A 144,179-nucleotide genomic window follows, 5' to 3' on the forward strand; every position below is an offset into this window, starting at 1 on the left:
GGTAATGTTCTATTTCTTGATCTAGTGATGGTTTCTATGAGGGATCACTTGGTAATCACTTATGAAACTGCCATTTATATTTAATGTAGTTACATATAGTTCACATTAAAATTTGGTTTTAAAAAGGTTCACATCACCTTTAATAAAGGCATGATACAAACAGATCAGGATAGAATGAAAACAAATGTATGGTGAATTGCCTATTTATACAAGTTTTAAGAAAAAAGCAAATGGCTAACAAGTGTTAAATATTAAAAAAAAAAAAAGTTCAAACAGATACCAAAACTGAAGCAAACCAGAAGATAGCACTTCTCAATTATCAAAATGGCAAAAATAATACCATGTTAAGAATGGGATTAAGCAGATACTGTTAACATAAATGTTAATTGTTATACTTGGAAAGCTACATGTCCACAACTACTGAAAATGTTAAAAACTTGCATGACTTTTCAATCAGTACTTTCTTCTCTGGGTCATCATACCATGGGAAAAATCTCAAATACAGAAAAGAAAGTTCTGGGCATAAGGGTGCTTTTTCAGAGTAATCTCAAAGAATCCAATTATGATCAGTGAAAAACACATAAAAGTATGACCCATGCTTGTCTGTTTAATCATTACAATAGACAATATACAATATGTACAGGACTAAAAGTATATGGTAGAAATATGAGGATTATAACTAAGGAATTAAAACAAACCCTTTGCATTCATTAAAAAATATATCAAAATACTATCCACAGGTGTTTTTTTTTTGGGGGGGGGAGGTTGTTTTGTTTTTTGGTTTTTTTTTTTTGTTCTTGTTGTTTGGGATTTGTAAAAACTTTCTTGAATCAAAATGAACTCCTTTAAATTAATGGAAGAGGAGTCAAAAAGGCAAAATCCTTTTGTCAAATCCCCAAGAGATAAATGAATACCTGCCAACTATCATTGGATTTGGTGGGTGGGCGATTATTGGTAGCCTCTGTAGAGAGGGAGAATTTTAGGTTACTGATACATACGTTCTACAAGTTTGCTACCAAAATAAGAAATAAACTGGTAGTGAGGAGCACAGGAAAAGCAGCTTTCAGGTGGTTTCTTTGCTTTCCAGTCAGGACAGAAGGCTGAAGCAAGATGAGTACCAGCAGAGCACAGGTGACAGGAATAGCCTTGAATTGAAAGAAAAACACCTGCCAGAGTCACAGAGAGGGCCTTGCCTAGATCCCCCGGGTCTGATTAAAATGGGCTATTCAGACCACTTTAAAACTTTAACTGGAAAGTTAAAAGCAGCCAGCACATGAGTTACAAGTGATAGTAGGTCTCCATGCAAAGACTCCTCATTACGTGCGAACCCCGATTCTGTCTCCCATCCCTGTCCCAGGTGACCGCAGACTCAGTCAGCACATTCCCCTCTCCCACGAGGACAACGGCCACCCCTGAAAGACTGCAGCTTGGCCTTCCCCACCACCCAGGCCTGGAAGATCCTCGGGACTTAGTCCAGGGCCTCTTTCCTCGTCTTCAAACAGAATGTGGGCGCTGGAAGGACCCCCCACCCCCGGAGTCCTTCCTAATCTACAGCATATAGAACGCACATCTAAGAAGAGACACGTCTTTTCATACCGTGGGTCTTCGTGGGTGTCGGTGGCAAAGGGTAAATCCCCGTGTTGAAAGCCACAAATCAAAAGGAAAAGGTTCTACCCGTACCTGCTTTCTGATGAGAAGGGAGAGCTCAACCTTTAGCCCTTTAAAGCCTCTCTCACTCCTCCGAATTGAGCGCAGCAAACCAGCAAAGAGGGCTGGCTGCGTGGGCTGGCGCAGAGGGGTTGGCTCCCGGTGTCCCGCCCAGTGATTGGCTGGCCAGACAAGGGGGCTTAGGTCCCATGGTCTGTCTACGCCTCCCACTGGAGTTTCCCCACAAAGACACTTTGTTTCGATAGAGGGGGGTCCTCATCACTCTGCCCACCTGCGGGCACACAACTTCCTTTCCTGATGAAAAATAACCTTGTGGTTGGGGAAAAAACATCTGTGAGTTGGACCCAGCCTTAATGATCAGACTGGTTGACTCCCAGTAAATAATATCCCTTAATTTATTCACCCATCCAATAATTTGCGTGACTGTTGAGCCCCTACTTTGTGTCTGGCAGTTTTCTAGGTCCTCTATAGAAGTGAACAAAATAACCAAGTCTGTTCCCTTATCCTCCATCCATATGGAGCTTAAATTCTATTGGAGGAGCTCAGATTTTTTTTTTAAGTAGTATATATAGTGTGGTGATAGTTGCTGTGAAGAAAAATAATGGGGCCTAAGGGGCATGATGGTGGAGATGCGGTAGGGAATGGATGGGTCCTATTTGTCTTTAAGTGGAAAGGGAGAACACTGCTAAGGAGCCATTTATAGAAAGCTAGTCTAAGCCATGCAGATGTCTGGGAGATTAAAGCATTCCAGGAGGAGGAAATCTCAGCTGAAGAGGCCCTCGGGCAAGAGCCTCCTTAACATAACAGAGGAAAGTGTGAATCAAATCAACCACAATGTTCACCTTCACTATGTTGATTTACTGATAGCACAACTTCATCCAAATCCCACAGGACCAAAACTGCTCTTGTGTAAATTTATGACCTTGGCCACTGAAGACAGGATCTCAAAGTTGGCTTAGAACCTAATAGGTCCAGTAACTCCAGGAATAGATTTGTCTAATTCTGAGATAAGAGATCTCTGGATTAAATGAATAAACGGGCCTTCTCTTGGTATGGCTTCCATTTTCTCAGAATAAACCATTCAAAAGACCTCTTTGGATTTAGATAGCAAAATCTGGGAGATTCTGGAGTTGACCATCTCCTCATTTAAGGTAGCATTTCTCCAGGTGGAATCTTCACGGAGCGCTTTACACTTTATTAGCAAAGGAGCCAGTATTCATTGGCATTAAGCAGATATATATGCTAGGCAGCTGATGCTAAGGGGCTCAGGCGTGCTAGGTAACAAGACGGATCCAACCATCTCAATCACAGTTACAGATCATAAGCCTAGATTACAAAGATTCATGTAAAAACTAACTCAAAAGGATAACCAATGCTGTGTGAGATCAGGAAGAAGATAAATCTCCTTTATTTGATTCTAAGCTAGTACTTTAATTGGTTAAATACTGGCTTTCAAAGGTGTACATTATTATGTTCACAAGTACATCCACTTTAAGAAAAACTATGAATGTTGGAAGTTTAGGTTCGGAAACCATTTTAACATGCCCATAAAGTTATGACATAGAATGCATTTATTCCCTGGGGGGAAAAAACTGGGGAGACAGTTAAAGAAGCTAAAGAAAGTTTTAGAAGCTTGAGGGTCCTGAAACTGTACCTGAATAAAAATGAATTAGACATTTAAAATTTAATTTACATATGCTTGATCATATTTAATTTTACATAGAGCTTAAGTATTCTAATATTATAAATTTTAGTGCAATTGAGTAATCTTTTTTCTTTTTCCTTTGCTTCATTTTTTATTTTATTTTTATTTATTTATTTTTTCAGTACTAGGGATTGAACCCAGGGGCATTTTACCCTACATCTCCAGCCTTAAGCTACATCCCCAGACCTTTTTGATTGATTGATTGATTGATTTGACAGATTCTCCCTAAGTTGCTGAAGCTGGACTTGAATTTGTGATTCTCCTGCCTCAGCCTCTGGGTAGATGGGATTACAGGCATGTGCCACTGTGCCAGGCTTTCCTTTAACTTTAATTCCCACTGAAATTAGCCCCTGTGGCAAAGAATATTGTGTGCTCCTTAATGCAATGTTATTAAAGAAAATTCTGCTTTATCTCCTCTTTATTACTTTAGTAAAATTTAATTTTGTAGATCTTTTTTAAATCTTAGAATACTAAATAATAAAAGTGAAAATGTAAGTCTTCTGTGGCTCAGCAGTAGCGTGCTCCTCTAGCAAGTGTGAGACCCTGGGTTGGATCCTCAGCACTACATAAAAATAAATAAAATAAATGTATTGTGTCCAACTACAACTAAAAAATAAATATTTTTTTAAAAAGTAAGTCTTCTTAAATTCACAACTATAGCAAAAAGGCATCTCAGAAACATTTTAAAGATGTCTTCTCACACTGATGTTAGTGAGATAACATTCTTCATAAAAGTAATAAGGTGCCAAGAAAAGATTAACAAAATCTCCATCTTGTTTTGCCGTCTTAAAAGGCAATCTGCATAAATATTCATAGTGCTATCATCTTGTTCTATTTTCTGTTTATATAAATTTGTATTTTGAAGTGTTATTTGGACAGAGGATGTTTATGAGATACCTAGACTTTTGAGATTGTTGCAGTGACTTGTGAAAATGATCATTACTTATCTAAAAGTTAGGCCAATCTGAGTAATTGTAGTACTTATTATCTGTTGACCAGATAATACTTTAAATGACATCTCTGAATTATTAATGGCAAAAAAAAAGCTTACAGTAGTTAGCACTTGTCATGTTTTCTCATATCCCACAAGCATAAAAATAAACATTAAAGTGGTAGGGGCTGGGGCTTGGAGCTCAGTGGTAGAGTGCTTGCCTCACACATGTGAGGCGCTGGGTTTGATCCTCAGCACCACATAAAAATAAATAAATAAAATAAAGATATTGTGTCCATCTACAACTAAAAACATTTTAAAACATTAAAGTGGTAGAAATTCCTTTCTCACTAAGAGTTTGCAAGAGTGTCTTTTAGGCCCCTGATTTCTTCCTGTCTGTACTCACATCAATCTCTCCCAATAAACAATCACACTATATACACAAACTATCCAGTATATATCCATTCATATTTTCTCTGTGCTGTTTAATTAAACTCAAACACATTAAGTTATAAAATTTGAGTTATATTATTCCATTTTTATATCTTTATTTTCTCACCCAATAAATTATTTTTCTTATTTCCTGGCTGACTATTGTTATTTTTCTCCCAACGGGACTTCACCCACCAAAGGTATGCTTCATACTGAATAAAGATGTTTTAACTATTCCTTGCTTTATTCCCTGAACCTAGAACAGTGGATGAAATCAACAGGTATCAAGAATGTGAGAAGGGAGTGAAGTGAAAACAAGAAGGACAAGTAGAAAGAACAACCAGGAGGCCAGACAGGCTAACATGGGATGAGGGAGCAGAAAAATGGAATATGGAGTCAGAGAGGTGGGGGAAGAAAAACAGAAAGATAAGGAGAGATTATGTAAGACCATATAGGTCACTGTAAGTACTGAAGACTTTCACTCTGAGTAAGCTAGGAAGTCAACTGAGGGTTTGGAGAAAAGTGAATGATACAATTATATTTTAAGAGAATCATCCTGGATTGTGGTTAAATAGACAAAGTAGGACAATGGTAAAAGAAAGATAACAGGCAATGACAATTATCCCTGTGAGAGAAAATAATAACTAGGGTAGGGTTGACAATACTAGAGGTGGTAAAATCAGTCATATTCTGGATATAAGACAGAACTTCAAGAATTTACTGAGAGAACAGATATGGGATGTAAGAAAAAGAATCAAAGGAAAGTCCAAGATACTAGTTTGGGGAATGGGAAGGATGAGATAGAGAAGATTGTGATAAAAAAAAAAAAAAACTTAGAAGACACAGAGTGGGGCAGGCAGAAAAAGTGTTTTCAAAAGAGCCTGAAAACGAACTTCCAGAGAGGAAAACCTAGTGAGTACATTATCTAAAAATCCAAGTAAAGAAAGTATATCTAGAGATCAGCAGGGAGAGGGCAAGAATAGATATTCAATAGATTAGTAAAGGGGAATGAAGGAAGGGAAAGGGGATAGAAAAAGGAAAGACAGTGGAATGAATCTGAAATAATTTTTGTATATACTGATATGAAAACACCATAGTGAATCCCACCATCATGTACATCCCTAAAATGGGGCTCTAACAAGAGTAGGCTATATTCCGTGCTTGTATAATTACATCAAAATGAATTCTACTGTCATGTATAACTAAAAGAACCAATAAAAATATCAATTGCACCTAGTTCCCCAGATAAGACAAAATGAGACAGAAAACAAACCGTTGGGTTTAGCAACATGGATATCATCAATGATTGTGTGTGTGTGTGTGTGTGTGCGCGCGCGCTAAGGATTGAACCCAGGAGTGCTCTACCACACCCAGGCCCTTCTATTTTTTATTTTGAGACAGGGTTTCTAAGTTTCCCAGGCTGGCTACAAACATGCCTAAATACAATACATGATTGTATTTAGGAGATGGAAACTTTCAAAGGCAATTAGGTCAGGAGGGTTCTGCAACATATCACAATATATCATGAGATTTGTGCCCTTATAGAAGATGTACCAGAAAACTCCCTGGTCACTTCTGCCATATGAGGACTTAATGAGAAGTTAACTGCCTATAGATCATGCAGTGAACCCTCATAGGACATGGAATCTGTCAATGCCTTGATCTTGGAATTCTAGTCTCCAGAATTCTGAGGAATAAGTTTCTGTTATTTGCTAGGCACACAGTTTGTGGTATTGTGATTGGCTACCCAAAGAAAGACAGGGTCCTAAAGAAGTTTTTGTTTTTGTTTTTGTTTTTGCTTTTTTATTTTTTAAAAAGGATATATGCTTGATTGTTGATGTCCAATAAAGGAGGACATCAACAATTAGGAGATGGACTGGAGTTAGGTACATGGGAGCAAGAATGGTTGGAATATGATGACTAAGTGAATAGGTTTCTAAGCTTGGAGCACAGACTACTCATCCATGGTAAAAGACCAAATGGGCACTGATGCAGGTAGGCACATGGATATGTGTGGGGTGTGAGAAGGTGTGAAAGTTTTCTTTGATTGTTTTCTCAGGGCAATTAAAAACACACTAATCAGCTGGGCATAAGAATGATAAAGCTCACAGTTTTTGTCAATGTTCTATGAATATAAAAATACATTCTTTATTCAAGGCATATAAATTTTTCTATATGCTTCTTTATATAATTCAATTTATGTATTCCTTTTTTAATCTCTTAAAGTTAATTCTGACACAAATGTATTCATATTTATCACAAATTTGTATTTATCAAGTTCTTAAATTTATGTATCTTTGCTGTATATATTCAACAGGCTTGACACCATTGTACTTCTTCAAAAATTGTGCCTTTTATCAGCATATAAAACCTCTTTCTCTCTAAAATGTTTTTTAAGTTCAATGGACTTTTATTTATTTATTAATTTATGTATATGTGATGCTGAGAATAGAACCCAGTGCCTCACAAACTAGCTAGGCAAATTCTTTAACACTGAGCTACAACCCCAGCCCCCTCTCTTTAGGTCTTAACCTTCAACTAGTTGAAATTTCTCGTCTGTTTGCCTGGTATCTTTCTTGTAAAACATATCTCACAATGTTTCTTATAAACATCATAAATTTGGTTTTTATTGTTTGACTCAGTCTGATAGATTCTGCTTTTATACAGAAAAACTCAGTTGTTGGGCAGGCCCAAGATAGCTACAATTAGGTTCCTTGCCAAGACTTTCAGCAAGTTATGTTTTTAGTAGGTAGTAAAGATCATAAATACACGGATTCAGCATATGTACTCAAGGTCATAAACATCTACTTGTGAGCATGTACTCATTCATGTAACCTGTTGGCATTTTCCCTTTTGGTTGGCCTGCATATTAATAAAGGCATATGGAAAGACCCAGGAGGCTGGGTTTGCTGCTGCCTTCAAATAATATGTGTTTACTATCCCAACTAACTTTCCAGGATCCCAAATCTGTTTCCCAGGGCCTGAGCCCCTGCTAAGCATCAGTCCTATCATATTTAGCTGAATGGTTTATTACATTACTTATATATGTTACCTTATTTATTTTATATTATGACTTTCCTCTGTTACTCAAAATTTTTTGTGGGGGTATCTGTTTTTAGTTTGTTATTTGTTTATAGTCCTTTCATTAATTGCTTCCTTATATTTTAGGGAAACTTGAATGAAACGAATTCAAATTCCTACAAATCCTCAAGTAGTTCTTTCATCATGACAGGTGATGATAGTTTGGTTGATGGACTATTTAGTTTACTAGTCTGTATAGTGCTATTAAACAGTATTCTGGTTTCTTAAACTACAAATAAGAAGTCCAATATCATTTTTCTTTTTAGATAACTTACCCCTTTTTTGAAGTTTATTAGTTTTCTTTTTCACCTTAGAGTGTAGGAATTATACTTTGATACATCTAGCTTGCCTTTACTTATTAATCTAGACTGAAAATGTAATGAGTTCTGTAGATCTACAGATTCAGGCCTTTCAAAAAATGTCAAACTAATAAGAAAGTTTCCATTATTTTGTTATTCATTTGTTTTTTCACTTCTACCAATTCTCTTTTGTCTTTTTGGAAATTCGTGTATCTGTACATTAGATCTCATAGATCTATCCTTTAAGTCTTTTATCTTTTTTTCTTCTTGATTTCCATCCTTTTTTCTCTCTGCCCTTCAGCAATTATAGTTCCTCAGATACACATTCTATTTGTTTCTCTGACAACTGGGTCTTCCTAGGGTTGGTTGGTTTTGTTTCATTTTGTTAGCCAGTTCACTGAGGTTCAAGTCTGGTTAATGGAATATTTTAAGTAGAAGCAGTTCCACAGTCAGGGGAAGACAAAGAGATCTCTGCTTCTATCAGCCATTGAACAGGAGCATGAACCTGCCAGTTTTCTACAAAAGCACTTGGATAAATCCCTCTTGCTCTATAGTTTTCTTATAATCTCTCATACTCAGCACAGGAATAGTTAGCCTACATGTCCAGCTTCTTCTTGGTGTTGTGGGAGCCAAAGAATCCCAATAGATTTGTACAAATCTCCTAGAATTTCCACAGATCTGAGGTTCAGATGTTTTTCAAGAAACATTACATTTAATTTCTCACATCTTGGCTCTCATGTTGTTCACATTTATATCCTTCCCAGAGGGATGGAGACCCACACTAGGTTTCTAAATTCATGCTCTAATTCCAAGGTTTATCTCTATAAGACCCACTTCCCTGGTTTAGTTGAAGCTAATAACTATGATCAGGCAGTGGAGAAGCTCATTCAAGTAGGCATTCCTTAAGATCTCTGAAAACTTCCACATCTATCTTTAACAGAGATGTTATTGACCTTATGAAATGGGAGACCCATTCACTTTCATTTATATGAAAAAGTCCTGATTTTCTCCAAACTTGGCAAGAAGAACACATTATTAATGCACCTGGAGGCAAAAGGCCATGATTATTGTTCTTAATCCATTGGTTGTTTGAAATCCTAGATTTCACTTCTCTCTCAAAAAAAGTTTTAAAATGCTCAAAGTCCAGTTACAACTCTCATATCCTCTGATATAAAATAATTTAGTCTTAAAGCACATTATTTTTTAAAAAATGAAAATACAAGTCAAACAACATCAACAGCTAATATTTGGTGTTTGTATATGCCAGAAATGATGAAAAGTTAACTATATAGATTAGCCATATTATTTTTAACAGTAATGACTAATATACTATGGTCGAAGGTAGAATAGTAGAAGAGCCCAACTCCACTGTTTGTTCTTACTGGTCAATGTGCATTTAGGACTTTATCAATTATAACTGTTTTGCTACATTGAAATCTTCATCTTACATATGAGAAGACTGAAGGTGAGAGGTTAAATTACTTGCCATACAACCTAGTGAATTACAAAAAGAGGTTGTGAAGTCAGTTTGTTTATTTATTTATTTATCTAATTAGTTACACATCACAGCAGAATGGATTTTGATTCATAGTACACAAATGGAGCACATTTTTTTCATTTCTCTGGTTGTACACAACGTAAAGTCACACCATTCGTATCTTCATACATGTTTTGTTAGAAACAAAGCTCTAATTGCTAAACTTGAGGGAGGTCCATGCAAAATGATTTTCCAAATGTGGTCAATGAAGTCTTAAGAAATTCAAATGCTCATTGTGGTGGGACACAGGCAGGCAGACTCTGGGTCATTTACTCCTATTAAACATTAAACTATATAGTTAAAACTTAAAAGTGCTTGCTATGTACCAGGAACTGGTTTAATCATTTTTTGACTATGCTCTTTATTTTTCTTCTTTTTAAAATTTATATATGACAGTGGAATGCATTACAATTCTTATTACACACATATAGAGCACAATTTTTCATGTCTTTGGTTGCATACAAATTATATTCTGGTTTAAGCATTTTAAGTACACTAAATAATTTAATCCTAAGAGGCCTGTGTTGCAGCCAAGGTTCATCAATTATAACTGATTTACTCAGATTAGAATCCAGGGAGTTCTTTGCTTTTAATGAACTTTACCAAAGCTTCCTTGCCTAGTAAAATGTTTTAATACTACTAATCAGATCCAGGGCTGAAGAGAGAGAGAGAGAGAGAGCTTAAGGAAGCAAAAACATTTTCATAATATATCACACTCAATTACCTACTAAAAGAGCGTGTGCAGGCTGGGGCTGGGGCTCAGCAGTAGCGCACTTTCCTGGCATGTGTGAGACACTGGGTTCGATTCTCAGTACCACATATAAATATATAAAATAAAGGTCTATCAACAATTTTAAAAAATTTAAAAATAAAAAAGAGCATGCACTTCCAAGTCTTTCTGCAGTCCCAGGACACCGAGGAGGGGCTCCTTTCCACGGGTTCATCTCAGCCCCACTATGCCTCCAACCTCAAGATTAGGCAGGACAGGGCTCCAAGGGCACGACAGTGGGCGCAACCACCTTTCGCCAACCAGAGCGATCCTACAGCAAGTATTTCCTAGGGTTTAGGCTAAGGGGTTACGCATTTGTAGTCTGTGAGAATCCCAGGACTATTCGAAGCCAGTGACCCCATTTCCCGGACACCTCAGCCATGCCCCACTTCCCGGGACCTTCAGCATCTGGAGGCTCCATCCAAGGCTCAGAAGCGCCAGAGGATACCGTCCTTTCGCGCGGGAATAAGAACTGCTAGGGGTTGAGCTACGCTACTGCTCGATCTTTCTGGCCAATCAGGAGCCACGTCTTCCAGAGCGCTCCTCTCCCACCCCGCCCCTCTCGTATCCTTGGAAACGCGGCTGAGTCAACGCCTGGGAAGACACCGGACTTCCGTTTCGATCCAGCCGGGCTGCGCCATTGTTTGCGTGGACCTAGGGTTTTGGACCCTCCGGGTGTTCCTTCAGAGGCTCCGTAAGTGACGCGGACTCTCGAGAGGGCCAAGCCAGATGTGGACCAGGGCGGGAAGTGCTGTGGCTGAAGGAAGAGTGGCAGAAAAGTAGAGTTGGGCCGAAAAGCGACTCCGACTTAGAAACATTGGCGACACCCCGGTATAGGTGGGTTACTCCTAGCTCCTCTCGCCTATTAAGGATTAAGGAGGGAAGAGGGCAAAAGGCAGCTTGGCCCCGTGGTCGGGTGCTGGGTTGGGAGGTGTTGGGGTGGACTCGGGCCGGGGACCTGGATGCACATCAGAGGCCTGCGGGTCTTGCTGCAGGAGCCGAGGCTTCGCGGATCTGTAGCCCTGAGATCCCGCTCCTTGAGTAACATTGGTGCAAGTGAAGGGATGCTACCCAGCTCGGCCCGTGGCGCGTTGGTGGAACTCTGATATATCATCTTGGGACCTGCGTGAATAGTTTTTTTCTCTTGAGAGATAGGGGGTTCTTAACTAATTGCCTATCTTTTTTCCCAGAGACTTACCCGTGATCAGCAAGGAAGAACCTGAGTGGTAAAGGCTCATGCCCCCACTTTACAGGTGAGGAAACCAAGGCCTTGGAAAGTGTAGAACTTGGATCTTTTTATAAAGTTCTAGAAATGGTTGATAGCAGAGTTGAGATTACAATCATATTCTGGAAGGTCTAGATCTTGATCCTTCTCCAAAATTCCGGTTTCCTTTGTGATAGATAGAATCTAGTATTTTGTTGTAATAAGTAAGAGAAGGCAATGGAATTATTTTTTCCTTAAGTTAATTTAAGAAAATATGAGCAATACTCTAAAAATAGAAAGAAGACTTTTACATGTGGTGCTATTATTTACTTTATGATCTTATATTAATTTATATAAATAAACCATATAATAATACATGTAATTAATAACTAATTTAATAATGTTTAAACAGGTTAGTGAGTACGTATGCATATTAAGTATTAGTTAAAAGGCTATAAGTAAACACATCTAAATGTCAATAATGGCTGCTTATGGTTCATGTTGCACAAGAATAAATAACACATTTAATATGAATACTCCTCTATACTATGGCTTCATTTTGTACATTTATACTCCCCTGCAATAAGTCTGGTTACCTAATTTGTCTCCTCTAATTCTACCTGAGACTAAATGATGATTTTGCTGTAAATCTGAGCTGCTGTTGCTGTGTTTTAAGTGCCACTCATTCTAGTACAATTGAATGTGGATAACTCCATATATTATTAATTTCTCCCTGGAGAGACCAAACTGTGAAATCAAATTTTGTTTTTCATGTCTAGAGTTTTATCCCTTAGTGTCTCTAGACGCTTAGAAGCATCAAAGTGCCAATTTTTATAGCTCTGCTTTCTAATCCTTGAAGGGGAACAGGAATGTTTCTGGGCTTTTTTGGACCTCTTTGTAGGAGATTGGGGAGTCATATTTACTTACTGTGCGGGGAATTTAGTGCCATGCTCAGTTTTTCATTCCTTCTTTCCTCACCCACCTCCAGCTTAGTTGTCTCAACATTCCACCCATTCCCAGAAGAGAAGCACAAAGGAGAAACAGTTGTATGCTGTTTTCCTCACAATTTGATCTCAGGTAAATAGGATTGTCTTTTCTTACTTATAAAATGCCCTGATTCTTCATGGGTAATGGAGATAGTAGAAGTAGCAGTGAGGACGCATGGATCAGATTGCTTAGAACATGTTCCTCACGTGCAGAAAGGCTTCCACGCCTTCTATGCAGCATGCCCATGCCTCCTACCCAGGGATTTTTACCAACATTAACTCATTCCTTCATTCAGCCATTCAAGTTCAGGCTACATATCATTTGTATTGTTCTTAGTGTTCTGAGATAAATATATTAGAATGTCTTTGCACTGAGTAATTTAAACCAGGAAATTAATAATATATGGAGTTATCCACATTAAATTGTACCAGAATGAGTGGCACTTAAAACATAGCAACAGCAGCTCAGATTTACAGGAAAATCATCATTTAGTCTCAGGTAGAATTAGAGGAGACAAATTAGGTAACCAGACTTATTGCAGGGGAGTATAAATGTACAAAATGAAGCCATAGTATAGAGGAGTATTCATATTAAATGTGTTATTTATTCTTGTGCAACATGAACCATAAGCAGCCATTACTGACATTTAGATGTGTTTACTTATAGCCTTTTACCCAATACTTAATATGCATACATACTTGCTAAGCTATTTAAACATTATTATGTATGCATACATATATACATACACATATATATAAATACTAAACATAGGTTTATCTAAGGTACATGTATACAGAAGATGAATATTTATAAAAATTTTTATTAAAAATTTTTCAGGAAGGCAGGGAATATTCCCAGTGTATAGAACTGGACCTTGCATGTAGTAAGCATTCAATAAATATTTGCTAAATATGAGTGACTATTATTTGTATATTTTTTTCATTTAACATACAATGAGCATTTTTCTAAGCATTTCTTAGTGGTATGAGTTTTAATGATTATATAATATTTAATTCAAGGTATGTACCATTCTTGATTTAAATATTCTTTTATTAGGGAAAATTTAGGTATGTCTTATTTTGCTATTATAAACCACTTCTAATTAATATTCTTATACAAAATTTATTAGATACATGTCTTTTTTACTTTCTTAAGATATACTTTGAGAAATAGGAAAACAGTCAACAGATATAAATATGTTTTAGGCTTTTGAAAACCTAAAGTTCTTTTTAGAAGTATTGCATGAACTTAAAATTGCATGACAATTTGATCCTAACTTGCTCAACTTTTATCAGCATTAGATATTATTTTTAAAACTTTTCTTTCATTTGCATCCTCTTTAATCTTCAGTAAGGTTTACTATTTTTTTCACTTATATATTAATATATGTCAATAGACCCTTCATCAAAAAAAATTGCATTTTTTTTGATGAAGGGTCTATTGACATATATTACCTTTTTCCCTACTAACCTTTTTGTTTCCATTTGATAGTAGGTAGTCTTGTATATAAAAAAAAATAATAATTTGTTACATATTGTAAATATTTCTCTTACTTTACCATTTGCCCTTTACTTTCAAGGGCTTCTTTGTTTAAATGAGCTTTGAATTTGTATAAAGCAAAATATCATCTTTATATTTTTATGCATTGAAATATATTTTTATTTCCAAATTTAATATATACTTTATTTCCAAACTAATATATAATTACTTTTATTTCCTCAATTATTTTTTATACTTTTAAGTATTTTAAAAGTTTAACTCCTGAGTCTATCAGAAATATATTTGAATGTGAGAAATGACAGAACTTAAACATTTTTTTTTATTCCTACTTGGTTATTTAATTCTACTGGTAATATTTGCTTTCTCTATTGAATGTGGTTCTCCCTTTTCATATACAAAATTAGTAATTCTTTTAATATTTTAGTTGTAGATGGACACAATACCTTTATCTTGTTTATTTTTTTTTAATTTTTTTTTTTTTTTTTTAATATGATGCTGGGATTCAACCCAGTACCTCATGCATGCTAGGCAAGTGCTCTACCACTGAGCCACAACCCCAACCCCCCCGAATCAGTAATTCTTGACACACATACAAATCACTTTTGGGCTGTCCTGTTTTGTGGATCCATTTCCCAATATATTTACTGGTATCAGAGTGTTTTTATTGTTGTTCCATTATATGTAGTTAACTTAATGGGCAACTAAGATGAATAAGTTTTTTTATTTAATAAGGATAAAGAAAGGGGCTGGGGTTATGGCTCAGCAGTAGAGCGCTTGCCTCGTATGTGCAAGGCCTTGGGGTTGATCCTCAGCACCACATAAAAATAAATAAATAAAATAAAGTTTAAAAAAAAGGATAAAGAAAGGAAAGAAAGAAATCATATGTTAGAAATATTCCTCAGAATGACATTATGGTGATTTCCATTTTGGGAAAAAAATATTAAAGTTAGGTATAATTAGTTTTAAATACTGAATATATTAACCTTTCAGTATGTTTTATTAGTATAGAATATTGGTCAAAATATAGCTAGTGCTATCTTAGCTTGCTGTCTATTCTTGTTTCATGTCTACTGTTTCTTAGTTTTATGAACTAGATTTAATTACTTGACCAGTTTCTCCTCTTTAAAGTGGGGAAATAAAACTTACTGTGTAGGAGTATGATGGTATATAAGGGCACACACCCAAAAAAAATTAGCACAGTGTTTGACATATAGAAAGAACTCACTAAGAGTCAGTTGCTATTTTATTAGTTATTACTTAAAATATAATTCATATCTGATACAACTCTTTTTAGTCACCAAGCCATAAATATGGAGGAAGAGAATCTAGCTTCATTTTTCCTTCCAAGTGTCTATTTAGTTGTCCAAACATCATTAATTAAATAAGCCATTTTTTCCCCCACAAATTTGATGTCACATCTTCATGTTTAAAATTCACTGTTGAACCTGGGACCATTTGCAGGTTTCTATTTTTTTATATTGTTTTCTTTATTCCTGTGTCAAACCCATGCTATTATAGAGGCCTTATTATAGTTTAAATGTGCTATTAAATTAGTCTCCCCTTATTATTCCTCTTTCAGAATTTCCTTTTTTTTCCCCCCCCACAAAAGCACTTGAAAACCACTGTGTTAGATCTTTTTACCCCCTCATCAAAATCTTGTTAGTATCTTGATTGGATCCTATAAAATAGAGGTAAATTTAGTGAGAAAAAAATTATATATATATATTTTTTTTACGTAAGATTGAATGGGATCTTCATACTCTTTCAACCCTTTTTTAATCCTTCCAGATTCTAGAACTATCTTTATATAGGCTCTAAGTATTTTTGTCAAACTTATTTTGAGCAATTTATATTTATATTTGTATTGTTATTATAAATATTACATAGAATAATTTGTTATAATGTCTTTGCTATTTTTCTGTATTATTTGAATTTTATATATGATATATAAAATTTAACTTTATTGTAATGTATTACATATATGTAGAAGAGTATATGAAAACACATATGTACAATTTAAAATATAAGATAACATCTGCACTTATCATCTAAACCAACAAATACTTTTAAAAGCTTCCTGATAACCCCACATTTTCATTCCCACCAACTTGAGGGGGTATAACCACTTTATTAGAAGTTGTATTTAGTATTTTTAAGTCTTTACCCTATATTTTAAGCTGTGCATATTTGCATCTCTTAGAAATTATTTAGTTTTGCATATTTTTGTACATTGTACAATGTAATGACTAAATATATTCTCCTGTGAATGATTTCTTTAGCATAATATTTTATTTTTATACTGTATCTGTGTTGTTTTACATAGCTATAGTTCCTTTTCACTACTGTGTACTATTTCATAGTATGAACAACTTATTTATCTATCCTATTGTTGTTGAACCATTTGGATTGTTTCCAGCCTTTTGCTGTTATAGTAACTACTTTACTCTAATTGTTCTTGTACATATCTTCTGGTATACATAATGTAAGCTTCCATAGAGTACAACTGTATTAGTGGAATTTTGAGGACATTAATTTGTTTTATAACTTCCAGTTGTTTTCAACTGATTTTATGACAGTCTTCAGATATGCAGCCTACCCTCTACAGAAAATCTATGTGCTTTCACATCAGTGGTGTAAAGATCATGGATCTGCAATATCTTTTTCAGGTTTACAGTTTTAATGGGAATGCCTTTAATATTTTGTTTTTGGTTTTGAGATATGATTAGGAAGTATTCTTTCAGCATTCATTGAAATAATTATATGACTTTCTTATTTGACATTATTAAGAAGGTTTAAACTTAATAACTTTTCATTTTAACTCTTCCTTTACATTCTGGTATAAAGTATCAATTTATTATGCTATAATATGCCTTAGTGTTGTAGGAAATTAAATTTACCAAAGATGACCACAATTATACTTTATCTTGTCCTTAATGTTCTTCTTGAAATGTGACTGATATTCTTCCCCACCAAAAGGCAGGGCCTATGTCCCTTCCTCTCAGATCTGTCAGAAGCTTATGATTGGTTCAAACCATGGAGTTCAGTAGAAATGATGCAGTGTGAATTATGAGACTAAGTCATAAAAATAATGAACCTTTTCCTTGCTTTTCTCATGGGAAAATTGCTACCATGTTGAGAGATAGTCCAGGCCACATAAAAGGACAAGTGGAGAGAAACTGAGACCCCACATCAACAATCAGTAACAATTTGCCTGCCATGTGAGGGAACCATTGTGAAAGTGAATCCTCCCTCCCAGTCGAGATACTTGATGACTATTGATCTAGACAATAATTCACAACAATTTCATAAGAGATTTGAGCCAAAACTGCCTACCCACTCCTAAATTTCTGGCCTAGAGAAAATGTTAGAGATAATAAATAATTATTCTTTTAAGGCTTTAAGTGTTGGAATTGTTATACAGCAGTATGATAATTTATAATCTACAAGTGTTGCTGGATTTTATTTGCTTTATATATTATTTGATTTACCTATTGTAATGTTAATATTTTCCCCTAGAGAACTAGTTCTTGGATTCATTTAACAATGGCAAAAGTTTTCAAATTCCCATATTTTCTTGTGATTACTTTATTGCCTTTCCTTAACAGTTAAGTAGTGTTTTCATTACATATGGTATAATACTGGAATCCTGTTAATTTTTTCTGCATATAGTTAATCAGTTTTTGTATCACCATCTAGTGAAGAATCCATACTTTCCTCTTTGATTTATAATGCTACCTTCATTGTTAACATGTTTTCATAAAGAAGCATATTGGTTAGTGAGAGGCCTCTATTCCGTTATACTAATTGATTGTTCTCTTCTAATTTTGCTACTAGCCTTTGGTGGTATGTCATTATCTAGTAAGGCAAGTCTTCCCACTTGGTTTACTTCTCCTTATGGACTTATTTTCCTTCCCTATAAATTTCAAGGAAAAAAAAAAGTATATTGTGTTTCTCAAAAAAAAAAAAATCCAACTGCAAATATTCTTTAATTGTATTGCATTTAAATCATCTCATCCAAGAGCATGGAAGCATGCTTCTCCTTTTATTCAGATAATCTTCCTTCTTCTCTTTGGAACTTGAAAGGATAGAGTTTTTTATATTCTTGGTTCAACTGGTCTGTTTGTTGCTGTTGTATATGAAATTTTACTTTCTAGTAGTTGATTGCTGATACAGTATGCTATTGTCTTATTGTAACTAGTTAATTTTGCTGAATATTTAGTTTGTTTTATGTGCATATTCATGGGTTTTCAAGATACATGTCTCTAAGTATGAAAATAATGATACTACATTTGAATTACAATTGAAATATCTCCATTAAGCCTATAGTTCTTAATATACACCGTTAACATTTTAGAGAGTTTAAAAATTTTTTTAGTTTGCTAAAAGCTTTTCTTAATACCATGTATAGGTGTTCAATTTAACGGAATTTATATTACGTGATGTTCCTGAATTAGCTGAGATAATCATGATTGTCTTCTATAGTTATTAATACAGGAAATTATGTTGCTAAATTTTTCTTTTGTTGAACTCTCCTTGCATACCTGGAATAAACTGCACTTGATCATGATGTATTATTGATACATTACTTAATTCAATTAGCTAATATTTTATGTAGGAATTTTGTATATTTACAAATCTTCATTTCTAAAAACAGGAGATTAGACATTTAATTTTCTGAACTAGCTGAACACTCCTGGAAAATTCTGGTATTTGAATCACATATACAGCTAATAGAAGAATTATAAGATATTTGAGTAAATTCTTCAAAGTCCCAAACCAAGGAATCAACAAAAGAAGATCCTAAAATATTTTTATAGAGGAAACAAAATATTACCTACAGATTCATTAGAATTTTAAAAAAAATCAGTCTCAGAAGCAATGCTTGTAACAATGAAGCAATTCTGAGAAAAAAAAATTTAGTCTACATTTCTGCACTCAAGTCAGTTATGAGGGGTTAATGATGATTTCAAGTGTACTGTGATTCAAATGATCTGGGAATTTTTCCTAGTAATCCTGCTTGGAGATTCTCTTAAATGATGTATATTGAGGAATACCTTGTCTGCTTCTCACCTTTGCCTTTTTCACTGGCAGTGAGCTTAATATTCATAGGTTAGTTTGGATTCATTTTGATGTGTTCCTCCAAAATGACAGAGTAAAATAAAGAATTATGGAATATTGAAAATTGAGCTTTAAAGAGTAGCCAGTCCAGATTAGAGCAAGAAGATAACATTTCCAAAATAAAACGGTTGGGTAGGCTGAGACACTTGATAAAATAAATTATATAGAGCTTTTCAAAATAAGAATATGAGGATAGCAAATTTCTTAGAACAAAACAAATCATCCTTTCAAACAAACTTTATATCATAGTCAAAATTATATAAGCACTGCATTGATTTAACTGAAAATTAGTGAAAATAGTATGAAAATGATGAATAGAACTCTAGTATATAATTCATCATCTCATAGGAAGAAGTAAATAATATCTAAAATGATCACCCATGAAGCAATAATATAAGCAATATTGAGTAATATTATTGCACTTGGCAAATTATTCTTGTCTGAAGTGTACATGTGTGGGTCCCTTCTGGGCTGCCTTCTAGCTCTGTGATCATTGGCATTAATCTGTTTCAACCATTATTTACTATTTTTGTAGTACAGAGATAATAATAGTATCTACCTCACAGGATTGCTATGAGGACTAACTAAAATATAAGTTGAAGTCATTATTAGCTCATTGGTTGACAGACAAGTGCTATGTAAGTATTTCTTTGATAGTGATAATATTTGATATTTGGATACATTTTTAAGCCATTTGGCTACTTGTTATATCTCCCCTTACCTTTCTTGTTTTTCTTCCTTTTTTGAAGTTCTTTCTTTTTCTATGTGGTTTGCCACTTATATTACCTACTAAATATCTTTTTCTTTGTTCATCCTCTCACTTAGATTTCTTCTGCCCCAAAAGCCTCATCTTTAACCAGATGGCAGTAACATTTGAAGATGTAACAATTATTTTTACTTGGGAAGAGTGGAAATTCCTGGATTCTTCTCAAAAAAATCTCTATTGGGAGGTTATGTGGGAGAACTACACAAATGTCATGTCATTAGGTAAAGTTATCCCAGCTCACAAGGAATTTAGAGCTTTCTAGAACCAATTTTGTTGAGTATATTTCAGTTCTTTGTCTGAGTTCTTGTGTTGGTGTGATAGAAGAAATATTCACAAAATATGTTTTAAGCCAGATGACAAATACAGTTTGAGTATCCCTCATGCAAAATGCTTGGGACCAAAAATGTTTTTTAGATTTTGGAATTTTTTGGATTTTGGAATATTTGTATGATCTTTATTGTTTGAGCAATCCTAATCCAAAAATGTTCCAAAATCTGAAATTTTTTGAGCATTATGTCAGCACTGGATTTTGGAATATTTCAGATTTTGAATGTTTGGATTAGGGATGCTCAACCTGTAAAATATAAGGCAAAATATCTTCTAAGACATCTGGGTTATGCAATGACCTAGATATTTGTGATTATTATTTTTAATTATTTTCTATATTATTCTTAGAGCACAAATCTCCATACATAGTAAGTTTTGTTTGTTCCTAAAGTTGTTTTTCGTCATACCGTTTGTACAAATTGCCTTTTGTTATATAACAAACTACCCCAAACTTAGTGGCTTAAGATAAAATTTATTATTTTTTTCATGATTCCTCAATAGGAATCATGGATGATGTCTCATAGAGGAATTTTCTTGGGACTGGGTGATTTTAAGATAAGGCTGACTGGCCTAATTCATATGTCTGACAGTTGGCTCAAAATCACTAGGGATGTTGGAGATACATTGGCTATATGTCCCTTTTTTTCATGTGGTGGTGGTGGTCGCAGAATTTTCAAAAGCAGCAAGAGAGAAGGCAAGCACTCTTCAAATTTCTGCTTTTGACACTTTAGCTGTTATCCCAGTGAGCAGATTATATTACCAAGCCTAGACACAGTGTGGAAGGAGAGCACCCAAAGGCATAAGTAGAGTTAATGCAGCCATTTTTTTTCCACACAGTCTCCCACACTATTCTATAGCAGAAAAATAGAAACATATTTTACTTCTTATAATAATGTCCCAAGTAAAGTAATATAGTTTAGTCTTCAAAACTATTTCTATGAAGCAGTTGGCCTTATTTTTTATTATAAATAGTACCTGATAAATTGTAAATTGATGCTCAAGGTATGTTTGTAAAATGAATGAATGAGCAAATGAATAAATATATACATGAATGTACAAAAATAAATAAATCTCTGACCCAAAAGGAGCGGCCAAAGTCATACCCTTCATTCCTACTCCTCTCCACACATCTTCCTACCATTATGAAAGTCTTTGATTTAGATAATTGGAAAGCTTTAAGCACAACCTTCATATCATCACTAAAGTAACTGTTTATTCTTCTAGGAAACTTGAATGAGAGCTACAAGCCACAAGAAGAACGATTCAAATACTTACAATATGAAAATTTTTCCTTCTTGCAGAGCTGGAGAAATGCTAGCACTCAGATATACGAGAATCAAAATTATAATGAAACCATTCAAGGGGTAGATTCCAAAAATGTAAAGCAACAAGATCTTTCCCAATGTCAAGAGTGGTTAATTCTCTCCACACAAGTACCAGAGTATGGAAACTATGAACTGACCTTTGAAGGTGCAAGCCATAGGAACTTAAAATTCAGAAAGTTAATACCTTGGCAGTCCTTAGAAACCAAAACCACCCAAGACTTTAGTAGAGAAGATTACATGAATGATTCCCATGGTTTTCGAAGGGACGGAAACCATCTTGTCATATCTAGGAAAAATCTTTTTATGGAAAAAGACCAGAAATTCATAGCTCAGCATTCTTATATCTCAGTGGAAGAAGCCCTTCCGGTATATATTGGGGAGATATGCCAGTGTGACCTACTGAGAGACTCTATGGAGGAGAAATACTGTGTCTGTAATAAATGTAAAGAAATTCGTCATTGGAACTCACAATGTGTTCTCCACAAGAGAAATCAACTTGGAGAAAATCTCTATCCATACTCCATTGGCACAGCATGCTTCTCTCAGAGATCAGATTTTTACAGATATCCAAGAATCCACATAAGTAAGAAGCTGTATGGATGTGATGAAGTTGGCAGTAACTTTAGTCTTGGCTCAGGAGTTTACTTTCATCAGAGAGTCTTCACAGGGGGTATACCTTATATATGTAATATATGTGGTAAGAGCTTCAGTCAGATTTCTTGTCTTCATAGTCATCAAAGTGTCCATACAGAAGAGAACCACTATAAATCTGAGTGTAATAAGGACCTCAATACAAATTCACGATTTCACATTCATCAGAGTCTTCACACAGAAGAAAAACCCTTTAAGTGTGATCAATGTGGTAAGAGTTTTAGTCGGAGTTCAGTACTTCATGTTCATCAGAGAGTCCACACTGGAGAAAAACCATATAAGTGTGATGAATGTGGTAAGGGCTTCAGTCAGAGCTCAAATCTTCGAATTCATCGATTAGTACACACAGGAGAGAAGTCTTTTAAATGTGATGACTGTGGTAAGCGCTTTACTCAACGCTCAAATCTTCAAATTCATCAGAGAGTGCATACAGGAGAGAAGCCTTATAAATGTAGTGACTGTGGGAAAGACTTCAGCCATAGCTCAGATCTTCGCATTCACCAGAGGGTCCACACAGGAGAGAAACCTTATACCTGTCATGACTGTGGGAAGGGCTTTAGCAAGAGTTCAAAACTTCACACTCATCGAAGAATACACACTGGAGAGAAACCTTATAAATGTGAAGAGTGTGGTAAGGGATTCAGTCAGCGTTCACATCTTCTCATTCATCAGAGAGTTCATACAGGAGAAAAACCCTATAAATGTGCTGATTGCGGGAAGGGCTTTAGTCACAGCTCTAATCTTCACATCCACCAGAGGGTCCATACTGGAGAGAAGCCTTATCAATGTGCAAAGTGTGGTAAGGGTTTCAGTCATAGCTCAGCACTTCGAATTCATCAAAGAGTCCACGTGGGAGAGAAAACTTATAAATGCCATGAGTATTACAAAGGGTTTGATCAGAATTCACATCTTCACAATAATCACAAGAGAGAAACTGTATAAATCTTGTTTATTAATAGCTTCAAGTAAAACTTAATCATTAAACTCAATAAATGCTGCTGGAAAAGAAATCCTATAATTAATACAAAATTCTAAACAAAAATAGTTTCCCCTCCTACCTCAAGAGGCAATTCTTAGGAGAATTACTATTTATTTAAAATTAAATGTATTTTCTTTACTATAAACACAAAACATAATTATTACAAAATATATATTAAAGTTTAAGGAAGGATTTTTTTTTTGCATCCTGTTGTATTCTAGCCTTTTTTCCAGTGCATTTTAATGTTTATGAAATCAAACAATGTCCAACTTGTATTTTCACTGACTTCAAAATGCTTTTAATTTTTGTTTCAAAACATTTCATTTTGGTTTTAATTGAAACTGGCTAGTCATCTTTGAAAGAGCATCTCTTGACATCCTCGGAAAGTCTTTGGGAAGCCACAAAAAAGATGGAATTTGCAAAAGTTGAAATTCAAACTGGTATTGTTCAAATATGGACAAATAAACTATAGTAGAATTCAATTCTTATGCAACAAAACCAACCTGATAAAAGATGAGAAAACATTGTATGACCCTGTATCTAAGATAATAGATACATTGGAGATGTTATCACTGTCATCCAGAAAACTCAGGAACCATTCTTCTGTTGCTAGGGTACTGCACTTTGAGGTAACCACTTCTCCCCAGGTTTCCACATTCATTCATAGGCTCAGAGACCAAGTAGATTTAGATTCCCTAAGAAAGGTATGGATGAAAGTTAATAGTGAATTCTAGAAACTAAAGATCATCTATTGGTTCAGAAATAGAGATTCAAGCAATAGAATTTAACTTCAGTAGAACAGAATGGTAATATGGAAATATCTGCTAGGAACAGAATTGAACCCTCCAGCTAATTGTGAAACAAGAGAGTTGGCCATTATGTGTCATAGAGTTAGGAATACTCAAATCCTCTTTTGGTCAGCTTTTCACTGCTATGACCAAAAGACCTGACAAGAACAAATAGAGGAGGAAAAGTTTATTTGGGGGCTCACAGTTTTCAGCAGTCTTAATGCATTCCTCAGGGTGTGACCATGGTGGAAAGGTGCCAGAAGAAAACAGCTGGACATATAGTACCAGGTAGCAGAGAGAGAGTCCACTCTCCAGGGACAAAATATATACCCTTAAGGCACACCCCCCAGTGACCCATCTCCAGCCATACTCTACCTGCCTTCAGTTATCTTAGTTAATCCCTATTAGATTAATTCACTGATTGGGTTAAGGCTCTCAACCCAATCATTTCATCTCTAAACTTTCTTGCATTGTGTCACATACACTTTTGGGGGACATCTAATATTTAAACCACAAGTACTAACTATTGATGCATAGTTATGTTTAGATATTACTTCCTAAGAAAAAATGGACCTGTTTAGGAAAATAAGAAGGAATTGTAATATCAAAGAAAGGAATATCATCCTGAAGACTTAGAAGCCTAAAACCCTAAAAATTGGCTCTTTCAGGTTCCAGAAGAGAATTTCATAAAAATTGGTATCCTCAGTATCATAACGAAAATATCAATAAAGCTAGAGTAGAACTCAGTAAGTAAAGAAGAGAAATAGACAACAACAAGGTCTTCAGAGAAATTTAAAATTCTGTATGAAAGTAAAGGCTATGAGCAGAATGAACATTGTAGAACATCAAGTAATGTAATGAATAAATGAAAAGGATAATGTGATAGAAACAATGAGAAAAGACGGGAAGATCAGGGAATACAATGTAAGGATTAAAGTTTCTAAGGAAGGTAAAAGAACACTTGGGTGCATCTGTAATCTCAACTGTTCAGGAAGCAGGCAGGAGAATAGTGAGTTTGAGGCCAGGGAAACATTAAAAACAGAATCAGTCACCAAAGAAATTAATTTTTCCTGATTTAAAAATATATGTTCACTAGATTTTAGGCAAAAATGTTTTAAAAAACAATCTTAGAAACAGCTTAGAAAAAGAAAACAAAAGTATGTAGAATGAAAAATTCTGGTGATCTACAAAATCAAAAAGGGAACATGAACAAAGATCTTTGCAACAGTAACTCAAAAAAGCAAGGGACTAGCACTTTCAGAATTCTGAGATTAAAAACAAAATTTTATCAACAAATCATATTTATATGCATATATATATAAACTATAAGCAAGAAACAAAGTGTACCGTATACTTGCCTTTCTTAGAGTTCAAATGTGGAAATCATGGTATAAGAGGATTGGTGATGACTTCTGAAATCAGTTAAACTTGCAGTTATGGCTGAATAGTTAATTTGTTTACAAAACTTAAAATATTAAATAGTTGTGCAGGAAAGTATACAAATGCTAAGTATAAAAGCAGAATATATATAAAAGTCTGTAGGGAAGAGTAAGGTTGTCAGATAAGATGCAGGTGACTTAGTTAAGTTTGAATTTCAAATAAGTATATACATTTTAATTATTTTTAAGTATGTCCCAAGTACTTATACTAAAATTTTATTTTTGAAATTCAAATTCACCAGGTTCTTCTGTTTCTGTTTGCTAAATCTGACAACTTTGGGAAGAGATAGCAAAAGAAAGTATGCTACACTTATAATCTTAAATATCAGAAACTCAATAGCATTTTCTTCTTGATTTTAACAATTCAAGGGAACATATTTTGGCAAAAACTTAGAAAATGCATCTAATTGAACTAAAACATATACCTTTCATAACAATGGATAAGATAAAAACAAAATATTTAGCCCCTATGTCAAAAGACAATACAAAAGAACTCAAGAAATTGGCATTAAAAAATAAGAGACTGAAACAAGATAAAGGCTCAATTTCTTAAAATAGGTTAATGCCTTATTAAAAGTCCTTTAAAATATTTTATTTATTTATTGTTTTATGTAGTGCTGAGGAATGAACCAAGTGCCTCCCATGTGCTAGGTAAGCACTCTGGCTGCCACTGAGCTACAACCCTAGTCCCTAAAAAGTTTCAAAAATACTGATTGGATTAAAATTTTGATTCTATATTATTTCAAGTGGAAAAGCAAAATGATACTCATTAAATATAAAAGACTGATGGTATTAGGCAAACCAAAAGGGTTGTCTGTTTTTAAAATATTTAAAAATATAATTAACCCATCAAAGTAGGCTAAATATGCAAAATAACTACTTTTCTAAACTCTTGCAAAAAATCAAAAAAATATAATGAATGGGAAATGTCTTTGTAATGCCACTAAATTTTTTAAGGGATCAAATTAAAATGTGGAATAATATTAATAAGATTAATGAAAATTAACAAGGACATAAAAAAATGTCTTAAAATTTTTCTAGAGGGAATGTTCCCAAGTTAATTTATAGATTTGTTCCAGATCTCAAAAGAGAATTTTGGTGAGGTTTTAAATGTAAAATTCTAGCACTTAAAAAAAAAAAAAAAAGAGGCATTGGAGAAAAGAGAAAATAATTATAAGATAAATGAGATTGCCCTAACATAAAAAGTTGCATGTTGACATTGTAATGGAGAACATGATTCTATATTTGAAAAAATTTAGAATCTGAGTCAATAGTTTAGAAATATACTAGTATGTGGATTACATATTATATATAATATACTCAGTAAATATGCACATATACTTCACATATAATGAAGATCTATGAATAGAAGAAGGATTGTTCAGTAAATGGTGGTACTCAGATAATAACTCTTGGGTAAAAAACAAAATTAGGCCTTTATCTCGTGATCTAAATCATAAAATACATGTTGGTGAAAGCACAAGTTTTCAATTCCTGTTCCCTGTACAGGAATTTAACTACATAAGAATTTTAAAACTGGGGGGAAATTATGGAAACCAGACAAAAAAGAAGAAAAATATTTGCCATGATGATAAAAGTATTAATATGAATTAATCAAATGAGTACAAAGCTTAAAAATTTACAAAGAACATGAAACAAGGAAACATTATTATTATTATTATTATTATTAGTTGTTGATAGACCTTTATTTTATTTATTTATATGTGGTGCTGAGAATCAAACTGAGTGCCTCACACATGCCAGGCAAGTACACTACTGCTGAGACGCAGCCCCGAAACATTACTTTTAATAACAAAAACAATAGATATTTTCAGTAAAAGTATGGAGTGATATATGCTTATATACCACGGATGTTGAAGGTAAATTATTATAGACTTTTGGGGAAAGTTATTTGGCCAAGTATGTTACTACTTTTTGCTCCATAATTCCATAGCTAGGAATGATACCACTGTTGGGGAACTTCTAATTGTAAAGAATACAGGTCCACTCAAGTTATACAATGCAATAAATAGGGTTATATTACATCACATAATAGTAGAATCTCACAGAAAAATTCCAAGGACAAAAACTTCAGCATGGGAACCACGCTAGAAAGCCATTAGACAATGAAGCTACTCTTCCATTATCTTATTGTTTCTTTTCTCTTTTGGACCTCCTCTCTCTTCTGTCTACAGGTTGACTTATTTATTCATTTTATGCATGACTTCTAATTGCCATTCACTTTTGAATATCATTTTCCCCCATTTCCTTGCCCTCTACTAACCTGTCATCTCCCCACACGCACACACACACACCCTTGCAGTGTATATTCAAATTTCTGAAAGGTAGAAGATAATTAACTCAGCTTATAATGATTACTTTTGAGACAAGGCTAAGCTATAGGATACTGGTAAACCTTGGGCTTGGCTAGCATTCCATCAGATATCCACTTTGGTCTCTTCAGAAATGGCCAGGGATGATGGAAAGCATATAACATCATTGTTAAGGGATGATGTACAAATAGATTTCTTTAGAAAGTAGTGGATTTGAGCCAAACATTCTCAATTATATTAGAACACGTACAAAGATAGTTGTTCAATATACTTATTGTAGCATTTTTTAATATTCCCCACCCACCAATATCATTTTTTGTCTCAAGATCCTTGTTTTAATAACATTTGTGAAGTCCCTTTCTTTCAGATTTATACTGTATAATCAAAGTCTTTTTGTCACTTGTAGTTCGTAGTTTATAAAGTCTTGTTGGGGAGTCTAAAGTATCATTCCTACAACTTTATTTCACACAATACCTTAGACTTCTTTTCCTTATTCTAGATATATGATGTAACTGAAAGAATTCAGTGTTGGGAAAGTTGAGTATAATACTTGATGACATTGCTAAACTAAAATTATATCTTAGAGCAACTGATCTGACACCTTTAGACCTGTTTCCTCATTAATAAAATGAGATTAGCCTAGGTTATTTCCAGAAACCCATCTATCACTATCATTCTGTGGTCATTAAAAATATCCCATCTTAAGCTGGGTGATGTGGCACATGTCTGTAATTCCAGTGACTTGGGAGGCTGAGACAGGAGGATTACAAATTCAAAGCCAGCCTCATCAACTTAGCTAGGTCCAAAGCAACGTGGCAAGACCCTGTTCAAAAAAAAAAAGAATTAAAAGGACTGTGGATATGGCTCAGTAGTTAAGCACCCCTGGGTTTAATCTCCAGTCACCCCCACCAAAACCAATCTATCTTAAAAATGACTCTGGGGACTAAAACTAAAATCTAGGCTAATAATTTTATTGAACCATAAGAAATTTCTGATTTTCAACCCACCAAAATGGCAGTTTTTTATGGTTCATATTAAAATATCAGGTTTTGAAGTATGTAAATATTCAGTTTGTATAGTTATAGTAATTTGGCATCATATATGTAAATACATGTAATTTTTTAAAATTTTCTTTCTCTAATTTATTAGCCTTTCTGACATCCAATATCAGGACATGAATGCTGCTCATGGAGGGATGTTCTTACCATCAAGAACAATCAATACTACTTTCTTCTATCCCATTAAATGTTACAAAAAGTGCACATTTTACTGTGTTTCATATGCAGAACTTGACTTTCCATTATTTGTGTTTGGTGGGTTTTTACTCTCTTTTTCATCACTGTTTTTCCTGTATTTTCTAATATTCAATTTTTTTTTTTGTGGTGAGGAAAATCAACACTAGAATCTTCTAACTTTTGCTACATTCAATCACTTGACTACTCACTAGCTAATATTACTATTAAACCATCATTTTAAAGGTAGGACTGAGGTATGCTAACAAAACTATTTTCAAGGTCTACTGCAGAATCAGCGACCTCCCATTGTCATCCCTGACAGGGGACAGCTTGATCCAACATATGCAGGAGGAGTTGAGTCCTCTAGATGGCGCTGTTGCAGGCTGTAAAGGCATGTCTCCATTCTTGCTCTGACTTATGGCATTCCTGCTTCACTTCTTTCCCCATTACTGCCTCAGTCTCAATGCCTCCCATTGGATCCCCATTTTCTTTTACATCGGTGTTATCCCCCTCTTGCTTGCTACCCACCCCTGGCCTCAACAGTTTCTTTTGTTCTTGTTTGCTTTCTGGTTTTGTTGTTGTTGTTGTTTTTATCTCTCCTGGCGGCTGCCTCTCCCAAACAACAGTGGGGCACTGCTTCCCCACCCAGGAGTGGATGCAGGGGAGTATGAGGTATTGGAGTGAAAATTTTCCTGATCAGTTGGATGACACTTTTCTTCCAAGTCCACTTGCACCTTGAAGATTAGAGAAGTTGGAGAACCCTCTAGCCTGGTCTCTGAGTGGTCCCCTGGGGAGTTTAGAAGGAACTGCTCCTAGGGAGGCTTCCTTCAGTCATTCTGGCCAGTCTCTATGGGGCCCTGATGGTGAGTTTGGGGTTTGGGTCCTCTCTCTGTGCTGCAGGTTGCAGGCAGGGCTCTTTGGTCAGATCAGGACACCTGGCCAGAGCCTGAGAGTTGATCCTTTCGCCCATGCCTTGCCTTTTGGAGGCAGCCTTGGTAACTTTAAAGAAGACACCCTCTGGCTTTTGGACTGCTGTCTTCACAGGGAGGGCAGGGTTCCTCCCAGAGTGACTTAAAGTTGCCTGGCACTGAGACCTGAAAGCAATTTCAGGGTTTGGATGGAAGACAGCAAGGCAGAGTGTTCTCATGTTGGTGTTATTGACAGATGGCTGCCTTGAAAAAACATGGTCCAGGACAGATGTCTTCCTGATTACTTGAAGGCACATTGCCCTGATTGGGTGCTGGGGTCAGAGTCCAGCACAAAGTTCTCACTAGTACTGCATCAACTTCAAGTTAAAATTAGCCCATTAACACATGGAGCAAAAAAAAAAAAAAAAAAAAAAAAGCATAAATATAAAACAAATACAGTGAGTTTAAATATGAAGAAGCACTCAACCTCAGTGATGATTTTGAAAAAAAATGATTTACAGTGTCTACTTAATGCAATTCATGCCATGTTAGAAAATTAAATTGCAATTTATATGTTGTTAATTAATTTGTACAATTAATTTAGAGTGTCACTCTTACTGTGGTTATAACCTATGAAGGCCTCCTGTTGGCTGGTCTCTTCAGGTTTTCAAATGCTCTAAGTTGCTGGAGCACATGCTGCAAGGGACTCTGTTTTTTCTGTTGTGTGAGGGTCCTCAAATGTAATCAGAAAGGGAAGTTCAATCTCCATTCCCGGCAAATATGACTCATGGGACATGTTGCTGTCTTAGTCGTCTCACAGTTTTCCTTCCCTCCATTGGTGATTTGCTTCCTGAACATCCTTCTCATCGCTTATGAAGAATGGCTGTGCTGACATTGGACTGTAAATTCATAGCCATTGATTTTGTGTTTTGCTATCTTCTTCTTCTCTCAAATTTCAAACTGTATTCAGGAAAGATCAGGAAATAAGAGTTGAAGGAGCAGACCACCAGCAGTGTTCCTCAGGTGAGCAGGAACTTGCTCTTCTCCCAGGCTCTGAACTCTTCACTGTCCCTTCTCTGAGAACAGGCAACCTCTCTAAATACATGTAATTTTTAAGACAAGAACTTATTCTTGTCCAGCAAGAGTGAAAATTTTTTTACCACTGAATGAAGTTATGTCAAATTTCTACAATATGAATCGTAAATCATATGCATCAATCATTAAGTTTCTTAATCTTACATGCCAAAAAATATCCATATTTTATATAAATGTTCTTAGTTGGGACCACATTAGAGGAATCATAATGGTTTTCCTGGGATAGTCTCAGCTATTGTTTCTTAGGTCTTAGGATGTAACTCAATTGGGATGGTGCCTTCCTAGCACGTTTAAGGTCCTGGGTTCAATCCCCAGTATTGAAAAATAAGGAACAAACCAGTGACTTCATTATTGCTTCCTGTCCTAGTGCATTTATTAATGATAGCCACTTTTGCTTTCTAAATAATCCTGTTTGGAATGATAAATTCTCTCTTTACTCTTCACTGCTATTCAATAACTATAATAGAAGTACGAGGTGAATAATAGCTGGAAATAGGAAGGGAAAATTCTGAGCTACAATTTGTTTCTGATGTTAATGGCAAAGGGGAGATTTTGATCTCCCACCTTCTAGCCTGAAAAAGTCCTAGTTTATGTGAAAATATTCATGACATATGAACTATTGTGGCAAGATAGCATACTATATTCTCTATTTTTTCTTTATTGCAGATATCACTTTCTTCCAACAATTCATTTAATAGATATGAATTGAGCACCTACTATGTGATCTTGTTTCAGAATGTGGGGGGCATAATAGTAAACAAAATAGATGAAAATCCTTACCTTTATCAAAATTGCTTCCTAAAGTTGATGCAGACCATAAGATAAAATTTAAAATAAAATAAAAAATAATTGAAAACTTCAGGTAGGTAGTGAAAAAGTCTGTAGTTTTAGATAGGTTAATCAAGGATGGTCTCACTGAGATAATATTTCAAGAAAGATTAAAATACTTGAGAGAGCAAGTGAGCCACATAGATATCCAGGGAGAAGAATTCCATAGAGAAGCTTTAGCAAGTGCAAAGGTTCTGAGGTTAGCTAAGAGTTTATCTAGAATGTACCATGGCACAGTAAGGAAGGAAGAAAATAGGGAATGAGACTAAAGGTTATATATGCCTTATAAATCACTGCAAGGACTCTCCTTACTTCAAGTGACATGAGAAGTCATTGGAGGATTTTTAGTGACATGATCTGACTTAAATTTTATAGGTTCATTCTGAATGCTATGTTAAGAATTGACTAAAGATAGGGGCTAGGGATGAAGCAGGGATTCCAATTAGGAAGTATTGCAGTAATCCCCAACAAATAAGGTTTAACAGTGTCAACAGTGGAAGTGAGAAATAATAAAATTTTGAATAATTTTCATTTTGATGAATATGTCAGAAGGTATTTTTAAAACTGGATTCTAGATATTATTTTAATGGAAGAAGGCCAACATATTTTCCAGAAATGAAAAAAAAAATTGTTTGTGTAACCTTGAAGTTGAGCCTATAGTATTTTAAGGATAGTGAAATCAGTTAATGTTTTTATGTTGGGGTTTGAACTACTCTTAAAGGACTAGGGCTTTTTTTTTTTTAATCTGGATATTATAAATGAACCTCTAATTGTACCAGGGGAATAATTATGCCTTGATGAGTCAGGGTAGGTTTTCCAGAGAGTAAATTGCAATAATCTGAGGAGTGAGAGGAAACAGAAATATTAAAAAAACTGAACAAAATATGAAAAGTTTTAGGAATAAATGTAGCCTAATGATTAATAGCTAGACTTCCTGAGTTTAGGTCCATTTTTAAGAAGAAATAGTATATTTTTATACAATAGCTACAAACTTACAATCTTTAGGTTAGTGTGAATTTGGAATAATGCACACTGTCATCAGCAATTCTGGAAGGAAAAGAATGAGTCAGGCAGATTCTGCCAGAAATGCCTATCAAGTAAACTGATCAAATCCTAATACCTACAGAGTATTGTATGAGGCTATGCAGAAGCTGAAAAACCATGTGATCCCGCCCAAAAGGTGATAAATAACTATGGTGTATTTCTGTTCATTTTATCAGGTCCTAGAACTTAGACCACAATGACTACATGTGTACGGGTGCCTCTCATTGAACATGAAAATTGTCAGTTGAATTACAACTTTAACACCTTTTGGAATAGTTTCCCTGCTGATAGCATATCAGCTGAAAGATCTGAAAAACTCTCAGGGTCTCATTCAGGATGTCTCTCAGTGAGGGTATTCGGTTGGAATAATCATTTGACCTTTCTGAGCTCAAGTAGCATTTGACTGTAAAATAAAGAGGTTGAAATAAGATGAGTCTTGAGACAATCTGAACAGGTCTTTTCTCTCTAGAATAATATCTGCCACATAATAAAGTACTGTATTAATTTTCACAGCACATGGATTCATGGATTCTGTTTAGTCTTCTCAAAAATTTATGTCATTTTCATTTCACAGTTTCTTCAAGAAAAGTCCCATGGAGCGCACTTTGTAGCAAAATCATAGCCCAGAAATGGTTCGTGATTTACTGGGGGACACTAAAGGGGAGAAATATTCATGTCTTTCTGGGAATAGTCAGAGATCTTCCAGGAATTTGGGTACCTCTTATTTTCACTCATTTCATGTTCTGGTGTAATCTCGTTGCCTTGAAGTGGGTGGAGAGAGTAGGCATGTCTAGGCCAAGTTAACCCTATATTATAGTTTGGAGCAAAACATTTCTCAAATGATCAACACATCTACATACAAGTGCTGAGTGGAATCCGATTCAAAAGTTAAGGCAGCAATGGAGACAAAGATACCAAGAACACAAAGATACCAAGCCTTTTCACCCTATTCCAGTCACCCAAGTGACTGCAGGCTGAAGTAAAGAGTCAGTGTTTTCAGCAAAAGTGGCCTTCAAGTCCCTGAAGAGAAGCATAGGCGATGGTTATCATAACCCACACCTCAAGGGTGTGTTACCTAGAGCAAAGCTTGTGGGAGACTCTTAATGTATTGCTCAGCTGTGTGATCTCCAAAATTTAGTTTGTTTTGTTATTTTTTTTAAATTAAGAGCAGTGAAGCTAGAGGGTGTATATAGATTTTTCCTGGTTAACACATAGGGGCGGCTGAGACCCTTGAACAGTTCTGACTTCTGTTCTTCATGCAGGAAGACATGCTGCTTGGGTGACACTGGATACCAAGCAGACTCCAGCAAACACAGGTCATTGTGTTGCCTTCCTACTGAAGATGGTTTTATTAATTTCATGCAGAGTGTTTTAAGCAAAAAAGACTGCCAAGGGCTGGGGGGATGTGGTAGATGACGAGACCAGCAGCTCTAGAATCATGCTTGGAAAGTGGGCTCACAACTGGTGGCAGAGAATCGGTGAGCTTCTTGCTGCTGCCTGGGTGTGTGTGTGAGGGGGGTGGGGGATCATCCAGGAGGGGACCTAGAAGGACACCAGACAGGGAGATGGAATAAACCGGCAGGGAACGGTTGTGCCAAGCAGATGTCCAGGACAGCGTTTGACCCTGAGAAAGGAGTGGCTCCTGCCAGGGCTTCTGGGATGGAGTCCAGTCAGAAGGGTCTGACGTGCTGGGCTGTGTGTGTTGTGAGGAGAAGCGGGGAAGCATGCAGTTGTGAACCTGTGGGGTAGAGGGTGGGTGGTGTGCCAGTTCACTGCAGGGGCCGGTACTAGGCTCCAGCCCAAGGGTGTAGCTGCCTGAGCTGCGCAGTGAGGCAGACTCCACGCTGAGAAACCCCAGGGAAGGGAGGTCGTGGGAACCTTGGCAGGTGTCACTCATACTGGAGAAAAGCCACAAGCAAATGCCAATGACACACACACACATTTCGAACCAGGAAGAAACTATGGCAAAGGGGTGTCCAAAATTCTCCCAGTATTAATGTTTGTCCAGGCTGCTTGTCCCGGATTAAAGTTAGGGCACTGTTTTTGAAGCCACTTTCCTCACTGGGTGAGAGGCAGGGAAGCCTTCGAAAAGTTTAAAGACAGATAAAACCATAAGCGGATAGAATTGTGGTTGCAGGGGAAGTTGTCATTAATACTATGAATGGTAACAAATGCGAAGGTTCCCAAGGCCTCTAGGCACAGAATCCCAGCATCCATGGGTGCATGGAGCTGTAAGGTGTTCTGTCAGTACTGAAAACTGCTGCAGGTGCAAAAAGAGGTCAGTTAACTAGGTGGCCAGTTAATAAGTTCTTATCATTGTTGCTTGATTCACAGTTTTCCTAGTATTTTTAATTTTTGCAGGTATATCATATCATAATTGAGGCTTTATGTTGGGAATGTATACCTGGTAGGGTAAATATACCCTTATTCTTCTTTTTCAAAATCCTGTGTGTATATTTTGGGGATCTGGAATTGGTGAATTAGGTGTTGGATAAAATTTGTGGGTGGCCATTGACTTGGACTAGTTTCCAGAACCAAGCATGGAAAGACTAAACCAATCCAGGTAATTTGTAGGAGGCATTATAACCAATTAACCAGTTTATCTGTAACCAGTTGTCTGTATATTCACTTATATTTTTCTACAAAAGTTGTAAACATTCTACATTGTACTACAAACATTGACTGGCAGTTCTTGGTTCTGAAGACTGCCTGCTTCTTGATTCCGTAATTCTTTGTTTTGTTTTGAATTGCTTAAATAACTTAGTCTGGATTTTTCCTTTTTTTAACCTTTATTTATTTATTTATTTATTTATTTTTATGTAGTGCAGAGGATTGAACCCAGCAGCTTGCTTGTGCTAGACGAGCACTATACTGCTGAACCCAGCCCCTGGATTTTTCCTTTTAATGGAGATAATACCTATGCAAATAGCTGTTCATATATAAAGACAACACATTCTTTGAAAATGTATTGTTTTACATTTATGTGGCTGTAAATACAAAAGATACAAGTGGGTATAAAGTGAACAGTTTCCCTTTCACTCCTAATTCTCACCTAACCAGTACCCATTATAAAGATTCCTTTCAAAAAAAAAAAAAAATCAATCATACATACACAAGCAAAGAGATATGCATATTATTTTCAGTTTTAAAAATAAAAGTGGTAGTATTATATACACAGTTCTGTGTCTTATAATTTGATCAGATTTTTTCGCCATTGTTATGATTTTGACACAGAAAAGATCTCTCTTCACCATTTGTCTATTAGGGCCATCCCTGAGTGAGGCTGAGGTACAGCAGCAGGCTGATTTTGGCTCACAGCAACATACAGAGCCAACTCTTAGGTGAACCAGGTCTGTATTTTTATTTTCTCTCTTTGGTCACAGGAAACACCCTTTAGGGTCATACATAAGGTTCAGGAAGAGCCAAGACGAGTCTGGGCCACCTATTCATGAAATTTGAATCCTCAGATCTCAAATAAACCATTTTTGCTCAAGGATGGATTGCTGTTGTATAGCAATTCGATTTTATATCTTTGAAAATGGTGGTTACTTTGTTGCCAATTTGTCTAGATTGAGGGGTGCTTAGAAAATTGATAAAGCACACTTTTTAGGGTGTCTCTGAAGGTGTTTCCAGAGAAGATTGGTCATCTCTGAATGCAGACAGTACTGTCCAATAGGCCAAGGGCCCAGATGGAACCAAAAAGCAGAAGCTCATATGAACACTTGAGTCTTCTTGAGCAGGTGCTTTATTTTGGTTGCTGCTGTTGCCTATGGATGTCAGATTCTTACCGCTGTTTAACGGTGACGAGTCCTTGTTTCCCCGAATGCTGAAGTATAACACCAGAGAAGCACACCAAGTGTAGAGCGGAAAGTGGAAGCTTTATTAAAGGACAGCAGAAAAGACTTCTTCCCAGAGGAAGAAGGGGACCCAAAAGGCGGAATCCGTGGAAGGGGGAGGTCTTCCCTTTTTAAATAGCTAAAGTCTTTTAGTTTTCCCACATTCATGTCCTTTGTTTCTCTTTATCTTGCAGTGATAGAATGCAGGTGGGAAGGCCCAAAAGGTGGGAGATGGGTGGGCTGAAGGAGTAATCTGGTCAGGAAGGGCCTGGGGTGGTTTGATTAATACCTCCCTGCTTGCTGGGAGCTGTTTCATTAACAGTTCCTTAGGATGGGTTCTGGGTCTTGGGGACATTAACATTTAAATTTCCCCAAGTGCTGCTCTGCTTTCCTGGACTCCATTCTCAATAATGGTCTCCATTTTCTTTATCTTACTCGATATTAGACCCGATTTACCTAACTACACTACCTACCTATCTGTAAATCTAGCTTCAAGATTCTATAATTTTTTAATGCAGGCTTGCCCTAGTGAGGTACTTCCAAGCCTTCACCCCCAAAGTGGGGCTGCATCATTGCTCCCTCTTGTTCTGAGGCTTTCTTGCTTCTTGGACTGAGCAGTTACTATTTTTCCTAATTCTCCAACCTGCAGACAGGCACTGAGACAATTCAATCTCTGTAAGTCAATTTAAGAAATTCCCTATTATAATTACATATATTCTATTTGTTCCATTTCTCTGGAGAACCCTGAGACAGTGGATCTAACACTACCAAGCTCAAAGGTGGGTGTGACTGCATAGTAATTTGAAGTTGCAGACAGGAGTTCAGTCTCTACTAGGACCCGGTATTATGTCAGAAGCTGCTTTTCAAAGGGTGAACAATTACCTTCTACAAAAAGAATGTTCTTGCTCCAGAACTCATGTCTATTTCTTAACAGCCTCAATGACATACAATTTATATATAGTCCGTCCATCATTAGTATATAGTTGATTTTAGTAAGCTTATAGAGTTGTGCACTGTCCCAATCCAGTTTTCAGATAATCTGTCACTACAAGTAGTTCCCCTGTATCCACTTATAGTTATACTTCCACCCCTCATGTCTAGACAATCTCTATTTTCTCTACGTATATATTTTATATGTGTTGAGATTTCCTGGAAAGAAACATCAATAACAATGTTTACTTGGGGAGTCTAATTGGTGGGGAGATGGATGAATGCTTTTCTCCTCAAAGTTTTTTTTCTGCAGCCTGCATATATAGCCTTTACAATTAAAAGATTTATCTACTTTGTTCTTCACCCATTATTTGTATAGCTATTCCTATCATCTAAATAAACAATATCCACCTTTTATGGTCCATCACTGTGAAACCTTCTTACTCCTCCAATAGTAATTCTGTACTTTGTGAAATCTTTCAGGGACGTATTATGACTTTCCCTATTTTATTGTATGCAAGTATTATATTTTATCATATAACCCAATGAAAAAGAAATATACAAAACATCCTTGTATACTTGTTATGGTTGGGGAAGGTGTATAGTTTGAAGACTTTAAACCATTTTGACCCTCTGCTATATTATACATTTTTTTCTAATTATGTCATAAATCATTCTACTCTAGCCTCATTTTTTAGAGTGGTTAACTCTATCACCAGCTTTTGTCTGTCTTGCATGGTATAACACAAAATTAGATTTCCAAATAATGTCTCATCAAAAGTCAGAGCAACATCTTGTTCCTCCTCTCAACTTGTTCCAGTTTGCAAAACTCTTGATATTTTTAGAGGAATCAACAGTTAGCAGAAATATGTTTGATATTTTAGGGGACAATGACATTCAAGGATGTGGCAGTGGACTCTGCTCAGAGGATGTTGTTCACAGATACGATGCTGAAAAAAATATAGGGACTGGTCTCACTGGGTAAGTTTTATTAATAGCTCATAATCTTTCAGTTAGACTATTTGAGACATTAATTTTAAGAAGGAAAACAATAATTAGGTTTTAAAGTACTTCACTGATTTTGGTCTTTTGAGTTTAGGATCTAATTTTTTTCTACCCAGATAATAGAGGAGATAAGCAATTGCATTGTGCTGCTTCTGAAGCTTGATTCTACTACCCCTTAAACAATATGAAAAACACGGGTTCAGGCTTAATTCTGGGATAGTTTGTCAGCACAAATAACAGAGGTGTACTCTGGTAAGGAGCATAATAGCACACTAGAGATTTCCAAGTCCTAATCCCAAAACCTGGGAATCTGTTAGATTCCATGGCAAAAGGAAATTAAAGTTGTAGATGATATTACAATTATTTATTAGAGGATTTTAAAGAGATTGTCTTGGGTTTTCTGGGGGCCTTAGTTTATTCAGAAGGTCCTTAAAAGTGGGAGAGGAGAGGAGAGCTAGTCAGGGAAAGATGTTACTATGGAAGAAGAGGGCAACACTACTGGCTGTGCAAATGGAGGAAGAGTCACAGACCAAATAATCTGAGTACCTTTAGAAGTTTGGGACAGGCAAAAGAGATTCTCTTTTAGAATCTCCAAGAAAGAACACAGCCTATTGACATCTGAGTTTAGTCCAATTAAGACCCAGACTTATATCCTGAAGATCTATGATACATTTGTGTTAAGTTGCTAAATTTATGGTAATTTGTCATAGCAGTGGGGAGCTGAATAATGTTCCTCTTCCCCAAAGATACCCAGACCCCTAATCCCTAGACCCTGTGAATGATTTAAAAAAAAATAATCCTGGAAAACTTAAAAATACATATAAAAAATCTTTGTACATATGTGATTAAGGATTTTAAGATCAGGAAATTATCTGAATTAACTGGGTGGGCTTTGCATGTAATTACAAATAGTTTTGTAAGGGAATACTTATAAGAGGGTAATAAGAGGGAGATTTGACTTTCGTATTAGTTTAGAACTTTCGACAAAAAGCCAGCATCATTATTTATTGGGAATGTCTCCAGTAGTAATCATTTGGGTAGATTAAGACATGCTTCTTGGCTTAAGAAACAATTTGGGACCCTGAGCTACCCTATAGTAAATACATTTCTAGCACACATAGTAGTAAGACATTTTATTAACCTCAGAATGTCTGGAACTAATGACAGACCTAAGGCTACAATGTTTCTCCATCCTAGATCTCAGAAAGTACTTTTTTAAAAAAATGAAATATTAAGACTACATATAACTGAACAAAACCACACCCATTTCCCATTGCAATTGATAAGTTTCTCCCAATTCTAGTTGCCAAAGATATTGTCAAGGGTGAAGTAACAGTCTTTCACTGTACTCTTTCCCATTAATCCTTAGAACTATCTTCATATATCCTCAAAAGCTCCTTTTTATGTGTGTGTGACTTTCTTATAAGGACCAACAGTTTAATATTGAATATCATCAACAATATTGCTTGGCTTCTCCCTAATAGATACTTCATTAATAAATCAGATGAACATAAGTATGCTACAGATAACATTTTATGGACTAGAGAAAGATGAAGGTTACATCAAAATAATCAAAAACATATTACCATACTAGTCTTTGTATTAACTTCAAACTCTTATGGCTTCATTTTGGGAATCTGGAAAAGATCCCTCAAACAGATTTCTCTCCAATATTGTTACATCATTTAAAGAATAATCTGTGACAAATATTTTCTTATATGCGTGGGATTCCCTCTAGCAAAAATTCATGGATGCTGAATGAGTTCTCACTGACTGAAGGTTTTCTAGTATTTCTTCCTTTTCAGGATTGATCTCTAGCATGAAGTTTTTGGTGTTTAATAAGGTTTGAATGTCTGTTGAAGGTTTTCTTACAGTCCTTACATTTGAATGGTTTCTCTCCTGTATGAATCATCTGATGTCGAATAAGGGAAGAGCTTCGGTTGAAGGATTTTCCACAGTCAACACATTCATAGGAACTGTCTCCAGAATGGAGTCTTGGGTTTTTATTATTGTCTTCACTCTTACACAAGGCTTTTCCACTTTTATTGTCTTCATAAATCTTAGCCTTAGTATGAATTTTTTTATGTTTTATAAGGTTTGTATTTCGGTTGAACAATCTCCCACATTCACTGCATTTATAGGGTTTCTCTCCAGTGTGAATGATCTGATGTCGAATGAGGGATGAAGTCCGGCTGAAGGCTTTTCCACATTGATAACATTCATAGGAATTCACTGTTGTGTGACTTTTGGGGGGTTGAATAATATGTGTACTTAGATTCAAGGCATTTCCACATTCATTATATTCTAAATGTTTCTTACCCACTGATTCTGAATTGGATTTGAAATTAGTTTTAAACTTGTGTTCTTTTGTGAGACCCTTTCCCATAGGAATTCCCTGTTGTATATCCCATATAGAGCTAACTGAATTAAAGCTTTTCTTATTTTCATTACATTCAGAGTCTCCCTCTTCAGTGCAGACACTTTTATGAATAGAAGCCTGTTGCAGCAAACTTATGTTCTGATTTTTCTGGATTTCATGTAACCAATCCTCACTTTTCCAGCCTTCTAAGAAAGGATGTTCACTTTTGGTAAACCTTGTCATAATTACTCCATAGGATGATTCTTCTGTAGAAGCCCTCTGCTTTGGAACTGAATCTTGATCTTTTGAAACAGTTTCCATGTCTAAAAAGAAATATAAAATTAGATAAAAAGAAGTAAAACTGCTTAGTGAGGATAGAGAAGCTAATTCACATAATGGTATATGTATGTATTGTTGGTCTTAAATGCAGAATGTAAATAAGAGGTGAAGATACTTATAGAAGGTAGTTGAATAGAGGAGCCCAGTATTCATGTCCTCTTCCACAAAGAAAATCAAAGTTACCATGTATTTGTATTTTGAGGTGAATGACCATGGAAGAACACTGGAAATCAACAAGAGAGAGCTGGGATCTTGTAAGATTCAAAGACCTAGGTCAAGAACATAATAAGAGAAATTAAATACCTGGTCACATGCCATAGCTGGGGGAAAAAGTCTCCCTTTTGCAGGGTAAAGGTGCAAGAGTATCAGCAAACTTTTACCAGTGTAAATGCTTAGCAATTCCAGCTGCAATAGCAGCCTCACTTTGGATTGAATATCACCTAATCTCTCACCAAACCCTAGGTTGCTGTATCCAGGAGCCATCTTGAGAAAGGAGCTACTTTCTGAATTTGGAATGCTCTAGGGATCAGAAACCCCTACATGTTCCCTCTGGGACCCTACAGACATTCCACTTTTATCACAAATCAGCCCCAGTGATACTGCCAAATTTGACAAATATTTATCAACTCAGCCTAATTAATCTAATTTTATATCAGAAATTATCATTTGCACCACAGCCAAGCTAGAAGCTAGAGTATTAAATCAATCTATTGAATGGAGCCTAGGAATATACAATGGGATTTTAATCCATTTTTCCTGTCTCTGCCTCACCAATGTATGCTGAGTGTGTGGGGGCTGGCCACATGTCATTTTAATATACAGATCTTCAGAGAAAAGAGAGGAACCACTTTCAAACCTGTACCCAATTTAGATGATGAGATTCTGAACTTTAAGTCTGATAATAAGAAGAGGTTCTTGGGGTCTTGGTAAAGAGTACATATATTTTACAAGGGGGGAGAGTATGGATGACTTGTGGACAGCACAGACTATGATAGAACATAGCTACACATTCTTTGCCACTTTTCTCATACACAAGTAGAGACTTGATCCTGTGTCAGCTTAGCAAACAGAAGATTGTAGAAGTGATATTATGCCACCTGTTGACCTAATCTTTAAAAGACTGATAGCTTCTGATTCCTCTCAGGACATGTGTTCTCACAGAATCTGGCCACTGTGCCAAGAGAAGCCCAAACCTCAAGGAGAAGCCATGATAGGTACTGTGTCCATTGGACCAACTATGTTCCCAGGGACAGTCAGTATCAACTTCCAATCATGTCATGTGCTATTTTGGGCATTCTATCTCATTAGAACCCCAAGACATTGCATCCCCAGCCAACATCACATGGAACATAAAAATTCCTCAGTCAACTTAGAAAAAATTGGGAATAAAATGATTGTTTTGGGATTATTTGTTAGAAACCACAGATAACTAAAACAGTAATTGTTGTAGCAGTATTTAATAGTATCATTCATAATTGTATTTCCCTAAATAAATCTTTGTTGTTCTCATATTTGTACAACTAATTTTTCAGGTAACTTTTTCATTCCTATTTTTTTAATGTTTATTAGTTGCCAATGATCTTTATTTTTTATTATTTTTATTTATATGTGGTGCTTAAAATCGAACCCAGGGCCTCACATATGCTAGGCAAGCACTCTACCACTGAGCCACAACCCCAGCTGCTTTCAATCCTATTTTTTAAAATTAGTCTCACGTAATAACTTTATCCTATGAAATCATCGGATAATGCTTGAAAAATTGGTACAACCTAAATATCCAACAGTGGTGGTAGGGGATGATTAAAAATATTATAACGTGTAAAGGAACGTTAAGTGTGAATCAGAAAGCACATTTTCATAGTTTATTTGGTAAAATAGGTAACTGGTCATGATATAAAAGGTGAAAAGAACAGGATATAAAATGATATATTCCTGCTGAATTTTGGAAAAAATTTGAAAACTGTTCCATATTTTAGGAATAAAAGAAATTTTCAGAAACCACAGATCTGCATCACAAAGAAATGGCTTTAAAAAATTCAAACCAACATGTTAATATTGTGTAACTCTGGGGTCTGAACTATATTCCTTTTTAATATAATCTTACAATAGTTTTACACTATTACAAAGTGTTAATAAGAAAAGATTATGATGTTGTGGGAGTTAAAGTACAAATTAAGAAGTTTTACAAAGAAGGAAAAGTGGATGATTACTAAAAGTCACTCTAGCATAAAGTTTTATTTTCTTCAAAAGGAAGGATAACATTCAATGTTAGTTGATTAATGGTTGTTTATTTAGCACTTACCATGTACCAGGCAATGTTCTAAGTATGTTCCATGTATCAATTCATTTAATCCTCACAGTAATCTGGAGGGAGTTACTATTATTAACTTTTAAGTTACAGGTGAGAAAACCAGCACAAAGGTTGCCCCAAGCCACCCAGCTTGAAGTTGTGGTCCTACCCATGACAATATTTTGCCACACAGGAAAGAGAACCTGTGAATAAAAGGTAACGATGCTTTTTTAAGTAAAAATTTTGATTACACCCAGCTAATAATTCAAAGGCAAGTCACTATCTCTAGGTTTAATAAACCCTAGCTTCTTACAAATATATCATATCTGCCTGGTTCTTACCCCAAATGGTCCTTCTTGGGACTTCTCCCTCCATTATCCATCTTTCTTTCTTACTCTCCAATTTGGGGATCTCAACTGGTTTGGAAAGTGGATGAACTGTGCATAGGAAAAATAAAAATGACAACAACAAAAAACATATAGACACTTAACACATTTTTATAGGGAAGAAAAGACAGTAGGTTAAGCTGCTGAAGGAGAAGGCCAGAAGAGCACCATGTCTGTATATTTCTGGCTGTACATAGAAAAGGACTTTCAACCACATAGAGTAGGAAAATGTGCTACTGTGCCCAAAGGATATTAGGAAACCTGAACCCAGACCCAAAGGAACATAAGGACTCTACCAGTTCGATAGCTTTTCACAGTAGAAAGAGAGATATACTAATAGAGTAAATAAATACATAGAAACCACCTTTATGCAATGAATGCAGGTTCCTATAGTTCTCCAGCATCACATCCCTGTAAAGGTTCTTTACAGCAGGGTCCAGTTGCCCCCACTCTTCCTTGGTGAACTCCACAACCACATCTTTGAATGTCAATGGTTCCTAAAACATTTAAGTTCCTTTTTAACCAAAGGTTACCCCAAAAAATATTACCACAAAAGGAATGAATTTGGAGAGAACACGGAAGAAGTCAGACTATATAAGAAATAGGACGTTTAGGGTTCTAAGTGAAGAATATGAAGTTGTAGCAAGGGTCCATCAAATATATATATATATATATATATATATATATATATATATATATGGAAACAAAACATTACAGAGCACCAAGAATTTATATAAAAGTTTAGGATGGGAAGAGTTTCAGGTAGATTCAAGGGGAAATTGTAACAAAAATGTAGGCTCTGCTGAAAGAGATGGGATGTTTTCTCTAATTGAGAAATGTAATCTAATTCCTTATCATTCAGGTGTCACAGCTCAATGTCACCCTGAGAAGACTGTCTGATAACGGATTTGTTTCTACTCCATCCTGGTTTTTTTTTTTTTTTACCCTTTATTTTATTTGTTTATTTTTATGTGGTGCCAGGGATCGAACCCAGTGCCTCACACATGCTAGGTAAGCGCTCTACCACTGAGCCATAACCCTGGCCCCATTCTGTTTTTTATTCTTTGTAAAAATTATTACTATTTGAAATACTATACTAGCTTGTATTTACCTGCTACCTACTAGAATGTAATCTCCACAAAGTAGAGATTTTGTTTTATTTCCCAATCATATTCTCAAATATGTGTTAGCGAATAAATTTACTCGTCTCTCTAGTACCCTCAACCTTGTCATTATTGGCAACTTTAGTCACATGGAAATACATAAATCTCTTCCTTTCTCCTTCAGAGTCAGTCTGTCTACATTAATTCTGCCTAATTCTTCACCTTCTCTTCTTTCCATAACCCAACACAACCTGGCTTCTGTCCCTGTGCACATTAGTCTCTCTATGATAAGTAAACAGAAACTGCTTAGGTTGTATTTTTTTTATTTTTATTTATTTATTTATTTATATGTGGAGCTGAGAATCAAACCCAGTGCCTTACACATGCTAGACAACCGCTTTACCACTGAACCACAATCCCAGCCCCTAGGTTGTATTACTCTGACTTTTTAAAGCATTTTTTCCTTTAAATATTCTAGTACTTTGACCCTCAGTGATACCATAGTTTCCTAATTTTCTTCTGTATCTTTGCTTTCAGTATCCTTTGAGGTTTCTTCTATTCCTGTATAATAAATGACATTGCTCAGGATTCTACTCTTGGACTCCCTTCATTTTTAATTCTAAACTTTCTATTTTAGGCTCTTTTGCTTTAATAATCATTTATCTTCTTGAGGGAACAGATGCACAAAGAATATATGAGGCTAAAGAAAATATTTCCAGAGTGTATCATCAACTAAAATCAGTCCAATGTCCTGTGAAAGAATAAGAGACTAACACCCTTGGATAGAACCATGTTTGAAAAAAGTTTAAAGATAAAAAGTAAAAGCAGGTCACATTTAAAAAGAGCATATATTTCTAGCAAAGAGTGGAACCCTACTTCACCTGAGGCTTCCCTGTTAGTGAGTCAGCTTCCATGTTCTCCCTTGTGCTCCCATTCTGAAGGACACAGTTCTCGAAGGGTGTATCTGAGGAAGATGAAGGAAAATATTAGGGAGGAAGAGAAGTTTTGCCTGGGAGTAATGTTTAATGATTATAGTAGTAATTTTAACATGTTAATCATAGAAATCATCTGAAGACCTTTGCAAATATAATTGGGCCCTACTAGCAATTAGAATCCCCAAGAGTAGAGGATAAGAGTATTGATTGTAACTTCTGAAAAATTCCAAAAGTGATTCTGATATATCATCAAGGGTTATGATCTACTAGATCAGAGCAAAGAGGACCAAGATAGTATTTTGAGACCTTATCTGTTTATACCAGATTTAAAAAAAATAGCTTTGATCCTTTCATTACTAAAACTTAACTAAGGCCTAGCTACCACAGGCTGTTAATTCCACTTGGAGCTAAAAATATTTTATTTAATCACTCCTCAGCCATACTGAGGAAGATTCTATTTAAGAGTTGTTTTCTATTAAGCTGCATAGACGAGGCAGTCTGGTCACTTTGAAATACTGATTCTTTAAAGGAAACAATTTAATGAAACTAATTCTCTTCTCTAGCCCTTTGATAAGAAGTAGACTCATGGGCTACTAAAGTTTCTCCAGGATCCATGAATTATATGGCAATCCTCAACTGTCAGACTACAGAGTTTTACTGGTCTGAGATGAAGTTTTCATTGATTCAGGGTGAAATGAGAAAAAATAGAAACAATGTGGTAAGTTTGTTATAACTTTAAATTTATTCAATTTCAAGGGCTGTATTTTGATGTTAAAATTAAGTCTTAGGTAATGATAATGGATTTTAACATATTGTTGAAAAAAATAGTTGGCAATAGCAGCAATAATAATGTAATACAACCCACTACAAATTATGACCCCAACTCCTCTGAAACTGTTCAAACTAAAGCTTAAAATTCCTCCATAATTAACGATTTCACTAAATTTTCTTCAATACTTATTTTAATAGGAATTTTTTGTTGCACCACTGTTGAACATTTCAACAGAAAGAACATTTCTTTCTTGAAGACTTTTTTTTAGCTCAAAAAACTAATCTTTCTTGGTTCTTTGTTTCATTATTCTTTTCTAGCCTGTTTACCTGGTTTGTGCTCTTTTTCTCAGTTCAATCTATATCTTTTTTTCTAGATAATGACTGAATAGGACCATAATACCACAATGACCTTGGAAATAATTCCTTTTCAAATATCCAGTCAGTTGCCCATGTCTTATAAGGTCCAGATATTCACAATACTGGGCACACATCTTTTAAGTTTCTTTTAATCTCTAAATACTTCTGCCCTCTTAGAAAAGTGGATTTTCTTATAGTTTCTCACAGTTTGAATTTTACTAATGACCTTAACATGTTAGGTTTAACATGGCCTCTATCCTCTGTACTTACTATAATAGGTACTTACATCTGGACTAGCTCTTAAATATTGATGCTCCCTGAGGATTTGTATTTCTCCTACTTCTAGCTTAGCTCTATTTCCAAATCTTTCTGAATACTTTTTGTTGTAGCATTAACTATATACTGCTTTTAAATTGTGGATCGCCCACAGGAACCTCAAATTTAGCACATCACATAATTAAATGTATTATCCTCTCCATACACAAAATTCAACACACCACATCATTAATGCATTAACTTCTCCACACACACAAAATTCACTACTTATTTCATTCATACTAGCCAGAGCACATTAGTATGTATCAAACCTTATCCTACTCTTATATTTTACCTAGACATAATTCTTTAGGCTTAAACTCTTCTGTTTTGCTAATGTATCTGTATTCTCTAATACCTAATCTAGTACAACAATTTGTTTTCCTATTTTCAGAATCCTCAGGTTCTATAGGTCTATCCATTTCTTATGGAGAAGTTGGTATACATTTCCTATTCTAAAGGATAGAAATATTTTATGTTTTGCAGGCAATACTCTCTACTGTAATTACTCAACTCTACTATAATTACTTTTCATGCCATAGCATGAAAGCAACATAGACAAAATGTAGGAAAATGGACATGGTTATGTTCCGATAAAATTTCATTTCTAAAAATATTTGGCTCGTGGGCCACATTTTTGCCAATCCCTGCTCCACATTCTTTTATTTTGGTACCAGGGATTGAAATAAATCCACATCCCCAGCGCCCCCCTCTTTTTTTGGAGACAGGGTCTTGCTAAATTGTGTAGGGCCTTACTAAGTTGCTCAAGGCCAGCTTTGAACTTGTGATCCTCCTGCCTCAGTCTCTCAAGCCACTGGGATTACAGGTATGTATCACTGCACCTGGCTACATTTTTTAAAGGCAAACAAAACCGTGTTACTCCCCTACCCAATCTGTGTTCTAATGATCTATTTCTATTGCTTACAGATTAAAGTTCAGGCTTACTAGTGGAGTAACAGAAAATCCTAATAGAATGATACAGAATAGATAGTTTTTCTTAATACAGGAAGGCCAATTACTCTACCTAAAATTTTCTAAATTCTCACCTTTGTCTTTGAGTATTTCAATCACATCTTCTATGAGAGTCACCACATCTTTGCTGTTCTTGGGATGCTGTAAATTTATCCAAGCCCTGACTTCTTCAGGGAGGATTGTCCGGAATTGTTCCAGCACCAAAAGTTCTAGGATTTGCTCCTTTGAATGAATCTCTGGTCTCAGCCATTGAAGACAGAGGTCCCAGAGTTTGCTCAGGGCTTCATGGGGTCCAGATACTTCTGAATACTGGAAATGTCTGAATTTTTGACGAGACTCCTCAGAGTCATATGTTTCCATAGCAGTAAGGGTTTCCTGATGCCAAGACATATCTATTCTTAGGACCTCACTTTTTTCATGCAGAGTCAAGTTTTGGGGTTTTAAGATAGCCACCAACTTGTTAAGAGACTGAATCTTCCTAAATAGAATGGCTGCTGTAGTTCAAATCTGAGGATTCCAGTACTTTTTAGGTTTGGCTAAGCACCTGTTACTATAGGCAGTATGTTTGAATCAGGTTATATCACAGTAAGAAGAGTTCCAGGAGCTTCAGCTGTAGAAATCAGCTTCCCAAGAGACTGAAAAAAAGACAAATTTGATCCATAGATAGTAAACATTTATTAGCATGTTGTTGAAAGGTAAAATAGCATAAGTAAAAATTATTCTTAAAATTACCTAAAAAAATTATGGATTCTCTTTCATTTTTGTTTTCCTTTCTTAGAATAGGAAAATATGAGTATGTCTGTTCTCACAACTCCTATTTAATATAATACTTGAAATCTTAGCCTGAGCAATTTATCAATGGAAGAAAATAAAATGGATACAAACTCAAATTATCAGTGCAGAAGATATGGTCCTATATTTAGAAGATGCATAGAAGCTCCAGAAGACTTTTAGAGCTAGTAAAGTATCAATATATAAAAATCAACATACAAAAAAATTAATAGCTTCCTATACACTAATAATGAATTCAGTGAAAAAGAAATCTGGAAAACAATTTCATTCACAATAACCTAAAAAAATAAATACAATTCCTAAGAATAAATCTAACAAAGGAGGTGGAAGACCTCGACAATAAAAATCATAAAGTACTGAACAAAGAAACTGAAAGACCTCCCACGTTCATGGGTAGGCAAAATTAATAGTTAAAATGGCCATATCACCAAAAGTGATCTACAGATTCAATACACCCTCCATCAAAATATCAATGGCATTCTTTATAAAACTGCATGGTACTGGCATAAAAATAGACACATGTATCAATGGAACAAAAAAGGGACTCAGGAACAGATATACTCATCCGATCCTTGACAAAGGTGCCAAAAACATACATTGGAGAAAAGACAATCCTTTTAACAAATGGTGCTAGAAAAACTGGTTATCCATATGTAGAAGAATGAAACTATATCCCTATCTCTCACTTGCACAAGAGTCAACTTGAAGTGGATAAGGATGTAGGAATTAGACCAGAAACTTCACAGCTGGAAGAAAATGTAGGGTCAACATTCCAATATACTGGCTCAGTCAACAATTTTCTCAAAAGGACTGCTAAAGCTTAATTAGGAAATTGGATGGCACCAAATCCAAAAGCTTCTGTATAGCAAATGAAACAAGAGTATGAGGAGAATGGAAGAAAATCTTTGCAAGCTATTCTTCCAGCAGAAGTTTAACATCCATAATATATAAATAACTCAAAAAACTTAACAGCAACTCCCCCCATAACTCAACCAATAAATGCCCAGACTAAACAGACCTACTTCTCAAAAGAAGAAATACAAATGGCCAACAAATAAACATGTTCAAAATATTTAACAATCAGGGAAATGCAAATCAAAACTACATTATGATTTCATCTCCCTCCAGTTTAAGGGCAGCCTTTAAGAATATAAATAACAAATACAAGAGAGAATGTGAGGAAAAAGGAATACTTCCACATTATTGCTGGGATGGTAAATTAGTACAACAACTATGGAAATCAGCATGGAAGTTCCTTAAAAGGCACAGAACCACACATAACCCAGCTATACTATAGTGATACATGCATACCCAAGTTTATAATAGCACATTTCACAAGCCACATTATTGGACCAGTCTAGATGTCTGCCAATGAATAAATGGATAAAGAAAATGTGGTATATATGTATAGTTAAGTTTTATTCAGCCATAAAGAATGAAATTATATCATTTTTAGAAAAATGGGTGAAACGTTAAAGCATTAAATTAAGTGAAATAAGTAGAACTCAGAAAATCAAGCAAGGGTCCTATGCTTTCCTTTTTATGTGGAAGCTACAGAAGAACAAGGAAAAAAAAACAGGGGGGTGAGTGGGTGTTTCGTGAAAACGGAAGACAGACCAGTAGAAAGAATTAAGGAGACCAGGGAAAGGAGGGTAGAAAAGGAAAAGGGAGATACTAGGAAATGAAACTATTGTGTGTACATGTGAATATGTAACAACAAATTCCACTATTAAGAATAATTATAATGCACCAATAGAAAAAATATAGGTTAAAAAAAAGGCAAATACACTTTCTCTGCCCCTCAAACACATCCCCACAAGATAGAGAAACAAATATAGATAAATGACATCTCAAAACAAGTGATAAAAGAAATGGTACCTTGATCTTAAAAAAAACCTCATAATTTGATTGATTCTATAGCAGATAACAATTCATTAAAAAACTGAGCAAAACAAATTTTCAGGCAGGATATTAAGGTTAAGGCTTCAGACTAGATAGATGTCATCCTAATCTCTTATAAAAATACCAATGAGGGACTGGGGTTGTGGCTCAGAGGTAGAGCGCTTACCTCACACTAGGGAGGCCCTGGGTTCAATCCTAAGCATCACATAAAATAAATAAATAAAATAAAGGTATTGTGTCCTACAACTAAAAAATAAATATTAAAAAATACCAATGAAGTTATATGAGTGGAAAAACTGGCAAAATAGCACTAGAAATTAAGACACTGACACAATTATTAAAATATACTAGGAAAAAATCCATGAACCATTTCATTATTAGAGATAAATTAAAAAGTGAATTCCCAGACTGTAATTTACATTTGTTTAGACTTAACGTTAAGTGCCCACCAAGGGGTCTTAGGCTCAACTAAACATTTAGACTCACAAACATTATTACAGGTCACATTTAGTTCCAATTTACTCAAAATGTAAAAGCTTGGTAGCAGAGGAGTAAAAGAGTTTTTTTTTTTTTTTTTTTTTTTTTTTCCAGTGACAGTACTCAAGAGTATACCTCAAGTGCAAAGGAGATAGGACTCACATAGGTCACACAGGAAGCACCTTGGCTGAAAAGCCTTACTCACAGGAGTCAAAGTCTCCTATAACAACTCTCTGAGCCTCAAATAACCTGCCAAACAATAGAAGTGACTTCATTCAGGGAAGTCCAGATACAGCTTTTTATTTGATTTATAGTTCCCCTAATCCAGATGCAATCTATCATTCAAGGGGTCATTTTTATTATATCTTTTAGGCCAGTGGTTCTCAACCAGAGGAGATTTTGCCACCAAGGGATATTTGGCAATGTCTAGAAACAGTTTTGATTGCCACAGCTGTAGATTGTTACTGTCAGCTAATGGGCCGAAGCCAGGAATGCTATTAAATATCCTCCAATGCATCAGACAGTTCCATATAGCAAAGAATTATCTAGCCCAAAATATCCATAATTCTAAGATTAAGAAATTTTGCTATAGGAATAGACTACATACTTTGGAATCATATCAATATGAGTTTAAATTCCAGCTGTACTAGTTATGACATGTACAAACTTGAGCAAATTATTCTAACTCAGTTTTGAGTTTTCTCACCTGTACAATGGATAACAATATCAATCTGATTGAATTATTAGGATTAAAATAATTCTCATCTCTCTTCTTGGCACATGTAAGTGTTGCCCTGGCAATGCCCACCTCAACAGATCATTATTCAACATAAATAAAAGATTTAGAGAATAGGGTTGGGGAAGGACACTTGGGGGACTACAAAAGACAGCCAGAAGGGTGAGAGGACTCACTATACTTAAAAAAAAGGGCAAGAGAACATTTGAGAATATGACTTTCTGTTAAAAGTTTGGAAATGAGTGTAATCTATGAGGTCAAAGACAAAGAAAACATACAATGTTCCATTCTAGTTAATAAAAAGATTTCCTACAGGGGTGAAGGTTAACAATTCTGATAGTAGTATATGTGTATATTGGAAATAAATAGGAAGGAGATGGTAGAAGACCATTTTCATGTTTAAGTAGGAATTTGCAAATAATCAAGGGATAGAGCCTAGGGTGATTCATCGGGTAACTGATGAGAATTGGAGATATAATTATGAACTTGTGATTAGCATAACTTAGATGAAGATGGTTACATATAGAAATATTTACAGATATATGTATATATACAGCCTAGTATAAACACACATGTCCTTTTTCTTGGAGCTGAATAAGCCTAGAAACAAGGATACTCTTCCCAGATCTTGGTTTTTTTCTTTTCTTTTTTTTTAGAGAGAGAGAATTTTTTAATATTTATTTTTTTAGTTTTCGGTGGACACAACATCTTTATTTGTATTTGGGGCTGAGGATAGAACCCAGGCCGCACGCATGCCAGGTGAGCGCACTACGGCTTGAGCCACATCCCCAGCCCCCCAGACCTTGGTTTCTAATACAGTTCTCCAATAATAAGAACCAGGGCTTCTTGGAGAAATGGCTGATTTCAGACTGGATATATAAGATGCAAATGGAGCATCTCGAAGGGCCATAAAGAAGAGCTCAAAAGTAAAACAAACCCCAAACATTTATTGGAGTATGTCAAAGATACCAGGAGTTAAATGAAAGAGTTCCCAGAGGCCAAAGTAGAATTACATGAGCAAGAAATTAAAAACTGGATTACAACTCAAACTATAAAAACACCCATAAGCCATACTGCTATAAATAAAAACTATAAATATAAATTGAGGGAGAAAAGATACATCTTCTAAGTAGAAGAATTGCAAATAATTTTTGCAGATAGCCATCCAAGAGATAAAATGTAACTTTTCCAACTCTTATATGTGGGCTATGCACAGTGATTTCCTTCCAAAGAGTATAGTATGTAATAGGAGAAAAGTATATTTACAGTAGAGAAATCTGACAAATACTATACCTTAGTCAGTTGATTAACACCAACAGTAATAAATCATGCTGAGAGCAGGCACTCGTGACAATGTGATGAAAACGACATTTTGCCTCTGTGATCTTCCTACTCCAAACCCATAACCACATCTACTTATGAGAAAAAGGTCAGACAAATCCCAACAAATGGGCAGCTTATACAATATCTGACCAATACTCAAAACTATCAAAGTCATTAAAAAAAGATCTGGACAACTGTTATAGCCAAGAGGAGCCTGAGGAGACATTACAATCAAAAGTAATGTAGTATCCTGGATCAATAAAAAAAATTTTAAAAGACCTTAAGTAAAAACTTAAAAAATCTGAATAAAATGTCCCCTGCTTCCTCCTCTCTGTGAATGTAAATTCCCAAATGGATTCCCCACAATAAGCAGAAAACCATGGATGGAGGCAACTGTCTTCTGGTTTGAAAGAGCCTATCCAGGTGGCCAAAGCCTAAGAAGAAGAGGATAATTGTGTCCTTCCTGGGCCATTTTTTGGTCTTACCGAACAGGCAATCACTTCAGCCACCCCCAAATAAGTCCTTCCTGCAATGAAGCCCTCCAGAGTATTCCCAAGCACCTCCAATCTTTAACAAAAATCCATCTTGCACCTGCGGAAGCCAATAATTAAGAAAGACTGAAATCTGCCACACTTGTTGACATCCATCACCTTCCTGATCAGGCCTTCTTAAAACTGATTTTAGTTTGTGCAATTATATTGTCTCAGGTCACCAAGAACTTCTAGATGGTAAGTTGTCTACCTGTTCTAAAATGACATTACTTAGTCGCCCACCTCATGAGGATATAGGATACAAAAAGGGTGCAGTTAACTCAGCCAAGTGCTCTGTAGGTGAAAGGCTGCTTAGAGGACTTGTGGTCCCACCTGGTAGAGAAGATAAATTTGAAATACAACCCAGCTCAAAAATCAAAAACAAAACCCAACCTAACCAATCAACCAACAAAACCCCACAATGCTTGAGAAAAAAGAATAAAGAAGATCTCTCACATTTAATTTATGGCTGGCAGAAAAGTCCTGAAGAGGTATAATTAAGTACCAGGAAACAAATGAACTAGGAGTGTAAGTACTTTTTAAATTAACAGAGAGAAAGAGAGGGAGAGAGGAAGAGAGAACGCTCACATACTCTATATGTCATATGTACAAAGGAAAACAAAAACCAAGGTGCTAATATTAAGGATACCCATTCCTAACACTAAATGTACTGGGTTAAAATTCAAACTCAACCACATAAAAACTTGAAATATCCAAAATAAATTAATTCCAAAACTGAGGGTGGGGAAGGAATGATCTAGAAAATACCAGGCAAATACATAATAATAAAAAATTATGCAGCAATATAGTGAATTAAAATATATTAATGAATTGAGGGCTGGGATGTAGCTTAGGGATACAAAGCACTTGCCTAGCATGTGTAAGGTCCTGAGTTCCACCTGCAATAACACACACACACACACACACACACAAATGAATAGCACAAATGCATTAGACAAAAAGAAAAATGTATCAAACAACATACTTGAAGCATATTTATAGCAAAATCCTGAGAAAGCAAGAAATGAAATCACCAATGATAGAATAGAAACAGATTAGGCAATGTTCTAAATCCCTAATAGATAACATAAATTGCTAGTACAGTAGATCTAAGTAATATGCTTAGTTTAATAAGTATGTAAAACCAGATAGAATGAAGTTTCTATTGAAGCACCTATGGGAACATTTACAAAAGTTATTACTGGGCTACGAAAAGAAAATCTTCAATAAATAGAAAAGTAGACAATAGTAGAGACATTTATTTAATGCAAACTTAGAATTAACTTATTAATTGGAAAATTGGGGAAAAATTAAATTACTTTGAAATTTAAAGTTTTGCTTCTAAAAATAACAATCAAAAGTACAATGGTAAAAAAAATCTAAAATTTAAAGATAATGCTTTTGCACATCAAAATCTAATGGTAAAAAAAAGCCTTACAATTAATTAAGCAAGAATAAGATGAATTAAATATTCAACTCGCAAAGTGAAAAGAAGCAACAAAAAGGACTGAAGGGAATTTATCAGTTAAAAAGAAATTAATGAATTAGTGTAAAAAATTACAGAGACAGGATGTTGAGGATGATATGCTTGCATTTACGATTTCTGAGAACAGCTTAAACCGTCAGTAAGCAACAAACACTAGAATAAGCAAAACTAAAGACCGTTAAGTTTAAACTTAAATTATTGAATAAAGAACTCTGAGGATAACCTTGAAACTCACAATAAAGACAATGAACCAATACCACTGCAACGGAGGGGCTAGGACGCGAAGGAGACAGGAACCTGGAGGGTTGGATTAATATAACCAGGTGAAACAAGTTGGATGGATTTTATGGCTTCGTGGATCTTGACAGCCACTAATTACGGGGAAACGGTAGTACCTGTCTGTGAAGAGGCAGTACTGTCTGTCTCCTTTTTAATCGAACAAGTCATAAGGCAGGCAGCTTAAGGTGAGAAGAACCTGGAGATTAGCTCAGGTAAAGAACAGAGGGCGGTTCCAAAACGGAACGTCTAAAATACTTAAGGTACTGGGAAGATTTAGAAATCGGGGGTGGTTAGGATTGATTGGGATTGCAATACAAAATGGAATTAATCAAAAGAAAACTCGTTTCTTTTCCAGTTGATTGATCTGGCCACTATTTGCCCGAGGCATCAATACCAGCCATTCCATAACCGGCTGACTGGTGAACCACTTACCAGGTTACGTTTCTTAAGACTGACCTGGAAAAAGGGCCAGCAGTGAAGTTGAGTCCCTGGTTTAGCAGAACTGGATCTAAAACCCAGCCGTTCTTTTCCCTCTGTGAACCCCCTTTATCTCGCTCTCTAACGCGTGTCTTAAGCCCTTCCGTAGCCCTCGCTTACATCCCCTCTGTTAGCCCGCGCGCACCTCCAGGATCCAGGGCAGAGACCGTCTAGAGCGGGGTGGGAAGCCGGCAACTGCCAAGGAGCTCAGAACTGCGTGTTCCGCCTGGACCTCCTCAAACGGGATTCCCGGAAGATACTAGCCAGCACCGCATCTATCCAAGACTCCCTTTGGACAGGCTTTGTACCGATCCTAGTAGATTCGCAGACGTCGCCGTCCTGCCCGTGCGTGTCGCAGGCGGTGGTAATCACGCGGGAATTAAGAACCCCTAGCTTCCCTCCCTTCTCGTAACTCACAACCGCCTGTAAAGTGCTGGGACGCACGCACACCAGCTGTGGAACCGGCGCCCAGAAGCCCCCGCGGCTCCGGCCTGAAAGTGGAAAGGTATCTTTCCGGCCCCGCCCCTTCCACAGGCCCCGCCTACTCCGTAGACTTTGGACCTTAGAGCAGCCCACCGATTCATGCTACTCTGGGAGAAATGCATGGAAACTTCTGGCGACTCCCTACCCTTCCCTGAAAAGTGACCAAAACCTTCCTTCTGCCCCACAACCCAGGCTCCATTTACCTGGAACCAGAAAACAGTGACATAATTTCCACGAGGTATATCTTGTATATCGCATGGTCTTCGTTGATTTGTCGATTCACTCATTCATTCACTCATTTGTTTTGCATCCAGGTAAAAGCTCTTGCTGATCTGAGCTCAGTTTTGGCTTGTTGGGTGTGAGATTCTTTGTGATATCCAAGAAGGGCGGTCAGTTAGGCATTTGGATTTAAACTCTCGTCTGGAGCTTAGAGAAGTCCAGGGCAAGACTTGTAAAATCGGAGTCAATCCTTGTTTGGCAGAAATGAACACTATAAATGAGAATAAGATTGGAGAGAGAAGGGGAGATAGGAGAGGAGCAAAGATTGGCCCCTAGGAATACCAGTAACATTGGTTGGAACAGGAAGATATGCCTGCAAAAGGAAGAGGAGGATCAATCCCGGATGTAGGAGGAAATCTACTAGATGTAGAAATGCAAAAAGAAGGAAAGTGTGTGTCATAAAGGAGGGAATGCTCAGCAGTATCAATGACATGATAATATGATTAATACTTGAGTAGATGCATGTATTTGGTGTTGTAAGAGCGGAGAAAAAGAACTCAAAAGTCAGGGAAGACTTCCCACTTAGCTTTAAATCTATACAATGAGTTGACTAAGGTAAAACAAGATGGGAATTTGGATTTGTTTGCCAACCCACTTTGGACTTCTCACTACCATAAGTAAACACAGATGTCACTCATTTAGTCATCATGGCAACATCATAACACTGAAGATAGAGATTGTCATTCCCAAATTTACTGAAATTGAAAGATGGTAAAGCTTGAGTTCAAGTTCAGATCATTTCATATTTTCCCCACTGATACTCACTCTGTACTTCATGATTTAGATGGTCATTATTAATAAAATATACAGAATTGTGGAATAATGTTTTCTAAAATTAGAGTATGTGGTGTGACATGAATTGTTTGTGAAGGGGTTGATCTTTATGAAAGTCATAGCTTGACAAAAAAATTTTTGACTTGCCAATGTTGCCAGTAAACAGGCTAAAGCATCAGATACCATCAATTAAAAGGCAGGGAGAAGGAAAAGGCACACAGTAGGAGGGAGAATAACCAGCTTTCTTCGCATATCTCCTATAAGAGTGGTGTTTCTGACCAGATTATCTTCAAAAGTTCACTGAAGGTTTGACATCGCTCTCTAATTGAACAAGGGTTATTTTCAAGGCTGTCATGTGACAGCCCAGGTATTTTTTTTAATGGCACGATTTTAAAAGGTTTCTCTCAATATATGATTAATTATAAAGGTGAAAAACCCTGAAGACGTGGAATTATGATGTGGATTGAATTGTTTGCTACACCTACTATTCCATTCTATCATCATGAAATTCATCACTTCTAGATTAGAAACTGTATTTTAGATAAAAAATACAGAGAAAACCTGAACTGACCCAAGCCAATGGTTTTCTTAGACCACTAATTCATTCAGCATATTTTTATTGAGAATCTGATAATGTGGCAGATATTATACTGGCCATTGGAAATGTATTAGTAAACACAACCAGAAGAGGGCTGCCTTACTGAACCAAAAAATTGAGAAGATAGAGAATTCCATATACCCTGCAACCAGTTTTTCCTATTATTGTCATCTTTCATGATTATGAAAGATGCTACATTTGCTACAATTAATAATGTTGATAACCCTATTATTACCCAAAGTCCAAACATACTTCGTTCATACTTAGTTTTTTTTACCATTTGTCCTTCTTCTGCTCCAGGATTCCACCTAGGATAGCCATTACATTTAGTTGTTGTGTATTTTTCGGCTTCTCTGGCTTGTGATAATTTCTCAGACTTTCCTTTTTTTTAAAAAATAATCTTGACAGTTTTGAGTGTCTCTGGTCAGGTATTTTGCTGACATTTACCTGACATTTTACTCATGGGGATGAAGATCATAGGGATAGAGTGCCATTTTCATCACATCATATTAAAGGTACATTTTATCAACATCACTAATTGTCATTTGATCTTAATCACCTGGCTAATGTAGCATTTGGCAGCAATTCTTTTTCTTTCTTTCCTGAAGTTGTAGTGGATGCAGTAATATGCAGTTTTCAGGCTTAGGAGAATCAGATGCTCTAGCAACAGTCTCCTATTGGCAGTGTAAATTGTGCCATCTAGTGCTGAATGATAATTTCTACATCATATACAACCAGAAAAAGGAGAAGTTATACTCCATTTATATATGATGTGTCAAAATGCATTCTACTGTCAGATATAACAAATGAGAACAAATTTTTAAAAAAGAAGGAAAGAAGAAAAATCTCCAAGTAGAGGGGTTGGCATTGTGGCTCAGCAGTGGAGCGCTCGGCTAGCACATGTGAGGCCCTCGGTTCGAGCCTCAGCACCACATAAAAATAAAATAAAGATATTGTGTTCAACTATAACTAAAAAATAAATATTAAAAAATTTAAAAAGGCGCGGATTTGGAGCAATCCAGAATGGCTACTCTGATCTTTGTTGATAAGGAAAATGGAGAACCTTGTACTCCTGTGGCTCCTAAGGAGGTGCTGAAGTGGGCAGGGGTGGGGGTAGGGGTTGGGGGGGCGGTGTCTGGGCCTGTTAAAGCCTTAGATGGGAGGTCCCACCAGCTGTACCTAAAACCGTCAGAAAGGCTTTGGGAACTGTCAACAGAGCTACAGAAAAGACAGTAAAGACCAATGCACCCCTCAAACAAAAACAACCAACCTTCCCCGCCAAAAAGATGACCGAGAAGACTGTTAAAGCAAAAAGCTCTGGTGCTGCCTCTGATGAGACCTATCCAGAAATAGAAAACTTCTTTCCCTTCAATCCTTTAGATTTTGAGAGTTTTGACCTGCCTGAGGAGCATCAAATTGCTCACCTCCCCTTGAGTGTAGTGCCTCTCATGATCCTTGATGAGGAGAGAGGACTTAAAAAGCTGTTGCAGCTGGGCCCCCCTATGAAGATGCTGTCATCACCATGGGCATCTGATCCGCTGCAGTCCCCTTCAAGCATTCTGTCAGCCCTGGATGTGGACTTGTCACCTGTTTGTTATGACATGGATATTTACATTTCTTAGTGCTTTCAGTTAATAAAGCATTTGTTTAATAGGCAAAAAAAAAATTTAAAAAAATCTCCAAGCAGAAAACCACACTATTAACTGTTTGAAATACTACATGTTTAATTATAACATATTCTTGAAACACATGAAACAGTTTGCAGGTATTAAACTTAATTTGAGCCTTAAAAATACAACAAATTTTTCTTTGTTTTAAAATAAATCCTTAGTATATCAGACACATAAAGACATCTTTTTTTTTATAGTTAGATATGGCCCTTTTTCTTTTTTCCTTTATTTATTTAGTTTTATGTGGTGTGCTGAGGATTGAACCCAAGACCTCACGCATGTCGGGCAGCTAGTCATTAGACCAGAGATTATTGTTGAACCACTACACAAAGAAAAGACCACTGATTCTAATTTTAAATCAAATTAAAGCAAGCTTGTACACAAGAGCTGGCCAGTACTGTCTCTCCCAAACCTGGGCTAGAGATCAGCACCCTAACTCTTCTGGAAAAAGGTTTTATAGCACAAAAAGTTGCAAAGGGGGGTGTCTTGAGAACTTACAGTCAACAGGATTTTGACAAGTATAATACAAAGGCAGATAGTAGGTTAATGATCTACATGCCTTAACATTTCAAGGTAGGGAATAAATTTAGATCCCAACATCAGAATTTATGAGGCGATGCTGAGGTTTCAGAGAAGATTGTTATCTGGTCAGAGGGAGCCAGGCATGGGTGAGTTCAAGGCACAGGCAGGAATTCCAAACAAGTTTAGAAATCTCAGTAAATTATAGTAAAACAGAAATTAACTTTTCATGACTTTGTGATGAGATGGCCCCCAATCTTAAGATGGAATTAGGCTGGGTTCATCAATCATGTGCCTGCTAGAAGAAAAAGTAGGCCCAGATCTCAATCATGTTAGCTTAGGAATCTCTCAACAAGACTCCTAAAGCACAAGAAGTAAAATCAAGAATTAATAAATGGGAATTTATCAAACTCAAAATCTTCTTCACAGCAAAGGAAACTATCAAGAACATGAAGAGAAATCCTACAGAATGGGAGAAGACCTTTGCCACCTGCACTTTTGATAGAGCATTATTCTCCAGGATATATAAAGAACTCAAAAAACTTTTCACCAAATTAAATAAATAAATAAATAATCCAATCGATAAATGGGCAAAGGAACTGAACAGACATTTCACAGAAGAAATGCGAATGGTCAATAAATATATGAAAATATGTTCAACATCACTAGCAATTGGAGAAATGCAAACTAAAACTACTTTAAGATTTTATCACTCTAGTCAGAATAGCTATTATCAAAAGTACAAGTAACAATAAATGTCTGCGTGGATATGGGGAACAAGGTATACTCACACATTGCTGGTGGGACTGCAAATTGGTGCAACCACTTTGGAAAGCAGTATGGAGATTCCTCAGAAAACTTGGAATGTAACCACTTTTGACCCAGTTATCCCACTCCTCTGCATATACCCAAAGGACTTAAAATTAGTATACAATAGTGATGTGGCCACATCAATATTTATAGTAGCACAATTAACAATGGCTAAACTATGGAACCAAACTAAATGCCCTTCAATAGATGAATGCATAAAGAAGCTATGGTATATAGAGACAATGGAATATTACTCAGCCTTAAAGAAGAATGAAATTATGGCATTTGCAGACAAATGGGTGGAGCTGGAGAATATTATGTTAAGTGAAAAAAACCAATCCTCCAAAACCAAAGGCTGAATGTTCTCTCTGATATGTGGATAATGACTCACAAGAGACAGGGCTGGGGAGGGGAGGAGTGGATTCACTGGAGTGAATGGGGGGAATGGGGGAAACGGAGTGGGTATGAGAATGGGACAGACAATAGAATGAATTGGACATAACTTTCCTATGTTCATATATGAATACACAACAAGTGTAACTCCACATCATGTACAACCCCCATGGGAAATTATACTCCAGGTATGTAGCATATGTCAAAATATATTCTGCTGTCATATGCAACTAAAAAGAACAAATAAAAAATTAAAAAAAGAGTACACTGTGATGAGATAAGGATGCACGTTATGATCTCCAGAAAAATCACAAAAATATAAAATGAATTATAATTAATCAAATAAAAATAAGAGGGCATGAAAGGAGGACAAAAAGGAAGTGTGTATGGAGAAAACACAAAGTAAAGAAAAGGTAGACTTAAACCTTATTCTACTCATAATGACAAGTAAAGTAAATGGACTAAACATTCTAATGAAAAGGCAGAGATTGTCAGAGTGAACAAAAAGGGAAGCTCTAACAATATTTTATCTGTAAGAGATACACTTTAAATATAAAAACATAGTTGGGCTCAAGTAAAAGGATGAAAAATGATATACTGGATAAACACTAGTCATAAGAAAACTAGAAGGACTGTAGTAATGTGAGACAAAGTAAACTTTTATATATATAAGGAGTATTTGTAGAAATAAAGACATATAGTTCTGTGTAATAAAAATATCATTCATCACAAAGACAAAAATATACTTAAAATGAGGGCACTTAATATGCTGCTTCAAAAATATAGAAAGAAAAAAACTGATCAAGTTGAAAGGATAATTAGTAAATCCACAGATATAAATATTGCAACAATATTACTGTTGAACAAATAGAGAATCAGTGAGGATATAAAGAACGTGGGATCAACTTGACCTAATGAGTGCTTACCAAGTACTCTACCCAAAAAGTACAAAGAATGCATTCTTTTCAAATACAAAAATGAATATTCACCTGGTAGACTGTACCTGTCAGGTAATAAATTAGTCCCAATAACACAGGGTTGAAATCATGTAGGAGATATCACTTGACCTCAGCAGAATTAAATTATAAGTTAATAACAAAAATCTGGAATATCTACAAGTATTTGGAAGTTAACACACCTCTAATTAATCCATAAATCAAAGATGAAATCAAGTGAAATTATGAGGGAACTCTGTCAAACTCATTCTGCAAGGTCAGTATCAATTTGATACCAAAACCACACAGGCACATAAAGGAAAGAAAACTTCAGACCAATATACTTGATACATGTAGATGCAAAAATTCTTAAGAAAGAATTGACAAACTGCATACAAAAACACATTAAAAATATAGTGCACCATGTTCAAGTGGGTTTCATCCCAGGGATGCAAGATTGGAAATCACTAAACGTAATTCACTACATAAATAGACTAAATAATCACATGATTATATCAATAGACAAAGCAAAAGCATTTTACAAAGTATAGCACCCATTCATGTTTAAAACACTATAAAAACTAGAGATAGAAGGAACTTACCTCAACATTACACAGGCTATATATGACAAACCCAAAGCCAATATTATTCTTTTTTTCTTATATATATATATATATATATATATATATATATATATATATATATATATATCATATAAATTTGTTTTAATTAGTTATAAATGACAGTAGAATGTATTTTGACACATCATATATAAATGGAGTATAACTTCATTTGTCTGGTTTTACATGGTGTAGAGTTACAGAGGTCATATAATCACATACACACATAGGGTTATAATAATGTCCAATTCATTCTATTATCATTCCTACCCCCACACGCCCTCCCCCTCCTTCACTCCCCTCAGTCTAGTCCAAATTACCTCTATTCTTACTGCCCCCCATTGTGAATTAGCATCCGCATATCAGAGAAAACATCTGGCCTTTGGTTTTTGGGGGTTGCCAAGGCCAACATTATTCTAAATGGAGAAAAACTGAAAGCATTTTCTCTAAAATCAAGAACAAGACAAGGAATAGAATTTCATCCATCAAAGACTGCTTTGCTTGACTCAAGGGACAAACTCAAGTCTCCTAGGTCCCCTTTCTGACAGAATATTTTCATTTGTGCAAATATCTAAAGGTGAGGTCCATGGATTTATGTAAACAGGGCATTCCCTGGAGCTCTCAACTTTATTAACCTTTCCATCCTCTGAGACACCCAGACTATACTTGAAATCACAGATTAAAGTTGCCAAATCATACTCACCCCTTTTTCAAATCTTACACGAATGTTGTTCAAAATGGCATCAACAGATACATGCTCAGGGACTCACAAGTCATCAACTTCTTATTTGTTCATTTGGTAATTAAATTCAAATGAAATGAGCATACATTGGATCAACTGTGTGTTGACTTTCCTCATTGAATAATACTACTTATTTTCAGAATTTGTGCTTTTATTTTATGATTTTTTTGGGGGGGGCGGTGCTGTGTAACCTCCTGAAGTAGTAGGGTTCAGTTTGGTTAGCTCCATCCCAACATCAACATGAGTGTAACAAATAATAATCAGGGGAGACACAGAGACAAAGTGCAGAGGCAGGAAAGTGGCTGCTTGGGGGCCACGTTTATTTATACCAATAGGTTACATTAGGTCATTAGTACCATAACTACATTATTGTTTTGAGTATCTGTAAGGTTGCTTATTCTGCAGTTACATTTCACAGTTACAATATGCAATGGCAGGAGCTTTGTGCAGCTCTCAAGAAAGTCCATTGTCTAAAGTTACTGTTAAGCCGGCAGATCCAGAAGCATTGGAGCTTGGTGAAACATTGGCGTTAACTAGAAAGCAGGTACATTTATTCCCAGGAGTTATGTGCCTAAGATCAAGGTTGAAACTGATAAAACTCTTCACACAGAGCTTCCTTGTGAAGAACATTGCTACAGCGGCCAGGCATCCCATGTCTGTTACACAGAACTTTCCCAGCAGCCAAGCATTCTTTACCTTTGCACAGAAACTTCCAAGCATGCCACAATCACAAAGTTATCAGAGATCTCAATCCCAAACACAGAACCCCTATACATGAGAATGGGGGTTCTGAGTGTGTTGATGTATTAAAGTTGTTAACTTCAACTGAACATAAAGTCAAAGTCTTTTGTGGTAATAATTTACAGTGGAAGTGCAATTTTTTTCCCCCCAGAATGAGACTGTTTCTTAAATCATTAAATTGAAACCTTGGTTTGGTTTCATGAAAATGGAACTATTACTATTCTAACAAACTAATGAAAAAATTCAAACCAAAAGTGAGTTTTATATTTAAATAATTCATTCTTATCATCTGAAGGTAAAAAAAATTGTAAGAGAAAAATGGTGGAAGAATTAAGTTATCAGATGGTGGTAAAACTTTGTGAGATTTATCTGGACATAGTGGCACTCTTGTAATCCCAGTGGCTTGTTGAGATAGGAAGATCACATGTTCAAAGCCAGCCTCAGAAACTTAGAAGACCCTGTCTCATAAAAAAAAAAAGGGGGGGGGGGCTGGGGATGTGGCTCAGTAGTTAAGTGCTCCTGAATTCAATACCTACTACCAAAATAACAGAAAAACAAACAAAGCAAAAAAATATTTGTGTGATTCAAAAAAATTCTCTGAAGTTGTTAGTGGCAATTTAGCTTCAGCAAAACATCCATCACATTAGTGAATGCTATTAATTTGAATATTTTGTTTTGGCCCTTGATTTATATATTACTTGTAGTTTAATTTTGGTTTAATAATCTAATTTATTAAAATAGATGAATCATGTTCCATCTATTTGCTTCTTGGCAATATGTCTTGATATCTATTAGAAAATTCCTTCCTAACTCTTTTAATATTCTAATTGTGAATTACTATTTTTCCACATTTGGGGTAGGGGTACCAAGGATTGAACCCAGGGGCACTTAACCACTGAGCCATATCCACAGCCCTTTTTTTATATTTTATTTAGAGACAGGGTCTCTCTGAGTTGCCTAGGGCTTTGCTAAGTTGATGAAGCTGGCTTTGAACTCACCATCCTCCTTCCTTAGCTCCCCAGCCTCTAGGATTACAGGCATGCACCACCACTGTGCGTTCTCCACATAAATTTGTGAGTAAATCTATTGAGCTACCTAAGAAATCCACCTGGAATTGTTATTTGTATTGCACTCAATTTACATAGCAATTTGGGGAGAAATAATATATCTGCAATATTATGTCATCTGATTGAAGGTACGATATATCTCCCCATTTATTTAGACTATTGTCTATGTTTTTGCCAGAACCATTTGGCTCTCCATGGTGGTCTTGTACGTTCTTTGAATGGCTTCTATATACTTTGTAATTTTTGTTATTATTTTGAATTATACCCCATTTTTAAAACTATTTTCTAGTTGGTTATTATTGGTAGAATAATTAGCAATTTTTTTAGCTCCTTTCTAGGAAAGTTGCAAATCTTTCTTTCAACTTCTTACAGTTTGTTTATTGTGAGGTTTTTTTTCCTCCTAGGGTTTTTATTTTTTTTCCTTCTAGTTTAGTAATCAGCAAATGTGATCAGCAAATGACACAGTTTTATTGATTCTCTTCCAATTTTTCCACTTCTAATCTTTCTTTTTCTCAGGATTTTTAAAAATGATTCTCAGTACTATGCTAAATGGTAATAGTGATAGCTGCATACTTGTCTTATTCATGATACTAGAGAATGCATCTAAAATTTCTTTATTAGAGAAAATATTATTATTAGGGTTTGGTGTATAACTAATTTTTATTCTATCCATAGTCTAAAAACATTTAAAAATATGTATCTTTAACAGGTTTTTCCTATGTCACTGAGATAATTTTATTTTTAAAATTTTTATTGTTTTTTTAATTTTAATTACATATATATATATATATATATATATATATATATATATATATATATGACAGCTGAATGCATTTGATTCATTGTACACAATTTCAGCACAACTTTTCATTTCTCTGGTTGACACAATATAGCATCACACCATATGTGAAGTCATACCTGTACCTAGGGTAATGATGCCCATCTCATTCCACCATTTTTCCTGCCCCATGCCCTCTCCCTAGATAATTTGATTTTTATCTGTAAGTATAATTTGTGGATTCTTTGTGGGGTTCCTAATATTGTTTGTCTCTACATCCCAGAGACAAACAATATTTAATTATGCTGTATCATTTTAAGCATATTTTTAGATTCAGTCAGGCTTAATTTTGGCTAGTTTTACATTTATTTTCATCAGTGAAATAAATCTTTATTTTCCTTTTTTCACACATGATTATGTAGTTTTTTACTTGACACATTTTCACAAGACTCATAAAATAAGCCAGGAAGCACAACCTAATTTTTCCAACTTTTTTAAGAAAAAAAATGTGTAAAGAAAATAAGGTACTATTTCATGAAAGTCTAGTGGAACTCAACTATAAGACTACCTAGATCTGGAGTATGCTGTAGAGTGGCAGGAAGGTCTTACAGCTTTATTTTCAGTGATGTCTATCATTTCAACTTCTCCTGCAGTTGTACCAATTATTTTCTGCAATGATTTTGCATTTTATGTTTTTCTATAAATTTACTTACCTTCATTATTTTAAAATTTATTCATACTTAGTTGTTTATGATAATCTTTTATTTAATAAATCTTTTTATCTAATTATTTCTCTAATACTCCATATTTTATTTGCATTTTCTCTCCTTAAAAACATCATTTTAAAACCAAACTGGTGGCTTTTATTTTTATCCTGAAATAATGCATCATAAGAGAAAAACTATTACATATAATTTGCAAGAAAGGCAATGGGTTTCATTGGTATTATTTAAAGAACAAAAACACTCTTCAGAATATCTTTGTCCTGCAGTTTAGTAAATAAGTTTGGTCCCTGGCATTTGTATCGTTTTGTGTCTCTTTTCAATTTTAATTCATTGTTTTTAATTTGATAAAAATATAAAAACAGCATTTTAACCATTTTAAAGTGTACAATTCAGTGACATTTAGTGCATTCATGATATGGTTCAACCATCACTACTAACTAATTCAAGAACACATTTCCCACCACTAAGAAGCCACTCCCCATTCATCCCTCTCTCTACACTAATTTGCTTTCTGTGTCTGTGTCTTTGCTTGTTCTAAGTATTTCATATAAATGGAATCATGTGATATGTGACCTTTGTGTCTTGTTTCTTCTGACCAGTGTAATGTTTTCAGGGTTCTTCTTTGTTGTAGCATGTATCGGCATTTTGTTCTCCTTTATGGCTGAGGATTACTCTTTTGTATAGATATGCCTCATTTTTCTTGTTCATTCATAGTTGATAAATATTTGAGTCGTCTCTATTTTTAGCCTATTCTGAGTAGTGCTGCTGCTATGAACATTTGTGTACTAGCATTTAATTGGACACTTATTTTCAGTTTTTGTTAGTGTACACCTAGGAGTGGAATTGCTGAGGCATATGGTAATTGTATGCTTAACTTATTGAAGAACCATCACACTGTTTTCCACAGAATCTGCACCCTTTTACATTCATAGCAGCAATATATATGTATATGGGGAGGGGCTCCAGTTTCTTCACATCCTTACCACACTTGTTTCCTCCTTCCTTCTTTCCTTTTCTCTCCTTCCATCCCTTGCTCCTTCTTTCTTCCTTACTCTTTCATGTTTAAGGATACAGCCAAATGGAGTTTTTAAGTTGATTGTACCAATTTATGCTTCCATAAGCAGTAAAAATTGCTCTGTATTCTCATTCATTTTATCCATTTTGATGAGGGTAAATGAAAGTTCACTGTGTTTTTAATTTATATACCCTGTGGCTAATTATGTTGTATACTTTTTCATATGCCTATTATCTAACTATTGAAAGTTAATGTTCAAGTTTTTGGCTCAGTTAAAAACTGGAAATTTCCAGCTTTTCTTATTAACATGTAGGAGCTCTTTACATATTCTGAGCATCATGTCTATTGCTTACTATCAAGATATTAAAATACTATGTATATAAATAGAGACAAATGATAAAGAAAATGTGGTAAAATATTAATAATTGGAGAATCCAGTAAGGGAGGCACAAGAGTTCTTTGTGTTCTTCTTTTAACTTCTCTGAAAAATCCAAAATTATCTCAAAATATGACATTGCAAAATTAAAGTTTTCTAAGCATGATTTACATATGTATTTTGATGAACATCTTTTACTAATTTTAAAATAATTGGACAGAAAATTATAGAGATATAAAGAGTTTAACCTCATAATTAATTAACTTGGCCTGAAAGAATATCCTATTCCATCAGGTTTTGTGAATGCTCATTGATGTTCAGTTTGCTTTTATGGTCATTTAGGAGTTGTGACTGAAAGAAGGGTTCTGCCAAAAGTTTTCTTCTGATCTCTACTTCCCTCACCTACATCCAATCCAGCAACTAGTATTCTGCTTAGCTTTTTTTTTTAAGTTTTGTTGTGTTTGCTTTTTCAGCCTCTCACCCAGACATTTGAGGATTATACAAATTTATAATAAATTTCTTGAACAATGTCACATATGGTATATGCTAAAACTCAGACACTATCCATAATCTCAATCCCTTACCCTTAGTTATAATAATTAGAAGTAATATTTGTTGAGCTCTTTCTATGTGCAAACTTCATGTTAATCACACTCATCTAATTATGGTTATCTGGGGCACATCATCTCCACATTCTGCCAATAACAATCTTTCTCAAAATCATTCAGAGCACATGTGGTAAAGGTATACATATACTATACTATACTATACTATATACTAATATACTATATACTGTATACCTTCTGGCAAAGGTATACCGTATATAGTATATTTTGCAACAATGCGACCTTTCCCCAAAGACTTGTAAGAAGAACTGGTGATAGGATCTATATACAAGATGTGAGTGCTACCTACTTGTTAGTTTTTGTTCTCCTTGTAACCATCTGGGAGCATTTTGAGAGGAAACAGCTCAAGATGCACACTAATGATTCAGAATTCTCCTGAGTACTTTCACTGCTCTAGAGACTGCTTCTAGTGTCCCCCATCCCCACTTCACCTCATTTAAGTGGAACAGGATATATGTTGTACTGTATATCCTGAAGGCAATGATAAAACCTTTGAATGGAGTAGAAGAATGCAGAAGATATGGGATTCCCCCTACTGCCTTGCCCTTCCTTTTGACTTTGGAGATTTTACTGAATTTTATGCCTTCAGGACAAGATGCTCACTGTCGCTCCTTGGGTCACACTGAAACCAATGCACCTGCAGCACTTTCTCCGTCAACAGTTGAGTGTGTTCATTGGCTTTGGCATACTAATGATCCTTTTATCCCCTGAATATGAGAACAATCTTGGTAAGATTAGTAGAGCGAGGGGATTTATTCCTATGTTGAACTTGGTTTGGAAGATAGTAAGTGGATGTGGTAGATAAAGGATAGGTGACTTTAGCATAAAGGATCTTGGAATCAAGAGAATTTGAAGAGAAATTTGGTATTTTTCTCCTGGTTCCCTATGGGTTTATTTAGTTTCTTCTTCCTAAAATACATGTTGGATTTAAAAATGCATGTTTCTGTCACCCATTCATCCTGTTTCATATCAAGAGACACATTTTATCCTTAGAGAAATGAACTCACAATTTCCTGTTAAATTTAGTGAAAGAAAAAAATAAAATGACAGAAAGGCCAATGGTAAAAATGATTTTCTTACAGAAGCTTCTTGATTCTGAGGGCAGATTCACTATCACCTATGGATACAATTTCTCTTCCACTCTTGCATTTGGTTATGCAGACAATTTGACATTTAAAACTTTATTTCCTTTACAAATCTGGCTATAAGTTACTTTTGATTTTGTTGGGTAAGTTAAATCATCTATAGTAGGTAGAGTACTAAGTACAAAAAGTGGTCCAAAGTAAGAAGTAGAATACTGAATCTTAAAAGAAACTGATTTATGCACCAGAAATTTTGTGCTTTGTTTTAATATTAACTTGATGGCTGAGTGAAATGACAAAAAAAGAATAAAGAATGTATTTGAGTCATGCTCTATTTTCCATCATTTTGCATACCTCAGATTGCTAACTATGTTGCTTCCAAGAAGTTTGACTCAATTACTCTATATATTTGCTGTCGTACATGCCAACTTCAATCTTAAGACTTACAGACCCATCCAGATGCTAAGACTCTGTTACTAGATTGCATTGGGTGTAATTTTGCCTTTTTAATTTCTTAAAGACAATTCCTATACTCCAGTGGTTTCTTAAATGGAATTCAGGGTGTCCTTCAATTTGGATGTGAAATGCTATTTCTATATTTTTACTTTCTTCTAACTGAAAATTGGTAAATTTTCTTCTGGTTTAAATACAGGTAACCAAGCCATCCTAGTCTTAGAAATATCTATGACATTGTCAGCATCAGAAATCAGAAATATTTTCATATCACATTGCAGTTGTTGAAGATATCTCCAAATATTTAAGATCATAATTATTTTGAAATGAAGGTGATTATTAGACCCAGCACCACATTTAAGAAATTTAATGTGTTACTAAAGACACATACTTTCTCTATTATTGTGTGTTAATAAAACACACGTGTGGCTCTATACACATTTTTATTTTGGTAACTGTATTTTGATATTACTGGTTTCCTTGGCAATCATTTATACATTTGTTTTGATGCATTTTAAAACCTTATTTTGAGGTACTTTCTTTTAAATTAATGTTCTATTTTTATACCTTTATTTTATTTATTTATATGTGGTGCTGAGGATTGAACCCAGTGCCTCACACATGCTAGGCAAGCGCTCTACCACTGAGCTACAACCCCAGCCCCATTTTGAGGCACTTTTACAATGCAGAGAATTAGTAGCTCAACCCTTGCATAATACCCTAAACTTTACACTTTAAATTTGCCTTCTTTTTAGACCAGCTCCATGAAATTTTATAATTACTCTCAAAATCTTTCAAGTCTCTCCAGGGAAATTGGCAGGCCTTCTAAACAATTCTGCTTATTATGCAATCAAATTATTTTTATTTACTTCAATTATTTAATGATCATTTACTGAATGAAGTAGTATGTCATGTCTTCTAAAGGACCCAGACATAAAAATGGCATAGACAGCTTTCCAAGGAGTTTTACAATCAAAAATGCAAGGCAGTGAGAGGTGTTGGGCAAAGGTGGTGGAGTAGTCCTGTTCGAGTCAAGTAGGAAACCAGCCAAGTATGTCTTCTGTTCTAGAAGATCATTAATAGTTGAGATTTGTATTGCAGAGCTCAGAGGAAGTTGAGATTAAATTGCCAAGGGATATTCAGAGTTGTCCCCAGATCCTTCAAGGCAGGTTATTTTCCCTAAGATATACATGAATTCTATAAGGTATTTTGGCTCTTTTTGAATTCTTACACCTTCTTAACTGTCCTTTCAGGAAAGAGACAACCAGATCAGTTTCATGTCCAAAATATTTAAAACAAAACAAAACAAAATCATGTGATGGAGGAAATGTGACAAGAAGCATTAGACAAATGGGATTCACTTACTGAATGAAATGTTTTGTCATGTCTTCTAAAGAACCCAGAGATGAAAATGATATAGACATGGAAATTACATGGCTGAACTTAAAAGTGTGATATTTAGAACATGGAAGATGATTCTTTTGATCTACTCTACACTTGCCAATTGAAACCAAAAAATGAAAGCACTATCTTAGGAAGTATTATTCCGAAACACTGAAAGTGTTCAAACTTAAGCAGCATGATCGTCATCTAAAAGGTCTTGTAAAGGGGATTTTTGAAAAGGCTTATTGTGATTGGGGTCATTCCTGGATATGCACACCTGTGTTTACAAGATAGTGACTTCTTGTTGAAAAGGGAGACAGGCTATGAGGCAGATAAATCAGACACAAGTGACAGAATTTTTCCTTCTGGGACTCTCTGATGACCCCCTTACCCAGCAGCTGCTCTTCATCTTATTCCTGGGTGTTTATTTGGTCACTGTGCTTGGAAATCTGCTTCTTATATCCCTTGTTCAAGTTGACTCCCGGCTTCACACACCCATGTATTTTTTTCTCTGCAACCTGTCTCTGGCTGACCTCTGTTTCTCTACCAACATAGTTCCTCAGGCCCTAGTCCACCTGCTTTCCAGAAAGAAGGTCATTTCATTTACACGTTGTGCAGCTCAGCTTCTGCTCTTCCTCATTTTGGGGTGTACACAGTGTGCCCTTCTGGCGGTGATGTCTTATGATCGGTATGTAGCAATCTGTAACCCTTTGCATTACCCTAGCATCATGACCTGGAGGGTGTGTCTCCAACTGGCCACAGGATCATGGACCAGTGGCATTTTAGTGTCTGTGGTGGACACTACTTTCACACTAAGGCTACCTTACCAAGGTAGCAACAGTATTGCTCATTTCTTTTGTGAGGCCCCTGCACTGTTGATCCTGGCATCCACAGACACTCGCATTTCAGAAATGGCCATTTTCCTCATGGGGGTTGTGATTCTCCTCATACCTGTCTCCTTAGTTCTTGTATCCTATGGCCGCATCATTGTGACTGTGGTCAAGATGAAGTCGGCTGCAGGAAGACTCAAGGCATTTTCTACCTGTGGCTCCCACCTCATGGTGGTCACCCTTTTTTATGGGTCAGCAATTGTCACCTACATGACACCAAAGTCTTCCAAAGAGCAAGAGAAACTAGTGTCTGTTTTCTATGCCATGGTGACCCCCATGCTTAATCCCCTCATCTACAGCCTGAGAAACAAGGATGTGAAGGGAGCTCTGAGGAAAGTAGCCACAAGGAATTTCCGGTGCCAGCTTGAAATCACCCACTGACTCAGAGACACTTTTGACCTCTTACATAGTAAGACTTGCTAGGTAGTCCTCTTCCTTGTAAATCTAAATATGGCAAAATTCTCATTCTCGGGCCTTGACTATGGATTCACTATCATTTATGCAGCAGTTCATTTGTAGAAGGAGAAGAATAATAATTCATGATCAATAGGATGCAGGATCTGCTTCCTTGTGGTTCATCCTTTGACACATAACAGGATTTCCTCTAAGAAAAAGTAATATTTCATAGACCTTATAAAATCTTTTTTTTGTTGTTGTTATACAGGGGATTGAACTCAGAGGTACTTTACCACTGAGCCACATCCCCAGCCCTTTTTTAAAAATGTATTTTAGTTGTAGACAGACACAATACCTTTATTTTATTTATTTATTTTTATGTGGTGGCTGAGGATCTAACACAGTGCCTCACACATACTGGGCAAACGCTCTCCCAACTGAGCTACAATCCCAGCCCATCCCCAGGCCTTTTTATCTTTTATCTTGAGATGGGATCTCACTGAATTGCTGGGGGCCTTGCAAAATTGATGAGGCTGGCTTTGAATATTCCTGGCTCAACCTCCCAAACTGCTGGGATTACAGGTGTGTGCTACAATTGCTTGTGACCTTGTAAAATCTTTTAAAACATGATGTCTATTCCAGATCTATCATTGAGTATTTCTGAATTTTTTATATCATAAAATAATAAACATTTAACAAACATTGCCTTTTCACTTATCATGAGCTAGGTGCTATGTGTTGGCACATGTCGTATCTGTATGTGTGCTTGAGGAAATGGAAAACACGTGTACAAAGAAGCAGACTATATGAGCTCTGCTGTCCATCTTACACTTTTTTTTTTTGAAGAGACATGAAGATCAGATCTACAAGGATACACTTTCACATTGGTGAATTCAGAGTTTTGGAATCTTACAGTCAATAATGACATATTTTAGGGCTAGCAAGTGCTAGGAGGTATAATCAACCCTAAGCCTAAAGGACAAAGAGGAGGGTATTAAGACCCAGAAAGGATAGCTATATGCACAGTGGACCAGGCAGGAGCTGTGGACTATGTGGTATGGAGGGAGCAAGCCACTGAGAGAAACATTTTAAGTACATTCCCCATCTACCTTTTGATCCTCTGCTATTATATTATAATTAGAAGCCAGAGAACAAAGGAACAATCCATAAAAGATAGCAAATGATCTGAAACACATGGACATGTACCCCATTCCGGTGCAGTCCTACACCAGCCCTCAGGCCTAAGTAGTAGTCAGCGACTCCTTATGAGTCCCTGTTCCACAGGATCGACCATGGTGGATGCCAGTGAAAAGCAGCAGAACAATTTCACCATCAACTGCTTCGGCGACAGGGAGTCCAGTATGAGTGGGGGCAAGTCCTTGGGTGAAAGCACCACCATGAAGGACTCCAACAAAAGCAGGGCCTTCATTTGGTCTCAAGTTGTCTAGAATCTCTCAATTCAATGAGTCACCGCCCTAGGCCTTCACAACAGCCTCAGAGTAAATTATGCCTCATCGTGTACGAACACAATAGACGTAGGTTTTAGTGGTGGCAATAGTGAGTGAGGATTATTTGATATAAACTGATCTTCATTTAAAAATTTTTGAGCATCTGGCAAGGTACAGGTTTTGATGTTCAAGTTTTACTGGGATGAGACCCTTTGATTCCAAGGTCAGGTGGACGGAATGTCAGGACATACATCTGTTCCTAAAGTCTTTAGGGCAGTGCCTCTATAAGGACTTTCCTATTGGGAAGTATTACATACAATTGTATGAAGTAGGTATGAGAGGCAGTCATCATTGTTATCTATAATTGTTTTAAATTATAGGCTATATTTTTAAGATGTCTCCCCACCTTATTTTCTTCTCAGAATTCTTTTGTTTACTTGACTGGGAGAACTTGTAAATCAGACCCTAAATCCAGAGAAGGCAACCTGGATAGGAAGTCTGGTAATACCTTAAAGAGATTTACAAAAACATTTGCCATACCTGGTGCCTAAACCCTGGTTATAATAACCCTTTCTTTAGCCATACATCAAGCACTTTGATTGCCTTTGATCCCTAATTTGTCATCAGTCCAACCCTTTGTTCCTTGGAAGATTTACCTTTGTGTTAAAATTTTGACCCTCTTGCACTGAGAATTTTACATGTAATAAAATAACTTTTGGGCATGACTCCAAGCCAAGAGTTGCTCACTGAGAACCTTGCTCCCTAAACATTGGCCTGAACATTTGTGCAGTCCAGTACAAATCAGACCACTGAACCTATCAGTAATATTTTTTGACATTCTTGTCATTAAATTACTATGTAACATAAATAGTATATGTGTTTATATATGTATTGTTGTATAAATTTAATATAACACCTTATATGCTATAATAAATGATTTATTATCCTGCTGTTAAGTTTGTCCTTTGGGAGCCCTTGCTACAAGAGAGCTAAAGGACACCTTGTCCTTTATGGCACACAAAGTTAGGGTTATTTATAGAGTCGGTGGGGGGATAGGCTTGTGTGGCAAATACTATTTAGCCCTATGATTATCAATGATATATTAGGAATATATTTGCACACAGATAGATTGCCTGGAACCCAAGGCTGCTGTTTGCTGAGAGTCCAGAGTCATATTACTTCACTAGGAAAAACTACTTGGACCAAATAAGAAGCCAGCTTGAAAAGGACAATTGATTTCATTCAATCACATTAAGATTACAGAAAAAAAGTTGAGTACACGAAGAATCATTTCAGTTCCTTACAGCATGTTCCCATAATCTCTCTCTACTTATCTTTGGGGAGTTCTTTACCCTTTATGTCAAGCAGCTTTCATATCCCATGTGGCTAATGTGAGATTTAGGCTGTTGTCAGTGCGGAGTCTTTTACCACGCTACAAGGCATAGGCCACTGTAGCAGAGGCAGAACCCCTGAGGTGCTAGCCACCTAAACGTGTACATTCTAAACCCCTGGGGCTTCTAACCATCCTTTCATAAATCCCATGAGGCAAGAAATTTATTTATTTTCCTCACTAACGTGTCTTCAGGGCCAACACAGGACCTGATGTGCAAAATGTTGAATTAAATTTTGGGGGGGGATTTTTGGGCGCAAACTTAAAATTTGTCGAAAAAAAATGAGTGAGAGAATGAAAAAATTCAGTTATTTATTATCATTAGTAACTACTTTTATTACTTTGTAAATAAAAACACCCTGGAAATATGTAGATAGGGTTTTTGGGCAAATAGAAGAAAAGTCAAGTACAAGATCATAAAATGAAATGGATGAAGAAGCTCAATGTTAAAACATAAAAAATGGTGTATTGTAATAGAAATTCAACCTTCAGAGGATCCTCATTTATGAAGAGTCCGCTCTACCGTAGTCTCACAGCATACTGAGCCTGCTGTACTGATTTCATTGCTCATGTCCTTTCTTTCAAAAGAGGATCCTGGTCAAAAGTCCCAAATCCCAGTGGGCACACACACTGTGTCTCCTGGGAAGAGTAGAGACCAAAACCCTCTTGAGGAATTCAGTTCTCTTTCCTTTGTCTCTACATGCTACCTCTTCAGTTTCCATCTGTTAGTCACAGTTTCCATCTGTCAGTCACAGTTTCTGAGGGCCCAGGGTCCTGTGGACAACCCGCCTCAGTGCAGACTTCACTTCATTATTCCTTAAGCTGTAGATGATGGGGTTCAGCATGGGAGTCACCACTGTGTAGGAGAGTGACAGCAGCTTCTTGTTCTCAGGAGAGGTGTTAGATCGGGGTCGGAAGTACGTGAGGATTGCAGTGCTGTAGAAGAGGGAGACAACCAGGAGGTGGGAGGAGCAGGTGGAGAAGGCCTTGCGTTTTCCCTCAGCTGAGGGCATCCTAAAGATGGTGGAGAGGATGCGAACATAGGACCCCAGGATCAGCAAGAAAGGGAAGAGGATGAACAGGACAGTGGCTGTCAGGGCCTCCAGTTCAAACAGAGAGGTATCAGCACAGACCAGGGCAATGACAGGAGGGCTATCACAGAAGAAGTGGTTTACTCTGTTGGGACCACAAAAGGGAAAACTGAAAATCCATGTGGTTTGGACAGTGGCCACTGGAAACCCTGAGAACCAAGAGGCAGCTGCCAGCTGGGCACAGGACCTACGGCTCATGATGACTGGGTAGCGCAAGGGGTCACAGATGGCCACATAACGGTCATATGCCATTGTGGCCAGGAGACAGCACTCAGCAGCCCCAAAGAAGAAGAAGAAATACATCTGAGTAGCACAGCCAAGGAAGGAGATGGTTGTGTCTTGGATGATCAGGGTTCCCAGCATCTTGGGCACAATGACCAAGTTGAAACCTATCTCCAGGAAGGATAAGTTTCTGAGGAAGAAGTACATAGGACTTTGCAGGGCAGAGTCAGCTGTAGTGACCAGGATTATGAGGACATTGCCCATTAGAGTAATCAAGTAAATGGCCAAAAACAGGAGAAACAGTAGAGCCTGAAGCTCAGAGGAAAGGGTTGAGAAGCTCACAAGAACAAACTCACTGACCGTTGTCCAGTTTCCCCACATCATTCTCCTGCCCAAGATTTCACTGGGCATTTAAACTCTAGAGAGGAAGAATTTTCCATGTTATTTTTACCCTGGTATACTATAAAAAAGGGAAGCTCCTGTGTCCTCATTCTCTGCATTCCTTGTTATAGTTGTTGAAGATCAAATATCTGTCCTCTCTAATATGTAACAAAGAAAATTTGATCAGTGGAATTACACATTTTTGGTAGAATTTCATTTTTTTCCAGACTTAACGAGATGCTCTATGCATAGCTACACATGACTTTTTTTTTTTAAATGGAGAATGTCCAAAGTCCCAGCTTCACGCTATGTTCCTACTTCTATCTCTATTTGACAGTGGTGTTAAGAAAGCTTAGATAAGTGTTTCTGGAGAAAGGAGACTTGATGCATATGAAAGGTGGTGAGATCAGTCAGGACATCTTTTCTGCAAAGCAAAAGGGTGGGAAGGAGAAAATCAGTAAATATGAACAGACATTATCAAATGATATCTAAAGAGGAGAGCTGAATAGGTCCAACTGAGGAGGCCCATACTTGGGAATACTTCACTATGTTGTAGGAACTTCCATTATTAAGCTCAGAAAATTTCAGTCTAAACAGAAAGACATACAACATAGAAATGGGTTTATATTTATCTCAGGGCTTAATGCTCTCCATGTGGCTGTATGTGGTCCAAGGGAACACAGACAGGAGATAGTGCCAAAACCATGGACCAAACCTAGATGTGTTGAGTATGAAGCTTTTCATCTATTACTCTTGGTTCATTTGTGTCTTGATTCTCAAGAAAATCTGAGGTTCGTATTTTATATGTAAGTAAAGTCCAACTCAAATATGCTAGTGTGACTAATACGATAAAATCCTATGAAAAAGAAATGGAAGATTTTGTTATTGTATCAATAACTAAGTTTCAACATTGGGATCCTGAAAACTTGAATGGGGGAATAAATCTAAAAGCATTTAGAATGTTGTAAGGTGCATTAAAAATGTTCAATAAATGCTAACCATTATTATTGTTACTATCATGATGATGATAAGGCTGACTCTCCTTTCTTTCTTCTGCTTCTTTTCTGGTACTAGGAATTGAACCCAGAAGCACTTTATCATTGAGATATGTCCCTAGCCTTTTTTTTATTTTTAAGACAGCATCTCACTATTTTGCTTAGGGCTTGGCTAAATTGCTGGGATCATAGGCCTACACCTCCATGCCCAGCTGAATCTACTTTCTAAAACCTACTTCTTATCCAAACAATAGCTCAAACAGCCTGTAGGCTCTGCTGTTCAATACTTAAGATGAGATATTAATTATTCAATAAATATTGATTAGCTTGGTGTGGTGGCACATGCCTGTAATCCCAGTGGCTCAGGAGGCTAAGGCAGAAGGATTGCAAATTCAAAGCCAGCCTCAGCAATGACAAGGCTCTTAGCAACTCAATGAAACCCTGTTTCTAAATAAAATACAAAATAGGGCTTGGGATGTGGCTCAGTGGTTGAGTACCCCTGAGTTCAACCCCTAGTACTACTACTACTACTACTACTACTACTACTACTACTACTAATAATAATAATAATAAATATTGATTATCTTCTGTAAGCCAGGTCCTGCTCTAGATACTGAAGATGATAATAAACAAAAATCTCTGCTCTCATAGAACTCACTTTCTCATAGGAAAGATAGGTTATAAACAAATGATTTTAGGAGAACATAAAGTATGTTAGATGGTATTCAGAGCAGCAGAGAAGAAAAAAGTAGACAATATGGGCATTTGGGATGTGGAGAGTGTCAGGGAAGGTTTCACTGAATAAATAATATTTGTGTAAAGTCCTGAGCAGAAGCAAGAAATGGAGTATGGGTAAAGCATAAAGGAGGGGCGGGGAGAGAAAAAAAAGAGAAAATTGTTTAAAAAATATTTTGCTGATTCCTTTTTACTTGTAAAAGCTTAACCATGTTATCACTTCTTTTATAAAAACTTCTTTGATGTTTCATCTATTTTCACAGTAAGAATGAACATCTGTGACAATGAAAATAAATATCACATTCTATTCTAAGCATTTTGAAGATATTATTTAATTTTCATGACATCTTAAAAATGCTGGTACTATTTATTAGGCAAACTTTACAATAAAGCAATCTGAAGCACAGAAAAATAGAGTAATAAATTTCTAAGGGTAAGCAGCCAGGAAGTGTGGGCATTAGGAAGGTATCCCAGATGGTCTGACTCCATGTCATGAATTTAATCATCAGTTGACACTTTCACTCATTTTTTTCAGAATAGCAATGAGTCTGAGTCCATTGCCGAGGACAAACTAGAGCATTTGGCATAGGGTGGCAGTATAAGAGCAAAGGAAGACCAATTTGAAAGATGGGGGAGAATTCCAATATAGAAGAAACACTGGAGAAGTGGAATACCATTTCCATTGTCCTTATTTTAGAATAATCATTACTTTATGACTATTTTATACTCTAGATAGTATTTTTCTTGAGAATAGAAATTGTGTAATTCACATTTTTACCCCAGTGCCTAGAAAGGCAGATGCTCAGTGTATTGTTACTGAATGAATTAATGGAAAATGAAGAAAATATGGGAAATAATCAGGGAAACATCTATGTAGATATAAGGTAAGTACAGTACACACATTCTAAGGAATTTAGACATAAACACAAAAGAATATTATATAGTATCATAAAATTAGCAAAGATATAAAGAATGATAAGAGAGACAAATCCTATTCATTCTCTTTTCCCAGATTCCAGTCCCCTACAAAGCTGATGTCACACCAGAATACTTTTTGTTTCCTGCACACACACAAAAAGAAATTTTTACCCCATTTTTGCATTTGTGCACATGGCTGTCTTAGAATCTTCTTAATAAGTACACATAATTTTCTGCTCACCTCATGAATCTCATCACTTCCTCTGTGAGGTTTCCCTGATCACCCCCACCCCCCACCTCCACTCCTGGAAGAATCAAGGAATTATTTCTTTTACTTTCTCAATATTTTGTGAAAATCTCAATTAGAGAACTTTTATAATTATGTATGTATATATCTATTTATGTTTTCTTAATTGTCAACACCATGAGGACAAATGAGACCACTGGTATCTTTTGCATCTAGCAGAGGACTTAACTCCAACTGCTCAATATTTAATGTAGACTAAGATTCAATTATTTTAAAAGCAGTTTGATGCCACTGTTGTTTCTTTAGTTGAGCCACTCAGGTCAGATTGCAGAGTGTTTTTTTGTTTGTTTTCATAGGTGCTATTTTAGGTTTTGTCTTCCAAGGTAAATTTATTTTGTTTAAAATTTTTGTTATGTTCTGAGAAAATATTTTAAAAACTTTATTATGACAGCTTGGCATCACTTAGCATACCATGGATGTCCACTTCCCTCAAATATTGAATCAAAATATTTCACAGGACAGAGTCAAGATCTTGAGACCTATCAGCTAAGTCATATTCCAAAATGGGTTCACACCAATTTTTACCTCTTGGGCAAAACCATCTACCTTTTTATTTTTTTAAAGAGAGAGGAGAGAGGAGAGAGAGAGAGAGATAGAGAGAATTTTTAAATATATTTTTTTCAATTTTCGGTGGACATAACATCTTTATTTCATTTTTATGTGGTGCTGAGGATCGAACCCAGCACCCCGCACATGCCATGTGAGCGCATTACCACTTGAGCCACATCACCAGCCCCCCATCTACCTTTTTATACCAGCAAACTTAAATCATTTTAGACACAGGTTGGGTATAAAAAAAAATACAATTAGATGTGCTAACACCTGAAACATACCTCTATAATGTACAATGACAATCTCATGAAAAAGTTCACCAAATGACTGAAATGCAGATAAACCATAAGCACTGAGATCTAATATCAGTTTCCTCCAGAGGCCTTTTGGTCATCCCCTTCTCCCACATGGTTATAATTAATCACTCTGTACTCTGTTCATCGTAGCATTTTAAAACACCTTTATCACAATGGTTTAGTATCATAATTATATTTACGAATGTGTCTTACAATACTCCTTGGAAACCCAAATCATTATCGTATCCATGTTACATTGCCTAGAACCTGGTAACTAATAACAAATTCTTGTAGGATTACCAATTAACTTTTTTTATTTTTTGGTACTGGGGATTGAACCAAGGGGTGCTTAACCACTGAGCAACATCCCAACTCTTTTTATTTTTTCATTTTGAGATAGGGTCTCACTAAGTTGCGTGGGGCCTTGCTAAGTTGTTGGAGCTGCCTGGGATTTGCTATCCTCTGATCTCAGCCTCCTAAATTGCTGGGATTATAAACTTGTGCCACTATACCCAGCTTAACTTTTATTTTAATGATATTACTTACTTGGTCTATCTATTTTTGCTATTTGTAAAAATAATTATTATATAAACTATTGTTATAAAGGTATTTAAAAATGGTATGACGAACACAAGGACACAGTAGTTAATTGCTAAGAGCCAAGTATATGATGCATGGCATTTTTGGTCGAAAGGTGACGCCAGCTAGCCATTGAGATGATATGATTATGTTAAGATTTGCATTCATATGGATATTGGACTCCTGCTGTTCACCTAGGCGGGCTACGGGACTCCTGGAGAGTTCCCATTGGTTGGGGAAGTACAGTAGGAGGGAGTTCCGGGGGAGGAGCTCTCTCGGCGGTCTGGGAGGAGGCCGCGTGGGTGAAAAAAATCTTCCCAGGCGCGTACCGGACATTGGCGGCAGTTTCAAAAAATAAACTTTGTTCCTGCTTGAGTGGCTCGTGATTTTGTGCCCAGCCAGACTGCGGCAGTTAATTATACCCATGTGAGGGATGGGGATGACCAAAAAGACCCTTGGAGGAAACTGACGTTAGATCTCAGTGTTGATATGGTTTATCTGCATTTCACTAACACATTTGGTGAATTTTTTTCATGAGATTGTTGTTGCCATATTAAAATGTTTTAAAATGTTAAGGTTCTTTGTCATGAAATTTCTTAGTGAATTCATGATGGGCTAAAGTGATCACTATTTTTAAATGTTTATTAAAAACAACCCTTTAAACAATATTTTAAATTATTGTCTGATAAGAAAGATGGAAATAAATGTAGAATTGTACATTATGCGAACTTAAATTATTATTGTCATAATTATTATTTTGATGTTTCTATACTTCATAAAGATTCTAAATCAAACCTTCTGATAAAGTGGTATTGGATAAATATAAAACAAAGTAATAAAAGTATAGCATAGACCTATGACAGTTGAAAGTGAAAAAAAACTGCAAGCACAACAGAGTTTAAGAATATTTTAAGGATAGGCAACAAAATGAATCTAGTTAGACATTGGCCAACATATTACAAAAGGCTTGGAAGACAAAAAGATTCTCAGATCGAAAATCCAGAAAGTATCAGAGAATCACTGTCATTGTACAATCAGCTAATAAAATTGAGGGAACTTTCATATGACTAATAAAAGTTTTCTGATTTTCCAAGCAGGGGTGTGATATTTTACAGGGAATGGTAATTCTTAAATTCAGAGAGGATTTGAACTTAAGGAAGAGGCAGGGTCTCAGAACTCCACTCACCTGGTCTTTGCTTTTCTCCTTTGCCATGAAATGCCCCTCCTGTATCTTATGAAGGCCTATCGATTGTAAGAAACATAATGTGAAACCTGATTCAAGACTTTGCATTTGTCTCCTTTCCATTGAACGTTCTCAGTGCAGTACAATTCAGGTACTGTTCTTAGTTCTTGTGCAGCATAGAGCTTTTGATAATTGTGATTGTGACTGTAGCCATCAGAGAGGGAGAGAGAATGCTAGGGAAAGGGAAGATTATTGGGAAAAAGTTGAGGTTGTCCAGTCAGCTGCATCTCTGTCCAGAGTGTCCCCTTCTAGGCATAATATCTGGGGATTCTGTGTTTTGTTCCAATAAAGAAGAACTAGATAATCTATTTAAGAGAACTCTTTGAAACTACTGCATAAACAATCGTTTGAGACCACATAGCTATAATGGCAAGGACTCTGGTATCATGAATTCAGAGCTCAAGTTCTGGATGTTAGTTTTTTAAGCTGCGAGACACTTTACTTTTCTGAGTTATGGTTTTTCTCAATTGTAAAATGTTAGTTATAAAAAATACCCTCCCCAACTGACAGGATGATTTATGAGAGTGATTGAGGTAAAATATATGCAAACACTTTGAGCTTTCCAAAGCATAGTATAAATACATAATCATTGGTTCTATCCTTCCCCAGCTTCCCTGATTTGTTAAATCCTGTAAAACTCCATGTCCTTTGCATGAAATCTCTAATGCCATTCCACGTCTCTCAGAAATGTGTCAGAGAGAATATATTTCTGGTGGTGAGCCATTCTCTTTACAAGAAATTTCAAGTCTATACCCCTTTACTCACCTCCTGCAAGTGACGTCTATGTAAATTCCAGAGAAGCCCTGGTCTGTGTCAGTCACTCTAAAGCAGCCTTGGAAAATTTCTGAATGAGTGACTCCAGGGGAGTCCTAAATTATGGCTTTTCTGTACAAGCAAGGCATTCCAGAGAAGTCTTTGATTCTGTGTTTGTCAGTCATTCCAGAGACCCTCTGGGTTCTGCTCATCTCAGTCCACATTGCTGGTGGATTCTGAGTTGTGCCTTTGTCACATTCTCCAAAGAGCTTCGTCCCAGGGCTATGCCAGTCACCCCAAGTAAATCCTGGGCTGTTGCTGGTCTAGTCCCTATAAAGAAGCTCTGAGCTGTGCAGCATTCATCACTCCAGAGATGATCTGAGTTAGGCCTGCGTCAACTACTCTAGAGGATTCCAGCCTGGGTCTCAGGACTATTTCATTCCCTGCTGTTTATTATAGGGAAGTGATTCCCCCAATATTTCTTCTTCCTCAAGTGGAATCATAGATTTAATTTCTGACAGTGTGAGTTTTGGAGAATTCCCAGGAGTGCCAAAATTCATGAAAATTCTGCATTCCTATAATTGGAAGAAGGTCTTTATTTCAGCTTCAACTTTTCCGGTAGATGTGAAGCTTTTGAAGTAGTTGTTTGATTGTATGTTGCTTACTAAAAGCAAAGGGACAAAACTCAGTGGTCTTTTTACCCTCCAGGGTGTGGACTCCAGAGAGAGAGATTAAAAGAGCCTGTCAGTATTCTTTTATATATCTCCCATACTTTTAAAAAATTTATTTATTTTGCATTACAATTCTTAATACACCATTATACAATAATTTATCATATCTCTGATTATATATAAGGTATGTTGACACCAAATATCTCCCTTACTTTTGATCTTAATTGGCTGGTTCTCAGGAGTGTTTCTGACCTTAATGCTGGAGGAGAAGTTTTCAGGCATAAGAAAGACAATCAATTAATCATTGTTTAAACCAAGTGAAAATACTAACAAAGACAATAATCAGGTGGGGAGGTTATTAATTCTAGGTTAAGATGAGGAAAGAAAGTGTTATTGTAATCCCAACCCTCCTGGAATAGGAATTGAAATCAAGAGAGTAAGGTGTGGTCAGTGTTTGGGACACAATTTCCTCCAGAAGATAAGGGGTTCATTCGTAGCCTCAAGTGGATATCTGAACATTTCTCACAATGCTTTTGAAGTAGTTGTTTGATTGTATGTTGCTTACTGAAAGCAGTAACCACATTTGACTTGTTCATTTTTATTTGATTGTTATCGAGCATGGTGCCTAAATATATGTGCTTTAAAATGTCCACAAGTCATATTCAACATAATTTTTGTCTCACTCCCATCTAAAAAGTTTGAGATAGTTTGTTTTGATTAAGATGGCACTTTCAAATTATGCCTTGTTCTATAGGATTCTCCACATTCTCAACACAAGCAATAATAGAGAGGTGGCTCCATGGGTGAAAAAGAATAGCTATTTATTGTTTCCTCTGGTAGTCCTTTTCTTTGTCTAGTATATACTCCAAATCCTTGTTAGATCCCATGCTTAGTTGAGATTGCATCTAAAGACAACAAGTAGATACAGCTCCCTTATCTCTCCCTATCATTCTTCCTCTCATCCTTTTCTTCTCCCTCAGTCTCACTGTAGAATTTGCAAGAGAAGCAATTTTAACATGGGTTCCAATGGCAAAAAAAAAAAGCAAAGAGCCACTTTGAATGTTTTTCCTTTATTAAAAAAAAATTTCATTGGTTGTCTAACATGTACCAGGCACTAAGGATTTCATAGTAAATTCACCTTGCCTAATGGATATAAAGTTTAAAAATAAAAACAAACATCAAAGTATCATATTAAAATTACATCATATTCAAATTATAACTGCAATGAACATGTAACTTGAAGAAAAGCGTGTAGGTGCAAAAATATCAGCACTATGTTCTTTTACCCAGAACATATATATGGACATGAGGGACTTAGATAATGATGTTATTATGAATAGCAATCTCAAAGGTTCAGACATGTATTTGGATGGCCAAGATAGAAGGCTTAAGAGGTAAATCAATAATTATGAGTTACTTTCTGAGTCCTAGCAATCTCAAAGAGGGGTACTATTTAAGTGAGAGATAAGAACTATTGCTGCCCTATATTATGATGTGCCATTTTTTAGTCTGTTGGGAAAAATAAAGATGCCTTGAAAACGATGTATTCAATATATGTTAGACTGTATTGTTTCTGATGATTAATTCATATCCTTGAGGGAGAGTTTGAATATTTGTGTTTGGTTCAACTTACTCATGAAAGGATTCAGAAAAAAATCTGAGGATGGAGTCCTTGAAAGGAGTGTCATTTGCTTTGTGCAGCTTATGGCCCTTGAAAAGTGGTACTGACTCCCATGACAATCTATGGGCTGCCTCTCAGGTTCAAGACTGTCACATACATCCGCATCATCTTAGTACCAAACACTGTTATTCTAACTAAAGCACTGCTGGCATTTTTATTATTCTATTATTATTCATGTTAAATATCCACTGTGGCAACCTTCAGCCTCACTGAGCTCTCTGCCTGGATGGTCTCTGTTGTCTCCTAGGTACCAACTGTTGTTTCTGGTAATACTTTGGTTTCAAAGATGCATATATTTTGAGTCTGACCCTAATAGTTACTCTATTTCTTCCTAATATTTTTAGTGCAAAGATTTGCAAAACATAAGGTATTCAGGAGTGCTTATGTCATATTAAAATAGAAACACTTGTGTGGGTCTTATTTTTAAAGTTATAGATACTCTGGTGGACAATAAATGTAAAAATAAACACATAAAAGTGTACACAAAATTTAAATTTTGTATTGATAAACTTAGAATAGATGCATACAGGAGAGAGTAATTCATGCTGTATGCAGAGACTTAGTTTTTGGCTGATTCTGCAGTGTAGACAAAAGCCAAGCCTGGGAAACATTCCTTGTCAAAAGGTGAGGAAGTGAATAGCCTTGATACTCGGCTCTGCTGCTAATAGTTACCAGATGTTCCAGTCCAGTGGGTTTTCTGGGTACAGCAGGGTAGTTGCAGAATGTTCCTGACACTGTAACAGCAGGATAGTTACAGAAATGTTTCTAGCTCTGTAACTTTTTAGTGCACAAAGAAGGCTCTTGAAAACTCTCAAGCCTTGAACAATTTACAATGCCCCTATAGTTAAATTTTCTGATTATGAGATCCTATAAAATATACTTGTGGAGCTAGTTCTGGGTTACTGTTTCTCCATCAGAGGGCAACGTTCCACTTGGCCTGAGATTTTTAAGGTCTCTGTGTTCTTCTCCAGGACCCCACTGGAGATCCTTGGTACAGGGGAACTTTAAAAAGAGGAATCAAATGAGGAGATTCTCCTGGGAGACGTGCATATATAATTTTGAGATCCTGACAAAAGAAGAGGTCACTATGTAGAATAGCAAAACTTTGAGGCAACAAAAGAAGAGATTGCAGGTAAGGAGTGCTTATCAGTAGCGGGATATCTATCAGTGGCTGGTTGTAAAACATGGGAAATTCAGGTTCTCAAGAGAGGACCTTTTATGTGCAAGTGCTTAGAATAATGCTTAAAGCTCAAGGGTGTCCCATTAAAAGTCATCAGCTTGCTGAATTTTTAAATTTTGTCAGTGAAACTTGTCCCTGGTTCCCAGAGGAAGGCATTTTAAATTTAGATACCTGGGAGAAGGTAGGAAAGCAGCTGCGAACTCGCTATACTAGTGAGGGTCCAGATAAAATTCCCATACAAACTTTTACCTTATGGTCATTAATTAGGGACTGTTTAACTCCTACTCAAGAGGAATTAAGATTACCCTCTTCTACCCTGGCAACAGATCTAAGACAAACTTTGGGTGGGTGTCAGACTCTAAAGTCTTGTCTGCCCTCTGCATCACCTCCCCCTCCATTGGTTATGGCGGCAAACTCAGCTACAGGTGGTAAATCATTGCCCTTGCAATATGAACAAGAATTAAAATTTGAGGTGAATCAAGATAAGCATCAGCGGGCAAAGAGAGATGTTTCTGATAATAACAAGGACATAACTAAAAAGTTTGCTGCTTTGACTTTAACTGTACCTCCAGTGCCCTCTACCTTAGGTGCTAAATCAAGAAAATCAACTGTTTCCTGGCCGCTGGCTTTGTCCCCATTCCAACTGAGCTTACTAGAGGCTAGACAGGCTGGGGAAGATATTTCAGGCTTTCGAATTTTTCCTGTAATTGAAAGGGCTGATCCAAATAATTCTGGACAAATGTTACATATGTGTGAGCCTATTCCTTTTAAGACCTTAAAAGATCTAAAAACAGCTTCTAGGGCATATGGGCCAACTTCCCCATTTGTTATTAGCTTGCTTGATACTATCTCCAATAATGCCCTGACTCCAAATGATTGGCAGGTTCTGGCTAAGGCATGCTTGAGTCCTGGAGATTACCTAATGTGGAAGTCAGACTGGGTGGAAGCCAGTGGTGAACAAGCAGTTAGAAATCAGACACATGGTGTAAATATTACTACAGAGATGTTAACAGGGACTGGAGCCTTTCAGGGTTTACAAAATCAGCTAAATTATACACTACAAGCTTATCAGCAAATAAATATATGTGCAACAAAAGCATGGAGGAGTTTGCCAACAAAAGGAGAAAAAACAACAGATATCAGTAAAATTAGACAAGGACCAGATGAGCTTTATGCTGATTTTGTGGCTCGCTTGTATCAGGCTACACATAGAATTATTGCAGATCCTGATGCTGGAAATATTCTGGTAAAACAACTGGCATTTGAAAATGCAACTAAGATTTGCCAAGATGCATTACGCCCTTATCGAAAGAAGGGTACTGTGAGTGACTTTATTCATATATGTGCAGATATTGGGCCATCTTATATTCAAGGGGTGGCTTTTGCCACTGCATTAAAAGAAGTTTTTCATCCAAACAAGCAAAAAGATAAGCTCAAGGGACTTTGTTTCAATGGTGGTGAGTCTGGGCATTATGCCAAAAATTACAAACAGTGCTCTAATTCTGTAAAGGTTAGTGGGAATCAGGGTTATCCAGAGATAAGCCTTCGATGCCAGCTGGGTAATCACTGGGCAAAGGAATGTAAATCACACACAGACATAAATGGACATCCTTTAGTCCCTCAGCAGGGAAGCTGCCCACTGGGCCAACCCCGACCCCGACAAACAGTGGGGGGTCTGTCACTTACCCTACCTAGGCTGGGGAAACCTGCAAACCCTCAGTCAGGGACCTCTACCATGCCAACTCCTAGAAGCACAGGATTGGATCTCTGTCCCACCTCCATGTTTGTATTGATTCCAGAGATGGGCCCACAGGCTATTCCTACAGGAATTTATGGTCCCCTGCCACAGGGTGTTATGGGCCTTATTTTGGGAAGAAATAGTCTAATAATGAAAGGTATTCAAGTGTTACCAGGAGTCATAGATCCTGACTATGAAGGAGAAATTAAGGTCTTGACACAAGCAATTAATACTACTGTTCAAATTCTTCCTGAGACTAGAATAGCACAAATTGTTCTTTTGCCTTATAGGCTGACTGGTAAAATTCTTTCTCTGGAACCTAGAAAAGAAAGAGGTTTTGGCTCCTCTGATAGGGTATATTGGTCACCATTGATTAAACAGGGATATCCAGAACTTGAATTAAAATTAAATGGAAAATCTTTTCAAGGTGTGATAGAGACTGGGGCTGATGTCTCTGTCATTGCCCTAAAGAACTGGCCAAAGTCTTGGTCTCTAAATATGGCCTCTGCAGACTTACAAGGTATTGGTCAGGTTTCCCTGCCCCAACAAAGTGTTCAACAACTTAGATGGGAGGATCCTGAAGGTAATACCGGATTAGTTAAACCTTATGTCCTTGATAATCTTCCTTTTAATCTCTGGGGAAGAGATATATTAGCTGACAAGGGTGTCCTATTATTCAGTTCCAACTCAGTGGTTACCTCTCAAGTGTTAAATCCAGGTTTTAACCCTATTAAAGGATTAGGTAAAATGCAACAAGGTAGACCACTTCCAATTCCTGCCTCTCACCAACAAGGGCCAAAAGAGCTAGGCTATAATGTTTCCTCATCTTTTAATTAGGGGCCTTCCTCAACTCTCCAACCCAGAAAACAGTAGCCCAAATCATCTGGCTTTCTGATGAACCTGTTTGAGTTGATCAATGGCCCTTAACAGGAGAGAAGCTTCAAGCAGCTCAGTTATTAGTACAATAACAGCTTCAGGCTGACCATACTAAATTTACTTTTAGTTCTTGGAATACTCCTATTTTTGTGATTCAGAAAGTGTCTGGAAGACGGAGACTACTGCAGGACCTTAGGGCAGTCAACAAAACTGTGGAGGTGATGGGCCCTCTACAGCCTGGACTACAATCACCTACTGCTGTTCCTTTATCCTATCACTTATTTGCACCCCAAGGATCATAAACGCTTTGCTTTTGGTGTCCCTGTGGAAAATTTTAAAGAGACAGTTAAATGATATTGCTGGAAAGCGTTGCCACAGGGTATGGCTGACAGCCCTACTTTATGCCAACTTTCAAAAGTTTTCTCCCTTTCAATGTCTGTGTGAAGGTCACACAGTTCATCCCCAGCAATTCCAAATTAGGAGAGACACTTTATGTACTCTCAATGACTTCCCAAAACTCCTGGGTCACATTAATTGGTTATGTCCTTCTTTAAAATGAACTACGTAAGACTTGGGACCTTTGTTCAATATCCTCAAAGGAGATCCCTCTCTGTCTTCCCCTCAGCAACTTACTCCAGAACCTAAAGCTGCGCTGACTTGGGTAGAGTCTGTTTTTCAACTGGCTCAACTTATAAGGGTTGGCCTAAATAATCTATTCAAGTACTAATTTTTCCTACTACTCATAGTCCTATGGGAATCCTTTGGCAAAAAACAGGAATTATAGAATGTCTTCACCTGCCACATTCTCCTTCTAAATCTTTAATACCATTTCATTGCAAAAGCTCCATATTGCGTGCAGCAGCTCTTAGAGCTAGAACCTTCTTTTACTATAGTACCTTTTACTACTGTGCAACAAGATTTGCTTTGGCAGTACTTCACAAGTTGGCAGATTATACTTGCTAATTTTTCTGGCCAAATAGATAGTCACTACCCTGTTAATAAAATTTTATAGTTTGCTCCTATGACCAGTTTTGTTTTCCCTAAAATTGTTTCCACTAAACCAATTTCCCTGGCTCTAACACTTTTTACTGATGGATCCAACTCAGGTAAGGCTAGAGTTTATAACAAAAAGAGTCTAAGGTTTTTCAGACAAACCTTTCCTCCACACAGCATGCAGACATAATTTTTGCCCAGCATCAATTTAAAAAATTTTTAAAAATTTGTTCTAAGTAGTTATACATGACAGTAGAATGCATTTTGATACATCATACATATATGTAGTATAACTTCTCTTTCTTCTGATTGTATATTATGTAGAGTTACACCAGTTGTGCAATCGTATATGCACATAGGGTAATAATGTCTGATTCATGCTACTATCATTCCTACCACCATACCCATTCTCTTGCCTTCACCCGCCTCTGTCTAATCCAGAGTACCACTATTCCTCCCTAGGTCCCCACCCCATTGTGAATTAGTATTCTCATATCAGAGAAAACATTTGGCCTTTGGTTTTCTGGGAACTGGCTTATTTCACTTAGCATGATATTATCCAGTTCCATCCATTTACCGGCAAATGCCATAATTTTATTATTTTTTTAAGGCTGAGTAATAGCCCTGCAACTATTTTCATCAGAATCTGTAAATATTTACAGTGATAGTGCTTATGCAGTGGAGGCATCTCTGGTGATTGAAGCGACCACCATTATGAGGCCAGGGTACAAAAGGACAGTCAGCTAGGTAATGAATAATTGAGTTGGGTTGGGAAGATGGAAGTTGATTCAAAGGGATATGAATACCTTCCCTTTCTCCACCTGTTGCCAAGATTACCTGCCTCCAGGGAATTATTTCTCCCTGGAAGGAGTTAATGAGTAGCCCCTGTGTGGCTCTCTTTCTACCCCTACCCTTGGGTGGGTTTGTTCCCACCCTTGAATCACTCTACCTTTTGGGTCATGTAGGCAGGATGGGAGGAGAGAGCATGAGAACAAAGGAAATCTAAAATGTATAAAAGGGGCAGGACATCCCCACTTCCTTGGACACCCAGCTCTGGGGCCCCTTCTTTTTGGAGAAGTCTATCTCTGTTCTATCCTTTAAATAAAACTTGCTTTGTATGACTGTCTTGGCATTTCTGGGGTGTTCAATCTTCAACACCGGGTGAATGGGACTTGGCCCTGATTCTCATCACTGGTATCATCTCTGGAGGTTGCACTGAGACCGTCACCAAGGTAAGCTCCTTTACATGCACCCAACATATTTTGAGGTGTGCCTTTCTCTTCTGTGCCAATAATGGGCACCCTTAGCTAATTAAATGCAGTTAGTGCAAGCTGCCATTGTACAAGACTCAGGTGACAGGATTCATAGCCTAGATGGTTGTCAATCCTCTGTCTTGCAGGTCAGGCATTTTGGGTTCTGCCAAAGCCATTTCTCACTATCCTGTCCGGTCTTGGAGTACTTCCCACATGAATACACAATATCTCTAATCCCAGTCTGTCTTTGGGTGTGTGAAGATGGAAAAAGGGTTGAAACAACTGCAAGCTTCTGCTGGGGCCACTTCAGTGAACCTCAAAGGTTCCTTCTCCTGACTCCCCTCCTTACTGCCCAAGGTGTGATAGAGACTTGTGGCAAATGGACAATTAAGTCGCACTGGTAAAAGCCCCAATAACACATTCCTCTGGATGAGCCATACTGCACTCTCCTATGCTCACTCCTTCCAAGCAACCCACTCCCCTCATTGATCGAACGCTAGCCATGGAAAGAGGGACATTTTACATGGAGTGGTTCATAAAGAAATGCCCGAGTTCTCTTTGTTTGCATATTAAACCTTTATAAACCCATAAGGAATATTTCCATTGTTGTTGCAGGGATTATTCCCATTGTTGCTTCTGTGCTCCAATCTGCTCCACAAATTTCCTTGGATGCACAAGAGAGGCACTTGCAATTCACCCCTTCCATAAAATCCTCCAGGAAAAGGGCGTTAAGCATCTAATGACCACTAGATGTCTTCCTTACCCTCTGGAGATTCCTTTAGCCCACAAAGCAGAGAAATGTATCCCATCATTGGCTTTTTTCCCCCCTGTGGATTATCACATTTGGAAGTTCATAGTAGCAGGAGATGATCAGTGATGCCTCTAGGTGTGATTTCTCCTGGGTCTTTGGCATGGGGTGAACAAAGTTCCTAGCATTCTGTTAATTAAGACAGTAATAGAATTTGGCAGAGCCACATGGTAAGAGATGGATGTCCTGGCCCATCAGAAGCTCATGGGGAGAGATCCCTAATGAACTGGACAGTTTTCTCTGGCATGGGTGCCTGTCTTTTTTCTTACTCAGAGAGGAGCTTTGGTCCTAAAAGTTATGCCAGGTTCGCCACTAGCCTAAATACTGAAAAACTGGGATAAGTTTGACCCACAGATGCTCAAGAAAAAGTGTCTCATTTTCTTCTGTTTCCAGGCCTAGGAAATTACCTAATCACAGTTGGAAAAATGAACTATTTCATAATTTTCTGCATCCAACCTGACCTTATTATCAACTGGGGGAATAGAAACTAGTCCCCGAAGGAAACATAAATTATAGGACCACACCTTAAAAGACTGATTTTATAAAAGAAAAAAATGGTTAAAATGCCTTATACATGAGGCTTTGCCTCTCGAGCTCAAAACAGTACCTTCCCTTATTTAGCTTCTGCCAGATCTCTATCTCTCCAAGGCTTGCATTTGAAATGTAAGTTTCAGAGACTTACAGGGCTTGCAAGGCTTGCAGAGAACTGATTTGGGATTGAAGAAAAAACAATGTTACTTTTGAATTCAAGCTGCTTGTGCAGCCTGACTGGCTATCCTACCATCCTGCTTTCTTAAAAAGTTCCTCCCCTAAACACTACAGTACAGGAAGGATAATAGAATGATAGCATATATACTAGTCTTCTTTACCTTGAGAATCTTTACCTGAGGATTTCAGGACTCTTACATTCTTTAGATATCTAAACTGACTCTAATCTGAGCCCCAAAGTGCACTCTGATCTGATAAAAATGTTCTGCATGGTCCTTTACTAGAGTAATTACAGCCCTGTCTTTCTTCTTTTTTTTTTTTTTAACTCCTGATTTTTCTTTTTTAAATTCTATTTTGAGCTCATGGTTTTATGGTGAATCCACATTTGATCCAGTGTACCTTACTTAATGTATTTTTTCTGATCAGTCTTATTTTATCTAACTATAGAGGTTTTTACACTCTATCTTTATACAAAGGCCAATTTTTCAAGGGCTAGCTCTCAAATACAGTGGGAAAAATTTCCTTTTACAAAATCCTAAGAAGGACATAGACATGGTGACATTGGGAATAAATCTGATAGCCATCGAGGACAAGAGGCCATTTGAACTTTTGATTTCAGTGTCCATCATGTCTGTCAGACTACCTAGCATTTCCAACTGTACAGGCCTGCTTTGTATTTAAGTCATAATGTAAAAATCTGATAGGCCCTATTTTAATTTCTAACAGGTCAAGGCTAATAAAGGCTTATAATAAACATCTGCAGTATTGCCTCTTACTTGTGGAGATTCACCTACAAACAGATACAAGATCTGTGTTTCTGTCTGTTTTATGTATGTATGCCCACCTGTGTTTTATATTGTTGTGTCTACATATGTGCTTATGTCCATAACATGTACATGGTATCAAAATAGTCATATAGAAAAATGAGTTTCCATAAATCAAAATTTAAATGAGATATGGATCCAAATACCTTTTAGTTAATATGACTTTAAAAGCTTGATTTAAATTAGGTAAATGGATGAGAAGAAACATGTATTTAAAGTTATTAACTCACAACTTTTTCTAGATGGTCAGATAGTTAAGTGTATTGGTTTCTATAAAATGTCTAGAATGTAATATCCATTGCTTCTATGATTATTCTTCAACAAGAAAGAGATGGCTCATACTGTTAACTATACTTGTGTGATATCTTGGTTTTTATAGTTAAGAATGAGTAAATTAGATTTAACATCAATGGGATTAATCTTCATAAATGTGTCTGTTAGGGGAGATATCAGCTTAATTTACAAAGTTAAAATGCTAAAACATCAACTGCTAAATATAAACTTAAGTACTCTTAACTTTTTAAATTTCATAAGATAATATATTTAAACATTATGTGTGTTTTCATATATTGATAAATAAAAAAGGTTTGAGATTGCTTTATTTCTGTCTTCACTAAAGCAAGAATACTAAGAGTGAAGATTCTATCAGGTGTAATTTATATGCAAATAATAAAAGAGGTTTCAATTAAAGTACTATAAAAACATAAATCATTTCACCTTATTAAAATGGAGTAATTTTTTTCTAAGTCCAAATATTTTATAACGGTTGTTTCTGGATGTGAATATTAAAACAGGGTTCAACAGCTAGAAAAGAAATATAAGAAGGTTCTCGGTGTGAAAATATATTTTAGTATGGAAAGTAGAAGGAAAAATGTTTCTGGATGAAAAATTCTTTTGTATGGTAAAAAGCCGTAGAATGTCTAAGTTATAGAAGGTTTATGGAGGGAAAATTTCAAAAATGTGTAACTAAGTTGGTTATATGTAAGTAGCACGATCAGTTAAAGTTATTTAAGGCTTTTTCCTCAGGTCAAATATAAATGTACTGATATAAACCAAAGTTTAATCCTCTATGGGTTGAAGTAACAAAGATTTCTTAAAACATTAATCTGACCTTATCTATCAAGACAATTTCTTGTGTCTGTTAAGTTTTATTATTTAGAGGAACTTGTCTTAAAGTGATTAGGTTTTGCACAACTCTGGTTAAACAACAACTATTATTTTAGAGAATTACATTACATTACTGAGTCTAAAATTTTCTTTAAAAGCTAAACCTAGGGGCTGGGGATGTGGCTCAAGCGGTAGCGCGCTCTCTTGGCATGCATGTGGCCCGGGTTCGATCCTCAGCACCACATAAAAAAATAAAATAAAGACAACAACAGACACTAGTATGGCAATATGTAAATCAATGGATGTGTAACTGATGTGATTCTGCAATTTGTATACGGGGTAAAAATGGGAGTTCATAACCCACTTGAATCAAAGTGTGAAATATGATATATCAAGAACTACGTAATGTTTTGAACAACCAACAATAAAAAATTTTAAAAAAAAGAAGTTGTATCCACCGAAAACTGAAAAATAAATATTAAAAAATTAAAAGAAAAAGCTAAACCTATTAATATAAGAACATCAGTATAATTGTGATGCTATTACTGGCTTCTTGGTATAATAAATGTAGTCATATCTTCCAAATATACAAGTCTTTAAAGTATAAGGTTTAGAAGAACATCTTATCAAGCTGGTGTTCTTCAAACTAAAGTTTAAAGTAAAAGTTTGGATTATAAAAATTGTGTTTCTTGGTCCATAGCTATTATACGAAATAACTATGTTTTTACTCTTGTTAATTTCATTTTATATTTTTCTTATAAACTTTATAACTATTGTTTGTTAGTACTTTACAGAAGTATAACTTCTAATATAACAAACTGAGTTAATTTAAGATAATAGGCCAAAATCTATAAGACAAATAGGAGGTAAGGTTGACTTCCAGTACTAATAATGACCCCAATTAAACAGAAGGACCAAAATAACTATAAAGTTATAGACATTAAAGGTAAAACCCATTAAGCTTATTTAAGACTGGTGAAACTGGCTTGCTGGATGTCTAAGACCAAAGCTTAAAAACTAAAGTTAGGGAAGTAAAAGGGACAAGGAAAAATTGCCAATATTTGGCTCTTGCCCTCTGAGTCAGCTTAAACTCAGGGAACAAGGAGACTTCTCTAAGAGCTTTGCAACTCTGGGTCACATGACCTCCAGATCAGGGGGATCACTGAGATCCTAGAGAACAGAAAGCCAATCAGTGAACATGCTGCAAAGAGGAGGGTCATTGGAGAGGGAGATGTCCCTTATGCTTCCAAGGGAAGCCACCTGGTCAAGGAGACCCTGACCCATCCTGGCAGATGGCACTAAATGTGCTAAGAGGTTGCTCCCAAGTTCCTAAGAATGAGCCCCTGTGGGTAATCAGCTGACTCTTAAAAATAGATAGGAACAATGTCAGTTTGACCAGCTTTGTCTTAAACATCCAGCAAAACAGTTATTACCAAAACAGAGCCATGCCTTTAAAAGGAAAGACAATTGCTCTTTTAATGTAACTTAAGATGTACACTTGTATTAGCCCCACCAAGAGCAAGTAAGACTGGAGGCTAAAAAAGAGGAATTCTTAGATAGGAGTGCCTGATAACTATCAAAAGAGACTACCAGAGTCAGAAGTTTTCTTAATCAATAGTCATTTTAAGGCTTACAAATCTACCCAACCTCCTACACAGGTAGGTTTGATCTATGTTTGCTAGTATGATTATCTAGCTCTAAGTAACAGAAATAAAGGGATCTCTACTAAATACAGAGGTTATGCCAATAAAGAAATATTTTACAAAAATTAGATGACATTAGATATCTTAAATATATCTTACGAGGACATCTGTGACATTATTAAAACTAAGTGCTGTGCTTACAATCCTGATAACTCTGGCAATGTTAAAAATGTACATTCCCAAATAGAAGCCATGTCCTCACTGGCTTTGTTAGGGGAACAACATTTTAGCTCTTACACTTCCTGGTGAGAGATTACTGGTTTCTATTATCACGATAATCATTGACAAGTTCCAGCTGCTATGACATTTATTTTGCATTAATCTCATTCCTGTACTCATATCTTCTTGTTTCTCTCATAGAAGCACCCACCTCCATGATGACTTTACAACTTGTTGCTTCCAAACCAGACTTTTGTCATAAACCCCTTGACTGACCCAAAACCTTCTTAAATGGGAACCCAAACTGCTTGCCCCACATCTCCCCCTCTCAGCTTGAAGCAGCCAGAGCGGTCATCGTCCATTTTCCCTTATGGCAGTAAGGGTTTCCTTCTCAGAGGGAGGTTTAGGCTGGGGGGGGGGCAAATGACATTTTGGGTAAATAATAAATGATTATGCTGAGTTAGAAAGTTTGAAGCTGATTCAAAGGGAATGGAATGTGAATACCTTTCCTTCCTCCACCTGTTGCTAAGTTTACCTGCTTCCAGAGAATAATCTCTCCTTAGAAGGAGCTAATGAGTAGTCCCTGTGTGGCTCTCTTCCTGCCTGTACTCCTGGGTGGCTTTGTTCCCATCCTTGGATCATTCCACCTTTTGGGTCATTAAGACAGGATGGGAGGAGAGAGTATGAGAACAAAAAGAATTTAAAATGTATAAAAGGGGTAGGACATCCCCACTTCCTTGGACACCCATATCTGGGGCCCCTTCTTTTTGGAGAAGTCTATCTCTGTTCTATCCTTTAAATAAAACTTGCTTTGTATGTTTGCCTTGGCATTTCTGGAGTGTTCAATCTTCAACACCGAGGGAATGGGACTTGGTCCTTATTCTCATCATTGGTATCAACTGGATATACTAATGCTGAGATATCAGTTCAGCTTTTTAAATCTTTATAAAGCACTATCCAACAATGATATTATCCATGTTTTATTGGGCACATTCAATGCTCATTCAGGTGTTACAGGATCTTAGTATAAGGAAACAATGTTATATCAGTACAATGTGTATCACCTTATTCCCTAGCCCAAGTATCACAAGACCTACATCATTAACATGTTTCCAGTTTATGCAAAGAATTTTATCTTACTAGGGAACAGGCCCAGACCATAGTCAAATAATTCTCCCAATGTGTTATTCACTTCCCGATCTTATTAACAGCCATAAATCATTGAGGCGTTAAACCAAATCACATTTGCCAGATGGATGTTACACATTGACAGGAGTTTGAAAGATAACGGTGGGTACCTGTGTCTATTGACACATAGTCTCGTGTTTTTTTGTTTTGTTTTTGCTATAGTACAAACAAGAGAAAGTTCTAAACATGTAATTAATCATTGCCTGGCTGCTTTTGCAGTCGTGGGCAAATTCCAAGAACTCAAAACTGATAATGGTCTGTCTTATGCCAGCTCCTTTTTTCAACACTTTTGTGCTTCCTATTATATTATTCATAAGACAAAAAATCAAACAATGCTAAGGACAAACAATAGTAGAGTGTGCCAATAAAATATTAAAGATTCAACTTCAAAAACAAAAATGGGAAGAGAGGTATTATCCATTTCCACAGAATCAATTACATTATGCTCTTTTTACTTTAAATTTTTTGAACAAACAACCAATGGAAGGCACACTAAGTACAAATCCTCTGACTTGGGGTGATATCAAGAAACCAGTGAATGAATGTTGTTGAGAGTTAAGGAGCCTCTGTGACACAGGCTACCATGTTTATAGCAATGCTGGCCATTGTAAGTTTCCAGGTACATATGATGATAGGAGAAGATAGGAGAAATTTTCTGAACATATTTTCCCAACCCTCCTGTAGTTATTCTGCTTTCTGGGCAGGAGGATCTATTCCAGTGTTCACAAATCTCTCTGCCATGGTGGTGGGCCAATTTATCATATTATTCTCTCATTAATTTAATTATACTTATTCTGGGTGTAGTGCTGAGGCCCCTATTTGTCAAAAAACTGAGTACTTACAAGTGTCCCAGGAATATAAAACATCCTATGGTGGCATTCATGTTGCCACAATTTCTGGTTCTTGAGATTTTCAAAAATATATACAAACCATTATTAAAATAGGGTTTCTTAATTCTAGTGATAAGAACTCTGTCAAATACCCTTTGCTTCCTTATTGCCCTAGTTCCACTTCCTTAGAATCAGGGACTTTTCCCCCAATGGCTAGATTGTGCTAACTTAGTTCTTGTAAGACATAACATTTCCCAGTGTGAGTCATATGTCCTGGATTGGTCCCATAGATTCAGTGCATCCTCATAATGAATTCATTACTCCTGGGGGATTTGTTAGTAAAATCTTGACCACAGGTTCAGAAAATATTCAGAAGGATTTATGGCTTCTAGCTGCTGCTTTGGATTTTGTTAACTTTACTAGTCCATCACTAACAGATGTAACCAGTGGTTGTACCACTAGCCCGTGAGCATGTGTTCGGTCTCCTTATGTATTATTAATATAAAATACTAATATCATAAAAATGGACAGTGAATGATGTTTTGTACAGGTACTAATTGTACTCTCTAATTGCATGACTAGACATAACAAAGATCAAGATATTTGGTTTTATAATAGCCTTCCTTTTTTATGCTTCCCACTAGTATTACACATGACTTGTATCAAGATAAAGGGCTGCAAGTTCTTCAGGAACTTCATAATCAGTTGACTTGATCATGCTGTGCCAGAGGACTTGTAGTCTTTGGTATTGTTATCCTAAGTACTGTAATTACTTCTGCAATCACTGACTCCATTGCTCTTGTGAGAGGCATCCAAACAGCCTATTTCGTCAATACTCTGGCCTTTCAAATTCAGGAGGTTATTGATAATAAACCTAAAGCTAAGTTAAATGCTTTAAAGATACAGTAATGAGCCTAGGTGATCAGATATAAAGTCTTAAGTTCAGACAAAAATTATGATGCCATGTTGCTTATCAATTTATTTGTGTAACACCTGTTCCATATGATAGTTCCCAATGGAATTGGAAAAAGATTAAAATGCATCTATTAGAAATTTGGAATCATAACAATGTTAGTTTACATCTCTTGCAACTGCATCATTACATCCAGCCATGCAGGAAAGTCAGATTCCCATGTTATCTCCCGCCAGTTTTGCAGAAAACCTGTTAGATGACCTAACTGGTTTCAATCCTTGGAATATGCTAAAATATACTACATGGTATCTCATAGGGTTTGTTTTCTTTAATTTTGTATTGTTTTTTGCAGTCAGCTGCAAGCTCATCAGATCCCAGTTCAACACCTCCAAATAGACATGCATTAGTTGTAGTTAAAAAAATTAAAAAGGGGTAGATGTGTACAGTAAATGAGCCCTGGTTGTTGGCTGATCCTGTGGTATAGGCAAAAGCTAAGCCTGGGAAACATTCCTTGCCAAAAGGTAAGGACGTGAACAGCCTTGATACTTGGCTTTGCTGCTAATAGTTACCAGATGTTCCATTCCAGTGGGTTTTCTGGGTTCAGCAGGGTAATTGCAGGATGTTCCTGACACTTTAACAGCAGGATATTTACAGAAATGTTTCTAGCTCTGTAAATTTTTAGTATACAAAAAAAAGCCTCTTGAAAATTCTCAAGCCTTGAACAATTTACAAAGCCTCTATAGTTAAAATTTCTGATTATGAGATCTTATAAAATATACTTGTGGAGCTAGTTCTGGGTTTCTGTTTCTCCATCAGAGGGCAGTGTCCCAGTTGGCCTTTATTGTTGCTATGCAGGTTGAGGCAGTGCTGTCAGAGGAATCACAGTGGAACATTGAAAGATGGGATGAATTTGGCTAAAGTAAAGGTGAAACAAAATCTTTCAAGAAGCAAAAATAGAATGCCAAAATATCACCAATGGTAATTATCTTAACTATGAATTTAGAAATTTGAATGAAAGTCATAACTTTTCTCTGATTTACTTACCTATATTTTTCTTATTCTTCAAAATTTGTTTCATTCAAATTAAAATTTCGTTGAATTTTTTTATATGTTAAATAAGGAAAATTCCAGGTGTTTTATGACAAATGCTATTGATGAAAACAAAACTACCAGAAAACAAGCATACTTATAAATTGCTAATGGAAATTTAAAATTGTGCAATCACTTTGGGAGAAAACTTGCCAATATATAATATCATAAGTGTATTTACCTTTTGCTCAAGATTTCTAATTTTTAGATTTACATCTGTCACATGTAAAACAGAACTATAAAAATACATAAGGATAAAGCTATTCTTTGTAGCATGGTCTTTAACAGTAGATAATTGGTTAAATAAATTATGGCATGTCTACAAAATAGAGTACTAGGAGGTTGAAAAAGAGTGAGAACTATTTTTGTGGTTAAAGAATACTTATGCTGGAGTTAGGATCTATTTTAGCTTCAGTGAAAGCAGCACCATGACTAAAATTAGTGATATTACTTTAACAAAGTATAAGAACCTAAATATGGGATAGACAACTTATGGAGCTCAGTTCATTCTTCCTGGGAAAAGTGTAGTGAGGAAAGAAATGATTATCGAGGTTATACATGAGGGTTATGGATCCACTTTTTCTACCCATTTTGTATAGCAATAAGCTGAAAAGAACTAACTAAAACAACTTCAAGGGCATGAAAACTGAAGTAAAATAGTGAGAAAAATTTTGTACTGGGAGGGATCACAGGACTTTCCATCTGATAAATAGATGGTCAGATTTGGCTAAAGGAAAAAAATGGCAAGATGATTTGTGATAAGGTTTTTCTTCTTTTTCTATGTATGATCCATGTTTTAAAGTTACTAGCAGTTTCATACTATCCAAAATGTATGTTACACAGGAATATGAATATCTGAAAATACTTGGCCACACAAGTGTTGAAAGACCAACACTACCAATAAGAAAAAAAAAAAAAAAAACAGTTGATAATGGGTAGGCAGAGAAGCTTTTGTGGGTGGCAATAAGACATCTAAAATATTTCTGTATTCCTTCCTCTTTAGTGAGCTATCCAAAAGCCATTTCAGGAATGGAATTTCATTCCAATGGACATGTAAAAAGTGGCAGAGAGGAAACTCAAATGTGAGACTGATTGTGCTCCATTTAATGAACTTTACTCTTATATCATAATGTCTATAGGATGTGGCTTCTGAGAGCTAGGGCCTTGTGGAAGGTCCTGGTCAGGGCATTTTTCACCTCATTATTTCTCAGGCTGTAGATGATGGGGTTCAACATGGGAGTCACAACAGTGTAGGACAATGATAACAATTTCTTGCTCTCAGGAGAATTATTTGATTTGGGCCGGAAGTAGGTGAGGCTTGAAGATACATAGAAAAGGGAGACAACAAGGAGGTGGGAGGAGCAGGTAGAGAAGGCTTTGTGCTTCCCTTTAGCTGATGGAATCTTGAGGATGGCAGCAGCAATGCGAGTGTAGGAACATAAGATCAGCAAGCAGGGAATCATGACGACCAGAATGGTCCCCACAATGGCATAGATCTCAAAACGTGCTGTGTCTGCACAGACCAGCCTCAGCACAGGTGGGCTGTCACAGAAGAAGTGGTTCACCTTGTTGGTGGCACAGAATGGAAAGCTGAAGAGCCACGTGATCTGGATGGTAGCCACAGGAAAGCCTGGAAACCAGGAGGCAGCAGCCAGTTTGGCACGTGTCCTTTGGTTCATGAGGATTGGGTAGTGCAAGGGACTGCAGATGGCTACATAGCGATCATATGCCATGGTGGCCAGGAGGAAGCATTCAGCCACCCCAAAGAAGAAGAAGAAATACATCTGAGCGGCACAGCCAGTGAAGGAGATGGTTGTGTCCTGGGCAATGAGGGTCCCCAGCATTTTGGGCACAATGACTAGGTTGAAGCCAATCTCCAAGAAGGACAAGTTTCTGAGGAAAAAGTACATGGGACTGTGCAACATGGGGTCAGCCAAGGTCACCAGAATGATGAGGCTGTTTCCCATGAGAGTGACCAAGTAGATGGTTAGAAATGTCAGGAAGAGCAGTGACTGTATTTCGGTAGGTAGGGAAGAGAAGCTCAGGAGGATAAACTCACTTACTCTTGTCCAGTTTTCTGCCGTCATGGATGTAGGCATAAATTCCCAGTGTGGTCACGAAGAGAAATTGTTGATTGGGAGATTCTGCATTTGTTTTTCAAATTCCCCCTTAGTTTCAGGAAAAGGAAGATCAGGTTCTGTTGGAAGAGGAAGGGTAATTGCTAAGAATAAAGACACTAAGCTTAAGAAGGACCTATATCAGTATCTGAAAGAGTTGATATGTTCCTATTTGTACATTAACATATTTAGAAAGGTCAAGCAATGTCAGACTCATGAATCTCTGAAGGAGACACCAAGGAATACATTTTAGGAGACAACGGTGTTCCTTAAAACTTCTAAACTTTTGAGAAACCTATCCAATGTTCATGATCTCACTGAAGAACATATAAATGTGAAATTATAAAATCTCTAGAAATGTAATTACAATGGAAAGTAAGGCAAGTAATTATTTTTCTAGTCTTAATAAATCTTTCTTGCCCGGGTAGAATTTGAGAGGTAAGTGAAAGGCTAAAATGTATTGACATAAGATTACATGTATATCTTTTTCTTGTTATTACTCTATTCTTTACATGAAAACATTATCTCAGAGAAGTTAAGAAACAGCAATTGGATGGCAGATCTTGAATCCAACCCACATCCAAATTTTGAATTCCAAATATCTTTTGATTTCTACTAAACTCTGTTTTGCTTTGTTGGATTCTTATACCTTGATCTGAGGACTAAATGCTTGAGATCTAGGGAAATAAATGGAATTTTCTGAAAAATCATAGTGAAGACAGAGGGAAAGAAAATCAAGAGGACCAACATCATTAACATTAAGATTCAAATTTTAAGTTGAGTATCAAGAATCTCCTCTTATTATCTTGGTAATCTAAAATTTAAAAAGTCTAATAGAGAAATAGTGAGATAAAGTTGGCAAATGAAATTGGTTCAGAGTCTGGGATAAATGAAAAAGGAATTAGGGTGAGGGAACTATCATAAGAAACACTCAAAGTTTAATAAATAAAAACATTATTAGAAACAGTAGAAAACAGAAGTGACACAAAGTGAAAAACAAATAAGGATCTGGTTAGTGTTTTGGATATTTTCCATCAATATGCTTTTATTCCATGCTAAAGAATTTGGACTTTATTATCTAGAGAACAAAATTAGCCCAGATATTCAAAACAGTGGAATCATATTTTCAAATATACCATGAAGAAAGATCACTCTGGCATTGTTGTGAAATTATGTGGTAGAGTATGGAAGTAAGGAGGGATAAAAAGTTGTATGCCTGGGGTCAAGGACAGCAGGTGAAATGTGCATCATTGCTATTATTTTCAATAATAATTTATTTTCAAGCATCACATAATCTTAACAAAGAGAGGCTAAATATTCAATGACTAATTTGTATTTCAAGGTTATATTCAAAATTCTAAACCATTTGAATCTAATATTTCTTTGAAAGACATAATGTCTACAGTTTTGTTCCCATTGTCAGAAACACTAAATATTTTTTTAGAAATACTAAATATGATTTAAAAGATAATAAAAGGATCATTGATGCAGCAGAGACTCTCAACTAGAAACTCTCTTATAATGCTGAAAGACAAGCTAGTTCTGTCTTTCAGATTAAATAAACAGAAGTCATGTGGGATATGAAGGCACAACATTTCACATTAAAGAGATAAACCCAAGACATCATAGCAGTTGTTATCCTTCCCGAAAGAGTCTGGAATAAACTAGATAAGCATCAAATTGTCTCTATTACTTACTTTTAATAAATCTCATAAAATGTTAAATACTGAATGAGTAGCCCTGAAAATTAATCTTAAGCTCAAAAAAGAGCACCAAAGGAGAAAATCATGATTACAGAATTAAAAGGCTGTGGGTCACAGTGATAAAGACTTAAAAAAAACTGAATTAGCAGATTAAGGTGCAAGTTTGAGAAATTATAGCAAATTATGAAAAGATTAAAATTATGAGAAATTATGAAGTAAAATAAAGGAAATGAAAAATCTACCTAATAGGCAAACCTAAATAATCGAACAAAGAAAAGGGCAAGAAAACATTTGAAGAAGTAACAGGGGAAGAAATAACATCTCTGAGCTAAGGGAAGACTTGACTTGTTGAACTGAGAAAATCTCCCTAAGTAAAAAACAATAAATTATAAAATATTCCTAGAACACATGACTTTATGTTAGTGGAATTTTCTTTTAATTTTGGAAATAGTGAAAAATTCTGCTTAGTAACCAGACTGGAAAAATGATTTAAATATCCCAAAGAAGATAAAAAAAAAGTCCCTATAATTCACAACTGAGCCCCCACCCCCACCCCCCAAAAAAAAGAAAAAAAGAAAGAAAAGAAAAAGGTTCACCATCATTCCCCTTTAATGAAATGCATATATACACATCAATATCACAATGATATATCACTATACATATATTAGAATGGGTAAAACAAAATAGTAACAGCATTAAGTGCTGGGAAGATTTGAGCAACTGGATCATTCATACATTGCAGTTAGAAGTGTATATGGTTACAACCACTCTAGAAAACTTTTGCAGTTCTTTAAGGATCATATTCACATTAATAAATTATAAAAATACAAAGTGAATATTTTTGTGGTAAAATAAAAGATCCAACCTGGGGGGAAAAGAGCTGCACCCTGAGTCTGTCCTGAGCTGAGAGAGTTATATTCAATTTTCAATAAACAGATAGTCCTAGGGTTATTTAAACTTCTTCTAAATGAAGAGACCAATGTTTATTTTGTAATTATGATAATAACAAATACTTTAATTCAAAATTTGAAAAACACATGTAAAAATCTCCTTGGGTCAATCTTCCTAATTAATATAGATGTAAAATTTTGAAAAAAAATTCATTTACTTATCTCAATCCAATCTATATTTTAATAACACATTATGCTAAGGTAGAATTTGTTTCAAGGATAAAAATGTAGTTCAAAATTCAGTAATCCTCAAGTGGAATTTATCCCACCAAAATTTATCCCACCAAAAATTCAATTAAAAAAGTTATCCTCAGTAAAAAATATCAAAAAAAATATCAAATAAATTTACCGTCAACCAGTTAAGACAATTTCCTTAAGACCACCTGAATATCTATATAGAAATAATAGCCAACATTATATTTATAAGTAAAACATTAGAACAGAAGTTCTTATGTTTGGGCAGCTTATGTAATCTTTGAAGAAGCTGACAAAAACTATGGAAATTCTCTCCTTTGAAAGTTTTATGTATCTTTATATCTATCTACACATCCATACCTATATTGAATCCCTACATAAAAATACTTCACTTTGGGGTGGAAATTCAGATCTTTTGAAGCCCCTGGTTAAACCCACATTGGAGTTTAGAGTTACAAAACACTCTGGGAAATTGGGGAAACACAATAAGACAAGGAAACTAGATAAAGCAGAAATATTGGGAAGGAAAAATAATTTTATCATTTCAAGAAGATGAAAAGCTAGTAATATTGAGAAGTTCAATGCATTGTCCAGTTACAGAAGAGGCGTATTAAACAAGTAGTTTTCCTATATTCATGAAAAAAAAAAAAACTAGTTAGAAAAATAGTTTTGCTGTATTGGTATCACACAAAACAGAATAAGCATGTCCAAAACTGACATGTTCTTATGGAATGTAGTACGCATTCATGTTAGAAGAATGTCTTGGATTGAACACAATATGCAGTTGAGTTTCATTTTGTGTTTATTAAATATTACTAAAAATTGATAAGTATTTTAGTATTTTTCCAAAATCACTAAGGAAAGTATAGAAGAAGTATATGCATACAAAGATGTTAAGCCATTTTATAATATAACTTCATGGTATTTAATTATCTTCCTCATATTATCAAAAATTTTTATGTCTATGCTTTTTTCTTGTGCTTTAGGGAGACAATTTATATACAGTGAAGCCCAAAAGCAGGGTACATATAAAAGGAATTCAAGAAGCAGCTAAAGGGCAACATGAGAGGAAAATAAATATTCCAATATTATCTTAATATGCCAAAATGTATTCAATATGAATAATGATTTTAATATAAGTGAATGTATAGTTGAATTTGAAGAAAATTTATTTTATTTAAATATTTAAAATTACTTTCTAATGTTAGCTTCAGCATTGCAAAGTTCTTTCTCAGCTTTTACTCTAAAGCAGAATCCATAAAAAAAAGATTAATTGCTTTGATTATATAAAAGTTAAATAAATTTGAGAATTAAAAACCTAAAATAGAAATTAAAGTGTAAACTACAAATGGAGATAATACCTGCAAGTTAATATCAAAAGATTCTTATAAATTACCCAAGAGAAAATTAAGTAAAGTTATAATCATTCAGTTCATAAGTCGAAATCAAATGGCTAAAAAGTATTTTTAAAAATTTAAAATTGTCAGAAAGCAACCATAATTTTTAAAAAGGAGGTTATTTTTTCCTCTAAATTTAAAGACATGATTATACATATTTTGAGTTAAAGTGAAAGAACATAACTATTTAAACACTTAGTTCCAAATAATAGGTGGATTTCACAGTATATTGCCAGAGACTCTTTGAACTAGCAATCCTCTTATCTATAATTTTAGATTAAGATTATGTGCAAATTTTAGCTACCAGAATGCTCCTCTCCGTTTATTAGTAAGAAAGTAATTGAAGTGAATATATAATAAAGGACAACATAAACATGTAGCAGATTGGTTAAATAAATTGTGTTATATCAGTACTATGAAATAACATACAAATTTTTTTTTTTTTTCTTTTCAGTACCCGGGAATGAACCCAGAGGTGCTTAACCCATGAGTCACATCCCCAAACCTTTTTTTTTGTTTTTAATTTTGAGACAGTGTTTTTCTAAGTTGCTTAGAGCCTCCCTAAGTTCTCAGGCTGGCCTTGAACTTATGATCATCCTGACTCAGACTCCCAAATTGCTGAGATTACAGGCATGCACCACTACATCTAGCACTGTACATTAATGTAAAAGTATGCTGTGGAAGAATATTAAATGCTATGAGAAAAGATCTTGTATGTTTGGCTAAATTGATAAAATATGCTACAAAATAGTATGGCTAATGTAAATATTTGTTGTAAAATTTTTATATATCTATATACACATATATGTGTACATATATTTTATATATATGTATATGTATACATACATACATGTTTTATACACACACAGACACACAGCCTATAGTTTTATTCCTTTGTTAACATCTTAGTGGTGCAATTACAAGTGTTTTATTTTTTTTCTTTGTATTTTATATTATTTGCATTATGCACAGTGGAAATACATTGGTTTTTATTTAGGAGAAAAATACTTGTATATTTTTAAAAATAAAATACTGAAAACACAAAATAACCTACAAACAAAAGGGAAAAATAAATGACAAATTTCAGAAAACATTTGTAGTTGTGGAAACAAATAATAAAATGTGATTTTTCTAATTCATATATAAACCATTGATATCATTTTTAAATAGATATAATCTACCCAAAAGAAAAACAGCCAGAGGATATAACAATTTAATTCCCAAAGAAATCTAATAGCTAGTAAGCATGTGAAAATTATTTTGCTACTGATAACAATAAAATTAATTAAACATAGAGATTAAATATCTTTATCAAATTTGAAATATTTAAAAAGATAATATTCACTGCACATAAGGGATGGTGTAGTAGAAAATATCTTATTTAGATTAAGGCTGTGTAAATGAGTATAACTTCTTTGAAAATCAGTTTCTCACAACATATGAAGATAATTTAAAATCCCTACATTTTCTGAAAGAACCCCTTCGAATAAAGGAGGTACAGGCAATGATTTTTTGTGTAAGTTTCCATGCTGACTATTACAGTGATAAAGTGAAAATAATAATCAATACAGATCAATGCATGGTTCAATTATGAAGCAAGTATTCAACAAAATGCTCCCACATCATTAATATTTGATAAATATTTAATGTTGTTGCATAGTAACTGCCATATAATACTTAATGAAAAACAAAACATAACACTGCTCACTGTGATACATTTTCAATGTTTAAAATAGATGCTATATAGAAAGACTGAAAGGATATATGCAAAAATTAAAAGTGATTTAATTCAAATGGTAAAAAGAGGGGATTTATTTTCTTATTTTTTTTCTGGATTTCTCCATTGTCTAGAATAAGCTGTATTTGTTATATGTTAGCAATAAAAACATTCACATGAAAATGATGATCATATCAAATAAGGCTGGCAGGATTTACTATGTAATAGATTTATGCTTTGTGCTTTACATTTATTGCCTCATTTCCTTCTTGCAATTCTATGATTTAAGTGCCATTGTATATATATACATACATACATAATACCCTCCCTGTATTAAAAATGAATAAACTGAAATTTAGAGTCAATATGGAACTTCACAGTTAAGAAAATTTTCAATAGTTTTGAAAATTGGGTTTCAAATGATCATAAGTTATGTCTCAAGTGTCACTTTGAGTCCATATCATATCTCCTTTCTCTACCATAATGTTGAGTTTCTTACTCTTTATTGAACATACCAATTCAGTTCTGTTTCTATGCCTTTCCATGTGACATCACTTCTGCCTTCCCACACCCTACCTGACTCAAAACTTAGCTCTATCATGTGATGCTTCCAGATAAGATTAGTCTTCTTCTCTATTTTCCTATATCCTTTAAGATATTTTAATTATTCAGGTATTATAATATTTGCTTCCATCTGTAGACCGCATTAGAATATTAATTGTCTTTGTTATCTCTTTTATGTGAAGTAGCCCAGTGTCTGTCTAGACTAATCTATTTATATGTGTTTTGGGACAACTAATTAGATGAATAAACATATGAATTCGACAAAGTTCATTCTTAATGGAGTTTTCTTTCCTCACTAGAGTTCTTATTTTCTCAGTGTCTGCCCTTCCTTTGTCAGAACTCTACTTTCACTAGAAGAAGCCCCATTTCATGACAGATGTTGTGTATGGTGCTAGTGAAGAGGATTTGGGAAGGAGAGAGGAGCAGAGATAAAAGGGATGGCTAGGTTTCTCTTTGGACTCCTGGAAACTACTGGGGGAAAAGAGCTGCACCCTGTCTGTGTTGTGGGAGATATTACAGAAGCCACTATTCCACAGCTGGCCCACAGCCTCCTTGCCAGGCCGTCCAGAACTTCCCTGGGAGCATCCATTGCTAATCATTTCTCTGACTGTCCCAGGAATAGGAGCCCATTCTTCTAAGACTTCTATACCCATAGAATTTCCCTAAAGAAGTGGCATGTCCTAATATCCTCTTCCTCATGAATGTTCCACCAAGGCAAATCTTCCCCAAGTTAATCAGTGGAAAATGGAGATCTGGAGGAAGTGAATGTCCTATTGAGGCTGCAGGGCCTGGACACTTCCTGACCCAGAAAAAGATATGAGAGAACTGGAAAAAAAACCTGGGTAATATCAATTTTCTTGTGGCCTCAGGTCCTATCTTATGACGTAGAAAGGGGAAACTGAGGTCCAAGAAAGAAAGGAACTGATGAGATCTTTCCAGTGTGGACATAGGAATAGAATTAGGTGTCCCACCCAAACCTGCCCAAACCTTGCCCTGTTGAACAAATGAACCTCTAGATGGGTCACTGCTTGTTTTGGCCTTTTATAAAGAGACTTACCTGTATCCAATAGGGACATCTTCCTTCATGGGCTTTGCCTGACATTCATCTAAGAGCTCTATAACTGTTTCTTCTAGAAAATCCAGAGGAGGAAACAAGCAAATCTTACTTCTTGTCCTCACTGAGACATTAAAGGCTGTAGCCACAGCCAGTCCACTGCAGCCTTCTGTGTCAGATGTGAGTGAGCACACTGTGGGCTGGCCTTGCTCCCAGTCCTGACTTTAGGAAAACTATTCCCAGCTGTGCCTCTTTTGTCTTTGAGGCTAGTGGAATGGCTGGAATTTGTATTTTCCCTAGGTGTTATCAGGCTCACCAGAGCGCCTCTTCCTTCCCTTCCCCATGGGGACCTGACCTTTTTTTAATCTATTGTCCTTTGAGAACATGATGAATTTTAGAGCCAACTAGGAAAAATTCAAGAAAGGCAAACTAAACTCTAGGTAAAGGGAAGTAGTTTTGTGTAGAGAAAATGCAGCAGTTTGAAATCAGAGTAACCTAAATTTAATACCAACTCTGGAACACTCTGGCTTTGGTACTCAGCAAGGTGATTAAATCTTGGGGCTTCAAGTTTCCATATTGCCTAGTTAAAGATAAAAATACTTATTTTATAGGGTTGATATTATGATGAAATTAAATAACTTGTATTTATAAAACCTATCACACAGATACTAATTATTCATTCACTCAATAAACATTCATTGAGTGTCTTCTAGATATCAGTGTTCTTCTGTGAAAGGCGAGTGACTCACCCAAGATGGAGATTCAACCAAGAGATTTATTGGTGGGCTGCCTAAAGTGGAAGGAGAGGCAGAGAACAGAGAGAGGAGAGGAGGAGGGCAGAGAGAAAGAGAAAGAGAGGAGAGAAAGAAGAGGAAGACGGCAGAGGCAGAGAGCATCTGCTTACAAGCTTCTGCTTAAGAAGGGTTGAGTAGGGGACATGGCAGGTTCTGATTGGCAGGGTGACTCAGGAACAGTGAGAAGACACTGTATCCTATGGGGATTGGTTGAAAAAACCTTCGAATTTGGTGCCCTTCAGAGAGGAGGGGGAGGGGTAAGGAATTTTGTGATGTTCTCCCAAGAGGGAAACTTAACTTCAGCAGAGAGTCTCCACACACCCAATTCTAGGCATTAGATTGTGTAAGTAAAGGAAACAAACTAACAAAGAAGCAAATAGATATTGTCCCTGCCTTCATAAAGCTTATATTTTAACAGAGTAGTCAGGTCAAGAGCCTACGACCAAGGGGCTCTTATTAAATGTAGTTGTGATACAGCCGGTTATCTGAGACAAGTCCTGCTTTCTCACATGTTGAAGTCTGAATATTAGAGAAGCACTCAGAGGCAAGCATTATTAAAGCAGGGTTTATTTAAAAAGGGGTGAGTGGACTTCTCAGGGAGGTTTCTTGGATCCCAAGAAGTGAGATGTTCTGCCCTTTTTGTATGTCCTAGGTCCCCTTTGTTCTCCTGCCCTCTTCCTCTTATTTTCCTCCTTCCTGTGAACGTGACTAGGCCCAGGAATGCTCTGTGAGATGGCCAAAAGGTTGGAAACCGAGTGGGCTAAAGGGGAAGAGCAAGATAGAGAAGCCAAGGACACATTAACTAACAACATTATGGCTCCCTGTAGGGAGGAGCAATTCCTGGAACAGGTTAGGCAAGTTCTTTTTTTTTTTTTTTAAAGAGAGAGGGAGAGAGAATTTCAATATTTATTTTTCAGTTTTTGGCAGACACAACATCTTTGTTTGTATGTGGTGCTGAGGATCGAACCCGGGCCGCATGCCAGGCGAGTGCGCTACCACTTGAGCCACATCCCCAGCCCTAGGGAAGTTCTTGATAAAGGTGGAGGAAAGGCTCTGAAGGAATTAACATTTCAATTCTTCAGGGGACAGTCTCTAACTTCCTCAACTCACTCAAAGTTGGCCTCCTTGATCAACCTGACTCAATTTACCTAACTATACTGACTGTCTAATTCTGGCTTCAGTAGGGGAGAAAGATAACTGTAAATAAAAACATTCTCAAATACATAGACTTTACCATTGGAATTATTATTTTTAGTTATTTGTTCCTTTGCTGAGCATTGCCAAGGAAAATGTAAAAAAAAAAAAATTCTTGATTCTTAGTTGTTCAGGTGACTTGAGGTTATTGGACTTTTAAATAGCTATTGAACAGTACAAGATAGAAATAAAATAGTATTAAATTATTTAATTCAGGCTTTAAAAATTATAATTGGTTTTTAAATTGTAGCACCATTTAAATTGCCAAACATTGTAGAAAATACCTTAATTTCATCAATAGGGGACAATTAAAAATTGTGAAGTTTTCATGATATACAATGAAATGCTATATAACTATTAATGTATATTAATATTCATGCTAAAAATTAAGAACATCTAGGATCAAGACTTGTCTTTCTAATATTAATTTCCAAAATGGAATTAGTACTCTTTGGAAAATGACTAATTCTAGGACTGGAGTAGGAAATATATGAAATGAGCATGAAGCTTTTTATAGTGCAGAAAGCAAATGCTAAAAACAAAGAAAAACAATAACAACAACAACAAAACAGAAAAAAAGTTCATTATTAGATTATGTAAAAGAGAGACTGAAAGCAAATGGAAAAGCTCTCAGTAGCTAAACCTGAATTTTGCCAACAAATTAAGTAGGATTGGATTGTAATCCAAAATATAAAATGAATACCATTTGAATGCATATTGATGAACATATATGATTGAACAAAGACAAAAATGTAATCAACAAATCTCCTGAGGGAATTCCAAATAATTTATGTAGATTGCTCTACTCACAGGCAGTTGGAGGATAACTCCCCACCCTTTGAGTGTGGGCTCAGCATGGTAATTAATTTCTTTCCAAAGAGTAAAATATGGGAAGGAGCAGGGGAGAATAATTTCATGTTAGAGTGTTTTAGTCAACTTTTTTTTTTTGCTGCTGTGACTAAAAGGACCCTACCAGAACAAGGTGAGGATGAACATCATAGTGGAAGAGTGTGGCAGAGGGAAGCAGCTGACATGGTGACCAAGAAGCAGAGAGAGAGATTTCCACTTGCCAGATACAAATATATGTCCCCAAGCCACACCCTCAATGCCCTATCTCCTCCAGCCATATCCCATCTGCCTTCAGTTACCACTCAATTAATCCCATCAGGTGATTAATTTACTGATTGGGTTAAGGCTCTTGTAACCCCAAAGTTTCTTCTCTGAATCTTCTTGCATTGTCTCACATGTGAGCTTTTGGGGGACACTTCACATCCAAACCATAACACAGAGTAACTTGACAATCATGACTTCATCCAGGTGATCAAAGTTAGGTCATAGCCAGTGCTAAAACATGTTGATATAATGTGACCTTGATAAGATTCGATGAAAATGACATTTCACTCCTATAATCATTTTCCCCAAACCACAATCCCAGTCCAATCATAAGCAAAACCTTATATAAATCCCAAATATGAGATATTATTTAAAATATCTGGCCAGTATTCCTCAAAACTGTCAAGGTCATGAAAAACAAGAAAAGTCTGAGAAACTGGCATGACCAAGTGCAGCCCAGCAGAGACATGAAGTCTGCGCGTAGGGTGGTAGCCTGGATGTCATCCCAGAGCACAACATCTGGTAAAACTAAGGAAACCTGAATAAAGAATGGGTTTTAGTTAATAATCATATATCAATGTTTGTTCATTAATTGTGACAAATGTACCATATTCAATAAAGTGTTAATAATAGGGAGGACAGAATGTGGGGTATATGGGTATTATATGTACTATCATTGCAACTTTTCTATAAAAATAGTGCTCTAAATTTTTTAAAATTTATTTTTAAAAAATCAAGGTGAAGAATGTTAACAAAATGACATATATTTTATAAAAAGAAAATCATGAATATATAAATAAAATTTATTATTAGAAAATTTCTGGCAAGCTTTATAAGAAATTGATAATAGTTATTACCTCTGAGCAATAGTTATTACCTCTGAGAGGACAATCTACTTTTGATTGTGTATCCTTGTATCAGTATAAAAGTCTTGAACAGTATTAAAGTCTTGAACATTATTAAAGTCTTGAACAAAAATTTTTAATTTTGAAGTAATTTTAGGTTTGTAGGAGAATCATAAAATAACAGAGAATTTCTCTTTGGTGCATTAACTGGAGTGTAGGTAATTATTTGAATTGGAACAATTTTCCCACGAAGGGCTTTTCTTTTCCAAGATTGTATCCAGGAAAGTACAGTGCATTCAGTTATCACATATTCTTACCTTTCTCCAATCTGTAAAATTTACTTAGAATTCTGTTAATTTTTTGACCTGAGTGCTACCGGGTATTTCATAGAATGTCTCTCAAAACAGTCTGTAGGTTTTTAGTGATTAGATTGTAGTTTTTTTGTTGTTGTTGGTTTTTTTTTTTTTTTTTTTTTGCTGTTGTTTGGTGTTAAGGGATAAAGGGGTAGTAATTTTGTGAATGTGAGGTCCCATCTCATCATGTCATGCTAAGTTGTGTATTGCACCAACACCACATGTCACTAGTCATATTAACCTTAATCCTTGATTAAGGTGATATCTCTCAGATTTCTCTATTGTAAAGTTAATCCTTTTCCCCTTTTCATACTCTATACTTTAGAAATGAGTTTTTTTGGCCCAACCTACATGCAAGAAAGAAGAATTAACCTCTGCCTCCAGAAGGAAGGAGTCTTTGAATTTTTATCATATATAAGTATTCATCTTTTTATTAAAAAGACAGATATTATAAACAAAACTAAACTAGATTCTAGTTCTTCTCCACTGATTCCTAAACTTGTAGTCTGAGGGGAAATTATTCCTTGTCTCATTTCCTCAGCTGTCAAATGCCCAAAACCTACTGTGAGAAGGAAACAAAATATAGAAAATATGCTGAGCCCTGGTGAATGTTATATATAATCAGGTTTCATCATAATGCTATTTGAACTGGGACCTGAAGTTGCATCAAGGAGAGGAAGGGACATTCCAGTACACTATATCATGACCATCACCACTACTCTTATTGCACCAACACCTTTTCTGCAATACTGCCTTAGAATTTTTGTATGTATAAATTCTTTTTAATTGGTTAGTTTTAGCTATAAATGACAGTAGAATCCATTTACTTTGAGTATTTTTATTTTTTAACATGGTTACCTTCTATATAATCCTCTGATACTACTTTGAATTCCACTTCTTCAATGAGGTCTTCTCTGATTCTGAATGTATATTAGGACCCCCTCCTTTTGTTTCTCAGAACACTACATCTTTTCCTTCATAACAATTATAGGTATTTGTAATTGTATATATGTTTGTGCAATTCATTGTTGACATTTCTCTTCTCATTAGATTGTAACATCTTGAGGGCAGGGGCTTGGTTTTGTTCATCACTGTAAAAATAATACCTACCAGTATGTGTAAAGGATTGGGAAATGAGCAAAAAAGCATGAAAACCGTGAGAAGGCTCTTATAATAATACTGTAGAGGTAAGAGCCTACCTAGGATAATGGTAGTGGCAATGAAAATGTGGTATATACAATAGAATGTTACTCAGACATAAAAGAATGACTTTGCGATATTTGCCAGAAAATATATGGATCTGGAGACTATGAGGCAATCCCCAAAAACCAAAGGTCAAATGTTCTCTCTGATATGTGGGTGCTAACAAACTACAAGGGGGTGGATAGGAAGAATAGAAGTTCAGTATATTAAAAAAAGGGTAATGAAGGGAAGGGGAAGGAAAGGAATTAGGAAAGGCAGTGGGTTGAGTCTGACTTATCTTTCCTATGTACATATATAAATACACCACAGTGAATCTCTATATCATGTACAACCACAAGACTGGGATCCTAGTTAGAATAAGATGTGCTCCATGTTTGTATAAATACGTCAACTTATACTCTACTGTCATGTGTAACTAAAAAGAACAAATTTAAAAAAAAAAGAAAATGGGAATTGAATCAAGTTCGAGTTAAGAAGAGTTTTGCCAAGGAAGAATCAACAGGAGTAGAAGGCTGGTTGAATATTTCTACAGTGTACTTCCCAGTCAATTGTTATGATTTAGATATTAGGTGTTCCCCAAAAGCTCATGTATGAGACAATGCAAGAAAGTTTAGAGATGAAATTATTGGGTTATGAGAGCTTTATCTGATCAGTGCATTAATCACCTGATAGGGATTAACTGGATAGTAAGCATTGGCAGGTAGGGTATGGCTGGAGGAGCTGGGTCATTGGGGGTGTGTGTGTCTTTGGGGATAACATTTTGTCTGTGGTGAGAGAAGTGTCTCTCTCTTGCTTTTGCTATCTCTCCCTTCCTCTTTGCTTCTTGGTGGAGATCTGCTTTTCTCTGCCACTCTTATGCTATGATGTTCTCCCTAACCTCTGGCCCAGAGCAATGGATCCAGCCATCTATGGACTGAGACCTCTGAAACCATGAACCTCCTCTAATTGTTCTTTTTCAGGTCTTTGAGTCACAGCAGTGAAAAGGCTCACTAAAACACCATATAGATACCTAACACAGTAAAACACTTTGCACCCTGCTCTCTTGTTCTATAGCTGCTAATCTTCTTGTCTGACTTAATCAGGGATCTAGGAACTCCTAGAGGACAGCACCTTGTTATTGTTGTATTCTCAGGATTCTTAGTTTAAATATTCAGGATATGATAATGAAAAGTGGGTCAAAAAAGGGAATAAGTACCACAACAACAATATTTTTTTCAAGATTTGAAGATTATGATAAAAGTTTGTTTGAGAGCTTCCTGTTGCTTGACATATACCTTGATACCTAAGAAAAAAACATATTTGACAATTGGAAAGTTGGAACAACTCACATTTCAATGGGAGGTCAGAGCTAGAGAAACATTTTGGGAACTATGCACTCATTTAATCACTTATTATGTACTACTGTATGCCAGGCCCTGGACTCTGGTTCTCAGACATACAAATATGAATGATAAACTCTCCTTACTGTGTCTTTTACGCATATAAAATATAAATGCAATTCATTTAATTCTTAACAATCAAGGAGGGTCAACTCTGATTTGCTTCGAGGGATAATCCAGAGTTTCATGAAAGAAAAAATATTAGAGTTGAATCTTAAGTGATATGTAGGAATTAATTTCATGTGGGGTGTATGAGGTGAGGCAGAAATTACAGTCAGAGGAGTTGAACAAAGATGTAAATAGTGTCTCCCTTTGGTTGAAAACTTATTCTGTTCTAAGTAGTTTTTATGTAAAAGTAAAAGTAATTTTTTTTTAGCAGGGCTTGGTGACACATACCAATTACCCACAGAAAAGGAGGCTGAAGCAAGAGGATCACAAGTTCAAAGGCAGCCTCAGTAACTTAGTGAGACCCTAAGCTACTTAAGAAGACTCTGTCTCAAAATAAAAAAATAAAAATAAAAAGGGTTGGGGACATGGCTGAATGGTCAATCCATTGTTCTGGAAAAAAAGGAAGAATAAAAGTAACATTTCTAGTTCTTTCAATGATACCAAAGAAACAGTTAATCATATATGATAATAGGTCATTCCTTTTTATCTATTGGTGTCAATGTTTTTTTTTTTCCTCTTAGAACATTCCTGAAGTCTTTTGACCTTTCATGTTACATTTATTTTTGTTTTCTCCTAGTTTCTTTCTAGCTTCTATCATTACAATCTAGAGAAGTAATATGCTATATTGAAAAGATAATGATACTGAAACCAGAGAGACCTAAACTCAAACCTAATTTCTGACACTTATTAGTTGTTACTTTGCCTGTTCTCTATCCCTTACTAATAACTATGAAGAATACTTTACTAACAAATAGGTAGCTCATATTTGGCAGTAATTACATGTTAGTTCCTTTCTTCACACTGCTCCCTGGGAAAAGGAGGGGACTTAATAATTTACTTATATGACAAATAGTAGCAAATACCTATTGAGGATTCTGCAGAAAAGATCCACTCTAAATTGGAAAAAATGCTAAAGAATAGAATCATATAGTTCTACAAGTGGTACTAGTTGCTAACACTAACTAACTGATGTGATTCGTTCACATTGTACCTCTGTTGCCATAGGACAAACAGGATTTTTAATGCTCTTGGACCGTAGGTTTCTTTATCCTTATCTTATTCTTATGTTGACCTCATGAAGAGTTATTGCACCAAGGATGAGAATATAGAAGGATAGAAATTTAAAGTAATTTGTGTGAACTTGTATAGATGGTAAATAGCCAACACAGGATTTAAACTGAAGTTTTTCAATTCCAAATTTTGATGGGAATAAAGAATGCTAACTAAAAATGCATGGTATACAGGGAAAGAAAATAATACAATAATAATTGACTATTCATTTAACCATGTGGCTGGGATATGTAAGATATGAAGTTATAAAGAAAGCTTAGAGCTGAACTATAAGGGGGCTTGTATGACATACTAGGAACATTAGTTTTATTCTTAGGATGAAGGTGAGTCACAAGGGTTTTAAGCATAATAATAGATTGCCATGTGTTAATTTAGAAACAACTCTGAGGAGAATGGATTGGAATGAGGAGTATATGTGTAAATCTGCAGCATGAATAGAGGCAGGGAGGCCAATTAGGAAGCTCTGGCAGCAATCCTCAAGGGAGATACACATAAATGGCATCTTCATCTCTACAGTAGTGATTGTTTTTGAGAACCTGGGAGTGGATGGAATGTCTAAGGGATCCTACACAAGGAGGAGTTCCAAATATTTCATCTACATAAGCATACAAGAAAATCTGAAGAATGTTTGATTTTCCCCAAGACTCTCTGCCAAGAGCTGGGATGAGCTTGGGACCACTTGGCTCTGTTGTCACTTCCTCCCACCAGGGCCTGGTCCCTTGAGTTCTCTCTCTCCAGAATCATAGTATCTGGAAGGGATCCCAGAGGCCTAACAGTAAAAGCCTAAGAGTCTCTGCTAAGAAGAGCTCATTCTTCCTCCCTCCAGTATAACTACTCTTGGGCTTAGCTCTGTTGTCACTGACTTTGGTCCGGTCCTTAGTGTCTTCCTCCCCTGGGTTTGCAAACTAACCGATCCTTTAATGAAGAGTCACTGTCTGTGACCTCATTAAAAAGTTGATAATGACACACTCTGCTGTTGAGGGAGCACAGTTGACTGAGGCTCCCAGTGGCCTATGCTGGGTCCTGGAGGGGAAGGGTAGGTGACTAGACAGGCTCAGATCTGGGGAGGAGGGCTAATGTCCCAGGTGGCACAGCCACACCTCCTGATGACCTCATCTTGGCAAGGGGCCATCTATGAAGCTCAAGTCTCTGCTGGCCTGCAGGTTTCCAGGAGCAGTTGCTGTCTAGAACAGAAACAATTTTCCTCTGAGCTGTCAGCTCTGCTTAATGCCTACTCTACTTAGACAGAGGGCTACAATTTCTGAGATTTAAGAAGTGGCTTTCCTTATACTTATTTTTTTTCCTTTGTACAAGTCTTTTTACTTCTCTCTTACAGATTGGATCCTCTTGTCTTCTAATCTCTATCTGACTGCCACAGTAATGTTCTAAATACCGATCTAATTTTTTTTCTTGTCCTGAAAACCCTTATTATATAGTTAAAAAAAATAGCATTCAAATATCTCAGCATAGATGGCCTTTCAAGACATGGTTCCTACCCACCTCTCCATCCTAGTCTTCCTTCTGTTTTCTCTCCCATGTCACAATTTCTATCATCCCAAACATGTTCCACGCCACTGTCATCAGCATCATCATAATGGTTAATATTTCTACAGAAATTATGATGTCCCCTGCATAATTCTTTTGTGATTTACATGTATTAACTGAGTTAATCCTACATCAAGCTGTGAGGTAGATGCTATGATTGTTCTCATTTCATAAAAGGAGAAACTGAGGACAGGAGATCTTAAGTAACTTGCCCAATGTTATAGAGCTGTTAAGCAAACAGGATCAAGGTTAAAACCCAGGCATGTTAGTGTCAGAGCTCATGCATTGAGCAGGTGTTGGAAAACTATAGCCTATGAGCCAAATCTAACACTCCATAAGTCTTTATTTTGTTCATGAGTTAATTTATTTTTACATTTTTAGAAAGATTTATTTTTCTAATTTTAATATTTTTACATTTTTAGAAAATTTATTTTTATATTTTTAGAAAAATCAAAAGAAGATTACTATTTCTTGACATGTAAAAATTATTTGAAATTCAAATTTCAGTACTCAGAAATAAAATTGTATTGGAGTACAACCATACTCATTTATTTATATATTATGGCTGATTTTATGCTACAGTGGCCAAAGTTGAACAGCTGTGACAGAGTTTGTCCATTAGCAATACTTTCTTCTACTCCTTAGAACACTAACAACCACAATAATACAGTTGTAAATTGTCAGTGTTTTTAGTTTCAATGCACATCTTTGTAGTATAGCATCATAGATTCATTTTTATTTTCAGTGGACACACATCATACCAAAAATAAGAAAAAAAAAAGTAGATTTCAAATGCCACATTTGAAGAAGCAGTGGAATTTAGATCATTTTGCAATCCAATTAGATGGCAGAACATTGTGTTTATCATGCAATGATACCTGACTATGCTGAAAGCATACAATGGACATAGATACCATCAAAGCACTTGTGCAACATTTTCAACTCACAGAATACAACACAAAAAATTTGAAATTTTAAAATGGTATATCTTATAGCAGGATTTCATCATAAAAATGAAAAGTGAGTTCTTTAGATATTCTGTACACAAATGTACTGTATGAGTAGGTGAAAAAGATCTTCTCCCATTCTGTAGTCTCTCTCTTCATTCTGTAATCTTCTGTAGGCTTTTTAAGTTGATGCCAATCCACTTATTGATTTTTGGTTTTATTTCTTGTGCTTCTTGTGCCAATATATCGGAGTGTTGATCCTATATTTTCTTCTAGAAATTGCAGAGTTTCTGGTCTAATTCCTAGGTCTTCTGTCCACTTTGAGTTGACTTTTGTGCAGGATGTTTTCTTTTAAAACAAATAAACCAATCAATAAATGGACAAAAGAACTAAGCAGACACTTCTCCAAAGAAGATATACAAATGGCCAACAAATATATAAAAATATGTTCTACATTTTTAGTAATTAGGAGATGTAAATCAAAACTACATTGAGATTTCATCTCACTCCAGTCAGAATGGCAATTATAAAGACCACAAATAATAATAAGTGTTGATAACGATGTGAGGTAAAAAGGTACACTCATACATTGTTGGTGGGACTGCCAATTAGTGCAACTACTCTGAAAAAGCGGTATGGAGATTCCTCAAAAAAATTAAGAATGAAACCATGATATGACCTAGATATCCCACTTATCAGTGTATATCCCTAAGGTCTAAAATTAGCATATTATAAAGATACAGCCACATTAACATTTAAAGCAGCAGAATTCATAATAGCTAAGCCATTAACCAACCTATGTGCCTTTCAATAGATGACTGGATAAAGAATATGTGGTACATACCGGCAATGGGTTATTAGTTGTAAAGAAGAATGAAATTATGGCATTTTCTGGTAAATGGATGGAACTAGATACAATCATGCCAAGTGAAATAAGCCAGACACAGAAAGTCAAAGGTTGAATGTTTTCTCTGAAATGTGAAAACTAATCCAAAATAAGAGGAAAGAAAAAAAAAAAAAGCATGAAAGATTCCATCATAATAGAAAAAAGATCAGTGGAGTAGACTAAGGGGATTGTAGGGAGGGAGGAGGGATGAAATAAAGAAAGAACAGTGGAATAAATCTAACCTAATTCCTATGGACATATATGAATATACAACAGTGATTTTCACCATTATGTATATTTATGAGGTAATTTAAAAACTATAAATCAACAGCAGAAAAATCAGTAGAAAGAAGAGAACAGGGGGAGGAAGGAGAAAAGGGACGTTTTGGAGACTAAAATAGAGTAAATTATATTTTATGCTTATATAATTATGTCAAAATGAATTATAATGCTATATATAGCTAAAAAGAATTAATAAAGCCCCTCTCAAGTCGCTGATCAGGCGCACCGCGCAAGCGCAGTGACCCATTTGTCTGGGGAGTTATTTGACGCCACTGCCCCTGGCAGTCGGAAGTTGCCGGAACAGAGCCCCACCGGCGGGTCCCCAGGCGCCCTGGGAGAGTCAACGACTGGTGTACTGACTGACCGCCTGAGGACGGACTGCCCCGGATGGCGCCAGTCACGTGAGGCGGAAAGCTGAGTGCGGCCCCTGGTGCCCGCCCCAGCTATGCGGGCCCCGCCCGTCGCCTCAGGTAACCTGGCTGGCGGCCCCGCGGCGCCTAGACCCCCACCACCTTTCTCCTCATCCCTTTGGCTGTCGCTGGGCAGCTGAGGCTTGTTTCTGAGCTCTGGGTGCTCCAGGCGCCTTCAAATTTTGAGGGAACCCACCTGGGTAGGGTACCTTGGCCCTAGGGTCTGCGGCTTCTCTCTGGTCTCTGCAAACCCAAGCTGGCCCTTGGGAGCTGCCCTGGCCTGGCCTGGCGAAGCTCTCTCCTGGCAACCCGCGGGAGGGGGCGGGTCTGGAGCCTAGAAGACAACTCGGCGAAGAATTTGGTCCAGCGAAGGGTTGGCGGAGTTGCTGCGGCCCAGTGGGGATGATGCTGCCCATTGCGTGGTGACGCTGGGATGAGGAAGAGTTAGTGATGAGAGTAAACAGCTAACCCTGAAAAAAAGAAAAAGAAAAGTGAAAAAGAGGCTGAAACCAAATTAAATTATACAGCGGGTGCAGTGGTGTACACCTGTAATCCCAGGGGCGTGGGAGACTGAGGCAGGAAGATTTCAAGTTCAAATCCAACCTCAGCAACTTAGCTAGGCTCTGAGCAACTCAGCAAGACCAAGGAGTTGGGGATGTGACTCAGTGGTTATGCATTCCTGGGTTCAGTCCTGGTACCAAAGAAAGAAAGAAAGAAATATACCGTAAGATGGAGTATATAACAAACAAGGCCATTAATATAGTCTATATCGTGTTTTCTAGGCAACAGAGATGAAAAAGAAGTTTGCTAAGATAGGCATAAAAATTAGACTTCTTTATGTAATTATGGAAATATTGTAATGAAAACAAATTGCAATAGTAGAAACAAAAAAATTATTGAAAGCAGAAAAGAATAGACTTGATTTTTTTCTAAAGGAGAAAAATACATTAACAGACTTATGGTGCTCTCTCACAAGGTATAGAAAATGGGGAAAAAATAGTATAAAGCAAAGTAACAAATAATTAAGTGTTCCTGAGGAGGTCAAGGAAGCAAATGGAGTAAAAGTAATGTGTAGTAAAAAAAATGAAAATACTAGCAACCTAAGAAAAATCAATTAAATAATAACAATGACTCATTAAGCGGCCGGCAAAATCAAAGAAGAAAGGCTAACAACCAGTTGTGTTGTAGAAGACAATTTGATTTTCAAAATTTATTCAAAATTTTATAGCATTTGTAGAGGGAAAACTCATTTCTTTTTTAAATTAAAATATTTTAAATGTATTTTAATTAATACATAAAATATAAAGATTATATTTTAAGGTATCATGTGATGTTTTGATACTTGTATACATTGTGTAATGTTAAAATATCATTTTTTTTAGTAATACTATCATGCTGAACTTGGAATTCTCTGTAGCACTAAAACATAAATGAAACAAAATATGTTTTTGAGCCAAAAAATTATTTGGAGACTTTAGTCACTGTATTTTTACTATGATGCCCCACACACCCATAATTAAAAAACAAACAAACAAACAAAAAGAACAATAATATGATCAACACTGCATGATAACTAGAAACTACTCTCACCTTATAAGTAATCCAGCCCTCTGTATTACAGAATATGTTAACAGAGTAAAATCATAAGACATATGGAAACAGCAATTTAAATTAAAGGAACACAATAATAATAAGGTTGTGTAATAGACTTAGAGTTCATATGAATCATTGGGGGAAAAACACCTCTCTCTCCCAAAGATAGAGAGTTCAAAGACTCAATTCAATAAAATTACTAATAAGAATTAAGCATATAAAATTGTTCAATTATCCTAGTAGTAAAAAAAATACAAATTGAACAAATCAGGAAACAATACAGAAATTCAATTTTGCTTATCAAATTTAGAAAAGGAAGAATTATATTATCCAGAGTTAATAATTTTGGTTATAAATTAGTATAATTTTTCTGCAAAACAATTTAGAATATTTGTGTGAACCCATTGTTTTGAGAATCTCTTCAGAGTCTGTAATTTAAGGCAACAATCAGAGCTATAGACAAATTTCACATAGAAACATGTTCAATGATGAATCATTATTGTGTCAAAATAGGAAATAACCACTGATCTATGAATGAGTAAGTCATTTATGACCAGTGAGTTTAAGAAAATAGGTAATCATTTAAGTCATTTTTGAAGAACATTTCCTTCTACTGAATACCCACTTTATAATATTAAATGAAAACACAAAAATATGTATATAAAATATTGATTTTTGAATAATATTGCAATATTAGGAATGTGTGAATAGAAAATAGACTGAGGGAATACATAAAATTTTAATAATTGTCACCTTCAAGTGGTAAGAAGGAGGACAGGGCTATGTTGTTAATTTTGATTTCCAAACATTCTACAGTGAGCTACATTTGTTACATAGCAGCAAAAAAACAGTAATAATAAAAATGAAAATCATGACCATATGTTGATAATATCTATAGAATACAACACACAATTATGCTATGAATTTTTTTTTCAACTTTTTATATCACCTGTCTGATTTAGATATTATTATTATCCTCCCTTATTGCCAGTGGATGAATTGAAGTTTAAACTGGCTAAAGAATTTGGTAGGTAATGAATTTGGCAACTTGTTTACATTGGCAGTAAATGGCAGAATACTCAGAACCATGATCAGAAAAAATAAAGGAAATTTGGGGTTTCAGCAAGGCATACAATATGAATGTAATATATTCCTTGAGCTTCATTTTTGTCTCCTTGTTATTCATGTACCTTAATCTCCAGCAGTGCTAAGCACCTTACCACTTATTAAACAAATTACTTCCTTTCATGATTCTATACCAGGGGTTAGCAAACTTCTTCCGGTAAAGGCCAGATTTAAAATATTTTAGGTTTTGAGAATTTTGTGATTTCTGTCATAAGTAGTCAATACTTAAATACACATATATATGTGTAAAAATACATATATAGCTAATATATATATATATATATATAATATTCATGTATATAATGTTGGTATATAAAATCATCAGATATACAAACATATCCCATATTTGGGCAAATGAGTATGACTGAGTTCCCATAAAACTTTACAGACATTGAAATTTCATGTAATTTTAGGTGCCATAATTTTTAAAATCACTGAAAAATATAAAAGTTATTTTTATCTCATAGGTCATATAAAAGAGGGTGATGGTTAGATTTGGCCATCTGTCATAGTTTAGTATGTCATAGTCATTAGTAACTGCTTATTTTATCTATGGGATAAGCCCAATGTTAGTCCAGATTATGCCCCGTATATGTATTTTTGGATAATGAGCATTAAAAATGAATATGTGAATTTCTAAAGTGCATTATTCCTGAAGTTTCCATTGAATTCCATATCCACTCACTTCCTTCTACTAAAACCCTTTTACTAGAAGCCCCATTTAGTGGCAGATGGGTAGTATGTGGTACTGGTGAAAAGGATTAGGAAGGAGGAGGGAGCATAGATGAAAGGGCTGGCTGGGTTTCCTCTCAGAACTTCTGGAAACTGAGAGAGAGTAAAAGTACTTTGTCTCTGATGAACATTCCTATATGATGACCTTTAACTCTAAAGACCTTAAGTCTAAATCAGCTTTTCTTTCTCTCTCTCTCTCCTTATTGATTTTCTTGAACCTTGGGGACAACTAGAGGATAAGTCTCCACAATAAAGAAAGGCAGAAGGCTAGGTGCAGTGGCCCAGGCCTGTAATCCTGGAGACTTGGCATCTGAGAGAGGAGGAAAACAAGTTCAAGGACAGTCATGGTAAATTAGTGATTCTCTTTCTCAAACAAAAAAATGGAGATGTAGCTGAGTGGTTAGAGGCCTTGTTGACCATGTATGAGGCCCTTGGTTCAATCACCAGCACCACCAAAGGGAAAAAACCCACAACAAGTCATCACCACATATGCCACTGCTGGAAGACTCCAGACCTTGAGAAATTGTACATTTTACAAAAGTAGTTGTATAAAAAGATATCTTTTCATTTTTTGAGGAAGTTTCATTGTTTTTATACAAATAAAATACTAGCATTGTCATAATGTACTTTCCTTTGGTTAAATTAGCATAAAACAAAAGTAGAATTCTCCAAAAGTCTTTATACAATTTATGCTTTCATTATTGAAATTATGGGAAGGAATACATAGCATAGCAAATGGAAAAAAGTAATGCTGGCAAAATAAAATGATAGAAAAATAAAAAAAAGAAAGAAAAGTAAAACTGACATTTAAAACTGTCTTTTTTATTTTTATTTTTTCTTGGTACTTGGGATTGAACCTGGGGCTCATGAGCACTGAGCTACATTCATTGCTGGTTTTATATTTTAAGAGAGAGTCTCACTAAGTTGCTTGTGGCCTCATTAAATTACTGAGGCCAGTAATTACTGAGGAACTTGTGATCCTCTTGTCTCAGCTTCCTGAGTAGCTGGGACTATAGACATTTTAGGAATTAATTATGAGCAAATGCACAGAGGTAATACACAAAGATGGCTGACTTTCACAATGACTAATTCTATTTTAAAATCTTACATTGAGATGAATTGTGCCTTTTTTTCCCCCCAGTACTGAAGATTGAACTATGGGCACTTGGCCACTGAGTTACGTCTCCAGCTCTATTTTGTATTTTATTTAGAGACAGGGTCTCACTGAGTTGCTTAGTGCCTTACCATTGCTGAGGCTGGCTTTGAACTCACAATCCTCCTGTCTCAGCTTTTGGAGCTGCTGGGATTACAAGCATGTGTGAATGTGCCTGAACAATTTTGCTTTTTTTTTATTTTTTTTTTAATTTTAGGGCATGACTCTCCTCAGAGACTATGTTCACATTAATTTCCTACATGGTATTGTTTTCCTGAAATATAGTCAAGAGTCTCATGATCTTGAATTGAAATTGATTCATGAAGAAATCTCTGTGGGACATGTTTGAGACAAAGAAGCCACAGTGTGGTTTTTACTGTCACAATGATCCAAGGAGGGGTAGTTTTTATCATTGGGAATCTAAGAATGTACACAAATTTTTAGACTCCTTTACAAAGTTGCATTTTAACCACACAGATCGAATTCTGCTTTGGAGGGGTTCATAATTTAGCCCTTCTAGAGATAGAGCCCCAGCTGCTGCTAATGGAAATTAGTAGGATACCACTCAGGGCTCACCCACCCACTAGGCAAAGCACCTACGGCCTTATAATACACTAGGGGCCTAAAAATTATTTTAATTCTTTAAAACAGGAAGAAAAAAATTGACTTTCATGCCTAATATAACATCTGATATATAATATTAACATATTGTCTTTAACTATTGTGAAAAGAATATGATTTTTAATTTAATGTATTAGTTGGGTTTTCAGTGCAGGAATGAGTCCATGAAGCTACAAGTGTGCCTGGGGCCAAGAGTCATGGTGGGTCCCTTCAAGGGGCAGAGGGCCAAAGGTTCTGTTGCAATTTCCCAGCCTCAGGAAGATTTAGCCTTTGACAAGTAGCACAGGGAGAGGCCCTGGGCTTTGATGTGAGCTAGGAAATGCACCAGGAAGAGAAGGAGGTATCTCTCAACTTGACCTCCAGTTAACTATACTCTGACACCTTTACTTGTCTTAACTAATCTTTATATTTAAAAGTTTGTCTTTTAATAATCTTCAGTATCTTTTGCACCAATTTCATAATTTAATAAATTTATTTTTTTAATTATTATTGATATAATTTGCATCCATTTTGCAAACTGAAATCTCACTATATTTTTGTAATTTAAGTCATTACTTAAATTTCATTTCACTAGAATAATTTCCAGGAAGACAGAAAAAGGAATGAAAGTGGAAGATATGAGATTAATAGAGAATTGATTTTATCAAATATTTTTCTGATTAAAGGTCCTACAAATCCACAAAATTGTGTAGCATCATTATCTTTGTTTAGTGATTTAAAATCTATATGATTCCATGTCAACAGGGAGCCACGTTTTCATTACTATAAACATTTACATATATGTAAAAATACTTAATGCTTTCTACCTCTTGGAATTATAAGGCATTTAATATGTCCTAGAATCTCTATACAATCTATTCCCTTTAGGATTCTAAGGATTGTCTTGTTTCTAACCATGTGGATCATTTTTATATTGTACTATGAAAGAACAATATTTTTTTTGGTTTAAAAGCACTATTTTTATTACTTTTCTAAGATCATTTATACACATTTCATCTGCCTCTTCCAGATCCAGCATATTACCTTCTGATGGGACTGTGACAGTTTGCCTCACTCCACTGTACATCCACCCATGGGCAGTCAGATTACCACTTGGTGGCCATCATCAAATACAATAGTCAATTACAGAACTCAGAGAGAATTTGTCTAGGACAGATACCTAAGAACACAACTATAACATGGAAAAACACATAACCCAAGGGTTACTGAGCATTGCCAGATAGTTCTTTGGGATAGCTGCTACATTTATATTCCAACAAGAGTGCATGGTTATTCTATGCATAGCTTCCCCACATACTTGGAATGACACCATATTCTAATACATTTCTGTGGGCAGCTTAGTTCTGAAGAGGGCAATTCTGGCAGTAATTTCCATTCAGGGTATTCTGATTTCTCACACTTTCTCTCCTAGACAGAGATTTTACAGAGTGGTTCTGGGATGTATTCCCAAAGCTCAGAAAATCTGTGTCTTCAATATTCTGTCAAGATAGATCTATATTAGTAATAAATATCATTAAGCTTTTACTCTTGGTGTGTTCTCAACATCCAATCACTTATTCACACCCATGACCACAAAAGGAAATGAGACCAACACCACATTCAACTAATATATTATACCCTTTTTTCTATTTTATAATCTTTGGAAAGTGAATATAAATTGTTTGATAAAACATATAAGTAATTATATGGTTGCTTTACTTTCAGGATATTTTCAAAATATTTGTTTTATACAGGTCATTATTTCTACATGAAGACAAAGAAAAAAAATTCCTCTCATATTTCACCTTGGAAGTTTGTGGTTTTTCCTTTTTTTAAGTGCTCTTCCATCCAAAATGCTCACATAAATATCCTTTGTTCTCTTCTGTATGTGTTTACTTCATTAACATGGATGCAGGGAGACAAGCCAGGATTTTTGCCAATCTTTTCTGGAAACAAGAGTAGAGTTGGGCTCCTGAGTCTACTCTATGGGTAGGGCCTGAGAGTGGTGTTGCTTGATGGTTGGGGAAGGAACAGGAGTGTGGACCCTAAAGCAGAAGACCAAAGAGCTGTTACACAGCTAAATCCAGAAAGGAAGTTTTCCAAGTGAAAGGTCTCAAACTGAACCAGACCCTACTTCCACCCTAATCCCACTTCCACTGCTTCTCAGAATTTGAGGCTGACTTTATATTGCACTTGCATTTTAGACACTAGGCACATGAGCTAAGTTCTGGACTAGTTTCCCGAACCATCAGAGGGAGAAGAGACCTTCTGTAGGTAGGATGCAAAGGTCAAAATCAGCTATCTGTCCCGACCATGTGTCATTCTTCAGTCTAAAGTGGTAGAGGCTGCAGAACTGGTAGATGCCAGAAACGCCACTCAGGAGGTGCAGGCACCAAGTTCCAGTGTTTTCCCTGGCCAGGTTCACGGGGCTGCCATCTGCTGCATGTCTCCGAGGCTCAGCGTTAGTCAGTAAGTGCGACCCTTGATCCTGCTGGTCACCACCCCTGGCAGGTACATAATCCAGGACACTGGACAGACAGAGCTGTCCAGTTCACGGACTCCTTGTGTGCCTTCTCCCCAGTCCTCTGCAGAAGTCCTACCCTGCGCGGCTGCTCAGAGGGCCACCTGTCCTCCAAGAGTTCCTTTCGCTCCCAGCCTACACTCACTTACCTCTCCCCTCGAATGGCTGCTTGCCGGGGCTTCCGCCGGTCCAGAAAGGAGTTTTTCCGGTTCGATCTTCTGGAGGACCCTCACTGGCGCTCTCCAACCTACTCATCCATAGTGATATCCCTTTCGCGTCCACAAAGAAACTCTCAATCACGTGCATCTGTAAAACCAAACAAACAAACAAACAAACATCAGACATTTCGGATCATTATCTTGGGAACGTGGCAAAAAAAAAAAAAAAAAATCTCAAATCAATATTTAACGCAATGATTTGAATGATTTGTGTGAAATGATTTGCTGTGTGATGTTGTGAAACATAGAGTATCCCCCAAAACCTATAAAATCTCATTGAACAAAGGACCAAAACTCACTCCCTGGGACCGCTGCATCAGAAATGGCTGTGAGTCCAGGCTCGAGCTTACATTAAAGACTCTTGTGTGATTGCATCGGATTTGAAGTTGATTTTCTGGATTCTTTTCATGAGATGAATTAAACTATCTCGGGGCCCTTCTGGAAAGCTAACCGCGGAGAGGCGGAAGGCGCAGGCTCAGGCGCATACCACTTCTCGCGCCCCTCTGCCTACTCCCGCTCACAAGTGCCTGCATGCACCACCCTTGATGCAGGGGGACAGTGGCCCTAGAAGGAAGGATTTGATGGCGCCCGCGCTCTACTGGCAGGGTCGCATCAGTATCTACGTGGCCCTAGCGGCATTTTTACCTTCATCAGTCCTTTCCTCCGTAAGAGAAAGATCATATCTTATGGCTGCGTTGGTTTAAAAGCACTATTAAAATTTTATACTATAGGAAACATTTTCTTTGAACTTGGAGTTTTTGTTTTTTCCCCCCTTCATTTTTACCCCTACCCCCTTTGTGGCTTTTGAAAGAAATTATATTTATGTGCGTGTGGCTTCAAAACTAATGTGGGACCTTAACTAGACTCTGTCGGTGGATGAGTCGCCTATTCATTCCAGGCTGAAGCAAGGTGAGTTCTAAAGCCTCTGAAATGGGCTCTCCTCCGCGCAGTTTCGGCACAGTTTCCGCCATGAATGAGGCCAATGAGGCAAGGATTTCATAACTGCCTGGCAGTTAAGTTTGTACTCTCTTTTTTTTTTTTGCTTTAAACTCGGAGCTTTTGGCTCTTGATTTAAGCCCTTACTCTGAGTCCCTAGGACTCTCCAGTGCAGGCCTTCATCTTGAGCCTCTTTCAGCATAAGGAGAAACACATGTGGCAAGAGTTCACATTTGATGGACTCTTATTGGTCAAGCCACAGAAAAAGGCAGGAAGCAAAGTGAAGGAGAAACTTTTCCACATACCATCTGAACAAACACAGAAGTGTTACTGGGATATCCTATCTCCAGCTGAGGGTCTGGGGCAGGTGGGAGGCGGGGAATGGTGAGGATCCCAGAGGCCAAAGGTAGGTGACTGGGGCAGGCGGGCTTGTGGCCTGGTCCTCAATGTGCCTGCATATCTGTCTTGGTGGGGCTGGAGGGTGAACTAGTGCTTCTGGGAATTAGTGCTTCTCACATTCTGAGAAGCTATTAAGGAGCTGTATATTTTCAAAATATTCATGCATATAAAACAAGTGGAACTATGAGATACATACCATTGTTTCACCACCTTTCTATCACTTAATAAGTAGTAACCATATCGTGAGATTTTGTTCACCAATTTCATATGTTCTGATTTGTATTCATGATATTTTATTTCTAATGCCTTATTCCCAGCTATTTTCCAATTTAAATGTATGGATTGTGATCATTTCAGCTTGTAGGTGTGTGTGTGTGTGTGTGTGTGTGTGTGAGAGAGAGAGAGAGAGAGAGGGAATGCACCAGACAGACAGAAAGATGTACACTGACCAAAAAGTTAACATTTGGGTTTGAAGTATAGATGTATTCTAAATTTGGGTTGCTTCCTTACATTTCCCTTTAAAATACTGAAGCCGGATTTAAAGATAGGCAGTTAGTGTAGTTAGGTAAATCAGGTCTAATACTGAGTAGGAAAAAGAAAATGGAGTCCATTATCAAGAATGGAGTCCAGGAAATCAGAGCAGCACTTGGGGAAATTGAAATGTTAATGTCCCCAAGGCCCAGAACCCATCCTAAGGAACTGTTAATGAAACAGCTCCCAGCAAGCAGGGAGGTGCTAATCAAACCACACCAGGCCCTTCCTGCCCAGATTACTCCTCAGTCCACCTGTCTCCCACCTTCCCACCTGCATTCTATCACTGTAAGATAAAGGGAAACAAAGGCCAGGAATGTGGGAAGACTAAAAGAAGACCTTAGCTATTAAAAAAGGGAAGACCTCGCCTTTCCATGGATTCCACCTTTTGGGTCCCCTTCTTCCTCTGGGGAGAAGTCTTTTCTGATGTCCTTTAATAAAGCCTTCCACTTTCCACTGTACACTTGCCTCCATATGCTCCTCAGGTGTTATACTTCAGCATTCAGAGAATCAAGGACTCATCACTGGTAAACAGAGGTAACGATACTACACACTGCTGTCCTCCTTATGTTGTCAAAGTGTAGATTGCCCTACTAAGTGAGGATAAATCATTAAAACAAACTAGAATATATTCTAAAACTTATTTTGGTTTGATATTTTAAAATGGATTTCATGCATATGATTCTGTCTCTTTCAAACTGTAAAATTCTGTCCAAGGAAAGGCCTACTTAGTTATAGAGAAAGTAAAACAAGTATAATTTTTCCTCAATTTCGTAAATGTAGCCTCTGTCACGTGAGTTGTTCCTTGGTAAGGTTCCTTCCCTTCCCTTTGCCAAGCCTTCTAAATTCTAAAGAAAGGTTGCATCTTGAGAAACTGATGTGATTCCATTTTTGAAAACAGCTTCTACCTCAAAGCCTGTCCAAGGAAGGGGGCATGACTCTTGTCCTTGGAAAAACCCACAGAGCACTCCTAGGCACATACTCACCCTGCTGAGTTGTTTGTCTGAAAATAACAGGAGAGATCTGCAGAGCCAGGTGTCCCTGACTCAGTTAGGCTAGGAGAGGACCCATAGCAGCCCCCTAGCAACCACCAATCAGCATGAGACAGGGAAAATACCTGTTATGCCAGATGACACCCCAGTAGTTTATGGTGGTTGATAACATGTTGGGAAACCATGTAATTTAGCGCGTACACCCCTCGTGGTTTAAACCATCAGTTCAAAGGAATCCCCCTCTTGTAGTAACCAATCACCCCTACCCAACTTTTTCCTGCCAGTGAATGTGCTAATCAGTGTTAAGAGTTGTTGTTTGACTTTCCAACAGTGTGAAATGATTTGCTGTGTGATGTTGTGAAACATAGAGTATCCCCCAAAACCTATAAAATCTCATTGAACAAAGGACCAAAACTCACTCCCTGGGACCGCTGCATCAGAAATGGTTGTGAGTCCAGGCTTGAGCTTACATTAAAGACTCTTGTGTGATTGCATCGGATTCGGCTCCTGGAGGTCTATTGGGGTCCCATGAATCTGGCATTACACACCTAACTTACCACTGTGTTCACTGCTAAGTAGGCCTTTCTTTGATTGACAGAATTTGGATCATTTGGTGACCTTCAGATTACATCAGAATGTGGAATGCACCTCCTAAGTCTTCACTTCTGTGCATCAGTTAATACAAATCATGTAAATTGCTGTGAGATCTAACTTGCAGAAAAGTAATCATTCTGGCTAAAGAAATGCAGAAACTATTCCTAGGAGGTTCAGATTGGTTGGAAAGTTCCGAGGAGGAAAAACTATGAAGCAGACAGATTCCCTGGACGAAGATCATCCCCATCACACCTTTTTCCTGCCCATTGCTTGCTACACGTCATTTCCCTCCCTTTACAACCCCATTCATGCGCCTGAATTCCCTGAGGTGGCCTTTCTGGGAATGATGCCTGCACCCCAACTTCTCAGGGTGCCAACTCTTGAGTAGACCTGATTGTTTCTGAACTCTTGATTCCCAAGTATTTACTTACCAGGGGTGAGTACATGGACTTGGATCTGGTAACACATTCAGCTTTTAACACTGGGGACCTGTATATGCATCCTTCTCATGCCATACACTCACTTTTGAAGGACCCATCCAGTCCCTTGTCCTGAAATACCAAACCGGGGAGTAAATCTTTTCCTCACATGAATCTATTCCCCCAACTCAAGCTCTGATACTCCAAAAGTAGATTCCTTTTTCTGTACTGAACACTTACACTGGATGTACTCAGATAACTCAACACTAAGCCTACCCTCCTTGTGGATTCCCTGTTTTGAATAATGATACCCAGAAATGTTAACAGTAACTCAGAGATCTAGGATGAATGTTCCCTCCCTCCCTCTCTCATTCTTTTTTATTGGCATCCTTTTTCCTATTCTCCTTTTGAACTTCCCTACCTCCTTCACCATAATCCTAACTCTAACTCTATCCAGAGACTGAACCCTTCATGCCATATTACTTATCACTGGTTAAAAAAAACAAAAAACTGAGATATTCTAAAATTCAAGACAAGGGCTAGAGCATGGAGAGGGTGGGGGGGGGGGAGAGAGAGAGAGAGAGAGAGAGAGAGAGAGAGAGAGAGAGAGAGAGAGAGAGATTGATTTTCAATGAGTTTACTGCTTAGGGTCAGACTAATAGATTGGTCTCACATTCCTGAATATATGTTGAAATTTTCACTTATAACCCCATCTGGTAGCCTACCAGAGCCACCACATCTAGCTTATGTGTGAACTTTCTGGATTATGAACATTGACCAATCCAGAAGCAACAAGTGAACTTTCCCCACTAGTCCCCAAATTTCCCCATTTTGTATTGTAAAGCCTCTCTTATCTATAGCCAATATAAACTAAATGTAAAATGATTTATGCTTTCCTTCCTCACATTTTCATGATAAATACTTTTAGCTCTTAGGCCTGGTATACAAATTTCCAGCCACACTCTAGCCTTGCTGCTGGTAGTTGTGGAACTTATCTTTTCTGGCTAGCATCCGGCATGGCCCAATATGGACAGTGATTTCAGAGAACCCTCAGTTTAAAGGGGTTTTGTTTAATATCACCCTCTATGTACGCATTCTAGGGGGAATGATGTCTGCATTCACTGTCCTCAATACATATTTCTCAGGTAAGTTCACTAAGACTCACTCCGCAGTTTGGTAAAAGAAGAAATTCTCACTAGGTCCTTAGTGGTTCACATTAATGCCATAACATTCACAGACTCAGGATGCCTTGTGTAATCTGAACTCAACTAGGCCCAGGTTCATTCTGTCCCCACGCACTGCTGCTTTCCTTTCACAGGAGAGACACACAATTTTAACCCAGAGCTGGGTGAGCTCCTGGAATCAGTTACTGAATACAGACCCAGATTATTAGAAACAACTGTACCCAAAATAAAAGTAGCACCAGGAAGCGGACACTATAAGGAAGGATCAGGAAAAAATCATCCATAAGTGTATTGGGAGTGCTATTCAGGGAGCTCCTCTTCACCCTGCAGGGATTACAGAGAATCAGGGTACTTAAAATTCATCCATCTCTTCTAGAGAGCATCTCAAAGCAATCTCCTTTGAACTGCAACAAGAATGCAAAACCTAACACTAAATGGCTGGGGGGTGGGGTGGGGAGGGTGGGGGGTTGAATTTTCAATCCAGGAGACCAATGGAAAATGCTCTCTTTTTGGCTGGTGAATAAGGTGGCACAGTGGAGTTCTCTGTTGAGATAAGAGGCAACAGGAAGGATTGTGCACTTTCTATCTTAGTGTTACTGACCGTGGGGAATGTTCTCTTTTACTTGCTGCTCATTGGTTGCCATGGTCTTTGTTTTCACCTGAACTACCAGGCCCAGGGGTGATCACTGTTACCTCAGTATTGAGCCTCAAATTGACATTTGAAAGAAGGAGGTGGAGATCCTTGCTATGGTTTGAATGTATCCCGGAAAGCTTTTTCATAGGAATCTGAATCCCCCATGCAACAGTATCAGAAGGTGGGGCCTTAAAAACGTGATTAAGCCAGCAGGGCTCTGCCTCCATGAGTGGCTTCAGTGCCCTTTACAAAAGGGCTTTCAGTCACTGGCCCTCGCACACATGTTCCTATGCCTCTCCATCATAGGACAAGGTAGCATAAAGGCCCTTGTCAGTTGCCTGCACCATGTTCTTTGACCTCCCTGACTTCAGAACCCATAGAAAATGTGTTTATTTTCTTAATAAATTGCCTGGTTTCTGAGATTCTGTTATAGTGACAGGAACCAAATTAAAACAATTGTTACAATTAGGAGTTTTCCTAATGAAGGGGATTATGAAAGAAGGTCAGGATATGCCACCCTCAATATATGCCACTTTGGCATAAGGATTATTTTGAACTAAAGGCATTTGAGTTTCTGAAATCTCTCTTTATACCTAAAAGTAGGGCTTTCCCAAATAACTTGATCATCATTAGTACTCACCCCAGGAACAATTACATCTCCCTCTGATAAGGGAATTTGCCACCACACTCAAACAGACATTCTCTACAAACTATCTTAATTCCCTATTAAGGTGATTTTAAGTTCTCCAATTTCCCCACTCCTTTGGAGTAGTTAGTTCTTTCCGTGACTCCTCCATACACACAAAACTTAAAATTTACAAATCTGTTATGCCTTTGGTCCTGTTCAGCTGTTTCCAAGTTATTTAACAGTCCCAACCACAGCCATTGAATCTACCAAGGCAGAGGAAAAGCTTTTCTTTGTTTTCCTGGAAAGCACGGACATGTATTATTACTATTTCTCTAAGACATTACTTCATAGATTCTGAGCTATGTCCACACTTCCCACAAGTTTCACCTTTGCACATTGCTGTGGTTCCAAACTTCCTTTCTGCATTTTTGCTTCAAATGTTAGAGAATATCTGTTGTGTGTCACCTTCTTTCAGTCAATAGTATCCTAACAAGTCTTGTTATTGTGCTGCGTATCTTGGTTGGGTGAAGCTTTCCTTAATAACATTTTACAGACATATCTCTGTTTATACTTTGTTTCTTCTTTCCAATTACAATGAGGACAGACACTGTGAAAGGCTCCACATCACGTTTTTCTGTGTCCCACAATTGGCCCTGGGGGATTGAAACCATGGCCTGGCACCTATACACCTGACATTGCCAGCCTGCCCAGAATGTAGCCAATTTCAGACTGCAAAAGACTTAGGGTCTCCTCGTGGGGAATATGCCCTTCCCATGACCAGTCTCTGGCCATTCTCACAGGCACACACCACACTGGAATTAGACTGAATTTGAAGGCTCTGATGCACACTCTTTAGGGGAGTAACTCCTTCCAAACTCCTCTTTAGATTCCTAAACTGGAGTTGGTCACCCTTACCACTAGGGGTGCTAATTTCAACATTTCTGCTAAGATGCAAGGCTAGGGTGGAGGGGAAGGGTTGGGGGTTTAGCTCAGTGGTATTGCACTTGCCCAGCATGCCTCAAGTACCTGGGTTCAATCTGTAGTACTGCAAAGTGTGAATGAATGAATGAAGTAGGGAAGGGGTGGGTGAGTGGGAGATAGAACTGATGGGCCCCCAGTTTTGCTTTAAACAGCTCTCTGCCCTGGCCTCTTGGTTCTGATAAGGTGGCTGTAACTTTTCCTTTGGGGACAAGGCACTTCTTCCTTCATTCTCCAGACCCACAGCAAAGGAGGCAATTGGAGATGCTTCATGTACCAGAGAGGGTTTTGGCTAGGGGAGGAAATGGTAGGATAGTCGGGGGAAGACTGTAAGTAGCCAGCTTGAAAGTAGGTGAGATAAGCATCCAAAAGGGGTCTCCTTACCTCTCTGGGTCACCTGTCCCCTCCTGCAAATAGCCGAAGTTTATCTAGGGAAAGGATGGAATTGATTTAATGGGACCAGCCAGAGGAGTGTGGGAGATCTTAAGGGCTGCTGGAGATGCACATGGTGGAGTCTGCAGTCTGCATGGGGCATCCCTTCCAGTAGTGCAGTTCTTTGGGGGGAAGCATAAAAAGTCGTGGGACAGAGCAATTTCCTTCTGTGCAGTGGCACCTCCATACTTTGTAGAAAAAAGTAATTCAAAGGCATCAGTCTTACTTAAAAAGTGAGTGGAAAGGGGGGATTCAAGTGCTTGAAACTTTGCCACCATTGCAACATCTCAAGACAGAGAAGCCTTCAATGACTCATTTAAAACGTTAATTTGAGAGAACATCAACTAAGTAATTAGGGAGCGCTAGTTTGAAGGTTTGGGCGCAGAGTTTCCTGTCGCAAAGGGATGCATTTCTCTGACTCGCCTTAAAGCGCTGAGGTGTCTAGAAAAGGAGAGGGGCCCCAGACCAAGGCGGAGGGGTGGCATGCAAGGAGGGCCCAGCAGTGCTTCTTGCTATAGGAGCTGTTGGTGTCCCGGAGGCCTTACTTTCCCTTAGACCAGCCTGATCGGTGCCCGCCTTGGGCACTACTCAGCCCTCTGGGTCAGTTGCTGGGGACCCGGACTTCGCCAAGAAAAAGGAAGGTTTTGTTATGTCGGAAACGCGGGTTTGGGGACATCCACTAGGAGTGGAAATCTCACTAGCCACATTGACTCACTGATATTGCCGTTACCTTCTCAAAGCTAGCATAGATTTACCTGCTGCACTGCGGATGCAGCCAGAGGCGATGCCTTTGGCCTCGGCAAAGGCATAAACTGGGTTTGGCTTTTGCAGGGACAAGTGACGCCAGCAACTGGAATCGCAGTTCACTAGCGCCTCACCCAAAAGGAAAGGAGCCTGCTTTTCTCCTTAGCACTGCCCTTAGTTGCGCGGAGAGAACATTTATCTGTACTCTGGGAGGTCCCTTTCTCTGTCCTAGGCCGGTCGGTGCAGCCTTTCCTGGTAGCTGTTCCCATTTGCTCTCTGACCAGCAGGGGGCCCCCGACAGTTTTCCTGTCACAGCACTTATTTGCACCAAGGCTCCTTTCTTTGCGTGGCCACATTCTAGGTAACAGCACCGTGGTTGGCGCCAAAGTGGAAGTTTGTCTCTGGCAGAAAGGATAGTTGAGGTCCTTTGCGGAATCCCAGCGCACCATTGTCTCCCGTCCACTTTCTCTTGGTCTCGGCTCAGCTAGTTGTTCTGTGCACCGCCGATACACAGCTCTGATGGGTTCTAACGTGCAGTTTCTGCAGTTGCCTGAAACAGAGTTCCTTAGCGGCAGCCCGGCTGGCAGGGTCGCGGCGCCTCTGCCCCTGAGCCCTTCGGCTATAGCGACACCTGCGCTTTTTCTTTCCTAGCGCTGTCTTCCCGGCGCCCTCCTCTCCTTTGCCGCCAAAGAACCGAGTTTTGTTTTGGTGGCGGCCGTGCCTCTGTCTCAGGATCCCTGGCCTCCCTGCGTCCTGCGTTTTTTGGCTTAGCAAGCTTCGATTTAGAGGCGCCTGTGATTTCCATTCCTTGTCCGCCCAAGTACCAAAAGTGTCCTGATTGTAGGCGAAGCTAGAAACCGAATGGCGTCCTGGAGTCCCGCCTTGGGTTTCCTGGTCCTTGGAGTCCCGGTTGTCCATGACCAGTTAGGACTTAACACCTGAGGGCGATCGCTTCGTCCAAGCAAGTCTGGATTGGCCATTTCTTAGCGTTTATTCCAGCCTCCGGTGTTTAGTCATAAGAACTCGGGTTTAGCAGCAGCGCCTGCCATTTAAGTGGAAGCAAGATCCGGATTCGTAAGAACAAACTCCATTTCAGCTTTGTGGGTGATGATTACCTAGGGTACAAACGTGGGTACTGGAGAATGCCGTTTTTCTGAAAGGCCGGTTCAACAATTGCCACTTTAGCACTATTCGCCGTTTCTTTTTTCTAACAAGTTTGGTTTTGCAACGGAGAGCTCCGCTTTGACTACGTTCAGGGTTTGTACCTCCCAAGGAAACGCGATGTGGCCACCAAAGCCTTTTCTCAGTCGCGCCAGTTCCGTTATCTCCGTATCCAACCCCGCCTCAGCTGTCTGTGATTTTTTTTTTACTCACGTAGAACTCAGGGAACACCGGCTATTGGGACTTGTAGGTGTCACCAATACCGGTGTCTTTTTAATCTTAGAAAATATAGGTTTAGGCAGAAAAGGTCTCAGTTACATGCCACGGGGATATCACAGTCCAAGATCGCACTGTGCATCAGACTTCCAGCTTAACAAGGTCCCCCACAGAACTCTAGCAAAGCTTCTTCAATGTCCCTGTGTCGAGAGTGATAAAGCAATAGTGGATATTTGCCCAGCTTTAAGTGGCCGATCCACTGCATCTCCATGGGATGCAAATCGTGAAGGCTCTATGCTTGTATATGTGTACTTCTGCTGAATAAAACCGAACAGTGTCCAGTAACCAATCATTCCTATGCATGTACATGTAAGCTGGGATTTTAAAACCAATAGCCTCAACTTATCTCCATCAGATTTGGCTACCAAATGAGCTTCACAGTCAAATATATACTCCAAACATTAGGTAAAAACGTTTTTGGATTATTGTGTTGCTAATGAACAATCATTGAACTGTACTCCAAATTCTTCCTTACAAGAGATCCTATGGGAGCTAGGTGCTGTGGTGCATGCCTGTAATCCCAGTGGCTCAAGAGGCTGAGGCAGGAGGATCAAGTGTTCAAAGCCAGCCTCAGCAACTTAGCCAGGCACTAATCAATTCAATGAGACCCTGTCTCTAAATACAAAAAGGTGTGGGGGGACACTGAGGATGTGGCTAAGTGCCCCTGAGTTCAATCCCCTGTACCAAAGAAAAAGAGAGTGCCTAAGGGGGCCTGCCATTCTCTTGGTGAAAACAAAGAATATTACATGAATTCTTCACCTTCCAGTGAGAGGTCTTATTGATGTCACTACCAGAAATAGTTGAGGAGGAAAGCAAGAAATAATTTTGAGGAAATAATTCCTTTCCTTTGCTTACTTTTAGTCTTTCCTATCTGTACCTTCTGAGAAATAAAGTGCAAAAAAGTAAATTAAAGTCTTTAAATAATGGCATTTCAGTGTCCCCAACATACATCTGTGTCATCACTTCCTAGCCTAGGTCTTCTTTGGACAAACTCACTAAAATATTCCCTGGAATACTGAAAATGCATAGTTATCCTCAATGGAATGCAACACATGGAGAAAAGTAATACTTTGCAATTCACAACAGGGATGTGTATGGTTCTTCAATAATGAAATCCACATCAACAGAGGTGACACAGAGAAGTGTGACTGAGAATGGAGAAGAGGATGAGCTGGAGACTGGGGTCTATCTAAATGCCCCGACATTTTGCAGCAGTCCCCAAGGAAGGATCATCATCTCTGTAATTTCCGCTTCTGATATCTTTGATATTGTGCTGATCATCTATTTTATGTCAGTGTTCTCCTTGCTTCTCAGAATGCAGTGGGTGCTCTCTATTCCATTCCCTATTGACCCTATTGAGAGGTTCTGGCACCTTAGCCAATTAATGGATGTAGGGATTCCAAGCAAGACCCTGTCTCAAAAAATAAAAGGCTGGGAACCCTTAGTAGCTCAGTGTCATAGTGCCCCTGATTTCAATCCCCACTACCAGGAGGAGGTGGGGGAAACTGCACTCTTATGACCTGATGGCAGGTTGCCCTGCTTTCAGGCTTGTTATGGTTTAGGTATTAGTTGTCCCCCCCCCACCCCGCAAAGTTCACATGTGAAACAATGCAAGAAAGTTTGGAGGTGAAATTACTAGGTTGTGCAGATCTTAACCTAATTAATGCATAGTCCTCTGATAGGTATTAACTGAGGGGTAACTATAGGCAGGTAGGGTGTGGATGGAGGAGGTGGGTCCCTGGGAGCTGCCTTTGGTATATATTTTGTCCTTATTAAGTGGAGCTACTTTGTGCTCTCCCTCCCTCCACCCCACCCCTGCTCTCACTCCTTTCTGGTTCAATGACTTGAGCTGCTTTTCTCTTCCACACATGGTGTTCTGCCCCACCTTGGGCACAGAGCAACAGAAC

At 36.8% G+C, this 144,179-nt stretch overlaps 5 protein-coding genes and 1 pseudogene across 13 annotated transcripts; 3 read left to right on the forward strand and 3 right to left on the reverse strand.

The window, feature by feature from the left end:
- The first annotated feature begins 20,035 nt into the window (after positions 1–20,035).
- On the forward strand, positions 20,036–23,362 carry Znf214 (zinc finger protein 214). Its single transcript, XM_034635326.2, has 2 exons — positions 20,036–20,218; positions 21,549–23,362. The coding sequence occupies exons 1-2, from the start codon at positions 20,092–20,094 to the stop codon at positions 23,240–23,242; spliced, it is 1,821 nt and encodes a 606-aa protein (XP_034491217.2). The 5' UTR covers positions 20,036–20,091; the 3' UTR covers positions 23,243–23,362.
- Positions 23,363–36,655: 13,293 nt separating this feature from the next.
- Positions 36,656–104,677, reverse strand: Znf215 (zinc finger protein 215). Of its 6 annotated transcripts, XM_071616412.1 has the most exons (6): positions 104,599–104,677; positions 48,622–49,182; positions 46,079–46,161; positions 44,459–44,591; positions 44,050–44,145; positions 36,656–41,402 (listed from the first exon to the last, which is right to left on the reverse strand). In XM_071616412.1, exons 2-6 carry the CDS (start codon positions 48,935–48,937, stop codon positions 40,522–40,524), a joined length of 1,509 nt encoding a protein of 502 aa, XP_071472513.1. In that variant the 5' UTR covers positions 48,938–49,182; positions 104,599–104,677; the 3' UTR covers positions 36,656–40,521. The 6 variants fall into 6 exon arrangements, with proteins under 6 accessions (XP_071472513.1, XP_071472514.1, XP_071472516.1 ...); XM_071616413.1 differs by lacking the exon at positions 48,622–49,182 and having other exon boundaries at positions 104,599–104,645; XM_071616415.1 differs by lacking the exons at positions 44,459–44,591; positions 48,622–49,182; positions 104,599–104,677 and adding an exon at positions 41,602–41,687 and having other exon boundaries at positions 46,079–46,154.
- On the forward strand, positions 59,707–60,305 carry LOC114098167 (securin pseudogene; annotated as a pseudogene).
- Positions 72,942–73,889, forward strand: Or2d2 (olfactory receptor family 2 subfamily D member 2). Its single transcript, XM_027942414.3, has one exon. The coding sequence runs from the start codon at positions 72,942–72,944 to the stop codon at positions 73,887–73,889; it is 948 nt and encodes a 315-aa protein (XP_027798215.2).
- On the reverse strand, positions 77,106–104,686 carry Or10a4 (olfactory receptor family 10 subfamily A member 4). 4 transcript variants are annotated; one of them, XM_071616419.1, is made up of 3 exons: positions 104,599–104,686; positions 79,436–80,255; positions 77,106–78,860 (listed from the first exon to the last, which is right to left on the reverse strand). In XM_071616419.1, the coding sequence occupies exon 3, from the start codon at positions 78,464–78,466 to the stop codon at positions 77,492–77,494; it is 975 nt and encodes a 324-aa protein (XP_071472520.1). In that variant the 5' UTR covers positions 78,467–78,860; positions 79,436–80,255; positions 104,599–104,686; the 3' UTR covers positions 77,106–77,491. The 4 variants fall into 4 exon arrangements, with proteins under 4 accessions (XP_071472520.1, XP_071472521.1, XP_071472519.1 ...); XM_071616420.1 differs by lacking the exon at positions 79,436–80,255 and adding an exon at positions 84,005–84,060 and having other exon boundaries at positions 104,599–104,678; XM_071616418.1 differs by having other exon boundaries at positions 77,106–80,255.
- Positions 103,669–104,634, reverse strand: LOC114098251 (olfactory receptor 10A5). The gene has a single exon (XM_027942393.3). The coding sequence runs from the start codon at positions 104,632–104,634 to the stop codon at positions 103,669–103,671; it is 966 nt and encodes a 321-aa protein (XP_027798194.3).
- Positions 104,687–144,179: the final 39,493 nt, after the last annotated feature.

Source organism: Marmota flaviventris, chromosome 9 (assembly GCF_047511675.1).
Source record: "Marmota flaviventris isolate mMarFla1 chromosome 9, mMarFla1.hap1, whole genome shotgun sequence".
Classification (NCBI taxonomy): Eukaryota; Metazoa; Chordata; class Mammalia; order Rodentia; family Sciuridae; genus Marmota; species Marmota flaviventris.

Bases quoted from the DNA above. Each gene is read 5' to 3' on its own strand.
- Znf214 (XM_034635326.2), top strand. From the start codon at position 20,092: ATGGCAGTAACATTTGAAGATGTAACAATTATTTTTACTTGGGAAGAG. The intron at 20,219-21,548 runs GTAAAGTTATCC...TTATTCTTCTAG, and splicing joins CACAAATGTCATGTCATTAG to GAAACTTGAATGAGAGCTAC.
- Znf215 (XM_071616412.1), bottom strand. From the start codon at position 48,937: ATGTCTTGGCATCAGGAAACCCTTACTGCTATGGAAACATATGACTCT. The intron at 44,592-46,078 runs GTGAAGTAGGGT...TAAATGTTTTAG, and splicing joins CACTAACAGGGAAGCCTCAG to GAACCATTGACATTCAAAGA. The intron at 41,403-44,049 runs GTAAGAACCAGG...ATTTCTTTTTAG, and splicing joins CCCAAGAAGGACCATTTGGG to ACATGGAAACTGTTTCAAAA.
- Or2d2 (XM_027942414.3), top strand. From the start codon at position 72,942: ATGAGGCAGATAAATCAGACACAAGTGACAGAATTTTTCCTTCTGGGA.
- Or10a4 (XM_071616419.1), bottom strand. From the start codon at position 78,466: ATGCCCAGTGAAATCTTGGGCAGGAGAATGATGTGGGGAAACTGGACA.
- LOC114098251 (XM_027942393.3), bottom strand. From the start codon at position 104,634: ATGCCTACATCCATGACGGCAGAAAACTGGACAAGAGTAAGTGAGTTT.